At 39.6% G+C, this 121,896-nt stretch overlaps 2 protein-coding genes across 5 annotated transcripts; both read left to right on the top strand.

Moving 5' to 3' along the window:
* Positions 1 to 6,710: 6,710 nt before the first annotated feature.
* On the top strand, positions 6,711 to 15,811 carry LOC127569456 (eukaryotic translation initiation factor 4E-1A-like). Its single transcript, XM_052014124.1, has 7 exons — positions 6,711 to 6,741; positions 8,769 to 8,863; positions 9,987 to 10,082; positions 11,441 to 11,504; positions 12,376 to 12,489; positions 13,319 to 13,458; positions 15,161 to 15,811. The coding sequence occupies exons 1-7, from the start codon at positions 6,724 to 6,726 to the stop codon at positions 15,273 to 15,275; spliced, it is 642 nt and encodes a 213-aa protein (XP_051870084.1). The 5' UTR covers positions 6,711 to 6,723; the 3' UTR covers positions 15,276 to 15,811.
* A 6,949-nt stretch (positions 15,812 to 22,760) lies between these two features.
* Positions 22,761 to 96,484, top strand: LOC127569290 (tetraspanin-17). 4 transcript variants are annotated; one of them, XM_052013791.1, is made up of 10 exons: positions 22,761 to 23,095; positions 31,250 to 31,300; positions 33,221 to 33,367; positions 38,718 to 38,888; positions 41,399 to 41,524; positions 49,050 to 49,097; positions 53,655 to 53,771; positions 54,048 to 54,109; positions 94,752 to 94,908; positions 96,290 to 96,484. In XM_052013791.1, exons 1-9 carry the CDS (start codon positions 23,015 to 23,017, stop codon positions 94,780 to 94,782), a joined length of 834 nt encoding a protein of 277 aa, XP_051869751.1. In that variant the 5' UTR covers positions 22,761 to 23,014; the 3' UTR covers positions 94,783 to 94,908; positions 96,290 to 96,484. The 4 variants fall into 4 exon arrangements, with proteins under 4 accessions (XP_051869751.1, XP_051869750.1, XP_051869752.1 ...); XM_052013790.1 differs by lacking the exons at positions 94,752 to 94,908; positions 96,290 to 96,484 and adding an exon at positions 54,994 to 56,984; XM_052013792.1 differs by lacking the exons at positions 94,752 to 94,908; positions 96,290 to 96,484 and adding an exon at positions 54,994 to 55,023 and having other exon boundaries at positions 54,048 to 54,281.
* The last annotated feature ends 25,412 nt before the right edge of the window (positions 96,485 to 121,896 follow it).

The raw sequence follows: 121,896 nt of genomic DNA, 5'->3' as shown, positions 1-121,896 counted from the left end.
GGAGATTAAATACAAAAACAGGGACGTTATGCTTTAGTTAGAAAGGCACTTGTGAAGCCACATCTGGAGTACTGTGTGCAATGTTGGTCACTTTATTTAAGGAAAGAAATTGAAAGTAACGGTTTACTAGATGCATATCTGGAATGGGTGGGCTGTCTTATGAGAAGACATTGAACAGACTAGGTTTGTATCTGCTAGAGAATGAGACAAGACTTGATTGAAATAGATAAGGTCATTAGGGGTCTTGAAAGGATGCATTAGGAGAGGATGGTGTGTCTCATGAACATCTGGTGGCCTGTTGTATGACGTACAAACTTATCCATCATGAGGACAGCAGTGAGCAACTGGAAAGAAGGAGGAGGAGGAGGAGGAGGAAAAGAAGAAGAGGAAGAGAGGATGCAATCCAGACAGTTTATTTCTGGCTAGGCTGTCTTTACCAAATCATCTGATATTGCTACCAGTAAATGTAAACCTAATTCCTGATTCAAGACATATGAATTAGGAGCAGGAGTAGGTTACTCAGCTAAGCCTTGTCCACCATTTAATAACTTCATGGTTGATCTGAGTGTTAACTCTACATTTCCATCTACTGGCGGTAACTTTTCACCTCATTACGTATCAGAAGTCTGCAGTACCTCTGCAGTAAAAAATATTCAAAGATTCTGTTTCCACCACCCTTTACTGAAAAGTTCCAGAGACTCCTGACCCTCTGAAAGAAGGAATGTTACATCACCTTTGTCTTAAATAAGTGACATTATATTTTGAATCAGTGATCCCTAGAACAGTCTAGGCACTGGAAATGCCAATGGTCTGCAGAACTGGGTGTCAGCTTTTCACTTGTTGCAAAAATATATCTTACGTTTCCATAGGTTCTGCATTGGAGTGAATACCTTGTTGCCCAGTAGCTGCTCTTGAGTTGGATGTCGCTGCTCACATGCAATAGTGCAGCAGATTGCATAGAATGAAGGCATCTTGACTGCTGCTGGCAGAATATTGGGCACTGATTTGCAGGATGCATCAGTTGGACATTGGGTAATCAATATCCTTTCATGCTGCAGTATCTCTCTCAGTTGGCATGTGGCAGCTGTAAGGTGATATCAGTATGGCCATTGTTGGCCTGCACCATGGAGAAACAGATTATTCTGCTTCACCCACAACTTGCTTGGAGCTCTGACCATCTGTGACCTTCTTGTAAAACTACTAGATGCTATAAACTTCTACACCTCTATCCAAGGCACATAAAAGCAGTCATCATATTCAATAGAGGGGTTCTATAAAAGCACAGAGGCTTCATATCCCTGATGTTTTGGTGGAAGAAATACTTCTTCAAAATGATAGCTGAATGATAGCTTCTGTTGGGAGCCCTTTGCCTCTTGTTTATAAGATAAGATAAGATAAGATTTCTTTATTAGTCACGTGTACATCAAAACACACAGTGAAATATATCTTTGCGTAGAGTTTTCTGGGGGCAGCCTGCAAGTGTCGCCACGCTTCCGGTGCCAACATTTGGATTCTAGCAACTTTACCTGTTCTGTGTGCTGTCCACTCATTCTCTCAGTCATACTGCACTGTGAAGAAATGCCCCCATGTCTGCCAGTTAATTCAAAGCATTTCAACAGCTGCTGCATCATTGCCTATATACTTTAGCAACTGTAAAGATCTCCAGAAAGTACTTGTGAAATTGTATCAACAGCTAATGGAAAACAAATAGAACTACAGGTGCTGGAATCTGAAACAAATACAGAAATGCTGGAAGAACTCACCCAGTCAAACAGCATCGGTGGAAGGAGAAACCAGTTAACATTTCGGGTCTGTAACTCATCCTCAGAACTGGTGGGAGAGTGGAGGGGTTATGGTTTTCAAAGCAAAGCTGGGGTTGGAGTGAGATGTAAGACAAAAGCCTATAGGAAGGTGATAAGAAGCATGAATACGGAACATTACAGGGACACAAGAAATTCTGCAGACGCTGGAGTCTGGATCAATACACAAAAGGTGCTGGAGGAACTCAGCAGGTCAGGCAGCATCCATGGGGAGAAATAAACGTTTCAGGCTGAGATCCTTCATCAGGACTGGAAAGGAAGAGGGCAGAAGCCAGAATAAAAAGGTCAGGGAAGGGGGAGGAGCACATGCAGGCGGGGGATAGGTGAGTTCAGGTGATAGGCGAGTCCACCTGAGAGAGGGAAGGTAGTGGGTGGGGGAGGGGGAGAAGATGTAATAAGCTGAGAGGTGATAGATAGAAGAGGCCAAGGGCTGAAGAAGAAGAAGGGTATCCGGTAGGAGGTGGCAGTGGACCATGGAATAAAGGATGGGGGAGAGGAGGAGAGGAGATGGGCAGTTCATCACGGCGAGGGAAGGGAGCCATAGGGTAAGGGAAAACAAAAGAGTGGGGAGAAAAGAAAAAGGGGTGGGGTTACCAGAAGTTAGAGAAATCGATGATAAGGCCATCAGGTTGGAGACTCCCAAGGCAGAATATGAGGTGTTGTTCCTCCAACCTGGCCTCAACATGGCAGTAGAGGAGGCCATGGATAGACATGTCAGTATGGGAATGGGATGTGGAATTGAAGTGGGTGGCCACCGGGAGGTCCTGGCTGTTGCGGCAGATGGAGCAAAGGTGCTCGATGAAGCGGTCACCCAATCTGTGTCGGGTCTCACCGATGTACAGGAGGCCGCACCGGGAGCACTGGATGCAATAAGTGACCCCCTCGGACTCACAGGTGAAGCACTGCCTCACCTGGAACGATTGTTTGGGACCCTGAATGGTGGTGAGGGAGGAGGTGTAGGGACAGGTGTAGCACTCGGTGCGGTTGCAGGCATAAGTGCCAGGGGGGTTATCAATGGGGAGGGTCGAGTGGACAAGGGAGTCGCGGAGAGAGCAGTCCCTTCGGAAAGTGGAGAGAGGGGGTGAGGAGAAGATGTGCCTGGCGGTGGGATCCCGTTGGAGGTGGCGGAAGTTGCGGAGAATGATGTGAATATGGAACATTAGCAGGACATTTCAAAGAAACAGGGTGAGAAAGGGGCAGAAGCATGGCAATGGGAAACAATGAGAGCAGTTTACCTGATTTGGAATATTCAATGTTCATTCCAGAGGACTGCAAAAGTACTTTGACAGAAGATAAAATGTTATTCTACTAGTTTATGTTGGACCTCACTATGGCAGTGGAGATGGCTGCAGACAGACAGGTTGGAATGGGAGTAGGATTGAGAATTGACGTTGCATGCAACAGGAAGATCAGGATCACCCCTGCAGACTGAGTGCAGGTGCTCAGCAGAGCAATTGCCCAAATTGCGTTTGGTTTGTCCAGTAGACCACATTGTGAATACCAAATGCAGTAGACCAGTTTGGGGGAAGTGCAAGTGATTCGCTGTTTCACCTGGACTGATTATGTGGGTCCCTGGATGGTGGAAAGGGAGGAGGTGAATGGACAGGTGTTGCCTCTCCTCCCATTGCATGGGAAGGTGCCATAGGACAGGGTGTGGTGGGTGGGGACAGAAGTCACAAAGTGAGTGCTCACTGTGAAATGCAGAAAGGGGAAGATGTGGCTGGTGGTGGGATCGTGTTGGGTCTGCCAGAAATTGCTGAGCATTATGTGTTGAGTGCAAAGGCTAGTAGGGTGGAAGGTGAGTACCAGGGGAACTCTATCTTTGTTCTTTCTCAGCAGATTGAGGGTGAGAGCAGACAAGCAAGTTGACCGAGAGCTCCTTTGAATGCTTCTTCTGCTTATTTGGGACCATTCCCTCGACTCTTTCTCCCGTACATTGATGACTACATTGGTGTTGCGTTCTATACCCATACTGAACTCAAAAATTTCATCACATTTGCTGCCAATTTCCACCCTGCTCTCACATTTACGTGATCCATCCCTGACACTTCTTTTCCCCTTTTGGAATTCTCTCAGGAGACAGGCCGACCACTATCATCTTTTAAAGGCCCACAGACTTCCACTGCTACCTCGACTATACATCCTCTCACCCTGTTTCCTGTCAGAATTCCATTCCTTTTTCCCAGTTTCTTTGTCTCTGTTGCAGTTGTTCCAATAATGAGACCTTCCACTCTGGTGCCTCTGAAATGTTCTCTTTCTACCAGAAGGGTGGCTTCCCCTCTGGAGCTCTCAGTGCATTTCCTCTATTTCCTGCGGGTCTGCTCTCAAACCTCTCTGCTGGAACCAAACAAAGAGGGGCTTCCCTGGTACTCATCTTCCACCCCACCAGCCTTTGCATTCAACACATTATCTTTTTCAATTTCTGCCAGCTCCAACACACCCCACCACCAGTCACATCTCCCTCTCTCCTCCCCTTTCTGGATTTTGCAGGGGCTGCTCCCTGGTCCACTCTTCCATCCCTACCCTCCAATCCCCGTCTTATGTCACCTTCCCACGCAACAAGAGGAGATGCAACACCTGTCCATTCTCCTCTTCGCTTCCCATCATCCAGGTCCCCACATAATTATTCCAGGTGAAGCAGTGATCCTTCCAATACACAAAAAGCTGGAGGAACTCAGCGGGTCAGGCAGCATCTATGGAGGGAAATGGACAATTGATGTTTCAGGTCAAGACCCTTCATCTGGACCAACATTCAGTGATTCTTCCAATCTAGTCTATTGCTTTTAGTGTTCAGAATGTGGCGTCCTCTGCTTTGGAGAAACCAACCTCAGACTGGGTGATCACTTTGCGGAGCACCTGCTCTCAGTGCACTTCCTGTTGCGTGCCACTTTTAGTTCTCAGTCCCACTCCCATTTCAATCTGGTGGTGGCCCTCTCCACTGCCAGAGTGAGGCCCAGTGTAAACTAGAAGAACAATACATTATCTTCCATCTATTGGTACTGGTTTATTATTGTCACTTGTACCGAGGTACCGTGAATAGCTTGTCTTGCATACCGTTCATACAGATCACACAGTGCGTTGAGGTAGTACAGGGTAAAAACAATAACAGAATACAGAGTAAAGTGTCACAGCTGCAGGGAAGTGCATTGCAGGTAGTCAATAGGGTGCAAGGTCATCACAAGGTAGATTGTGAGGTCAAGAGTCCATTTCATTGTATGAGGGAACCGTTCAATAGTCTTATCACAGTGGGATAGAAGCTGTCCTTGAGCCTGGTGGTATGTGCCCTCAGGCTCCTGTATCTTCTGCTGGGAGAGGGGAGAAGAGAGAATGACCTGTGTGGGTGGGGTCTTTGACTATGTTGGCTGCTTCACCAAGGTAGCGAGAGGTAAAGACAGAGTCCATGGAGGGGAGGTTGGTTTCCATGATGTGCTGGGCTGTGTCCACAACTCTCTGCAGTTTCTTGCAGTCCCAAGTACAGCAGTTGCCATACCAAGCCGTGATGCATTCAGATCGGATGCTTTCTCTGGTGCATCAATAAAAGTTGGTGTCAAAAGGGGCCATGACAAATTTCTTTAGCCTCCTGAGGAACTAGAGGCGCTGGTGAGCTTTCTTGGCCGCAGCATCACCGTGGTTGGACCAGGACAGACTATTGGTGATGTTCACTCCAAGGAACTTGAAGCTCTCAACCCTCTAGGCACTTTACAATCTTCTGAGATGAATACTGAATTTTCCAATTTCCGGTGAATTGCTCTCATTATTTCCCATTATCATGCTGATGTCCCTTTCTCAATCTATTTCCTTAAAATATCTTGCTAAGAATCAATATTCATGCTCCTTTTCATCTCATCTGTCTGAACCTATCTCCAAATACCTTGAACCTTGCACCTCACTCCTCCCAGCTCTGTTTTGAAAACTGTAAACTCTCCACCCTTCCCCCAGTTCTGAGAAAGAGTCACTGACCCAAAACTTTAAATGCTTTCTTTTTTTCCACAGGTGCTACTTGACTAGCTGAGTTCTTCCAGCATTTCTGTTTTTGTATCAACAGTTAGTAAAAGTTAAATCATCTCCAAGTAATTGATAGTCCCTTTAAATAATATTGTGCTTATGTGCGTGCGCGCTTGCGTCTGCCTGGCTAGGTCGGACGGGGAAGTGATTTTACCTGCTGTTGATTTCCAGAGATACTGGGTTAACAGCTACTCTTTAGCAGAGCAGATATTTAATTACCGCTGCTTGTGAAAGGATGTAATGATTAGGGGCACATGGCAATACTCTTATCCATATGGCAGTCGGCATGAATGACACCTTGAATATATACATTGTTCAAGTCTTCATTATACTTATTCAAATCAAATCAATGTTTTTTTTCTGTATCCAGAGGGTGCGATGAAACCAAATTTTGCATTTAAAAATAAATAGTTCAGAAATAGCATTGTTGCTGTTTAAACTCTTGCCCCGGGGCTTTTTAAAGACTCCTGTGTAAACACTCGTGCAAATTCCTGATATTCTGCTTAGATTTTATGTTAGCTAACTTCAAAAGATTATAAGAGACATTGAAAATACTTATAATCAACGAGAAAAATAATAACTATTGCAATTAAAAAAATTTTAAGTGTACAATCCTTTAAGTTTATCCTCCTCAGCAACTCTATGCGTACAATCTCATATCCCCTCTGACAAACTCCAAAAGGTCCACTTTCGGACTCAGATTTCACTCCTCAACGTGTAATTCACGCAAAAAAGTAAAGCTTCTGATGACTTACCGTCACTTAATTAGAGGGAAGTTTGAGGATCGTATTGTCCTTCTCAAAAAGCAAATCTGGTTGGAGCAGGATCTCTAACAAGTGATTAATTAACTCCTTAAAAGTGGGATTGATGAGATAATTTGGAGGCTTTACACTTCAGTATGGCGGTAGCACGGCCGGTAAGTGAGTTTGTATTGTTTTCCATTGGGGGGGTTGTGGAAAGAAGAGCTTGTCGGAGTTTGGTCATTGAGTGGAAGCTGAAAATAAGCATCAAACTTAACATGGGGGGGAAAAAAAATCATCCGAGAAAGTGGCAATTGGTTTCCTTCACTTATTTTATTGGAAGATTTCATGTGGAAGCTGGCGAAAAGCTCAAGGAACGATTGGATAAGTAGTTCTCGATCGGAGAATGTAACTTTATAATCGTTTTTGATGATACTTCTTTGTTGTCTTTCATACCGAGAAATAGTTTTTCATTGAGTATATCTGGTTGGGTGAGGGAGTTGCCTCTTTTCCATTTATCTTTCATTAAAATTAGTCTGTCCTGTGGCTGACGAAGAACTGGACATCTGTATGTAAATTTGTGTTGTAAACTAGTTGGAAATGCGTTTAATTTTAGCATGAGATCTGCCTAATCAAATCTATCAGAGGAATGTTGCGATCACAAAGCAAGAAACTTTTTTTTCTTAGACAGGAGTCATGGCAAGAATATTGCAGGTAGCAGTGTCACACCGCTTGAGAAAAAAAAACTATTCTTTATATCCAATCTATGCAGTTTTTCTTAAAGTTGCTGAATATGGCTTCCAGACAAAATGCTACCTTGTTTGAATTCCTGAACTGAAGAAAGCGTTTCTAACAAAGCAAGCTTTTAAATAATTTGCATGTTTATGGGAAGCGTGTAATCATACAGAGGGGAAGTAGGCCAGATTAATTCAATGTAATCTAGATATGGATGATGTGGAATATATGTCGGCATAATGTGTAAATCAGTTGCAATAAAATAAAATCTTCCAGCTATGTCTCAAATTTTAATTGTTTCATTTAATGGATATGGGTGTTACTGACCCTAATTATGCTTTAAGGTGATGAGATTCTTTCTGGTGAAAGTACACCTATAGTGATGGTAGATTGGCATTTATACACTGTGAAAGAAAGACAATGGTTTGAGATGGGATGGTATGTGACTTGTAAGGGAAACTGATTATTTTTCCACCTACCTACTGCCTTGTCCTCCATGACTGTTTGGAAATGGAGTAGCTTTGATGAATAACTGCATTAAACTTTGTTGTTGGAGTATGTAGAAGTAGGCTAGGTGGGAATGTAAGTAATGGTTGATGTGTATCATGCAGGTTGCCCTAGACTGCTTCAAAGTGGTTTAGAGTTGCACTCATCTGGGTAGATGGAGATTGACTTGTGCCTTTTTGGATGATGGAAGGACTTTGGGCATCTTGTGGCAAGTCACTCACCACAGTTTCCAACCTGTTCTTGCAGCTGCTGTATTTGTGGGTTTTTTCTTTTATTTGTGATCTTATTCAATTTCTAACCAATGATACCCTCTTCCTTATCCCCCAGGATTCTGGAGATGGAGCATTTTTTTGTGTTAATGTCATTAAATGGCAAGATTAATGGTCAGACTCTCTTGATGATGATGGTCTTTGTCAGAAAATTCTGTAGTACAAAAGTTATTTGCCATTTATTTCCTAGTCCTGGACTTTGACTAGGTTTTGCTGCATGCACTGTGGAGCTACTCTCCTTGGATTCAAATATGCCAGGAGAATAAATTCTGTACAATCAATTCTGCATCCCTTTTAATGATTTGTACCCTCTTTTAGGACTGCTCTGTCATTCTAGCCTTCTACTTTCAAACTCCCCTAAAAGCAAAGTTTTAAAGGAAGTGCACATCTCCTTCTTCTCTCCTGCTTACCCCTGCCCCCCCAAATTCCTCAACTAGCTTGATTTTTTTTTAAATGGTTGTATGTTTTTGTCTGTGGAGGATGCTGTTGAGACAAATTTTATTTTAAAAAAATATTTCCTGAGATTATGGTGTTGGGCCATCAGCTTGAACAGTGACAGTTCTTGCTCTGCGGTTCTTCCCCCAATTTGTTTGGTAAGGCATTGCAGCTTTTTGGTTTAATACAATATTTTAGCAGAAAATTCAGTCTTGCTGATATGAAATTGTATTATAAATATACTTAATTTTTTTAAGGTTCGTATGACACTTCGGAAGTCTGAGAAAACCAAATCCCCTAGGAAAGAACATCTGATTGCTCAACCTCATATGAAACATCCATTACAGAACAGGTATTATCTTTACAGTTGTGATTGATTACAAAATTTAGCACAATTGAAGGAAAACCAGGACGCACAAGAGACTGCTGATGCTGAAATCTGGAGTAAATCCAGCCCAGATAAAGGGTCTCAACCCAAAATGTCCATTTCCCTCCTTGGATACTGCCTAACCTGCTGAGTTCCTCCAGCAGCTCTTTTATATTTGTTACTTGATATTCAACTTATTTTCAAATAAAAGCATTACAATTAAGTTTGTTTCACTTTTGAAATATGGATAATTACTGGGTAAAGTTCATAACTGCAACCCAGATTAAAATATTATCCATTTGATTCCATAGTACAATATCTCCTTGGCAGATGTACATGTTTTCCAGCATAGATCCCCTGTTAACTGAGAATATTTTGCATGATTTTGTTTTTATTGATGCTCCCTAGCACTCTTAATCTGTGCAGTTACTTTCATTTATTTTGAGTATCTTGATAACTATTGTTTTTTAAATCAAACTGTCATGATAATTGGGTGCACAGAAACCAAGTCATAGAATGATCTTCTCCATGGTCACTCTACCCTGCTGTATGAGGAACTGTATTCCTAGATGTAGCTATACTTACACAAGCAAAATCTGCTGCTCTAGTAATTTCCCTAGAAATTTTACAATACATCTGATTCTTGAATAGTGAATACTTGTCATTCTGGGCTGCTGGCAGATAAAGTGCATGCATTGAATTTTGAGGAATAAATTCTCTGGCTTAAATTTTATCTTGAATACAAGATTAAGATCCTGATTCTGCCACAAAGCAAAAACCTCATTGGGTTAGGCAGAATCTGTGGACAGGTTGTTTTCTCTCTAAACAGATGTTGTGAATTTACTGAGGGTTTTCTTGCAGATTTTTTTAGAGCTTGATTTTGCTTATTTTGTGATTGATCCAACACCTGTCCATTTAAAGTAACTTTTTGTCCACTGTATTTGATATTCCTGTATTTTATAAGAATGGAGATTGCATTGTTTGTGGTACTGCAAAACAGTAACTTTTGCAACTGAATGTAACAGTTTAACAAAATGAGTTCAGAAGCATTAACTGGTTGATTGGAGTTCTCACTTCTGCATATTTTGTATTCTTGTTCCAAATACAGGTGGACACTCTGGTTTTACAAAAATGATAAAAGTAAACCCTGGCAGGCAAATCTTCGTCTTGTTACTAAATTTGACACTGTGGAGGATTTTTGGGCGTATGTATTAATATTTTAAATAGAACACTGTTCACAAAGTGGAAAATGTTTAATTAAAATGTTATATTTTTGATATTCTGCTGGTACTCAGGCTAGGTATGGAGATGAAATTTAAGTTGGCTGTGAATGCTGAATTAAAGCAGCTTATCTTCTTGACTAATATTACAGTACCTGATTTGATAGAATGAGACCAAACACTGAATTCTTTTCTCTGTAAAGGCCTAAACCAAAGGGTGGGGAGGGTGCAGGGATGGGTGGACTTGGTAGGAGATATGTTAAGAGAAACTCATGTCCTAGTACTTACCTGAGGATTGTTGTAATTGCATTTGTGTCCCTGCAGACGATCACCTATGCCACCTGTGAAATTCCTTATTAGCTTGCTTATAATGAAGATTTATCTATCAAAATTAAGTTGATTTGGATTGTTTTGGGTTGATTTGAAATGGAGTTGTTTGTTGTTAGTCCTAGTCTGAGAACTCTCCCATTTGACAATGGGATATTGGATTAGAAACAGTATGTAAATCTCTTGCTCCATTTCAAGTACAGTATCAAGCTTTTAGTATAAGGAAAACAAATCTTGGAAATTGTTTTGATGTACTTTTCAGAGCATAATAACTAACTGTACATTTGTTTCCCTGCTTGCTTGGTGGTAGTCGTACCTTTCAAATAATAGATTAGTATTCTTTAAAGAGGACTTTTTTTTAAGGAAAGGCCTTGTAATCCTTTTAAGTAAGAAATTGCTGTGGAAAAATAGCTACTGAATATTGGTTTGTTGTGCAGAACAAAGGAACTAGTTGCATTTAGTGTCAGACCTCCATAATTAATGTGTTTTCTGGAATGTAATTGTCATTTATTGCTAAACTGACCTTTCTAACACTTGTCTGGTACATCTGTGGCAATGCAAATTATTTCTAACTATATTGCCAATGAGATCAGTAAATTTCAGGATTCCCGTCAATGAGCAGATCTGGTTTGTGAACTTTTTTTTCTCGTGATGATCTGTGGTGTCAATTATCCTCTGCATTTTAACAACTATTTTCTGTACCCCTTGCTATTTGATACTTTAATTTTCTGTTTTCTATCATCCATTCATATTGTATATTTTCTACTCTCAATCTTCCTTTTGCTCTGGTTACTCGAGCAAGGTTGCAGAATTTCAATAATGGCTTTGTTTGAGGCACATGGTTCACTTGGTAAGGACAAACTACTGTGGTCCTGACAATACTTTTCTACTTTATCTGTATTTGATTATATTTGTCTTTACATTCAATCTTCTGAGGTAAATGTTCAAATAGGGTTTGTTTAAGTTTTGTATTTGATTCCTCCCTTTCTCTTACTTTTTCCATTTGTTTCAATAGATTATACAATCATATTCAACTTGCCAGTAGGCTGATGTCGGGTTGTGACTACTCTCTATTTAAGGTTTGTAAACTTTGATATTGCTTATGCAAAGCTTAATCCTGGTTCCAAAGGGAAATGCATGGACTTGTGTAAATTATGCATTGTGTTCTATACCATAGTCACATAAAGAATGTAAAGTGCACTGCAGGGAAATGAGTGTCTGTAGAAAGGAACTTATTCCTTCACCAACTATTGAGTTCTGCCTGACTACTTGTCTACACAAGTAAAGAACCTTCACCCAACATTCCATTGTTCATATTAGAATTTTACACTATAACTTTGATCTTTTTGCTTTGGACCAAAAACTCTTCCTTCTATTGTAAAATCTGTTGTCTCCCTCTCCCCCCCCCCCCCCCCCCCCCCCACCAATTAAAAAAGAATATTTTTATTGAGTTAGTGAACATTTATGAAGAACATTTGAGTCCAATTAGTATACTACCAGAGGAAATGCAGCATGTAATGGTAGAATAAACTCTGTGGTAATATCAGGTGCCTTCAATAGATTATTACTACTTGTTTGAAAATTCCCTTGAACAGTCTTGATTCCTTGCTGCATCTCCCTTGTGAAAATGTCATCTTGCTCTAAGGTAGCCAATTTCACTGCTGAAATTGCAAACATTTTGAATTTATTGCCCAAAGGCTTGCAGTTGCATCGTCACAGAAGTCTAAATTAAACTTGAAATGTGCACACTTACAAAATATTCATATGTGGGAGAGAAAATTCATGACTATGAAAGTAACAAAGTCTATTTTAGCTTAAAATCAACATCTGAATTTTCATTAGGAAGAGGGTTTGAGGAAATCTACACAATTCCAGAGATTTCAAGATCTGAATCTTTAAATTGGCCATATTTAAATTTTTTAGGTAATTTTTGACTTTTGTACTCTCTAGGATGGCATTGAACCCATGTGGGAGGACAGCAGAAACAAATGTGGTGGAAGATGGTTAATCACTTTGTCAAAGCAGCAAAGGATGCAGGAGCTAGATCAGTTCTGGCTTGAAACAGTGAGTTAAATCGATATCGGAACACATTTTTGGGTAGTGTACCTCCAAGTGACTTTATTTCTCTTCAAACACTTCGTCTTCTCTGTAGCCTTTCTTAAAAGGGGAGGAAAAATGGCAGTATCCCTTTTAAATTCTATTTATTTTTCTCTTGCCATGCTATGGGGTGATGTATCTGTACCTGAAACATTTGTGAACAATTCTTAAGTAGAGCTATCTCTTGTGACAATTTAGTACAGTTGTGATTGTGCAAAGAGCCTTTCAATGTTAGAACTTTGCTACCTCCAAGTTGGAAAGTTGTGGTTTTAAGCTGTGCTCCAGGGACTCAAACAGAAAAATCTTGACCCTTGACTAGTGCCATTTTGAAGGAGTTCAGGACTGTTCTTAGTGCAGCCTGTCTGAAACCAAAGTAGCTTCTTTCCTACTATTGGATGTGAGATCCATTGTAGTAGTTCAAAAAGCAGGAGTGTTATTCCCAGTCACTTTCTGGTATCTATCCATTTCAGCATGGGTTCTCTGATCACAATTGTATTGCTATTTTGTGGAGGGTTGCTATGGACAAATTAGTTGTCATGTTCCATACCAATAGTCCTGTTTAAACAGTTATAAAGTGCTTTGATATTCTAAATCCATGTGAACTTTTGAAATCCTAATTGTTTTTAATCAACACTGTTGTTGGACTGAACCAAAATTTTCAAGTCTTGTTCCATCGTAAAGGGATGCTATAATTCAATGAGATGGTTGTGCACTCAATCTTCCTTTCAACCACTTTCTTTTTAAACTGCAAACAGCTTCTATCATTTCATTCTTTTTGTATTTAATATTTTGCTAGTTGTTGTGCCTTATTGGAGAAGCTTTTGATGAATATAGCAATGAAGTTTGTGGTGCTGTAATTAATGTTCGAGCAAAAGGAGATAAAATCGCAATCTGGACCTGTGACGCTGAAAACCAAGAAGCAGTTCTGCATATAGGGTAAGTTGATGTTTTTTGCATGGTTTTTATTTTGATCAGTGTTTAGCCATTCATTTTAAAAACCTGAGCAGTGGAAGGTTTTTTCCAACTGTTTTTCTTTTCAGTTCAGATTGTCTGTCTGTTTAGCTCTTTTCCTATGTTGTCAATTTCATCATGTAATGTTATAATTTGAGTTGTCTCAATTTAATGGATTCTGCTTGAAGATGCAGTATGTAGTCCTTTTATTTTCCTCCCCTGCTGTAAGGTAGTATAAAATGCTTGAATTGGTTTCATTTTGGATAGCTTGATATTGATTCTTGCTAGGAAAACGTTGTCAAATCAGGGCTGAATTAAACTTGTAATACATGATGCACAAAAGTGTTAAATGTTCTGATAAAGGGGCACAGACTTAAATTCTCTTTACCCCAGATGCTGCTCAACTTGCTGAGATTTTTCAAGTTTTTATTTCAGATTTCAAGCATCTGCAGTGTTTTTATTTCCATTTGTGCTCAATGAGCCTTGGTGCAAACCAGTTTGGTGAGGACAAAGTTTGGAATCCATTTTGTTATCACCTCTTAATGGCTGCAAAACATGTTCAATGTACAAACCCCATTTTGATCTGTTTCCTGTATTTTTAATTATGTAGTTTTAAATACAAAAATTTGTTCAGGCATCAATAAATTTCACAATTATTTCATTCAACATTTGCTTTTTCATTCCAACTTGTAATTTCTTGTCAGCGAGAATATCAGAATTAAATGGTGTCTCTTACCATCTCCCTTCTTGATGATCTTTCAACTTTTCTTTCAGATGCCATATTCAATATTTAGCCCAATTCCTTTTGTCCTTCCATTTGACTTCTAAAGGATTTATTATTCTATATTCAAGGAAATGAGGGAAAAATGATAACTCCCAGTATCTTTTTCTTTTTCTTCTAGAAAAACAGCTGATTCTTTTCCACTCTGTCATGGAAAGATTTCTTGTTTAATAGCTGAAGGACAAAGCTCCATCTTTCCATTCTTTAAAGGGCAGAAAACAATTGCTAGTAACTTCCATTTTACCTGTGGTGTGATCTGTATTTGTACACCTACAACTGAATGTGATAAATACTATAGTAAAACACAAACAATGCACAACCATCTGTCTTCCACCATTCTACTATGTAGTTATAGATATTGATCATGTTTTATTGTCAATTTAAAAAAAACTCTAATTACCTGTATAATATATTTTAAGCACCACTCAAGGCCAATTCTAACACTAATATATCAAATACAGAAGAGCCTGAAACTACTGCATGAGTTTTTCTAAACCAACCTCAATGGCAATGCAGGAAAATCTTAATCTTTGGCCTATGACCCAAATGTTTTATTTTACAATTTCATTTATGCAGCATTTTTAATATGCCAAATCATCCCAAGGTGCTACATGAGCATTGACAGTGACAGTGAAAATTTCACTCCAAGTCACATGACATGTGAAGTTGGGTGACTATAAAAGCTGGACCAAAGATGACAGTAATAGCTTGTGAAATTCCATAGCTTGGTGCCAAGGTGGTTGAAAGCATGACTGTCAATAGCAGAGCAACTTTTTTCAGAATTGTTTAATTGGCTGAATATTTAGATACAATTTGTTCATATTAATGTACACTCGTGACATTTCAAATGGATTATTATAAAACATTGTAGCAAATTTGTCTTAATTTATCTTTTCTCTTGCACAGAAAAATCTACAAGGAAAGACTTGGCCTTCCTGTTAAGGTTGTGATTGGTTATCAAGCACATGCAGATACAGCAACAAAGAGTGGAGTGGGAGTTAGAAACAAATTCATTGTGTGAAGACTTTGTTCTGAATTGTAAAACTATAAAGTTGTATAAATGAATTTTGGGAACACTTAAATCAGCATCAGACTTGTGCAGATTTTCCTAAATTAAATGTTCTTAAAACCATGGTTGTTGCAATCTCTTGCTTTAACATTGGATTCAAGTGTATGGCTTTTACTTGTCATTTGGACAAAACATGAATGATATATTAAAGTTGTGGGATTTTGAACTTTCTTTCGAGTATAGTTGATGTTAGACCAACAGACACATTGTACTCTTGGAGAAAATGAGTTGCCTGCAAATAATGTTTCCAGTCATAGTTGTGTAATTATATTTGATTTACAGTTCCTGCTATTCCTTTAATACAATGAGGGTAATGGAAAATGATCTTCTTGTGTTTTAGTATAACATGCATGCCTATGACTTGTATTATTTGTTATAATTAAGAATAAATTACAACACAGTTTGAAGCATTGACAATGTATAGTATCTAAATTTGGCTTTCATTTCAAAGATGTAAACACTTGTGTTGAAATAAAGCATTATTTCTGACTTTGCTTCCTTGTATTAATTTTAAACAAGTTAAGGATGTGAATACATTGGAGAGGGTGCAGAAGAGAGTTGCCAGGAAGCTGCCTAGGATGGAGTGTCTCTGCTATGAAGAAAGATTGCGTAGGCTGGGTTTGTTTTCCTGGGAGGGGAGAGAAAGACCTAAAGAAGCTTGAATGAGATTGGAGGAAGAACTTACCCTCTGGTAGATGAAATCTTGAATGCACTGCCCAAGTGGGCAGCAATGGCAGATACCATCAACTTTTTAAGCATCTAGATGAGAATTTGAATCACAAGGGCACAGAAGGCTAAGCACAAAGTACTGATATATGGGATTAGTATGTGATGGTAGGCACTAAAATGCCTGTTTCTATGCTGTATGATGTTTATGAGCCCTCCATATTTGATGTAGATGTATTTTTCATTCTGATTGTTAACTTTATGAAATGCTTTATTAGTTTTGAAGGGCTGTTTTTCACTTTAATGTGAAAACTAAAGGTCAATGGATGGAAAGTTTGATGGAAAGCAGCCAAGTAAAATGATTTGTCAAAGAAGCTGGCATCTTTGATTTTAAAAACTAACAATACTGTGGAAAGTACTAGATTCTAATATTGTAAATTTGACTGCAATGGCATATTTTAATATCACTTAACCCAGAGCCTGTGGAAGCCAAGAGTAAATTTGCAATCCTTTTTGTGATCCAGAAGTTCAAACTAATCTAAATTTGACTTTGCTTCCAGTGTGGTGATTTTTTTTTGGGGGTGGTGGTGGTAAGTACTATTGGGATTCATCAATTAAGATGTGTTCTCCTATTCAATAAAATCTTGCACTATACTCTACATCCTAACTTTCATCAGCCTTGGACTATTGGTCTTTGCTTTTAAAATAAGATATCATTACCTTTTCTGTGTGGTAATTCAACACACCAATCACTTTTTGCTGAAAGGCTATACTGAAAAGTATGGCTTTTATCCTGGACTCTCCTACTTTGGATATTTTTCCTCTTCACCCACTTAACTTAAATTTAAAAACAATTCTTAAATATCAAACAAGACCCTGCACCTTTTGTATTTCAAGGAGGGTAAGCCTAGTTTAGATCTTTCTCAGCACTTGCACACTGAGGCAAATGATCTACTTGGCCTTTAATTATTGTTATAGCTGCTTTCTGTGACCAGCTCTAATTGCATGCATTTTGTAATTCTGATCCAGAATACTGTGGTTACATGTCATGGAGTATTGCAAAGTTATTGCATTTACTTTCAAGCTGAGTTGCTTGCACTTGATATCTTTACTCATGGCAATATGCTATCAACAGTTGAAGAACCACTTGACAAATTGTGGGAGCAGAAATTGCAGTCCAGGAGGTGACAATCTGGCCTTGGTGCCGACATTCTTTTGCAGATACTAAATATTTTATTCCTTTTGATATTTATCCCCTTAAATATTTGACTTCAAAGATTTCTCCCTGGTTTTGGAGCAGGTCAAGGACCTTTCAATTTAATGGCTTTATTTGGTGCTGCTTCCATTCAGTATCTGCTGGATTAGAGCAGAAACTGTGATGGTGCCTACTTGCATGCCATTTGCAATGCTAGGTTTCTTCTCTATTCCATTTAAGTTTTCAAGTTCCATCTATCCTTACATTTCAAATGACAGCCTACATCTCCCTACTATTCTTTGCTTCCACCAACAACCCCTCCATCACCCACCATTTCCGAACTTTAGCACTTCGTAGCAGCTGCTGCTTGATCAGCAACTGCTACTGTACATGGAACTGTGGAGAAGTTAGAAAACAGATCTTTCACGGAGTTGGAGAGAGAGAAAAAATATACTCAGGTGAGGAAATTCAGCAATCATTTAAAGACTTTCCAATAATCTGGGTTGACCGGAACCCCATGCCAAATTATTTGGGGGTGGGTGGTGCTCCGAGACATTGATCATGCCAGGAGCTTTACCAATGGACTCCTAAAGCTCTTCATACCTCTGCTGTTTCAGGGTGTTTTCCATTTATACAATACTTGGATAAGTCCTTTTTGCCCCAAAGTGTATGATGTTTTTGGATGAACATAGATCAATGTGTCAGATTTTATTATTAGTGGAAAATGGATAACCAAAAATGTTCAAGCCTTTTACTTTATGGGGTGGGAGGTGGAGGAGGAGAGGTGGTAAGGCCAAAGGGAGAGTAGGAGTGCCACCTACAGATTAGTGCCTGTAATTACAGCAATTGGAAGAAATTGAAGTCTTCTGAAAGTAAATCGCCGGACCAGTTTTACCCATCTAATTCAGTCACCGTTCACATAACTAAAGAATACTTTCATTCTCCATTGATATCTTTGGTAATTTGTATGATAAATTTACAACTCTGGACCTAGAATTTTCTTGTTCAGTTATAGGATAAATGTTGCGGCTAAGCCAGCATTTATTTCCCATCCTTATTTGTCCTTGTGAAGTCTTAATCTGCCTCTATGTACTGTTGAAGCCCTTATGATGGTGTTTTATTCATGAGAGAGTTCCAATGTATTAACCCAGTAATGTATTTCTTATTCAGATAGTTTGGAGAACATGTAGGTGGTTTGTGTTCTGTGCCCTTCTTACTGGTAGAGGCTACAGGTTTAGGAATTTATAATGATAAATGTTGACACAGGATGATAGAATTATTACCAGAAGTAATGTTTGCTTATTAATTGTGGGAAAAGATGAAACATTTATCATAAACTAGATAATATAAAATAAAACTTCTGTTTCCCTCAAATTAAAGGTATTCCAAGTTGTAGGAAAATGAATTATCGTTAATGTCAACAAATTGTAGATAGTGAAGGATTTAAATTGAAACCATCTAAGAGAAAACATGTTTTTAAGGAATTGAAAGAATTTAAATAGAAGCAGGAATAGGCCATTCAGCCCAATGTACTTGTTCCTTATTCAGTAAGATCATGGTTGTTATCTCGGTGCCACTTTACTATACTGACCCCTTAACCCTTGATTTCCCCTACTATCCAAAAATCTCTTGATCTGTCTTGCATATACATTGTGACTGGGCTTCCAAATCCCCTGGGATAGAGAATTTCAAAGGTTCACTACCCCCTAGGTGAAGAATTATTTTCCATATCTCTGACCCAAATGGCTTATTTCAAGACTGAACCTTGGTTCCAAACACCCATCAAGGGGAAACATAATTCTTGCATCTGGCATCTGTCCTGTCAGATCATGTTTAAAAAAAACAATGAGATCATCTCTTTTTTTCTAATCTCTAGACAGTAGTCTCAGTTTGATTAATCTCCCCTCATTACACTACCACCCCCATTCCTCCTGTCAGGAATCAATTTGGTGAACCTTTGTTATAATTCCTCTACCACAAGTATATCCTTTCTTGGGTAAGGAGAGGCAAGTCTTGTCCAGTACACTCCAGTCTTGCTGGAACCTTATATATTTGTAGTAAGATGTTTTTACTTGTGTTTTCAAATCATCTTGCAGTAAAGACCATCATACTGCTTGCCTTGCTTGCTGTACCTGGATGTTAACCGTGAATCTGTGTACAAAGGCACTTCTCTTCCACTGAACACTCATTTATCAAGCCTTCATGATTTTTTATTGAATACTCTTATATTTTCTCTGCTAAAATGACGACTGTGCATTTTTTCCATATTTTATTCCAATTGCCATCTCTTCACATTCACTTCTATTGTTTAGTATCCCCTAGTGTATCCACCATCTCCAAAGCAACCACTTTCAAATCCTTGATGCACGGCATTTATTGGTTTCAGCTGCATTAATTTCTCCATTTGTTTTTCTAATGCTAATTTCTTCCAGCTCTTCATTCACTCTAAACCCATTGTTCTCCAATAGTTTTGGGAGTGTTTTTGGCTCTTTTGTGAAGACAAGACAAAATATTTTAAATTCTCTGTCATTTACCTATTCCCCACTAAATTTCTCCTAGCTTGGGCTGTTAGTGACCAACATTAACTTTAGCTGACCTTTTCCTTTCTTGCATATGTATGAAAGCTTTTACAGTCTGTACTGATGTTTCTTGTGAGACTGCATTCACTTTACGTTCCCAATATTTGGTTCCCCCTGCTGAATTGTGATTTCCCCAATCCTTTAGTTTACATTTTTTTTGGGCAATATATCACTTTCTCCTTATCTTTAAGCACAGCTGGACAGTTTTTTCCCTGATGATTTTTTTTGTTTTCCTTAAAGAGATATTTATTTTAAGTTATACATTAATTCTTTAAAAGTTAGTCAATTTGTGCCTCATACCTTCATTTATAGTTTGCTTCATTTAGAGTTGGGACTCTAGTTACAGATTGAACCATATCACTTCCAATTTGATCATTATTTCTTTAAGTACTGGATTATTAATAATTTTTTTCTCAATGCAAAATGTTAGATCTGAAATAGCCTCTTCTCCTGTTGGTTCTTTACACACTGGTATAGAAAACCATCTCTTGTAACTTCATCCTCCACCCTAATACTGGTAATTTGGTTTGCTCAGGCTATATGATTTATTATCCTTGATACACACACCTCTAATTTGGTGATGTGTGATGCCTGACATTATCACTTTAACTTGGATGCCTATGGCCGATCCTCACCAAGGTTTTCTGCTCCTTGCTGATTCTGACTGCCATCAGCCCACCTTTTTAATTATCATGACTATTTTCTCCATTGCTATTTTACATATCTCTTCTAAAAGTTATGCATCCTGGAATATTTGATTTCTGGCCTTGGTCACACTGCAACCAGAGCTCTGTAATAACTATCAAATTGTTCCCATTTATTTCTATTTGTGCAATTAGTTCATCTAGTTATGAATGCTGTAGTTGAACTCAGATAAAGAATTTTCAACGTTGTCTTTCCACCACTTTTGCTTCTTTCTGTGTGACTCTAATTGAAGGTGTATTATGTCTGTAAGTACTGTCTCTTCATTCGATACCCATTTTGCTTCCCGGCACTATTGGCCTGTCCTGTCTTTTTAAAATTTAAATCAGTAAAATATGTCCCTCATCTCTCCCCGCTCACTTTAGTGATTGACATTATGCATGTCAGAAGTTGGGTGGGGAGAAGATTAAAATATCATGCTAATCTGGTGTTCTTACTGTTATTATTACTCTATTTAACATGTGCACCTTCCCTTATGAAATACATGTCTTAACTACTGCTGAAAGCTTGCGTTGTGCCCCCTTTTTGTAACTCCCTGCATTCCATTAACTGTTGTGTTAATAACAAAACAGCACATAAAGGAATTGGGTAACGTTCACCTAACAATCAGTTGTGCCCAGAAAAAGGCAATTCAGGCTGAGTCTGTACCCTCCCTAAGGAATGATAATTAACTTTACCCCACTTCTCTGCTCTTCCCCCATGGTCTTGCAGATTATTTCCTTTCAGGGACTTATCCAGCTCTCTTTTAAATATTATAATTGAATCTGCCTCCTCTACAAAGTTGGTAATGGAGTTCAGTTCCTAATCGCATATATAAAGGTTTCTTATCCTGCTGCTCTTTGTTCTTTTGCTATTATTCTTGTTCTTGACCCCTCCACCAATGGGAATAGTTTCTGTCTACTCTCTTCACTAACACCCCTTTCAGTTTCTACAGAACCGTTTCTGTTCGGAGAACTGCCACAGCTTCACCAGTCTATCCACAAACTGAAGGAATACTGGGAATTGCTTTTGCAAATCTCTTCTGCACCCTTTCTAAAGATTTGACCTCTTTTCTAAAGTGTGTTGCCCAGAATGAACAGTATGTACCAACTCTGCTGAACCTGCGTCTTGCACTTTTTATTACAACCTCTTTGCTCCTGGATTCTGCCCCTAGATCGCTCGGGATCCTGCATGTTTTTTAACGACTTCTTCAACTTGCCCTATCAGTTTCAATGAAATAAAAGTCCCATAAAATCCATACAGATCCCCAGATCTCTATTGGACCCCTTTTCGAATTGTGTCTCCTAGTTTATATTGCCTTTTCTGATTCTCCCTACTTAAATGTAACACATTGCAATCCCCAATATTAAATTTAATTTGCTACCTATCTGCTCATTCTACCAAACTTTCTATGCCTCCTTTGAAATATTATTCTCCTTTTCATAGTCCACTACATCTCCAAAGCATTGTCACCTGAAAATTTATCATGTACATCCACGTCCAAATCTTCAACATATATTAAGAAAAGCACTGGACCTAGGACTGATCCGTGGAGAACTCCACTGTAAACTTCCCTCCAGTCTGGAAAAACAACCTTTCGTCACTCCTTTCTCAATCAGTTCTCCATCCATCCTGCTACGGACCTCCGCTAAAACTACAAGGGTATCGCCTTCCGTGGCGAAAACCGATGTGAGGTATTCATTCCGTACCTCAGCCAGGGCCCCCTCTCTCTGACTAGATTTCCGTTTTGGTCTGTGATCAGCTCTTCCTCTCACAAAACTTTTCCTACTGACGTGCCTGCGGAGTATTTTTGGATTCCCTTTGATGTTCGCTGTTGGTCTTTTCTCACGTCCTCTTGTATCATTTCATTTACTCCCTTTTCTGAGCGTTCTGCAGTCAGCTTGGTTCTCACTTGGTAGCTGTCATATGCTCCCCCTTTTCGGCTTTTTTTTTACTCTTAAGGGTCGTACACGTTGACTAGAACATTGCTATATCTTTGTTCGATTATAGGGTGTACAAATAAACCTGGTAACTGCATACCAGCCAGTTTAACTCCAGTGGGAGGCAATGCACAAGCATTCTCCTTATTGCTCTGTGTGGGACCAATGAGGATAACGATCGGTGTTATTACGTCACAAGAGTGGCAGCTCCTCAGAATAAACCATTGGCTACAGTGATCTTGGGGCGGATCCTGGGCTGGCTCCCTGGGGATGGGGAGCCTATCCCGCCCGCCTGCCCGCCCACGTCCCCTGCCGGCTGAGACTGAGCGTCGCGCATGTGTGCAGAGCTCGAAACGACGCATGCGCGGAGGCGGTGGCGGTGCATGGAAACGGGTGATGGATCGCTGGGCGGGCGTTAACGGGATGGAGCTGTGAGCTGGGTCCGGCTCGTCCCGTTGATCGGCTGTTGACTGAGCGCAGCACCGATGTTTGACCATTCGGTGTGCCGATGAGGTGGGCGGGCCTCGGCGCCTGGCTTCTCATGTTGGGTGTTGATCCTTGAGTGAAGGTGGCCGTCGGCTCCGGCTCTCCCTGTTCCAGCGTCCGCCGCCTCCCGGCTTCCCGCTCACCATGTCCGGGAAACACTTCAAAGGGCCCGAAGTTAGTTGCTGCGTTAAATACGTGCTGTTCGGCTTCAACATCGTGTTCTGGGTGAGTGGGAAAGCCAGCGCCGGGTGTTGGTGCCGAGCCTTTTGTCCGAGTCGGGTTCTTGGAGCCTCTGCTGATCCGCAGCACCAGGTCACGGCGGGCAGAACAAAAACTTCCCTCAGCAATCCGCTCCGCTTACAACCCGTTCATGCAAAACTTCGCCCTTTGTAGCCGGGGAAACGATGCGGTGTATTTTATAACCGGTACCTGCGAGGGTAAGGAGAAGTGGTGGGTGTCTAGGCAACTCCCTCCTGTAGTTTCAATGCTCAAGCGTGACAAAAGCCGAAAGGGAATCTGACCGGGGTTGCGAGAGAAAGAGACAGCGTTGTTAGAATTGTTTTAGTTTGAGTTACTGTTTTCCGTTTGTGTGTCCCGTTCAGTAACTGCCTGCTGCTTTTGTTCGATGTAATATGGAGAGGCAGGCGGTCGGAAAGGATGTCATTATTGTTAATTTCATAACTTCTAATGCATATTTCATTAGGGAACATTTACTTTTCAAAAAGAACTTTAAATTATCAATGGTTAAAATTCTGGGTGCACCAAAGTGTATCCGGCTGCATAATTTCTTGCCTTGTGTTACAAAGATTCGTAAAACAATATGTTGATAGTGTGGAAGATAGTTGAGAAAGTGGACAGCATATTTTATTGGCTGAGTAAATGTTTTTTTTAAAAAAGGGTTTAGGTGGAATTGTGTAATAGGCCACAGCTGGAGTACCGTTTACAGTGTTGGTCATATTACAGAGGGTGTAATTAATCTAGAGTAGTGGTGTTCACTCTTTTTCAAGAGGGGGCCACTTTGACAAAAATACTCAGAGGGCAATGTTAACTCCTAAACATTGCTTAGTACCCTGTAATTATGTGATTTTACAGTTACTTGGAACTAAAACTAAGTCTGCTTGTACAATCAACATTTATCAAAGAAAATAATCGTTTTAAAAAGGCACCAATACATAATTTTTAAAGAGTATTATCACATTATATAACAGATGGTTATTGGCAGATTACAAGGCAATAAATGCACCCACACAACTTAGTTTCATACCCTGCTGGTGCTACTTGATCACTCACACCTCCCTCCTCTCTTTAGCTGAACCCTTCCTTCCTCTCTTTACCTCCCCACGCCCCCCCCCCCACCTTATTCTGCACCCCACAGACCTCATCGCTTAAGTTCCTGCACGTTATCTCTTTCTGGGCACACTTTCCCTCATTCCCACCATGGTCCTGCTCCTGTCTGTGCTTTGACTTTTGAGCTGCACTTTGGGTTGAAGAAAACTGTCACAGGCATGTGGATCTTGCAAAAGATGTTGCTGGAGTTGTGGCTCTGAGGAAAGGTTGAACAGGCTAGACTTATTACCGAAGGAATAGAAGAGGCTAATGTAAGATTCACTGTATAAACCTAAAAGGGGTCTAGTTTGAATTGATGCACATTCATCCCTTTGCAGAATCTGGGATCACATATTTGAAGTTATTAATGAGGATTTTTTTCCATTAGGAATGCATGGGCCTGTAGCTGAGTATTACAGACAGAAATCCTCAATACATTTAGAACATAATTGGAAGTAGACTGAGACTTCAAGCCAACAGATAAAGAGCTGGAAAGTGGAATTTGGTAGGATAACTGCTGCATCAAGCACAAACATGACTGTCCCCATCTGTAAATGTCTATAATCCTCTGGGCTAGTTTCATGTATTTGCACAGTTTGAGATGCTTTTAAGTACTTTTCCATTACAATGGCTATCCTATCATGTGATGTGATGGATAGACACAGAGGCTTCTCTAAGCCCACGTCTTGTAATAACATTTCATCTTTAACGTAGCAAAACAACCGAAGGAAGTTCAAAGCAGTGAACACGTGTAATGTAAACAGAGCCATGTAAACACGTTGGGGCAGATTGCTTGAATGTTGGTCAGACAGGAAGGTTTTAAAGAGTTTTTTAAAGGAGGAAGGAAAAGTGAGTCATTAGCATGGCAACTCTGGAGTTTGAGACTGGAACGGTTGAAGAAATGCTCAGCAAAGGTGGTGCTCTTAACATTGGGGATGTTTGAAGCTGGAGGAAGATGTATTCTGGTGGATTGTAGAATGTGAGGAAGTTACAGATGCAAGCAAGATGCATAAGAATTTTAAAATTGAAATATTACTCAGCTGGATGCTGAATTGGGTCAGCTATAAGTAAAGCGGATGTGTTTGAGTTGTATGGGATGGACGATTTTGGATGAGCTTAAGCCTATACAGAATAAATAACGCATGTGGGTGAGTGGTGAGGTTAGATAAAGAGAGTACCCCAACCCATCAGGTAGGAGTTTACCAAGAATGTCAGTTCAGAGCCAGTTTTCTGATGCGTCGGAGGACATGAGCATATTTTATTGGAAATTGAACTTGGATGGACTGAAACGTGTTTTTTGCCTGTGTTCATTTTGTTAACTCGTTTGACTAGCAATACTCTGGCTCAGGGTGTGGCCCTATTGATGTGCCGAGATTTTTAATTGCTGAGCCGAGATTTTTAATTGCTGAAATTCAGTATTTTGTCTTGACTATATGTTTACATCCATAGTCTGGGAATGAATGACATAAACCAATCTAACCAGATGAGGTAGACCACTTCTGGTTTTAAAAAAAAAATTGTGATTGTGGTACAGATGAATCTGTTCAGATATACTAATTGAAGAATTCCAGTTAAGGAGTATAAATGTGTTATTTTTAAAACAAATATACTGTTTAAGCATGGCTCTTAAATTACTATTACCAAGGAATGAAGTTCTTGGAGATGTAATACTTTTCAATAAAAGGTATTTCCAATTTTAAAAGCATTACTACAACACACTAGAAAAACATTTTATTTCACACTGAGCTCACTAGTATTTATACTGATGATTAATATTGCACATATTAAGAAAGCAGTGTCACGTGTATAGAACTATTAGCTTATGACTGAAACAAGAATCATCATCAGGAATAGTACTTGCTTTGGGGATTAGTTGCCAAGATTTTGTTCATTTTCTGAGGAAAATTGTTTATTGAACAATTTTGATAAGTAATTTATTTCACTTGCTTTATTTTTCTAAAATTACTTGGGACAAGAGCAAGCAGATAATGGAAATTGCCTATCCTCGCATGTTGAACATCTGCTTCAGTGAAGGTCACAATCTAAGCTTTAAAAGTACACATTAGCTATCTCTTTTGAGAGAGTTATGTCTGGATTCCTACAAACTCTTTGCCTTTTCTGAATGCAAGTTATTGAGTTAAAATAATGCTGTTTCCTAGGATCTCCTTCTGATTTCCTTGCTTTCTGAACAACCCTTGAGGATGAAGAATCTTTTGATGTTTATGGAGACACAAGACACTGCAGATGTTGAATTATGGAGCAGTAAACTATCTTCTGAAGGAACTGGGTTGAACAGCATCAGTGGTGGTATAGGAATTGCTGATGTTTCGGTTGACTCTGTCCTGATACAGGGTTGTGACTCAATGTCGACAGTTCCTTCTCTGCTCACCCACTTTGACCTCTGTGGTCTCTCTTGGGTTTCTCGATAACTTTGGGTGTCAGCAGTAATATTCAGTTTCCATATTCCCCTGGTCTTGTTTTGTCATGTTTTATTTCAAAATATACTTTATTCAGTCAAATTCACAAGTATGCAGCACTGGGTCAGTTTGGTTTTCATAACAAGTCATCTTATTCCCAATACTTGAGCACGTTATTAGTTAACGTTCATTAACAATCTTAAAGCAAATAGTTCATAGGTTTTAACACAGATTTCAACTAATTTATGTGCAATGACAGGAGGATTTTAAACTATGTCCCTTCCCTTTAAGGTCCTTGCAATGCAGCACCCAACTTGAACATGCACAGTAGCGCACACTTTCTGGACCTTCAACCGTATAAATTTGCATCACTCGGTCATAGACTTACCTTACCCTGGAATATCAGCAAGTTTTGGGCATACCAGAGGATGTCTTTTACTGTTTTTTATTGTTTCCCAAAGACGGTTTATATATGTATCAGTGTATGTCCCTGAATTAGCCCGTATAGCAGATTCCTAATGCAGGGTCTTGAATCAAATGTATCAACAATCCCTGTGTCACCACAGATGCTGCCTGTCCCCACTGAGTTTCTCCAAGCAATTTTTTTTTGCTCCAGATTCCAGCATTTACAGTCTCTTGTTTCCATACAGCACAGTCCTATGTCATTTACAAGCTTTTCAGCATAAATCCTAACACATACCTTTTGTATTTCTATCAGACCTTCCTGGCAAAGATGTGTTCTTTAAGGAGATTGGCAAGTGATCTGTTTCAGTACAGTCATCACGAGGCCCACCATACAAGAAAGATCTAATTGGAAGGGTTTTTCTCGACTGACAGAAAAAGCCTTAGTGCGTGAAAATTTTGATGAGGTATTCTGTTAAATCACTTTGACAATCTGCTCGTGAAATGTCCCCAATGACATCCACTGTCTTTTCCTGCAAGGCTATGATTTTTTTTCTTACAGATTACTGACTGATTTGTAATCACATGTGTTCTTTTGAATAACGTGTTCGACAAGGACAAGTGACTTGGAATGGTACAGCTGAAATGAATGTTCTGAGGCAAAATGGCTATACCCCACCCCTTACCTCAGTTTAGGGTCCTCCCGTCATTGCACACCAACCATTTTAAATCTATGTTAAAACTCCATGAACTATTTAAGATTGTAAATGAAAGATAACTGATGATAAGTAATGGAAATAATGTGTTATGGATATGCTTATGTTAATGTTCTACATAATTTATTCATGAAAAATCCAAAATATATTTTGAAATAAGAACAAGGTGCATATCTTGATCTTGTGAACTGATGAGAACAGTAAGAATCCTCTAGTGAATGTAGACAGGCTGATGGAATGGGTGGATAGGTGGCAGATGAATTTTTATGGTGGGTAAAGTGAAATGTTACTTTCTGTTGGGTAGAATGAGAGGAAGCATCATAAACTAGAAAGCATAATTCTAAAGGATGCAAGTGCAGAGTGATGTGGGGCTGTATGTACAATGGGTTGGACACAATCAGATTATTATGTTCTAGATGCTGCACTTTAGGAAAGGTGGAAAGATTTTAGAGAATGCAGAAGATATTCACCAAAATGATTGCAGGGATGACTGTACTGTAGAAGCTGGTGGTTATCCTTGAAACAGGTGGCTGTGGGGAGTTCTGATTAAGGTATTTAAAATTATGAAGGATATAGCCAACAATTGAAAATTTAAAAAAAAGTGGATGCTGGACATCTGAATTAATAATCAAAAATGCCAGAAATATTTGGACGTTGCAACAGCTGTGGACAGTTAAACAAGGGAAGGTGATGGATTTCATGCTGTTGTGTGGGAATGTACCATGGGAACAGGAGTGTTTGGTGGAGCTGGAAGAATGAATCAGTGAGTTACAAAGGAAACAGTCTCTCCTGAATACTGGAAGGAGAGAGGTGACGTGTCTGGTGGTGGAAATCAAGGAGCATGTTTCATTTAATGTGGAGGCTGGTGGGATGGAATGCGAGGATGAAGGGAGCCCTATCCTTGGTCTGGCTGGGAGGAGAGGTGGTGAAAGGGGAAGAGTGAGAAATATGGAAATGCATTTGAAAACCCTATCAATTATGGTGAAGAGGAAATCAAGGTTATGGAGAAATGAAGACCTCTTCGAGGATTTGGTATGGAAAGTCATGAAAACAAATACAATGGAGACAAAGAAGCTAGGAGAATGGAACAAAATCCTTACAGGAAACATGGTTGGAGGAGGTTTAGTTAAGAGTCTGGAAAGGGAAGTATCGGCTCAGGGTACAGAAACGATTCACTGTGACGTGGCTGGGGGTGGAAGGCATGAGTTACAGGGAGATTGGATAGGCTGGGGCTGTTTTCCCCAGAGCATGGAAGGCTGCATGGTTACCTTGTAGAGTTATATGGAATTTATGGAATATAGGGCTGAATAGTTGCAATCTTTTTTTTCCAGGGTGGTGGAGTCTGAAGTTATAGGGCATGGATTTGAGGTGAGACAGGATGGATTTAGGGGGAACCTGTGGGGCAACTTTTTCCACACAGGTGGTGGCTGTGTGGAATGAACTGCAAAGAGGTGGGTACATTTACAATATTTAAAAGATACTTGGGCAGGTACATGAATAGGAAAGGTTTAGAGGGATATGGGCCAAATGTAGGCAGATGGGACTAGCTTGTGTAGACAACTTGGTCAGCATGGATGAGTTGGGCCAAAAGGCCTGTTTCTGTGCTGTATAAATCTATGACTCAATGGACCATGTGAACACAGGAGCTGGACGGAAATTGGTAGCATGTGTAATGGAATTTTTGAGTACGATACAAGTGCAGGAATACATCAATACAGTCCTCAATATACTGGAAAAAGACTTGACTGAATTTGGGGCTCTTGTATGTATCTCCCAAAGAAGCGTGCTTAGGTTGGCTCCATAAGAGTTCCCATAGCCGTATATTTATGGAAAATTAATGGAGTTGAAAGAAATTCTGTGTCAGAATGCATTTGGTCAGGTGGTGGAAAGGGACTGGCTATTTTTCAAGGAAGGAACAAAAGACCCTCAGACCATCCTTGTGTGGGATGGAGGTGTGGAGAGCATAGATGTCCATGGTGAAGATAAGTCAGTTGAGAACAGGACTGTAGAAATTGACAGTGGTGGAGAGCATTAGAGGAGTTTCAGATACATGTGGAAGGACAATACAAAGAGAGAAAGTACAGTGTCAATGTGGGAAGAATTAAGTTCTGTGGGGCAAGAGCAGGTTGAAACAATAGGTCTTCCTGGATGTTCCTGTTTGTGGATCTTGGGAAGAAATTAGAGGCTGACTGTGGGATTGGGTGACTATAAGGCTGGAGGCATTGGAGAGAAGATCTCCTGAGGAAATGAGGTCAGTGATTGTCAGCAAGACAATCACCTGATGTTCAGTAGTGGGGCTAAGGTGCAGAGGGAGGTAAGAGGAAGTGTCTGACAACTGACCTTCTGCCTCTGCAAGGTAGAGGTCAAATTGTCAACTCACAAGTAATGCCTTTGTCGGCAGGTTTGATGCCAATGTTGGGGTTGGCCCTTAGTGAGCAGAGTGCTGCACATTGAGGGGTAGGTTAGCGTGAGTGAGGGCTGTGGAAAAGCAGCTTTAACATCGTGTTGGGCTTGGGATATACACAGATTTGAAGGGAACAAAAACCGTTCCCTTTGGTTGATCGACCAATGTGTAGAAAACATAGATTGAAGAAGATTAGCAAAAGAACCAAAATTAACATGGAGAGAAACATTTATGTAGCATGTGATTAGGGTCCAAATGCACTGTTAAGGGTAATAGAGAAGATAGATTCAACTGCAGCTGGATAAATATCTGAGAGGAAGGAATTTGCAAGCCTGTGGGAGAGGGTGGAGGACTGGAACCAGCTAGCATCACTTTACCATAGAACTGGGCCAAATTTCTCTTATAATCATTCTTTATCATTTGAGAATTGATACTTAATGTATTGCAAGTATCTTTTGCGCTTGTAGTATTGCTTACTGTTTCTATCATCTTCTTCTATCAAGATTTAAAGTGTTGTGTCACTGATATAGGGAGTTAGAACACTTGTACGTTCAGTTTTTTGTTGTCCTCTTTGGATCATTTTCTTTTGAGGTGTAGATTACAAGGAAGATGAAAACAATAGTTCATGCTTGGGAATAGAAAGAAAGAATTTGCTATTGTACATTTAGATCACCATGATGTCCTAAAATCCTTCAATCAATAGAATTCCTAAATGCAGTAGCTGTTTATTGCAAACTATTCCAGCTAAAAATATGCGGTAATTTGCAGTGGATACTGAAAGTTCAACAAAAACACTTTTGCACTTACTCTGTAGCTGTGACACTTTACTCTGCATTCTATATTGTCTTACCTTGTACTACCTCAATGCACTGTGTAATGAATTGATCTGTATGAATGGTATGCAAGACAAGTTTTTCACTGTACCTCGGTACAAGTGACAATAATATTCCAATTCCCTGCAATACATCTTGACACAAGGTATACAAACTGATATTTCCAAAGGCTGGATATTCTTACTCACAAATATATTAGAGTGATAAGTCTTAGATTGTCTGATGTATGGTACATGTGTATATGCATACCTGATATGGTGTTATTCTGTTTTCTTCTGCAGTTGCTGGGAGCTGCATTTCTAGGAATAGGCCTCTGGGCTTGGGCTGAGAAGGTATTTTGCATATGCATGTACTTGAACCTGATTAATATAATTTTGGTGTTTTTAATCTATTCTAGGGAAGCAGTGATGTGGTAGGGAATATTTTTAAGAATTTAATCACTCAATTTAGATTTGGTTCATGTTGAGTAAACATGTTCACTTGAGTACTTCAAGAAGAAACAAGGTGTTGAATTTATGTAGTACAGTAAATGTCCTTGGAACATTTGCTAGTTTCCATTTTTGAATGTTTCATTTTGTAATATCGTTTGAAAGATCAATCTGTTTTTTCTCTGCAGATGCTGACTCACCTGCTGAATATTTCCATTGCTTTCTATTTTCAAATTTCCACCATTCATAGTATTTTGATACAGAATATAGCAATTTTCTTATTCCAAACCTTTTCTGACTTTTGCACTTAAGAACAAATGTGGATTAGACTTCCACATACAGTGGCATGCAAAAGTTTGGGCACCCCTGGTCAAAATTTCTGTTACTGTGAATAGCTAAGTGGGTAAAAGGTGACTAGATTTCCAAAAGACTTAAAGTTAAAGATGACACATTTCTTTAATAGTTTAAGCAAGATTACTTTTTTATTTCCATCTTTTACAGTTTCAAAATAACAAAAAAAGGAAAAGGGCCCGAAGCAAAAGTTTGGGCACCCTGCATGGTCAGTACTTAGTTAGACCCCCTTTGGCAAGTATCACAGCTTGTAAATGCTTTCTGTAGCCACCTAAGAGTCTTTCAATTCTTGTTTGAGGGATTTTCACCCATTCTTCCTTGCAAAAGGCTTCTAGTTCTGTGAGATTCTTGGGGCATCTTGCATGCACTGCTCTTTTGAGGTCTATCCACAGATTTTCAATGATGTTTAGGTTGGGGGACTGTGAGGGCCATGGCAAAACCTTCGGCTTGTGCCTCTTGAGGTAGTCCATTGTGGATTTTGAGGTGTGTTTAGGATCGTTATCCTGTTGTAGAAGCCATCCTCTTTTCATCTTCAGCTTTTTTTTTACAGACAGTGTGATGTTTGCTTCCAGAATTTGCCGGTATTTCATCGAATTCATTCTTCCCTCTACCAATGAAATGTTCCCCGTGCCACTGGCTGCAACACAAGCCCAAAGCATGATCGATCCACCCCCGTGCCACTGGCTGCAACACAAGCCCAAAGCATGATCGATCCACCCCCGTGCTTAACAGTTGTAGAGGTGTTCTTTTCATGAAATTCTGCACCAGTTTTTCTCCAAACATACCTTTGCACATTGCAGCCAAGAAGTTCTATTTTAACTTCATCAGTCCATAGGAATTGTTTCCAAAATGCATCAGGCTTGTTTAGATGTTCCTTTGCAAACTTCTGACGCTGAATTTTGTGGTGAGGATGCAGGAAGGTCTGATTTGATGCACTTGCTGCTTATAGAATTACATTGTCATGCATTTTGTCATTTACCACATTCATGCCATCTATATACTTTATTGATAACTAATCTATGTTCAGTAGCGTGAAGACTGATTAGTCAAAGTAGTACAGGTTAGTGGTTAACATGGGTGTACTTGTTTGGCCAAAAGGGCCTGTTACCATGCTGTATAAATTTTTAAAGAATGTTTTATGCTGTGGGTATTCACTTAAATGTGCACTGAAAATAAAATTCTGATGGCTTTTGACTGTTCCTTGATTCTCTAGCCTATCTGTAAAAGATTTCACAATAGAAAATGTCTTCTCTGGTGACCTTTCGTCCATTCTGATACCAATTATCTTTTATGTATTGACCTGAACACACTTGTTATATGACAGCCTTGATTTTTAATGTCAGGTCTTTGTAGTGTGAGAATTAGTCTACTGGTTTCACTATAAATGAGAACCTCATTGTAAAAAGAGGTATAAAGATGTTTAGTACATCTTTTTGAGTAATGGTAATCACATAAATACTTTTTTTTTCCCAGGGTGTGCTTTCTAACATCTCTTCTATCACAGACCTGGGAGGATTTGACCCAGTCTGGTTGTTCATTGTTGTCGGTGGAGTAATGTTCATTCTTGGATTTGCTGGCTGTATTGGTGCACTGCGTGAGAACACTTTCCTATTGAAATTTGTAAGTTTACATTACCACTCATCTGTGAGAAAATTTATAAAGTGGATGGTGTCCTTGTAGATTTTATAAAGTTTTAGAATTATTAATAGTTTTTGAAATAACTGTTTAAGTTGCTTTTCAATTTAAAAAAAAGTTTTTCTATAAACTCATTAGGTTGAAAAACATACATGGGTAAACACAGCTATTTAAAAATTTTGAAATATTATTAAGCTACTTCTAAACTTTGATTTATCCATATTTGAACATAATTGAGAAATTGTTTGGAATAACTGGTAATAAAATTCTGAACATTTTAAAGGAAAAAAATAGATAATTTGTAAGAAACAGTTCAGAATCAAAATAGTTTTGATGCAAGCATATGTGAATTAACCATAAGAGTTGTGAATATTAAAATCTGATGTATCAATGGGTGTTTAACATAACTGTGTTTGGTTTTTTCTCTGAGGAAATCGCCATGTTAATTGGTTCCAGCTAAAAGGCTTTTGACAAAAAGAGGTGGATAATTCAAACTTCCTGCAGAATATTGGTCCCATGTGCATATGATAGTTCCTTTTTAAATCTGAGTGATGTCAAATCAAAATCTAGCATGGGAAGTTTAGAAGGCCTGCACTAGTTTTCTCTGGTGTTAGCTCTTCAACTACCCAGGCAGTATAGTCAAGACATGATAACCTTCCATTCTAGCAGTTATCGTGTTGCTAAATATAGTTTGGATAGGGAATTTGAAAGATTCACTGCCCTCAAGTTAAAGTTTTTTCTCTTCCAAGTCCTGAACAGCTCACCCCTTATTTTGAGAATATGACTGTTCTAAACACCTCATCAAGGAGAAACATCATCCCTGCATCAATCCTATTAAGATCTGACAGAATGTTGTACATGTTCGGGAGATCACATCTCATTCTTTCAAATTTTTGAGAGGATAGGCCCAGTCTTTTTAATCAGTCCTTATAAGATAACACCTGCTACTGACCAGAATCAATCTAATGAACCTACTTTGCACTACATCTACCACAACTATATCCTTCCTTGGGTCCTAATATAATTGGAGTAAGACACCTTTGCTCTTGTGCTCAAAATCTGTTCTGAAATAACCAGTGTACAGTTTGCCTTACTAATTGTTGCTGAACCTGCATATTTCTTCAGTGATTCATGTACAAGAACATCTAGATCCCTCTGAGCATCATCACCTTTCTAAGTCTCACGATTTAGGAAACATTCTGCTTTTATATTTTTCTACCGAAGTGGATGGTCTCAGAATTTTCCACATTGTCTGTCCTCCTGAACCTCTGTGTCCTCCTCATAATCCCCATTACCTTACAGCTGTGATTATCAGCAATCTTGGACATATTACACTTAGTCCCTTCAAATCATTAATTTAGATTGTGAGCAGTTTAAGCATTGGCACTGATTCCTGTGGAGCCCCACTATTCACAGCCTCCCAAATGAAAATGACCTGTTTATTGCAACTGTTTATCTCTTTACCAATCCTTAATCCATGCCAATATATTACCCCCTGAACTAAGGTGCTCTAATTTTAATAACCTGTTGTGTGGTACTTTTTAGAAGCCTTCTGAAAATCCAAGTATACCACATCCACTGATTTCTTTTTTCCCCTAGTTACAACTTCAAATAACTAACTGATTTGTGAGAACATAATTTCCTTTTGTACGTCGGTTATCCCTGCCCAATCCCATTGCTAGACTAACTGGTCTGTGTCTCTCTGTCTCCCCCTTAAATGGTGCAGTTACATTAGCTATCTTCCTATCTGGGAACTGTTCTAGAATCTGGAATTTTGGAGGTTGACTACCTCTGCAACCACTGCTACCACAGCCATATATTTAATGACTTTGGGATGCAGGTTACCATTCCTGAGGATTTATTTTCAAAACCATTTTCCAATAATTTTATTTTACCAGTGGAACTTTCTTTTACTTTAATCTGTTGTGCTCTACTATTTCTGGGAGGTTTTCTGTGCCTTCCATGAAGACGTGCACAAACTATTCGTTAAATTTCTTTGCCTTATTTCCCCAGTATAATTACTTCCATCTCACATTCTCTAAGAGATCTAGATTAAAGTCTTTTACTTTTAACTTATCTGAACATTGGTACCTTAAGTGCTCAGGATGCATTTCCATGAACAAGGCTACAAATGGAATCTGCATTAAAAAAAAAGGTCATTATAGTATCATAAATAGTGGAATGTGTTATCAACTGTACTGCTGTGTCAAGATCCTGGCTTGAACTCCTCTCTCCTCTGATGGGCTGGGAACCAGGAATCTGTGCGGTGTGGCCAGTCAGCCTTGAGATGAGGAGCTAAGGGTTGCGCACAGGCTGCATGACAAATGTGCACTCTGGGGACTGGCAGTGTGTAACTACCTGAATCCTACTGTCTCTCTCATCACCTCCTTTTGGATATGATGGAAGCTGCTGTCTTTTTTTGTTTGTCTGCATAGCCCGGAGATTTCTCCATGGTAACCAGCTCAATGTTGGTCACTGACTATTGAACATGCTGTAGAGAAATTACTGTTTTGGGGAGAGCTGTGCAGCTGAACAAAGTGAAGGAGAGACAGGAGTTTCTGTTTAATTGAACAGTTGATGAGAGGTGCTGTAGGGTCCAGGCAGTCTGTCAACATGTGGAATGGGTGCTGCTTGTCCCCAGCAAAATGACTTTTTAAGTAGCAGAAAAAAGGTCTTTATATAAGTGCCTTTTCTCTGTTATGAACATCACAAAACTTCACAGATAGATAGTTTAAATGTAGTCACAGTTGTAGTGTAGGGAATAGTCACAGTCAATTTGAACACAGCAAAGAATGATTTTTAAAAAAAAAAGTGACCACAATTCGTTTTCCCGTTGTTAATTAAGGGATAAACATTAGCTTGGAGAACATTAGAAACCACAAACTTCAGATTTTTTCCATAGAATCTGTTGCCTACATTTATGTCACCAGAACTTCTGGGAACAATGGGATAAAAACATATCATTGGTTGCTTCTGTACAATATGCTGATGGACATGAAATATACTCTCTTCCAAAATGTAGTTCCTTTGATTTTAAGCAGTTTAGAACAGGCACTAGATCAACATGGTTGTTTATTTCAATGGAGACAGATGGCTATAAGTGAGCTGGCTATTTGGTAACTTACATTATTTTGAATTAATTGAGTTTATTTAAAAATATATACTTAAGTGTTTTATGGATATCTTTTTGTTTCATTGAATTTTAAGTTTATGAAGGTCCTTGATTTTTATTCTGAATGTGCCATCCTGATATAGCTAATTTTTGACTTTGATAGACAGATAAACCAAGTACCAGAGAGCTGCCAGTTTTTCTCAGCTTAATATTTGATCAAGGAATGAAGCATGAACTTCTTAATGCTTGCCCTTGTTGGGCTTTCCATAAGTGGTAGGACCATGATTAGAACAGCTGAGAGATGTCTTAACTCTGTAGAAATTGTCTTTTCCATTGGTGAGATACCCAGTTTGATTCATGATGAGCAAGGCATATTGCTATTTATGTGCATGCATAGAAAATATGCTATACTGTATAGGACAGGAATGCAGGAATAGGGCTATTGGGGCAGTCGGGTGGAGTTAATCTTTCTTTCTTGAAATTCAAGAAATGAAATCGTCTGGATTGGTGCCATCCAGATTAGTAGAAAGGGAAAACTGGAACTCAGGATTAAAAACAAAAATAGAAGTTATGTAGAATGATCTTTCAGTGAATGAGAATTGATAGGCTTGAAATTTATCTGACAAAAACTGAAGTTCGAGGAAATCGAGATTAGGGCAGTGATAGGGTTATAGTATGGAATTCAGAGTTTAGAAATGGGTCATTCACCTCAGTTTATATTCCTCAATCTTCTGTCATTCTCTTTCCCTCATTTCAGTCTTCCATCATGTCTCTTTTCCTTTTACTCTCATCTAGTTTCCTTTTGAATTGTCTGTGCTCTTTACCTTCCAACCATGGAGTGTTCTCCATTCTAACCACACTGAATAAAAATGTTTATCCTGCATTTATAGCACTGGTGTTGGGTACTCTAGTGATTAGAAATGATCTTTCAATATCTTCACTCTCCAACTCGTTCATAATGTTAAAGAACTCTGATGGGTGTTCTCCAAGTTCTGTTTCCTCAAAAGGGAAAGCTTCAGCTTGTTCAGTCCTTCCTGATAGCTGTAATCTCTGGTATCATCCTTATTGGAGCCTTGCTTGAGTTCTCTATAGTTCTTCCGCAATCTTCTTAAGAAGAGCTTTCTGTGGCTTGGTCAAGGCCCTGTTCAGACATGACTTAAATTTGGATTTTCTTAATACCTTGATACTTGAAAGAAATCCCAGTATTTTGTAAGGATTGTTCTGCAAAGCTGTTTTAATGATTTGTTCACTTGTATTCCTAAAACTTGTTCACTTGTATTCCTAGATATCTTCTTCTATCTCATTTAATATTTTATTTTCTAAGATGCAGGTAATTTCTATTTGCATCAAAGTTCATTTGCTACCTAATTACTCAGCCTGTGAGAGGTTTAGTGGTGTGAGGTACTGTCTTTTAAATCAAAGTGGATGATTAAAGGAAGCTGAACCTAGGAAGCATTTGAAATAATAGCATACACATAACAATCTTTTGGATCAGCAATAGAAATTGCAGTTCAAAACCAAAAGGGAGGAATTAGAAAGTTAATCTTTATGCCAGTTAGAATCAAAATATGAAAGTGGATTGAAGTAGAAGTCAGAGGTGCAAAAAAAAGTTTGAGACGTACTTTAAAGCAAGAAAGGGAATCCTTTTTTTGCATCCTACTCCTATTGGGACTGCAGTTGAACTAATGCTTTTTGTAGTACTCATCATGGCCTTGAACCTGATGGTCCATTTTGAAGGCTTTGTTTTTAACATTATTATTTCTGTGCTAATTATAATGGCATGCAGAGGCCTGTTTATTTTTGCTAAAGTTTATCCAGGGCCATATCATTGCTACATGAAAAGATATGGCATACTATCAGCCACTTGGTAGATGCTGTGAAGTGACATACATAAAACAATTATATAACTGGCATTTACCATTGAGATTTATAAAATTTCACTGGCATTTTAAAGGTCATTAGTTTGGCAGATAAGATTTTCAGACATCAGCTTTGCTTAGTATCCTAACTATGTGGGGTAATTAAAACATGCTATGCTTTTTTGCTTTTGAGTAATATCATATGAAATACTTCAAAAATAATTTGGTTGTAAAATTGAATCTGGGTGTTCTGACATTTTGAAAATTTTATTGTGAAAATAATGTCAGCTGAGAAAACATGCCACACATGGGTTTTTATTATGTTTTGGTGCAAGTTACATTGTAATAAAAGTTTTTTTTTCAGTTTTCAGTATTTCTGGGTCTAATTTTCTTCTTGGAGTTGACAACTGGGATACTAGCATTTGTCTTCAAGGACTGGATCAAGGACCAGCTCAATTTATTTATCAACAAAAATGTTCAAGCTTATAGGGATGACATAGATCTTCAAAACCTCATTGATTTTGCACAAGAATATGTAAGTAACAAGAAATTTCTAAATTCAACCAAACCTTGAGTGGGCACCTGATATAATGTGTACATTATATGAGAGGTATTTATTCCACTATAATGCAGTATATTTGTAACATATGGTGATGATTCAAAAATTAATCATTATCCTGAAAGTGCTTTGACTTGTCATCCCACCCGCAAATACAAATAATAAATGCATTAAAAAGTAATTATTGGAGATAATTGTGCTGTCTTATGTCAACATTTCCTATTTCATAGTAATTAATGTCTATAATTATTTGAATGTTGTTGTGCTTGTAGATAACCAGCCAATCACTTTACCCATTCAGAACAATGGGCAGTGTGAATTCAGAGTTGATTTATTTTTAATCCCTTAGACATTCTAAGACTGTCCTGTTGTGAGTATGGATCCTTCTTTAAGAGGCCTTGGAGTGTTTTGTGTAGAAGAGAGCAAAAGAGCAATGCTGGTACAGAGCTGGTGCTCTTTTGTAATTGGGCTAACACGTGTTGGATAGTGTGGAGGAAGCTTTAATTTGCCTTTAATCCACGCATTTCCTGATCTGGAAATGTATCCTAGTACAAACCACAGAATATCTAGCACCAATATGTTAATGAAAGTGCCCAAAAATGTAATTGTTCTTGCGTACATCGGCAATTTTAAAAGCAAGAGGTTTTCCTGATTGCCATGAGTAAATTACTACTTGGTCCACTTTGTCTAGGTAATCCCAGATTCAATTCCTTGGCCAATAAGTCAAATCTATATTCTGATGAGAACAAAATAATTTAATGACTGCTAAGTGGAGTTATCTTTTCATATACTTGTTATGCCAGATTGCAGTCAACACTTCATTATTCTTCTTAATTTTATTATTGTTTTAAGGGATCTTCTGAGAATTTTTCATTCCAGAACATTGTGAAGTATGGAATAGGTATAACGAGTAGATGGAGTGGTGAAGAAGGCATACTGTATGCTTGTCGCCTTTAGTTGAGGCACTGAGTATAAAAGTAAGGAAGTCGTATTGCAGCTGTATAAAACTTTGGTTAGGCCACCTTTAAAGTATTGTGTGCAGTTCTGGTCACCCCATTAGGAAGGATGTGGAGGCTTTGGAGAAGGTGCAGAAGAGGTTCAGAATATCAGCTATAAGGAGTGGTTGGATAAACTTGGATTGTTTTCTCCAGACTGTTGGATGTGAGGCGAGACCTGATAGAAGTTTATAAAATCATGAGAGGCATGGATAGGGTAGAAGATGTCAAATACTGGAGGGCATAGCTTTAAGGTGAGAGGGGGAAGCTTAAAGGAGATGTGTGAGGCAAGTTTTTTTTGCACAGAGTGGTAAGTGCCTGGATCAGGCTGCTGGGCAGGAGAAGGGTGGTGCCCAGACACAATACTGAAGTTTGAGGCATTTAGACAGGCATGTGAACATGCAGGGAAGGGAGAGAGATGGGATTAGTTTAACTTGGCATCATGATCGGCACAGATATCATGAGTCAAAGGGCCTGTTCCTGTGCTATGCTGTTCAATGTTTTGCAAGCCCCATGTAATCTGAAATATTATCTGCAGATCCATATACTTGTGAAGTTGGTTCTGTACTATTGGGAATGTGGGCTGGGTATACCGTCAGAGTTGAGATCAGGAACACTGCTGGTCAGGAACATAGTATTTCTAACAGAATGTATGCTTCTTCCGGATGGTAGAGAAAGTTCTGGGTGGGGGAAACAAATTCGCTTTGATAGTCACGCTTTTACATTTGCTGATATTACCTGTTCCTGACTTAACATTAGTCCCCTTTTCCAAAACAAAACACTACATTCTTTTCTATCCCAATGATAAGTCTTGATGAAATTTTCTTTTGGCAGTGCAGATCCTTGGGTACAGATAGTTTTACTGCACTGAGATAAAATATTATGAGTGTCTATGGTGTGTGACTCTTTTTATTCAGATATTATTTTTACTCCTTTAGTAAACAAAGGCACTCTAATAAAGGGCTGCTGGAACATGTTGGTATCAGTGCTTGAAAGTAATATTCTGCATTGTGAATTTCTACATCAATTGCAGCTAATCAATTGTCAAACAAGTTGTGAATAGAGATGAGACTTTGCAATAATAATCATCCTGATCCACATTCAGATATCTGTAGTTCAAGTGACAGTAATAGATATAGAATCAGAATCCTTTCTTTTATAAGTTGGGTATTGTGCAAGTGAAACATTTTTTTTAAAGAGTGCCATCTACTTCCTGCAGTAAATTTGATGTCAGATGAGGGGTTTTGTCTACGTACAGTGAAGAGTTTGAGCACTAGCTAACTATATTAATATTGCTTTCCATTGCTTGAAATATCTCTCCCCCCCATACCATGCACATGGCACTATCCTTTTGTACTATGATAATGTAACATTGGATTTTGGCTAACTTTCATCTGGACTGCACTTTTAATACCGTTGTCTTTTAGGGAGTAGCATTATAGCCTGTTGTTTGCAAAGCTCTAATATTTATTTTATTTTTTATTCTAATAGTGGTTGTGCTGTGGTGCTCGAGGACCCATCGACTGGGACCTAAATATTTACTTTAACTGTACAGATTTCAACCCAAGCAGAGAGCGATGTGGTGTTCCATTCTCTTGCTGTATAAAAGACCCTGCGGTATGAATAATGCATAAAATTTAAGCTTGTATGTTGATTATAACTGCGTTTAGTTGAATAGACTGCTTCCTTGAAGTGGGACACAACTAGAGACGATAAGTCTTTACGTGATTTAAGCTCTTGAACTCTAACTTTGAAAGTTGATCATGGGATATGAATAAGGCCATATCAAGTAGAAACAGAGTAGCCTGTTCTTGAGCCTGCTCCCCATTCTTAGGGTTATGGCTGACTTGCCCTGTCCCTATAATGGATCCCTTGCTGATTTGAAATCCATCTAGATCACCCCTAAGTGTACCCAAGAACTGTCCCCATAGCTCTGTCAAGGAACTCCAAAGACTCAGAACCCTCTGAGAGAAGAAATTTTTCATGCTCTGCTCTGTTTTGAATTAGCACCCCCTTTTTTTTTTGAGACTGTCTTCTGGTTCTGGACTCACTCAGGAGAAGAAACGTTTACTTTGTCTGGCCTATAAGAATTCTGTGTTTCAGTAAGATTGTCTCTCATTTTTAACTCCAATGAGTAGCATCCCAATCTGTTTAACGTTGTAGGGCATCTCCTCCTTACTCTGCATCATTCTCCACAACTGCTTTGAATTAAATAATCTTTCCTTAAACAGAAGGGCTAAAATTGTTCACAGTACTAGTTTCATTAGTGCTTTTTCAGCTGCAGTAAAATTTCCCTATCTTTATATTGCAATAAATGCCAGCATTCCACCAGCCTTTCCCAGTACCTGCTATACTTATGTATGCACTTTGTGGTTTTGTGCACAAGAATACCCAAATCCCTTTGTGCTGCAGCTTTTTGAAGTTTTACTCCATTGAATAATAGCCTATTTTTTTGTCCAAAATGAACAATCTTATTTTCTCATATTTGCCAACTTATTGCCACTCAGTTAACCTACAGCAGTTTGTATACTCACAACTTGTCATTCTACCCGTTTTTGTGTCATCTGTAAATTCGACTACCAAATATTTGCTTTCTTCAATTTATCAATATATTGTTATAAACTGACATGGTTCCAGCACTAATTTTGGTGGTACCCACTGGTCAAAGGTTGCCACCTTGAAAATGTCCCCCTTATTCCTATATGCTGCTTTCTGCCTGTTGACTCTATCCATGCCAGTATATTATCTCCAACACTATGGATGCTTTATCTTGTGACTTAACCAATGTGAAACACTTTGTTGAATGAGATTTCCAAGTCAAAAATCGGTACATCTACTGATTTCCCCTCTATTTGCTTCAGTTGAGACTTCCTCAAAAAAAAACTCTAATCAGACATGATTTTCCCATCACAGTGCCATGCTGACTGGTTGATTAGATTATGATATTCCATATACAAGACAAGATTTCTTTATAGTAGATGCTAAATTAGTCAGCCTATAGTTACCTTTTTTGTTTTGACTAGATGTGTTACATTGGCTGTTTTCCAGTGGGCTGGCACTTCTCCAGAATTTAAATATTTTTGGAAGATTATAACTAATCTTAGTAACCACTTCTAGGATTCTAGGATGCAAGTTCTTCAGTCCAGGTTCTTTTACCCCTTCAGTGGGCTAATACCAATTCTGTGGTGTTGATATTTAATTTTTCGCCATGGTACTATGAACATCCCATTAATCCCATCAGTATTAATGGGATGTTCATAGAATCTTCTGCCATTAAAGACTGATGTGAAATATCTGTTTAACTCTTTAGCTATTTCCTTGTTCCCCGTTACTATTCCCAGCTTCGTTCCCTAGCGGGCCAATGTTCACTTGGGCCCCTCTCTAGTAAGTTAAAATAAATTCTTATTGTCTGTTTTTATTTTTCTGTTACTTTTCCCTCAATTATTTTTCTCTTTAATTTATTCTGAGGTCATTTGTTAAACCTTCCTCCAAGAGAGCCTGTTGTTTGATTGACTTCATAATGTACTGCTAAAGACAACTATCCTGAATGCATTCAGTGCATTTGTTCTTGTATCTAACCTTTCCAAATTGATTAATCCAACTTGCATGAAGATTAATGTCTCCCATTATTAATGCACTATTCTTTTTACATGCCTCTATTTGTTAAATTATACCCTTTCACGCAGGGTAGTTATTGTTTGCTTCGACCAGTGTTTTCGTTCCCTTGCTCTTTAACTTTCACCGAAGTGGACTTCACATCTTCTGTGACTAGATTGTTTCTTACATCTGTACTTATTTCATCACTTATTAACATTGTTACCCCTCTACCTTTGATAGATGGCATGCCAGTTTTGTTTCACTGTTTTTAAAGATTCAATTTAAATAGCACCAATCAGCAACAAAATGTGAAACTTGTAAATTGATGAAGCCTTAACTGGTGCATGGCGGTCACCATCAAATATTAATAAGTGCTCTCCATATTTCAGAATTCAATTTCCTTGTCTTTTTATGTTAATGTGTGATGGGTTTTTTCATGGTAATAGAAATATTTAATTTGATGTAATCTGTTTATCTCTTAGCATGATTTCATGTTAGACAGTCCTTCTTGTGGAGGAATAGTGTGTTTGGCTAATCAACAAATAGGATGTTTTGCAAAGTTTGTGACCTATATATACTGCCTGAAGTTCTTTATTCCAGATATAGATAACCTCTGGCAGAATCCTCTACTGCTCACTTAACCCTTGTCATGTCCCACCAACCGTTAATCATGAAAAAGTGAAAGTATGAAATTCATGAGGAGTATATAGTAATTCTGAAAGGGTTGTGTGGCGACTCACCGTCTAGTCGGGCGAACCGGCTCGGCAGTCGGGTCGCGCGGCGTCGGAGCGACGAGGCCCAAGATGGCGGCGGGCCTCGTCTTTCCGAGCGACGGGGAGAACCCGCGCGCGGGAAAGTCCTGATGACGTAGGACTTAAGTCATTGCCGGTTTTTTGGGCGGGAGTTTTTCTCCCTTAAAGGGCCCGCACAAGGCGGGAAAATAAACCAGTTCTGTTTGGCAATCCTCCGAGTAGAGTCTTGTTTTATTCCGCGGTAGCAACCACTACATTGGTGACCCCGACGGTCCAAACGGCTTTTGGACCCGCGAAATGGACGACAGCGCAGCAGCCAACGCAGTGGCCCTCAAGCTGCCCACCTTTTGGACACTTCGGCCCAGCGTCTGGTTTGACCAGGCTGAAGCGCAATTCCACCTTCGGCAGATCACCTCCGACTCCACGAAGTACTACCATGTGGTTAGCTCTCTGGACCAGGAGACAGCCGCCCAGGTTGGAGACTTCATCCAGTCGCCTCCGGAGGAAGATAAGTACCCGGCTTTCAAAGATCTTTTGATCCGGACCTTCGGCCTCTCCCGTCGTGAGCGCGCCGCCCGCCTGCTTCATCTGGATGGCCTGGGGGACAGATCCCCATCCGCCCTAATGAATGAGATGCTGGCATTGGCCGAGGGACACAAGCCATGCCTGATGTTCGAACAGGCCTTCCTCGAACAGCTCCCCGATGACATCCACTTGTTGTTAGCTGACGCCGACTTCAGCAACCCCCGTGAGGTGGCCGCCCGGGCAGATGTCCTGTGGAGGGCCAAGCGCGAGAGCGGTTCGTCCGTCAGTCAAATCACCAGGCCGCGAGCCCAACGCCTGCCTCGCCCGGCCCCAGCAACCGAGCAGCCACGCCCCAGGAACGCAGACGACGACACGGGTGACCAGCTGTGCTTCTACCATCAGAGGTGGGGTGCGGAGGCCCGTCGATGCCGCCCACCCTGCAAGTTTCAGGGAAACGCCAGGGCCAGCCGCCGCTGATGGCTACGGCGGCTGGCCGCCGACAGAGCCTCCTCTTCGTTCAGGACAAGAAATCTGGACGGCATTTCCTCGTTGATACTGGAGCGGAGGTCAGTATTTTGCCCCCGACAGGCCGCGACACTCGTGACAGGCCACCAGGTCCTCTACTCAATGCCGCCAACGGTACAACGATACGGTCTTTCGGCACCCGTACGCTTCAATTACACTTTGGCGGCAGCCGTTTTACCTGGACCTTTACCCTTGCCACCGTCGCCCGACCACTCCTAGGCGCCGATTTCCTTCGGGCCCACAACCTGTTAGTCGACCTGCGAAGGAAGCGGTTAGTCCACTCTAGCACTCTCCGGACCTATCCCCTGGGAGAAATCAGCCCACCAGCCCCGCGCCTGGGCTCCATTACCCTTTCTGGCGACGATTTCGCCAAGCTCCTGGCCGAATTCCCATCGATTTTGGCACCTTCGTTTACAAATTCTCGGCCCGCACATGGGGTACGACACCACATCATTACCACAGGGCCACCCCTTCATGCCCGAGCACGACGATTACCTCCAGACAAGCTCCGCCTGGCAAAGGAAGAGTTCCATCACATGGAGGAGCTGGGGATTGTTCGCAGGTCAGACAGCCCCTGGGCCTCCCCCCTGCACATGGTCCCCAAAGCCACCGGGGGGTGGAGGCCCTGCGGCGACTACCGCAGGCTGAATGACGCCACCACCCCGGACCGCTATCCCATCCCTCACATCCAGGACTTCGCAGCGAACTTACACGGGGCCCGCATCTTTTCCAAAGTGGACCTCGTTAGGGGATACCACCAAATCCTGGTCCATCCGGATGACGTCCCCAAAACTGCGATTATCACCCCATTCGGCCTGTTCGAATTCCTTCGGATGCCGTTCGGCCTTAAGAACGCCGCGCAGACCTTCCAGCGGCTGATGGACGCGGTAGGCCGAGACCTGGACTTCGTGTTCATTTACTTGGACGACATACTGATCGCCAGCCGTAACCGCCAGGAACACCTTTCCCACCTCCGCCAGCTGTATTCCCGCCTCCGCGATTTCGGCCTCACGATTAACCCGTCCAAGTGCCAATTCGGACTTGACTCTATCGATTTCCTCGGCCACAAAATCACCAGCGACGGGGCAACACCCCTACCCGCCAAGGTGGATGCTATCCGCCATTTTGCCCGCCCCGACACAGTCAAAGGCCTACAGGAATTCCTTGGGATGGTCAACTTTTACCATCGTTTCATCCCTGCAGCAGCCCGTATCATGCGCCCTCTGTTCTCGCTGCTGGCTGGTAAGGGCAAGGACATCACCTGGACTGACGAGGCTGCGGCTGCTTTCGTTAAGGCCAAAGACGCCCTGGCAGACGCCACGATGCTGGTACACCCTAGGACTGACGTCCCGACTGCCCTCACGGTAGACGCGTCCAACACCGCGGTGGGTGGGGTACTGGAACAGCTACTCGAAGGCCGCTGGCAACCCTTGGCATTTTTCAGCAAACACCTTAGACCGCCCGAACTGAAGTACAGCGCTTTTGATCGGGAACTTCTACCGCTGTATCTGGCGGTCCGGCATTTCCGATACTTTCTAGAAGGCAGGCCTTTCACCGATCATAAGCCTCTGTCCTTTGCCTTCTCCAAAGTCTCCGATCCCTGGTCAGCTCGTCAGCAGAGACATTTATCCTACATTTCCGAGTTCACAACTGACATCCAACATGTCTCCGGAAAGGATAATGTCGTTGCTGATGCACTTTCCAGACCAACCATCCACAACCTATCCTTGGGTGTCGACTACACGGCCCTGGCTGACGCACAGCAAGCCGACGACGAACTGCCCAGCTACAGAACCGCAGTCTCGGGTCTGCAGCTCCGAGATTTCTTGGTTGGTCCAGGTCAGCGGACCCTACTTTGCGACGTTGCGACTGGTCAGCCCCGCCCTATTGTCCCTGCAGCCTGGCGGAGACGTGTTTTTGACTCGGTACATGGGTTGGCGCACCCATCCATCAGATCTACTGTCCGACTGGTCGCCAGCAAGTTTGTCTGGCACGGCCTGCGCAAACAGGTCAGTGAGTGGGCCAGGACTTGTCTGCACTGCCAGACGTCAAAAATCCAGCGACACACCAAGGTCCCACCACAGCAGTTCGAGCCTACCCGTAGGAGGTTCGACCACATACACGTCGACCTCGTGGGTCCTCTGCCGGTTTCAAGAGGAGCCCGGTACCTCCTTACCATCGTGGACCGGTTCACGAGGTGGCCTGAGGCAACCCCCCTGACTGACATCACAACTGATTCCTGCGCCCGAGCGCTGCTCACAACTTGGGTCTAACGTTTTGGCGTTCCGGCCCACATCACTTCAGACAGAGGCACCCAATTCACTTCCAGTCTCTGGGCTGCATTAGCGAACCTGCTAGGGACGCAGCTGCACACCACCACGGCCTACCATCCTCAATCAAACGGGTTGGTGGAACGTTTTCACCGCCATCTAAAATCGGCCTTGATGGCCCGCCTGAAGGGTCCTAACTGGGTTGACGAGCTGCCTTGGGTCCTGCTCGGCATACGCACTGCCCCCAAAGACGACCTCCGCACTTCGTCAGCTGAGCTTGTATACGGGGCGCCACTAGTTGTCCCCGGGGATTTCATACCTGCCCTTCAGGACCAAGGGGAACAACCCCCAGCAGTTCTACAAAGACTGCGCGAGAAGCTCGGCGCCTTGGCCCCAATTCCCACCTCATGGCACGGTGAAGCCCCATCCTGCCAGCCCAAGGAACTACGGGACTGTAAGTTTGTTTTCGTTCGCAGGGGCACACCTCGGGCGCCATTGCAACGACCATATGAGGGACCGTTCCGAGTCATACGGAATAACGGATCCACTTTTATTTTGGACATTGGAGGCAGGGAACAGGTTTTCACGGCAGACCGCCTCAAACCGGCCCATTTGGATCTGCAACAGCCTGTCGAGGTTGCCACGCCACGACGCAGAGGCCGCCCCCCTAAGCGGCAGCTGGCACAGCCCACGGACCTTGGGGACTGTCTCGCCGGTTCTGGGGGGGGTTGTGTGGCGACTCACTGTCTAGTCGGGCGAACCGGCTCTGCAGTCGGGTCGCGCGGCGTCGGAGCGACGAGGCCCAAGATGGCGGCGGGCCTCGTCTTTCCGAGCGACGGGGAGAACCCGCGCGAGGGAAAGTCCTGATGACGTAGGACTTACGTCATTGCCGGTTTTTTGGGCGGGAGTTTTTCTCCCTTAAAGGGCCCGCACAAGGCGGGAAAATAAACCAGTTCTGTTTGGCAATCCTCCGAGTAGAGTCTTGTTTTATTCCGCGGTAGCAACCGCTACAGTTGGAAATTTATTCTTAAGTGGCTACCAGTCATATTACTGGTGCTCAAGGACAATTTTTAAAGCAATTTTTATTTTGGCATTTCCATTAGAGCTCTGCTTGCAATTAATTACATTTGCCTTGTGCCTTTTTTGTATAAATGTTAAGTGTAAATAAGATTGTCAGGAAATTCTGGCAAAGCTGTCAAAGGTTGCAGTAAATTTTGGCATAACTTGAGTTGCGCCATTGCCGGAAATTCCACATTCAAATATTTGAGATTAATGCCATCATTTTATAGGAAAACTACATTCAACACTCTTTCGATGTGGTTTGGGCTACTATAATTATATTGTAGTCTGACTGTGCTGCTATGGTGAACTTATCACCAAGCTTTTAGAATAGATGTATCAAACTAGTCACTTTCAGGAATATCCCAGCTAAATATTTTGCTTTGATTACAAAATGTTACCTTTTTTTTGCAGGAGGATGTCATTAACACACAGTGTGGATATGATGTCAGGTTGAAAATGGTAAGTGTAAATAATTCATTCCTTGTTGAAGGGTTACAATTTGCTCTTTCTATTATTGTAGTTGAATAAACAACACCTCTTGATATTTGGAGAAGCTGATGTCTACATTGTTTTAGCTTCAGGAAGAACTTTTTGGACTCAGTACATAATGTATAAATATTCTTCAAAGCAATTCAGGTTTCATCCTCCTTTGCGGTTTTTCATTTCCTTAGTATTGGTGAAAGATTAACATTAAATCAAATGAGACTTCCTAGCTTTCTAATGAAATAAAGGGATTACATTGTGTCGAAAATATAATGTTTACAGTATTACTACACAAGATGTTTAAGAAATGACACATTTCAATGAAAAGTTTGTTTTGTTCTACATTATTTGTATAGTCATCTTAAAAAAAAGACTTTGAAACCTGAACTGTGGAAGTGCTCCTGTGAGTACAGGTTTTATTCCTTGTAAGCAAACTAGATAAATGAACAATCTGTAATTTGCACATCCATTATCCTTAAGAATGAGTCAGGTTATATCTCTAGTCCAGAGATTTACAAGGATGCTGCCTGGACCAGAGGGCCTGAGTTATGGGGAGACGTTGGCCAGGCTGGATCTTTATTCCTTGGAGTGTAGAAGAATGAGGGATGACCTCAAGTTTATAAGATCATGAGTGGTACGTATAAGGTAGATGGTAAAGGTCTTTTCTCCAGGGCTGGAGAGTCCATAACTAGAGGGCACAGATACAAGATGAGAGGGGAGAGATTTAAAAGACACCTGAGGGGTAATTTTACCCATAGGGTAGTGCATACCTGGAATGAGCCGCCAGAGGAAGTGGTCGAGGCGGGTACAGTTGCAACATTTGAGGCATTTGGATAGGTACATGGAGGGGAGGAGCTTGGGGTTATGGGCTGAATATGGGCAGCTGGGACTAGCAGAGAGGATGCTGTGGTTGGCATGGACCAGTTGAGCCAAAAGGCCTGTTTCGGTGCTATATTTTTATGACCCTATAGTTTCAAAATGCCTTTCGCATTGCTTTTAATCAAAAATCTGTGGTTATTTCCCAGGTGAGCCATCACAGGACAATTATGATTGGTATTACCAGTCTAGTGTTGAGTTCAAAGTATTATTGTATTGCACGTGCAACTAAAAATTAGATGGATGCTGACCAAGCTTTAATATTGAATTGTTCGTAGACTGTAGAGAGGAAATTTTGATAAATCCATGGAGTTGCAGATGCAAGAGCGGTCACAGTGCTCCAAATGACCATGTCCCAAACTCTTTCTATCTCAATGCTAGACTTCAGAAGAAATTAATAACAATTTGCATCATCCATTCTAATACGGAATAGAATTTTAAAGGAATGGATTTACAGTTGATTATGTCTCTTAGAAGTTTGAGTACAAGTGATAATCCAGAGAGCTGATCACTAAATTCTTGGTCAGTACTCCACTGCATTACTGAGTAGTGCAGCACTCAGAGCTCGTGTCTTTCAGACTGGATGTCAAACAGAGTTGATGTCCACTATTTCATAGGAGGTTTTAAAAAAAACACTCTTTGAAGAAGAGCAGGAGAATTTTCCCTGATATCATGGGCCAGTGTTTTTACTCATCATTGTTGCATTCTTTAGGTGTCTGGTCTGCACCTTGCCTGCCACTTTTCCTACATTATAACAGTGACTGTGCTTCAAAGGTTGCAAAGAACTTTTGAGACCTTCTGAAATGGGCATCGATGAAGAAGTAGAAATCTTTCCTTTTACAGTTTGGGAAAAAAAGAACAGAATGTTTTCCCAAGTACCTTTTACAATTTTATCTTATCATTAAAGGGGCCATATTTTGATAATGTAATTTTGCTATCTTTGAACAGTTTCCCTTGTTTAATAGTGATATATTACAATGTAAGATATCTTTATAAATGTCAGAATTAACAGTATGGCCATTCACAGTAATTGGATAGTATGATTATATTTTAATTATTAGAATTTGATCACGAGAAAAACGTTTCTTCAGTTTACTTTTTCTCCAGATTAAAAAAAAATTCTCATGGTATTGGTTTATTATTGTCAGTTGTACTGAGATACAGTGGGAAAAACTTGTCTTGCATGCCTTTCATACAGATCAATTTATTGCATAGTGTATTGAGGTAGTACAGGGTAAAAGCAGTAACAGAATACAGAGTAAAGTGTCACAGCTACAGAGGAAATGAAGTGCAGGTAGACAATAAGGTGTAAGGTCATAACAAGGTAGATTGTGAGGTCAAGAGTCCATCTCATTGTATAAGGGAACTGTTCAATAGTCTTATAACAGTGGGATAGAAGCTGTCCTTGAGCCTGGTGGTATGTGCCCTCAGGCTCCTGTATCTTCTGCCTGATGGGAGAGGGGAGAAGAGAAAATGAGGTCTTTGCCTATACCTCTCGCTGCCTTGGTGAAGCAGCCAGCATAATCAGAGTCCATGGAGGGGAGGCTGGTTTCCATGATGTGCTGGGCTGTGTCCACAACTCTGCAGTTTCTTGTGGTTCTGGCCCAGCAGTTGCCATACCAACCATGATGCATCTAGATAGGATGCTTTCTATGGTGCATCAATAAAAGTTGGTGAGCATTAAAGGGGACATGCCAAATTTCTTCTGCCTCTTGAGGGAGTAGAGGTGCTGGTGAGCTTTCTCGGCTGTGGCGTCTACGTGGTTGGACCAGGACAGGCTATTGGTGATGTTCACTTCAAGGAACTTGAAGCTCTCAGCACCATTGATGTAGACAGGTGCATGTGCACCGCCCCCTTTCCTGAAGTCAATGACCAGCTCTTTTGTTTTGCTGACATTGAGGGAAAGGTTGTTGTCATGACACCGTGTCACTTACCTCTCTATCTCCTTCCTGTACTCCAACTCATTATTTGAGATATGGCCCACTACGGTGGCATCACCTGCAAACTTGAAGTAATGAGTAGATCTGCAGAGCAGCTTGCAACAAGTCGTCTCATTTTATTCTCTTCTGCCATTGAAGTTGATCTTCTCCTAGGTGTTGTGTAGCTGCCTGTATGAAATTGCACGATTGAATGATTTTTCCTTTATAGGAAAATTGCCAAGTATCGGATGAGACCCTTAAACTTGTTTTAATAATCCCAGATCTTTCCAGTCAGCATTAGCTACAAACTTGGATCTCTATCAGCTGTATACACTAGCTTTTATCTTTCCTTCCACTGAAGGAATGTATCATGTTTTTTTAATAACACTTGCATGCAGTAAAATTCATTATACTAAATATGCAGCTGCAATTTGGAATAAAAGAAAACGTAAGTGCCAGCAGATGCATGTAAATTAGTGTACAATGTATTAGTATTTCAAATTTGATTTGAGGCATAAATATGAATCAAAGACTGTACAGTATGGCCTAAAACAAAATCACATCAGCAATGTGCAGAATTTATTGCATCGTGGTTCAGTCTTGAAGCTTTCGGTTTCAGTGTATTCGATCACTTGCCTCTATCTAAATTGTGACTCTGTAGGATCTTGCCTTGTTCAAAATGTGCCAGACATTCTCAGCAAAATTTCCTTAATTAATTTGTCTTTAAAATTGAACTATTTTAGAGAAGAAATTCCCCAATTTGTATCAAAACAATTTTTATTCTTGTACTTTAAAAGTCAGTGGCAGATGTGCTTCCAAGTCGTAAATGCCATTTACTAAAATTTAGTTACATATGTTGCTTATTTACTCGTGTCACACACATTCTATTAATTGTAGCTACATCATGAGAGAAAAGAGCCACAAGCACCAGAACTTCGGAAATAACGTAAATTTGTTTGTTTTTTTGGTGGGGGGGGGGGGGAGGGGTGGAAGATGAGAGAAAGAAGTAAAATAATTACATTCCAAAGGCAAATGGTTTAACTATCGATATTGGATTCTATTCTGGTGTGCACTTACTCTTCACTAATTTCCATTCCACAAACCTGTTCCTCAGTCATGACTTTTGAGTTGTCAACAATTTATATTAGGAAAGTGCTAAGGAATTTGAACCCCTGAAAACAAACAGGAAAGTCTATGTTCTGTTTATTGGGTCCTGGCTTGTTCCCTCCCTTTTCATTCCACTCTATTCACACATGTGGCGGGGGTATGCTGAGAGGATTTCGAAGGAAATTGATAACCCATTTTCAACATGCACAGAGTATGTAACAACATAAATGTTAATTGCAAAATTTACATTTTTTGATTCACTAATTACCTGAAATTATGTTCACGTTTTGAAGCTTCTATTCAGAATATCACAGACTTGCAGTTGCCGTAGTATGAATTATCAAATGTTGCCAATAGACTGAGGCTTTATTAGCTGTTTATGTGTGAGGGTGGATTTTATTGAAATTTAATGTAATGTTTATAGTGCTTTCTAATGTGCTCTATGCCAGCTGGCTAAATATCAATTATATAAAATAGTGCCATTTTTAGCTGTTAGAAATTGAGCAAAATGTATCGATTTAATTCTTTTCAATCTTATTCTAATTACCTGGGAAGTGGACTGTCATCAAAAGGCAATTGAGCTTTGGGGTGCATTGTAAAAGTCAGAAAATAAAATTCTTTATTGTTTTAGGAAATAGATCAACAAGATTATATTTATACCAAAGGATGTGTTGGGCAGTTTGAGAAGTGGCTGCAGGAAAACTTAATTGTGGTTGCTGGAATCTTCATTGCTATTGCTTTATTGCAGGTAAGCAAATAAAATAGAAAATACCAAATCCAAAAGAAATTTGTTATGGAAAAATGAGGGACAAAAGAATAGAACCAGTTATCTAGCATTGCAGGAAAATGTCAGCTTATAATTTTGACAGTATGAGGGTGTTTTCAGCATTTGTTTTTCCATCTTTGTGTACATAAATTTGGATATCTTTATGTATCATAGAATGTTGGTCAAATCATTGTTTTTTAGTCTTAATAGAATCACAGATGTGTTTAAAATTCATAAGTTTATTTCCTTTTTTTTCAGATATTTGGAATTTGCCTGGCACAGAATCTGGTCACTGATATTAAAGCTGTCAAAGCCAATTGGTAAAATTTCACTGAAAGTTAATTATGTTTGACAGAACTGTTGAAAGCACATTTGTAAAAAGCACATTGGATGAATGTCACCTGTAGAGTATTTGTTAATCTCTTAATGCTACAAGACCTGTGGATATAAACCATGTGGCTGCTATTAAGCAGTTGGATTTTTACAATGACAGTAAGTAAGCAAAATTAAGTTTATGATTTTAACTAAATTGTTCAAGTTCCCTTTAATGGATATTTCAAAAAGTTGCTTGTCATTGGTGTAAAGACTACCACAAATTAAGTTTGTTACTGTTAAAGATTGTGTGGTTTAAATGTTTTCTAAGGGGAGGAAAAATGATTTGCTACATCTGCTGACCCACTTGAAAATAACTAAATTTTGGGCTATTAAATAGTCCAGTCCTGATGACATTGCAGAAACTTTGAAGTCTTTGTTATATTAGTATTTTAAAAAAAAGACAATAATTAGTCTATGCAGATCTAAAGGATTAGATTAATGGAATGCAGATTGACAATAGTTTATATGTTATTCAAACAGTGAACGTAAAAGGCAACACTTTTTTAAACTGTGCCTCTTTGTTATAGAAAAAAATGAGTGGTTTATCATGACAATGCTCCAGCTTAGATTATTACAGATGTTTTTTATTATTTCAAGTTCTGACATAATTTGCATATTGGGAAGAAAGACTGAGAAAGTTGAGTGTCAAGTGCTTGTTAGAATAGATATATAGGTGGTAAATATGTAAATGTATCTTTGTTTCTTTAAATAACATTAACACATTGTTTGCACTAAAATGCCATTTAAATTGGTGGTGCAAACTGATCTACTCAGGAATTTTACCGTGAATTATTTAGCATGGTATTGAACACTACACTGTTGTGTTTAGTCTCCCAAGACTGCAAAGTGATGAATCTACAAACGCCTTTTGGTCTGCTGCTACTTTGAACAACTGATCTTTTAAATCGCAAGAAAACTTCTTGTTGCTGCCACTAGAAGTTTTCAGTTTTGGTATATAAGGCCAGAATTTGGTTAAGCTATGACTATTTTCTAAATTTCTCCTGAGTAAATGTTGGAAAGCTAAATCTGTTTAAAAAGCTTGGGGGTGTGTGGGGGGTGGTTGTTGGTGTGGGCAGGTGTTGAAGAAGTATTAATAGGGCATGAAGAAAATGTGTGTCTTTGACTATTTTGCTGTTGTTTTATTCCTTTATGCATGAAAGTTAATGTTTTTATCCATCAAACTATTCATGCACATTGGTCACAACGTGTTTAAGATAACTATCGCCTCCATGCACCTAACATCTTCAGTATAAATTTAAAACCTAGCCAGATTTGGCATTAATACAGGAAATTTGCCCTGTCTGCTGTTTTTTGACAAAGGAAATTGAGTAATTTGGGTGTACCTCAACCTCCTGTAAATCATTTGTATATGCATTTCCTCAATCCTTTGTGCTGAGAGTTAAAATAATGTTATGCCATTGCTGTTGTTTCAGCATGTTTATAAGGTCTTTAGATCATATTTGTATATCATATTTGTTTTGCTTTCACATGATCAGTCCCATTGCATCCTATGTTTAAGGATAATTTCTACATTGTTTGGTGATACACATTTCAGTCATTATGCAGTCCAGTAAAGAAATTAAATCCAATTAACTTAGTCTAAATGTAAATACAATATTTCAAAAAACACTTTGATACATGATTTTACTTTGCTATAAATTATTATTCTGACATGAAGTAAAAAATGCACTGTTGCATCCACCATACATTTCCTGTTGTTATTTAAGATTTGTTTAAAGCTTGTTATAGCTGACTTCTAAAATTAGTCATGTAAATTCATATTAAATTTTTTCAAGAATAGTAGTGTTAGGCATTATAAGTGGAAATACATTTTTGCCAATGCATTTCAGTTTTTGAACCGAGTTGTGTCATTTTTAAGGTATTTCTACTTTACAACCACTGTTTAAAAGGCTTTTTATGATGGTAAATGTTCAGTTTTGTATGCATCACAGCAATATTGCAAGAAATCTGTGGTGCTGGACTACCACAAAGTCAGACCAAAAACATTCTCCTTGCTATTCTGTGGCAAAATATTGCCATTACTCTTTTGCAAGATTAGTCCACATACTTGCACTTTTCACAATCATCGTAGAATGTAATCTGACTGGATGTTAATAGTGTTAATGCAGTTTGGTAGAGCTGCCTCAGAGTTCCATTGGAATATTGCATAGCTGCATTTCTAAGCAGCAAACTGCTATATGCAGTCTGTTTTTTCTCTACAAACTTGTTTTCATTGTACATTCTAATTGGTACGAGTCAAAAAATTGGTAGTCTGAGTGAACCCAGTTTATCATGGCCTTAGAATGGTAGTTTTTTATGTGTGCCACTTTGGGATAATGAAATGTTTTCATAACTAGCAGAGGACTTTGTAAACTTCGGTTCAGTTGTAGTCAGTAAACAGAATCCAATGCAGTTGTAATCTTTTTATTGCTATTTGCTTTGGGCATTTCCATGTGATGTACAATAATTAAACATTTTGCTCAAAGTGATGGCTCAATTTTGATGCTTTTAGAAAATTTCTAATAATTTGGTCATACTACAAGATTTTGGTCTGTTCTCTCACAGAAATTAATTCTGTAACCAATGTTCATGTTGTCCGTTCTTATTTTGTGTGAAGCGTCTGGATAAATTGTTCCAAAGTTTGTCTGGTTTGAGTAGATCCCAAAGTGTGATTTACAAAAAAGCTGTGTTATGTTGTTTTTGCACAGTATTAAAGTTTCAGAAAATCATAGTTGTAAACATGCATTGTACATTATTTGTGTGATCATTGAGATTTCAGGATTACAATAAAGTGGTCATAATTTACTTTGTCTTATTGGCAACCAACCTATTTGTCTTTTGTTGATGTGTCTGGTTAAACTTAAAATATGGGCATAAAGGTGGTTAAAGCATGGTTTTGAGAGATATAAATGAAAGAACTTTCAGCTTAATATTGATTTCCTTTTGTAATTTCTCATTAGAAAATAAAAATATTTCTCAAGCAATTTGAAATGATTCCACAGTACTGTACATATTGACGATGTCAATTAAATTCTGTTGCATTTGACAATTGCCCATTTTAAAAATGGTTTGACATTAATTTGCAAACTTTGCTTTTTTTGCTGCACCAAGGTCAAATCTGAGCCTTTTGTATGGACTAATTACAAACAAAAAATAATGCCTGCAATCATTTATCAGTAAATGTGTTTGAACAGTCTATTAGCTGGCCTTCCTGGATTAGTTATACTATTCAAGTTTGATTTGACTTTGTGACTGTAATCACTGAAGTCATGGTTGGTCTCTATGTTTTATCTTTTCTCTGCCGTGACATTGCTTCTCTAACTAATACCTGGTGTTTTATACTCGAGTATTTTTAAGCCATTTCCTGTGTCCATAGTGGTAAACTTTTGTTCACAGTATTTAACATTTTATTTTTTGGAAACTTCGGCACATTGGATTACAAGCTTTTTGCAGTTTACTTGAAATATATCCTCTGAAAACGCATCTTTCCCATTTGAATTCATGCTGCTGTTAGTACTGTTTGCTATATTGTGGAAATAAACCTCAAATTTGCTTCTGATAATTGATTTCAGAAAAATAACTGGGAAATCCATCCTTTATATGGACTAAACAAAAATTGAATGTGCACTTACTTGAATTAATATTTTTTGGAAAATCCAACTGTATTAACAATCACAAACACTCAGCAATCAATTGCAAATAACAATGAAAATGTTGTTAAAGGTTATGGGCATGCAGTTTGATGTTTGTGAAATATTGCTCTAGTGAAAGTCAAAATTTTATTGGAATTTCTTTGTTTAATAATTCGCCTTTCAGTATACTTGTATATAGAAGATGCAAAAAAGGATAATTGGATGAGGTATTTCCTAAAGGGACAGATTGTTTTGACATTTGCCATTGAAACTGAAGCCTTGGACTATGCAGATGAATTGTAAGCTTGTGAATAACTGAGATTTGGGAAGGTAAATCTGATGGGCTTCATCCTCGGATCTTAAAAGAAGTGATTAGCAAAATAATTGCATTGGTTTTAATTTTCCAAAGTTCTGTAGATTATGGAAAGGTTAATTTAATTTGAAAATAACAATTCCATAATAATAAAATTCCCAGAATCAAAAAGGGAGGGAGACAAAGTGGGTAACTGCAGGGCAGTTCACTTAACCTTATATGGAAAATGTTGGAAGTATTATTAAAGCTATTAAAGCAGGGCATTTAAAAATAACAATTAAGGTAATCAGGCAAGGTAAGTATAGCTTTGTGAAACCAAAACTCTCCGACCAATTTATTATATTTCTATTAAGAAAAAGCTGCGACTGGTGGGAAACCAATGGATGTAAAGTGCTAAAATTTCCAGAAGGAATTTGATAAAGTGCCCCATCGAAGGTTATTGTAGAAAGTGAAACCTCATTCAGAAGTTGGTACTGTATTAGCATGGATAGAAAATCAGACTGCTAACAGGAAATGAAGAGTAGATATTAAGTTATTTTTCTGGTGAGCAAGATGTATTCAGTGGTGAACCACAGGGATCGGTACTGGGCTTCATGATTTAAATGGATAAAGGTATCAAAAGTATGATTACTAACGTGGTTATTGATACCAAGATAGTTGGGAAAATAAGTTGTGAAGTTGACATAAGAGTGCTACAAAGGGATCTAGATTGGCTCGACCTTTTCCCAATCACTTAAGATTATATTGGAAAAGCCAAAATTGCACATTTTTGGCAGCAAAAGTAAAGAGGCATATTGGCTGAATATTGAAAGATTGCAAGAGTTTCAGACCTCCTTTCTGCATGTGGTTTGCTTTGCCTTGAGAAATGTCTTTTGGGTAGGCACTTTGTTTGGTCAGCCTTCTGTGCCCAAAATGGGTTAGTGTGGGTGCCATGAATGTAGAGTTTGGGTAGCAGAACAGTCTGGTCAGTTTGTTTGAGTATGTCTGGTTTCACCAAAGTAGTGGTTTTGGATTCATTTGGTTGCAGAAGTTGTAAGCCAACTGATTATAAATCTATTAAAGGGAAATCGTCTATATCGATTGTGTACACATGTGCTAGATCAGCTGGAAGAATAATTAAATTGTGCCCATGGTATTCTTCTGAGCTGGAAATTTTCTGTGGTGAGTAAATTTATTTGGGATTGTATGGCTCAGGAAATTCAGCAAGTGAAGAAAGATGAGAAGGATTGAATCCATGATGTAAGTGCTTTTACAATACTGTTTGCAAACAATGAAAAATGTTTTGACCAGACCTGCTAAACAGTCAAGTAAACTACCTCTGTCTCCCCTCCACTATCCACCAGACAGACCTCTTCTCAGCCTAGGCTTGCTCCCAACTCAGCTGTGGTCTTACACTCCACCAAATATCCATTCAGGTTTCTACACTGCTTATGATGTTCGTCATTTTTGTGCCATCGTTAGAATTAGATAAAATTATATAAATCCTCCAATTAACACTTTAGTTATACTTAAAAATTTTTAGGGTGTAGTGTAGGAAATAAAATCTTGCAATTAAAAATTGCAGGATGCTGAGGAGCACATTTATCCAGGTTTCTCCAGCCTCAACCTGCATTTACTTCTACCTGACAAAACATTGATTACAGCATGGAAACAGGCCTTTCTGCCCTCCAAGCTCATGCTAAGCATTAACCACCTGTTTTCACTAATCCTACCACTGATCCCCTTTCTTTATTCTCCCCACATTCCCATCAACCCCCCTCCCCCCCCACCCCACCAGACTTTACTAGTCACCTAACACCAGGGGTAATCTACAGTGGCCAATTAACCTACCAACCCATACAACTTTTGGGATGCTGGAGGAAACCTGAGCATCTGGAGGAAACCCATGTGGACACCAGGAGAATGTGCAAACCATGCAGACAGCACCTGAGGTCAGGATTGAGCCTGGGTCTCCGTTAGGCAGTGGCTCTACTAGCACCACTGAGCTGCTTGTTATGGAACTAAGCGAAGCAAATTCGGAATAACATTTGTTATGCCTTTTCTCAATGTATAAACTTAACAGATGTAACTTAAGCAATATTTGATACATTCTTGCTATCTCGACAGAAGAGGGAGACATTTTACATCCAGTTTTAAGCAATGTACACACCACAAAAACTGGCAAGTTGATAGAAATCCAGATTATGTTCTCAGAGCATATACTTGATGAATAAACGTAAATTAGCCACACACAGAAAATGAATACTTGGATACTTTGAGCAAGTTGTTTTCTGAAATTCAAAATCTTTCAAAGCAAAACTAAGACGTGGTTAAGTCAGGCTATAGTGATAATCGGGCCCCAATGATTTATCATTCCCATATTATAAACATCAAAACTTCAAGGCCAAAAATATTTAGCTTTCAGAAGATAATTTTAACAAATATATTGGTAAAAATTAAGCGACTGTACCAAGTAGAAGAGCTGTCTGTTGTAACATTGTTTTGCTATTGAGGCTTAGTAATTGTAACACAAAACGAAGCTGCAATTCTGCCACTTGTGAAAAGGTATATTTCTAGAGATATTTACATCAGGATATTTTGTCCAAGACTGATGTATCTTAGAATGTCAGTAGGAGATAGAAATCTGCATAATTTTGCTGATACTACAATAGTGAGTGGCATTACTATCAGTGTGGATGGAAGCATGGGAATACTAGCTAATGGAAGTTCACCCACCATGGAAGTATTATGGAGGTAATGCATACAATGTAGAGGTATCTTTAAGAACTGCACATCAAATCATTTGAATTTGATACATTGCTGTGTCATAGCTGTTGAGATTTTACAATAAAACTCAAATCCACTGTCTGATAGTTTGAAAATCCTAATGTTTTGGCATCTAGCTCACTGGGTGCTGATTCCTGCACTCTCTTGAAACTAGTGTCCTGTTTCCCATGTTCCTTTTAAACTTGCCAGGTTCACTGGAAAATTTGTACTACTGTGTAGCATCTTTGTATATAAAATAAAAGTGGACCAGAAGTGTGTTGGTGCATTAATTGGAATAACATCCAGTAGTCTGGAAGAATCTGCCAGTCCAGCACCACCAAAGTCTGGACTGGACTGGATTAAGAGTGTTGTTGTATTGCCACCTTAAAATGTTTTGTTGTTCTGTTATTTACTTTTGTATATTGGCAGGGCATTTAAGGTATTGCTTTGGGGGGTGGGTGGGGAGGAGAATAGCAGGACAGTGAACTGGTTGAAGGAAATAGAAAGTAGGGTTCTCTAATTACTGCAGTAATGATACCAGATATGTTGGCAAGCTTGAGTGATCTGAGCAGACTCAGCTGTTTGGCTGACTTTAGTATGACTGGAACTATTCCTGAATGCACTATATTGCTAAAGTCCAAGAGGAGGTGACAGGAGGGAAAAATGAGGCCATACACCAAGGAGAAAGGTTGTTACAATTATTCGTGGTAGCTTTTGAGACATATGAGACATTGCTAAATCTACAAGCAGCATGAACAACAGCTGAAGTCTTGTACAAGGCAGTGATAACCTTGAGCATGTATTTTAATCCAGCATTGTCAGAGATTTTCAGGATCTACAGGTTTGGCACATGCAGAGAAAATAATTGGAAATAGGCTAAAGCCACTGGCAAAGTGATGCAACTTCCACCCCATTTTAAATTCTATATTGCAGGATCAAATGGTTTGCAAAATGACCCATGAGAAAATTCAGGCATAAAAGGATCATTTAATGCATTGCATCTGGTACTCAATGTGGTTTCCTCTGCATTGAAGTAAGCAAATGGAGGTTGGGTGACTACCTTGCAGAACACCTCCATTCAGTCCACAAGGGTAATCTTGAGCTCCAAGTTGCCTGTCACTTTAATTCTTCCCACTCCCATTCTGACCTTGTGTCTTCAACCTGCATTGTCCCAACAATGCCCAGAGGAAGCTTGAGGAACAGCACCTCATCTTTTGCCTGAGTACATTGCACTAAACAGGACTCGGATGAAGTTGTTAAATTCAATACTATTCTCTTGTTTACCCTTCCCCTACAGACATTTTGTTTTCATCGGGTTTTGAGGGAACTCAATGTATGTAAGAATAATGCCTGTCTCCAGAGGTAAAATTACATAAACAGGAGTTGAATCCTAGAATTTGGAAACCTGTGAGGTACTTTGAAGGTAGGTAGAAACTAGTTCCCTTGTCTACTAATCAGAATCTTTCAACGGTTTACATTCAAAGACTAAGTTTTGAACTCTGCAAGCAGCAGTTGATTAAATATTTTTAATCATAACCCGTTCAGTAACAATATTTAGGGATACACAAGAAACTGCAGATCTGGAATCTGGAGTTAAAAAAAACGATGCTGGAAAACTCAGTGGGTCGAGCAGTATCAGTGGAGGGAAATGAAGTTGACATTTCGGGTTGAGATGCTTCATCTGGACTGAAAGAGGGGAGATAGCCACTATAAAAGGGTGAGGGGAAGGGGTGGAGCAGGAGCTGGCAAGTGATGGGTGGATCCAGATGTAGAGGGGTTAATGGGCAGATGGAGAAGGGGAGAGTGGAAATAGTGATAGGTGGAGGCAACAAAGGGCTGAAAATGGAATCTGAGAGGAAGGTGGAGCACGGAATCTCAGGGAGGTGGGGAGGGCAGATGGGAACAATGGGAGAGGGGAACTGGTGGGAGGAATGTGTGGGTGGTTGGCAGATGGAGAAGGTGGAGGAAAGGAAAGAGGGTGATGGGGGCAGGGGCGAGTGTAGGAGGAACTGGGTAAATCAGGAGAAGAGAGAAAAAGGACAGTGGTGGAGGAGTTTACCCGAAATTGGAGAATTCATTGTTCATGCTGTTGGCTTGTAGAGTAGCTATGTGGAATATGGGATGCTGTTCCTCTATTTTGCATTTAGCCTCACCCTGGCAGTGGAGGAGGCTGAAGACAGAACAGTTGGGAGAATGAGGAGGAGAATTAAAAGGGTTAGCAACTGGGAGCTCCAAACAGCCATGGCGGATAGAATGAAAGTTCTTGGCAAAGCAGTCACCCAGTTTGCACTTGGTTTCCCCAGCGTAGAGGAGGCTACGGTGGGAGCTCTGGATGCAATCAACAAGGCTGGAGGATTTGCATGTGAATGTCTGCCTCACTTGGAAGGGCTGTTTTGGGCCCTGGATGTTGGTGAGGGAGGAGATCTAGGGACAGGTGTTACACCTATGGTTACAGGGGAAGGTGCCTGGGGAGGGATGAGTGGACAAGGGAGTTGTGGAGACCCTGATCCCTGCAGAAAGTGGTAGGGAGGGGAAGATGTGGCTGGTGGTGGGATCACATTATGGCTGACAGAAGTGAAGAATATTGTGCTGGATGTGTAGGCGGTGGGGTGGTAGGTGAGAACCAGATACGTTCTCTTATGTGGTATCCCATGGCATAAAATCTGTTCATTATCTTTTATGCAATAGAACAAAGGCTTTTGTCTAAGTTCTGGATTTGTTCAAGATGCAGCTCAGTTAATTTTAAAATGAGAAAGTCAAGGAACTAATCTTGCTGCCATATTCAATCCAGAAAACTGCTAGAAACTTACATGGTGAGGCTCAGTAATCTTGAAAATGTGACAATAAAAGGTGAGGGGAAAATCAGGGCCCAGCTGAGCTGGGTGGTTCATAAGTTTTCCTTCTGGGTTCTGTGTATCTGGTGCACCAACAGGAGCAGGAGTCTGTATGTGGAGTGGCATTCATTGCCATGCAGCCCACACCTGAATGCCATATCTGGGATCTTTGTCCATGTGTGGTTTGTGCTGTCAGTAGTGGAAGTAGGAAATGATGCTGTATTTGAGGCCTGTTTTGGTATCACCCAAAGGGTACCTGCCTGGGCATGAAGCGGCCAGTGGAATTTGTTGCGATTAAACCTCCCTTGTACATGTCACCTCTAGGAATATATTTGGGGTGTTGAGCCCAGGGAGAAATGGATAATTATATTCCTGGACTCTTGTAATCCTTCCCCCACCCCGTCACCTCCAACACTATAAACTACTGACTTGTTGATGCAGTCTCCCTGAAATGACTACCTCTCTACTCCACCCACTCCTATCAATCGACCCCTGACCAACTTGATGTCCCAGTCATCTCTGGCTCAGCTCAACAACTAACCCTCTCCCACCACTCCCTGTTTGTTCATTCCTGTGCTCCATTTCCCCCATGGTTTCCAAACCACTTCACCCACCAACTTAACAGATTCCTTTGTGAGCTCCCCAATGTCAAAGGAAAGACCTTCTGAAAGGCCAATAAGGCTTGTTCATAGTGCTTAATGTCTTGGGCCAAAGGCACCATTAAATTTATACCAGGAAGAAGATAATGGGATAAAACATTTTGTTTTTCAGCTGCAGGTCAACTGTTTAATGGCCCCTCAATTCTGGACCATTGAGACTAAGAAGGGAAGAATGCAAATTTTTTAAAAAGAAATTTCATGACTGTGGCAAATGATCACTGAAAAATTTTCTTCAATAGAAGTGATTGAAGACGAAGCATCTCCATTCATGGCCTGAGTTGTACAACAAATCTGGCTGAAAGCTTTTATGCATGGTTTTATTGATGTGGGTGAATTTAATCCAGGTGAATATGCTAATTACCAAGTTTGCAGGAAGGTGCTTAGACCAGGGATGGAAGGAGGAGGTCAAGTAGCAGGTGAAAAAGAGGGAGCTTTATTGGTTTGAAAGAGGGGATCTGAGGGAGGCAAATATTTGTGTGCATGTGTTAATGTTCAGACAGCAGATCCTGGTCTCCAATCTGCCACCAGGCCAAGACCTCATTCAATGGTAATCTCACAATAAAAGTAATCATGTGCAGACATTTTCCATTCCTTAATCTGAAGTTCTGGACAGGAAGGTCAGAACCCTTGTGGACACCCCTGAAAGCTGTAGTGCTATAGCCTGGGAATTCAAATGTTTTGACATTGACATAATGGACAAGAGGTGATGCCAAACATATGGTGGTGGGTATGCCACCTGCTGGAAGGACAAACTGGAAAATGAACACTGTCTACATAGGTGAAGCTTTGCTCTCAAAAATGAACTAGTCTAGCCATTTTGATTCCACAGTGCAAGGGCTGCTTCCCAGCTGTGGTTATTAGCCCATATACCTAAGTTCTGGAATGTACAGATTGGGTCATGGAGGATTTCTACTCCAGTCTTGAAAAGACCCTGGTTTGCAATCCAGAGGGAGACTATCTGATCCTCCACAATGACTTCACTGCCAGGGTTGGAAAAGATGCAAATCTCTGGTAAGGAGGGAGTATGCAGGGGCAGGTTGATTTGAGGATCTTTGTTAGATATTAAGTGAAAGGCCCATTCTCTTGTTGAAAGAGTCACTGATTTAGAGTGTGGCCTCTGAACATGCACACACAAGTGTCTTGTACATACTGCAGGTTAATAATTAAAGTTGGGTTGACCCATGTTCTGGAGTTGAGACAATACAGGTCTAAAAGAGCAAAGTCCATTTGCCTTGTAAGTTACCTCCACTTCAGTGACTAGCCCATTGGGAGCAAGGTGCAACACCACAGTGAGAAGAATTGAGAAAAGAGATAATGATACAACTTTGCTTGAAAAATCTGTACTGAGAGCAGACCTGTTGTGGATCCATTTGTTAAGGTCATGACTTGCATTCTATCACGTAACAGACATTAGATGGAGACATTTCTGCAGGCAGCCGGACTTGAGAAGGATTCTCCACACTCAACTGATGAAGACAAAAGTTTTAAGAGATCAAAAAAAGGGCAGCATCTTAATGTTCTGTGCTACTCTCTACATTTCACTTGGAACTGACCCACATTGCAGATTGTGTTCCTTGTGCCACTAGATGGATGGAATACACACTGCAATTTGGCTGTTGGTGGAACTGGTTGAACATGACAAGTCCCTGCTGTAGTCACCATAGTTGGATTTGTCTCCTCTCTAGAGATTAAAAACTGAAATATAGAAGAGAACTGGGGATTTACTAGAGGACTCGTGGCATTTGAGATGGTTAGGTTTGGATCATGCTGACATTTGCTGATTTTTCAGCCTTGAAATTACAGAAACCCTGGACTTTTGCATCTGGACTGAATTGTGGAAGTCCAGGAATTACTGAGATTCAAACGATTTCATTGAGGATTGTAGAACAGATTTAGAAGCCAGCGGGGAAACAATTTTGCTTTATTTTACTGTTCTAATTATTTACCTTTTAGTTAAATTTTGAAATAAAATAAATAGTTATTTTAATTATTTAATTTGAACACATTGAGCTGTCCCAGACCACTACTAACCCTGTCATAAAGTCATACAGCAGGGAAACAGGCCCTTCAACCCATCAAGTTTGCACTGACCATCAAGCATCCATTTACACAAATCCCATTTTATTTTGCTCACATTCCCTTCCACTCTCTCCAGATCCTACCACTCAGCTCACAAGAACACAAGACAAAGGAGCAGAAGTAGGCCATTCGGCCCATCGAGTCTGCTCCATGAGGTAAACTAAACTATTCCTATCTAGCCCCAATTCCTGGCCTTTTTCCCCCTATCCCTTGATACCTTGACTACTTAGATATCTATCAATCTCCTTAAATGCTGTCAATGATTGTGCCTCCACAGCTGTATGTGGCAAAGAATTCCATAAATTCACTACCCTCTGGCTAAAGAAATTTCTCCTCTTTTCTGTTCTAAACAGGTACTCTCTAATTCTAAGACTGTGCCCTCTAGTCCTGGACTCACCCACCAAGGGAAACAGCTTAGCCACATCTACTCTGTCCAGTCCTTTCAACATTCTAAATGTTTCTATGAGGTCCCCTCTCATTCCTCTGTACTCCAGTGAGTACAGTCCAAGAGCTGACAAACGCTCATCGTATGTAAGCCCTTTCATTCCGGGAATCATTCTCGTAAATCTTTTCTGAACCCTCTCCAACATCAGTACATCCTTCCTAAGATAAGGGGCCCAAAACTGCACACTGTATTCCAAATGAGGCCTCATCAGTGCTCCATAGAGCCTCATCAAAACTTCCTTACTTTTATGCGTTATACCTCTCGAAATGAATGCCAACATAGCATTCGCTTTTTTTTTAACCGCCGATCCGACCTGGTGGTTAACCTTTAGGGTATCCTGCATGAGGACCCCCAAGTCCCTTTGCACTTCTACAAATTTTCTCTCCTTCTAGATAATAATCTGCCTATTTATTTCTTCTTCCAAAGTGTACAACATCACATTTCTCAACATTGAATCTCATCTGCCATTTCTTTACCCATACTCCTAAACTATCTAAGTCTCTCTGCAACCTTCCTGTTTCTTCGATACTCCCTACTCCTCCACCTATTTAGCTACACACTAGAGAGAATTTATGCTGGGCAATTAATACATCAACCTATCAAACCATTTGCCTTTTGGGATGAAACTAGAGCAACTGGAAGAAACCTGGTGGTCACTGTGAGAATGTGCAAACTCCATATGGACACCACTGGAGGTCAGGAGTGAAGCTGTATTGCTGGAACTGAGAGGCAGCAGCACTATTAGCTGCACCACTATGCCAAGTGTTAAGTATGAACATTTCCAAATCCTCCAGCAATGATGTGCTGCTTTATGCCATCCCAATGTAAACTGGTAAACCTTTTTTTCCATTCAACTAAATGGTTTTGTTGTTTGTGTGTCTGGTTTAATTTGGGGCAAACTCAGCTGGAATATTGCCCAATGTAGCAACTTGGGAATTACCTATTTGTGTACCTCACTGCTGGTTTCCCTGCATTGTCCAATCTTGGAGTCTATTTGGAGAATTGCTGGTAAAGAGTGGCCAGAGAGTTTGTCTACTATGTTTACTTGGGAATCCTAAATCTTGTGGCACTTGCATTGAAGGAATCCCAATATACATGATGTAGGTATTTTCCAGCAATTTTAATCCCAATAAGTCTGTTTTTTTCAAAATCCTTTTTTTTTAAAGAAAATGTAGCTGGGTGAGTTTCTGAAAGGGAAGGTTGTCTCAAATTATAGAAGGTAGATGAGTCATTAGCTGAGATTATTGAAGTTATTTTGTGGTTTTCTTGAATTGAAGATACTGATCTCTAATAGGTGTGTGCTCTGTAAGAGGTTAATGATTGATTTGAGGATCTTGTTTAGCTTATTGGCTGTCTACTTTTTAGTATCTCTGAATATATTCAGCAGAAAAAACTCCAGAATATTCTGATGCTGATCAGAGATTCTCCAGTTAGTGCATTATTTTTCAAATAATAATTCTGTAGTATTTCAACCCTGAATTTCTAAAGGATCACTTGCTTCTGTGAGAAGCAGTCTTTTGACAAACTCTGGTTTTTTTTGTGTTTTTCTTTTGTGAAGGCTGTCTTTTATTTTGCTTTGTAAATGCTACACAAATACTGGGATAAAGTCACTTTGAAGTGACAGTTAATGCTGGGAATTTTGGGTGATTGGGTAAAAGGCTGTAAGGTTTAATCAATATTGAAGCAGATTTTAATTACTTATATTTAGTAAAATTAAATATTTGTGGTAAATCATGTTCTTCTCATTTTCCAATACATATTGCAGAATTTCAGATTTATCTTGGTCCAAAATATATAATAATTACCTGATGATGCACTTTAATTGGCTTGTTGTTACATAGTGAATCTATGTACTTTGTTAGATATATAATTATTCATTTGGATCCTTAACATTCTGAAAAATGGTTATATTGGGACCTATCCCAAAGTGTCTTGGGACACATTGTGATAAGGTGTTAAATGAATGCAAATTATTATGGTAGTTGGGTATCAAATAAATCATTTGTTATTAAGGTAAAGTTAAGTAAATGTTGGATTTAATTCAGTCCTATTAAACTTTCTGCACAGGAAGTATTGTGAGATTGAATCTTGAAATTGTGTTGGATTCCACAGTTTTGAGGAGTGATGCATACTAGTTGCAAACATAGCCAAATGAATCACTTCATCACAGGAAGCATCAAAGTTGTACTTCTATCAGGTAATTTATAGTGGGAAGTGTTAGATTTTGAATTTTTAATGTTTCTTGTAAAAGCAAACTGTACAGTAGCGGCTGCCTCTGTTACAATCTAAATAAGCACATGGTTAATGCTACCATATTTCAGTACACTGCAATTCACATATAATGTTACAAGATTAAAGAGTTGGCAGGGAAAGAGAGGATTTGGTTTCACTTCTACTTTCTAGTATTTCCATTTAAACCTTACGTAATGGGGCTGGAACTTTGCTAGATTCTGTTATGACAGATTGCCAAAAGCCTTTGCTTTTTTTTGTCTTTCTTTCCCCCTTCACCCAGTTCAATTTTTCATATGTTAAGTTTGAAAATAATTTAAGCCATTTGATGGGATTAAAGGTCCATTCATGCACACTCTTTCTACTTAAGTATGAACTGGATGGCCAGTCCTCTAAATTTTGTATCACTGGCATTCTCCCTGGTATACATCTTGCACTACTCAAAGTATCATTGGATGATTACTTCACAGAATACTGGGCTGAATTGAACTGACTGACAGCTGGTGGTTTGTTGGTCAGGTAATGCACCTGGACTCGCTATTCAGTCCAGCCAGTGAGCATTGATATCTGACCCCTCAGCTTTTACCCCAGGGTTGACTGACATTGGCACTTTTTGAATTATTTTAAATTACACTTTATTTTTGTGTTTTAAGATGTTTTTAATTACATTTATTTTACAGTTTTAATCTTTTCTAAAAAATATTAAATTATTTGAATAGTTTTTAATTGTCTCTGACTATCAGGTATTTAAAACAGTACAAAAGCTTTTGACGAAGCAAACTGTCAAAAGTGGCAAGGCATTTTTGGGTGAGTCTCAGTTATTCACTGCTTCTCTGCTCACTGTTTGGAGCCTGTGCTGCCTTATTCAACCCTCTGCATTTGGAAAAGGTGAGTCTGAATGAGTAGAGACTATGGGCAGTAAGTCCAAACAGTGAACCAGAACCAGCATGATTGGTCCAATATAAATTCTCTTCATCCACTGAAAAGATGTACGGTACATGAATGACCTAAATATAAAATGGTTGAAAAAAAATTAAACTATTCCAATTGCAATGGATGTAAATTAGTTAATTGCTAGAACTAAATTTAGAATTTAGCAGATGGAAGAAAATTTATTTGCAATTAACACTTTGTGAAGGTGTAACCTCACCAACAACTCTCTTGTACTTGAGGTGCAATGCATCGTTGTAAGATGTGAGCTAAGCCATGTGTTCAACAGCTGAAACCAGATGGAAATACCTGTAAATACTGATTTCATGTGTGGACTTTGGACACCTCAGGTGTCATGATGGTTGTTCCTGGGTATAAAAGGCACTAGTTTAAAACTACAGTGTTATATAGTGACATTCAAATTAAGACGTGATCCAAATAAATAATCGTCTATTATAACATAGCTCGAGAGTTGAAAGTATACATCGGACAGAAATAATCCAAAGTTTGCTGAGCCATGTTTGCAACTCATTATAATGCTACCCATTGGAGCTTTTCTTCATCAACAACATTTAAAAATAAATGCTAATCTAGCTTTTAAATAATATTCTCACATTCTTTTCGTTGCCAGCTATGTCAATTTCATTAAATGAAGTATTTTTAAAAAAGGGCAAAGTTGAACTCCATCAATAATAGAGGTAATGGAAGTTTTATTTTTAAGTGGTCCTACTTCGGGGAGGTAAAGACACATTTCTGGGAGTGGAATGATGCAATTCTGATTGTGAATACATTTAAATGGACAAGAAATTGGGAAACTGTTACATTTGAGTGAAAAATGTATGAAAACAGGTATGGTCAGAATTTGAAGTTGACTGCTTTTGGAGGGACACTTTGATAAGCACATTATGAACATGTGCACGTGTTCTTAATCTGCTTTTAATGATTATTGGAGGGGCTCGTGCTCTCACTATTCCGTCTACCCCATTGTGTGGAGAAATAGCGAAAAAGTAATAATGGGAGGAGTGGAGTTGATGCTTGTATAACCTGTGCTATGGTTTTCTGGACTTTGAAACAATGAATAATTATCAGGTTTTTGTAATACTTTTGCAATTGGTGGAAATATTATGGTAGAAGTTGTTTCCTTTGAGCTATCGCATTTAAATGTAATGTATTGCATAGGGGCAGGGATGAATCTTGCGCATTAGATGAAGGTGAGAGCAGTTTAATCTTTCATGCCTACCAGCAGGAATGTCACAGACAGGAATGTGAATGGAAAGAGCAATTTCATTACAGCATGAAAGGAGAAATTGGCGAAGACAAACCGGTCAAAAAGAATTTTAAAAGTTAAGAAATTAACCTATCAAGACAGCAATAAATAACACTAGGTTGTAAAATTGGGAATAATATGCAAAAATCCTATGCGATTATATTTTCCAGCAATTGTCATTGTGACTTATCAGCACCTGTGAGTTTCCCTTCACTAATAATTTTGCTGGTTAAGTATCCAGGAGTTCCTTGGTTTCATCCCCAGCCTTTATTGGGCCAAGTGACTTTAGATTTTACTGCAGGGGAGTTGCAAAGTTTGTCCTCTGTGACCCCAGATTAGGGCAGAGAAAGTTGGTTGGGTTTCCCATTGCTTCTAGCTATTTAGCAACTTTGCTGGAAACATAAATCCAGTCAGGTGAGGAAAGATCATACTTGCCATTTCTGTTCCACAGTTGCTCACCTTGGCGGAAACAGAGATAATCCACTTGGTGGAGCTTCCAAAATGCAAATGTCACTCACTGAATCTAGCCCTAGCAAGGAGTGACATCACCAGGTAGAAAGAAAATTGCACAGGGAAATGTAGAGGAAAAAAAGAATTGTTTAGGAAAATAGCCCTTACTTCAAGAGCATCATGGGCTGACTGACTCCAAATTGGCACCATCAAGTTTGGATTTACTTTACAGTTACCTTTTGGTGCCATTTTAGCAAGCAAAAAAGATAAAGGACCAGTTTTATAATATCCAAGTTTTCATCTTAAGTCACCTGACCTATTGTATCTGAAACTGACAAAAAATATTGTTTTCACCAGAAGAGAGATTCCTCTTATACAGTGCTGATACTTTTTAATTCAAGTTTTAACATTTTTTGGAACTTCATCTAAAAGTCATAAATTATCATTAACTCCATGATTAATGATTAAGACGACTTCAAGTGAGGTCCATTGGAAGGTTTAATTCACTTGAATACCTACCCAATGGGTATGTGAAAGTATAGAATAGAAAACTACGTTGAATTCTCTTCTGTATTACCTTGGGTTCTTTCACTGTAATCCCACCAATAGGAATTGAACAACTTCAAATGGTTGTGATGTTTGATAAAATACTTATAAATAAAATTAAAGTATCTTTGAATTAATGTGTTTTTAATGATGCATTCCTAGATCACTCACTTATTAGAACTAGAGATAAGGCATCATGATTAGCACAATCAATGAGATGCTATGATTGCTGCCCTTGCAGCACATAAGTTAAGAAGTTTCTGTAGTGTCTTTTTTGAAATAATTATGAATAAAAAACACTTTTTTTCTTTGGGAAGGAGGTCATCTATGAAGGTCATTGTTTCAAAAGGGAGTGAAGAGATGGTTAAAAGGTTATTTGTGGAAAACTTTAATACATGGTTAGGATAATTGCAGCTTATGGATAAAAATAAATCAGAAAATGCTGAGCCACGGGAAATACGGGTCTAAGTGGATTGTTCCATACACAGACTCAGCTGACCCAATTATCTCTTTAGGTAAATTTCTCTGTAACTGCTTTATAGGGGGGAAAATATCCGCAGTTACCCATATCACAAAAATCCTTTTCATTTACATGGTTTATATTTCACAAGAAAGCTTGTGTACTCTCTGCTATGTCCAATAGATGGCCCCAGAACTCAAGCTATTTCAAAATTTGCATTTTGCAGTGTCAAGAGAGAACAGATTGAACCAAGAGTTTATTTCCTTTTATTTTTTTTTAATCCTGGAGAAAGGTCTAAAGCTAATCAAATTAACTGTATTGCACGATGTTATCAAGGTTTTAGATTAACAAACATGTCTAAGTGGTTTTAAGTCCTAAATTACATTAAGGAGGTTAATTAAATATATTTGAGTTTCATTTAGAGGCAACCAAATTATCATTCTAAATTAGATTCTTATTTCAATCAAACAGCAATCTCACAAGGCTGTCATTTTGTATTAAAGTTAAAAATTCATTTGTATATTTGTTAGTGATGTTTTACTCACATTCACGACCATCTTACTTAATCTTTGCTGCGTTGCAGGTTTCTTTTTGTTTACTATTTAAGGGATTCAATAACATTATTCCCCATCTATCTTCTGGCTGTAATGTCCTTTACAATGTTTGCACTTAATCTTTCCATTTTTAAAATAAAAGTTAAATTTTCATGTACAAATTCATATTGTGCCGCAGGATCTTTGAATGAATCATTTTGGAAGTATCTTAGACTGTGCTTCATTAGGCAAGAATTTGAGGCTCAGACAAAACAATGAATAAATTATTCTTGGCACTCATCAAGATAAAATATAACACCATTGCCATACTTTGGCAGCTGGTACAATTGTAGTTCCCTTGGAATGGTTTCTTCTTTCAAAACTGACCTGCCTGAAATATTGTTTGTACATATTACAGATGACAGAATAATTGGAGTTACAGATAGAGTTAAAGTGTTTCCTTTTCTTTCAACTGGCATATCTGTTTACTACACACTTGTTTCTTTGGCATTTGTATTTTGTGTCTGCTGAGCTAACGGTAAATGTGAGAGAGTTCTCCACTGTAAAATGATGTCCATTGGAGATTGGATTAATACTGACAGAACCCATTTCTCCTGTGAGTCATAAGAACTTTTTCAAATAGACACGGTGGAGCTTTTTATTCTCACTATCCAAACTAAATATAATCCAGATTCCTCATGAAATGCGACAGGTTTTAGAAATGTGTTTTAAGAAATATTGTGTTGGCCAGTGAATGACTTCTACAAATAATCAACCAAAGTTGCAATGATTTTTGTGTAACAAAATTACAACTTATCTCCTCTTGAAAATACCTAATTCTTGTTTGGTCATACAATTCATAAGACTGAGTTATTAGAAGCTGAGATTTGTTCATTGCTCAATCTGACCCCTCTGTTAAGCACATCAGAATTAAGCAAACTTGCCTCACATTGATTTTTGATGTCTTTTTGCCTTTTAAGGGCTCTTAGCTTTGTTGCTTAAATATCAGTGTCTATTGACTGCAGTTATCTGTTAACATTAAAAATATGTGTAAGTGGTTTGTCCTAACACCTGACCAAAACATTGATCATTACAAGTAATTTGATCTATTGAAGAAGGTCTATTTTTCATTCATTGTAAGAATTGTATAGGAATTCTGTATCTGTCGGTTTCCTTGGATCCATAGTTCTATTCATCTCTGATCTTCAATTGTGTGAAGATTCTAGCTTATATTGTGACCAGCTTGTACAGTAATTAACATTTTAAAAAACATTTGTAAGGGAGTGCTGCATCAAAATCAGAAGGACTGTCTTCCGAGTTACAATGCTTAATTGTATTGATGTTCTTGCTAATGTAATCAAAAGCTCTGTTCCCCATCAGACCTTTTGACTGACATCCAACAGAAATGTTTTCCATCAAATGTTAGCGAAATTAACTGAACGTTGAGAGGACAGAACCGCTCCACTATCATTGGAAGTTCCTTCAGCTGCCAGGACCTAAGCTCTAAAATTCACTCCCTAAACCTACCTGATCCTCAAACCCTCTTTCCTTTAAACCAATCTCTGTAACCACGCCTCCAGCTGTTTCCCTAATATTTTCTAATGGGGCTCAAGGTCATGTTTTTTAAATTAAACTATCTTGAGGTGTTTTTGTCACATTAAATGTGCAACATAAATAGAAGTTGCTGTTCTTCATATTCATATACCAAGTTCAATTCAGCTATCACCCTCGTGCTCACTGTTCTATGTTTACTCCAGGTTAAGCATTAACTCAAATTTAAAGTACTCATTCTTGTTTTTAAATTCCTCCTGGTCTTTTCCCTCCCTTTCACTGAAATTCATTCCAATTGTACAATATCTGAAATCGCTCCACTCTTCCATATCTGGTCTCATGTGCTTTCCCATTGTTAATCCCTCCAGCCACAGCTACATATTCATCTAGCAATTTCCCTGCTTAAACCTTTTTTGAATAATACCGCTTTCCTCCCTTACAACATTGCTGCCTCTTTTATTCAGCTTTTGCTTGTCTACCTGAAAATGTTGTGGTTCAGTGTCAAATTTAACTTGATAATGCTTCTATGAAAAGCCATGCTATGTTCCACTGTTAAAAAGGAGTTGCTGTAAACTGTATGGATTTGAACATTTATGTACAGTAAGTTTCTATTTCTTTTTGTAGAAATCTGAGCCAAGTTACTGTGACATTTTCATTTTCTGGTTTAATTTAACTAATCTTTTGATATTCTAAGTAGATTGGATCAGTTGAACAATAAAACTATCTATTTTACAGAAAGCAATAACTAGTTCCTTTCTTGATTACATGCCAAGCCACAAAGTTATTTAATCAAGATACGAGAAAATTTATTGGAGAAGGGATGGACAAATTGTAAGCATCGTTATGCCCAGTTTCAATAAGAGCTTGACACATGCATATATTTTACTTCAATGAAGTACTGAAATATACTTTGCCTTGCCTGAACCAACTTTTTGAATGCCTGAAATTGATACATTTTCAGCATTTTGTTTTAGCAGCAGAATTGCAGCTTAGAGAAGCAGAACTATTACAAGTCTTACTTAGAATACTTGCAACCTATCAACTTTTTTTGCATTAATATCTGAATCCAGAGGCAAAATGACATATTTTGAACTTGCTGTATCACAATTCTTCTCTGTATTGCTTTAAATAAATGTCCATTGGGAAATGGGCAAATAAGAAAGTTTCATTAATGTTTATTGGTAGCCATTTTTGACCTGCTACTGCAGGGGAGCTCTGATGAAACTATGGAGTTAAATTAGCAATTTGTCCAAGAATAAATCAATGGAAAGTGGGGTGAAAGATGTACTGCAAATCATAGAAAATTACAGCAAAGAAAGGAAGCAGTTCAGCTCATTGTGTCCAGTCCACTAAAAAAAAGGAGCTATTTATGTAAATCCCATTTCTCAGTTCTCAGTCAATAGCCTTGTGAATTACGGCTGTCTAAATAATTTTTTCAGATACAGTTGAAGTTTTGTCTTTGATACCCTTTCAGACAGTGAATGCAACCTCATGGTTACCAACTGCTTCCCCCCTAACCTATTCACCCCACACCCACACACTCCTGCTGGTACTCTTTGGATGAATTTCTTTTTCTTCAACTCTAATTCTTACATTGATAAACCAATATAAGTATCCTGGTTAATGACCACTCTGTTAAGGGAAATGTGTCTTTCTCGTTCATTGTAAATGTGCCTCTCATAGTTCTGTACACTTCAATATAACTTCCCCTCAGTCTTCCTTGTTCTAAAGAAAACAACCATTCTCTCATAATAAATCTCCACCCTGACATTCTCCTTGTCAATCACCTCAGCATCCTCTCTCGTCCTATAACACCTTTCTTGTAGTGTGATGTCTGTTGGTTGACACAATAAGCTGGCTGTGGCCTAACTAATCATTTATAGAGTTCTACAATGACCTCCCTGCACCTTAATCAGGTCACCTACTTGTTCTGCTACATCCAGGTATTTGTGTATCTGTATTCCAACATATCTTTTGTTTCTGTACACTTCCTAGTATTCTACTATTTATTGAATATTCCTTTGTTTTGTTTGCTCTTCCCAAGTATATTATCATACACTTGTTCACAATGAAATTTAATTTGCTGCTTTGAGCCTATGTACTCGGTTTATCAATGTCTTCTGGCAGCCTAAGCATTCACTGTTAACTGTGCTGTCAATTTTGGTATTATCTGCAAAATTTTTAATCAGGCCTCTACTCAATGAAGTTTACCATGAGAATCAATGGCTCTAGACCTAGGCATTCCAAACGCTAAAACTCCTGTTAATCATTACTCTTTGCTTTCTCACAATGAGCTAATTTTGAATCCAGCACTGCTTTACTTGGATCCAATGGACTTTCACTTTCCAATTTGGGCGGCACGGTAGCGTAGCGGTTAGCGCGACGCTATTACAGCGCCAGTGACCGGGGTTCGATTCCCGTCGCTGTCTGTAAGGAGATTGTACGTTCTCCCATGTCTGCACGGGTTTCCGCTGGGTGCTCCGGTTTCCTCCCACATTCCAAAGACGTACGGGTAGGTTAATTTGGGGTTTAAAATGGGCAGCGTGGACTCGTTGGGCCAGAAGGGCCTGTTACTACGCTGTAAGTAAAAAAAAAAAATCCTTCTGTTGTGATTGATAATGTCAATACATAGAATTATATCAAATGCTGAACTCTGATGAATTCTTTGTTACTTCCTCAAAATATTGAATCGTTAGAAGGAAACAACTTTTCCTTAACAAATCCAAACTGACCTTGATTTAACAGTCTCTCTCTCAATGTTGATTTATCCAGACCTTCATGAATAGTTTGAAAAATTAGGGTGACTGACCTGCAATTCTTTATTCTGTCCCTTTCTCACTTCTGTACAACTTTAGACTGCAGCCAAAAAGGTTTGGAGTTGCCACTATTTTCTCCCTTGCTTCTCTAAAAAGCCTGGTATACATCTTATCCTAACACAATGATGTTTTCACTTTTAAAGATGTTAGGCTGCATAATAGAGAGAGAGGGAATATTATGCAGCCTAACATCTTTGGAGATTCCCTCTATCCCTCTCTTGCTCCCATTCTCTCCCCTCCCCCAACCATGTCCACTATTCTTCCTAAATCATTTACTGACTCTATCTCCCTGTTCTGTGAAGGCAGATGCTAGTATTCACTTAGAACTAAATGCATGTCTTCAACCTCCACCATCAGGTTTTTGTTTTGGTCTTTAATTGGCCCTATTATTTCCCTTGTTATTATATTTTTCTTTTGTGTCTGCAAAGCACTTAGAGTTTTCCTTGATCTTAGCAATATTTGTTATGTTCCTAGTTTTCCTTCTGAATTTTCATTACATTTTCATCTCTTAGCATCTTGAGGTACTGAGCTCGCAATTCTTTTTGCCCAACTTATTTTGGATGCTGCTTAAAATTCCAGAGAGAGTCTGGACTTGGTAATTCCCTCTTTGTACTTGTTTGATACATATTATTTGAACCTTCACTCCTCACTGAATCCCTCCCATTGATTTGATATGCATTCAAATGGCTATGTCCAGTTTACTTTTGCTAATAACTTGATTGTTGGTGTAACCAGTACCACATATTGCAGCTCTTTGCTGCAAAAGCTGTCATTTCATTATCAGAACAGGCAAGGGAAAAGGAGTGAAAAGTACCATGCTTAGCTGCACCGGAAAAAGATGTCAACTGCTGATGATAACCTCCCACACCCTTGGTTAAAATAAAAAAAATTGTTATTATCAAAGCTCAGGAGTGAGCAAGCTGCCCAATCTTTATATACGGCTGGAAGTACTCCTTTGGTTCCTCAAACTGACAGTGCCTAATTGTGTGTTGCATGAATTGGTTCCCATGATTTTTTTTATAGATCGCTTGCTGAATCCTTAGTGTCTTGAGGTGCCCCAGAAACAGCAATTGAAAGAGCTGAAGTAGGCTTCTCACCCTCCAATGTTGCTTTTGTTCTAGAACATGCACTGACACTCTTGTCAAGTTATGCATTTGATTCACTGAAAATAGCATTCCTTTAAAATAAGATCTGGCATGTCAAGCAAAAACCAATGTATCCTTAAGCTTAGGGATCAGCATTTCACTGAATGCAACAAAACCTGCATGCAAATAAATCTGTAGAATTAAGGCCACACCAGGAGTGAAATCATTGTCATTCAGATCTTGTAATGAAATATGGAAGGAGAGGTGTAATGATTCTGGCTTTTAATTTGGGGAGGGAAAATCTATCAAGGTTTCTGTTCTTAACTGTTATCCTGCAGCCTTCGGAAGTGTACATCCAGGTGATAGAATGGCTTGATAGTCCCCTTGCAGCCTGTTTGTCAGATGTGAATAGTTGTCACATAGGCAAAGTATAAAAGAGCAGCAAGGAGTTTCTGAAAAAGAACTTCCATCTATTAATTTGAATTAATTTAGCACCTTGTAAGATGGGTTATTACCTATTGGTGGAAATCAACAGGAAAACTCCCATAAATTCTGAAGGACATTGCACGTGGATTCTCGTAAAATTACAATAAACATGCATCTTCCAGTTTAATAAGGACAAAGTGCCTATTATACAAATAGCTGGTATTTTTATGAAGCAACAGCATTTTCAGAAGGCACCACACTGACCTGCATCCTTTTGTTTTTTATTGACCTATCTGAGATTTAAAACTTTTGCTGATGCATGCTGAACTGCATTTTGCAGTCGGATAAAATTCAATTACTTTGCATATATGCAGCCCTTTTAATGTAGTGAAACATCCCAAGCCATTTCACAGGAGCATTATCAAGTTCAATTTGATATTGTGTCATACAAGGCAGATGAAAGCAGGTTTTAAAGAGCATCCTCTTGGAGGAAAGTGTTGAAAGATGATGACATTTGGAGACCCCTGGGATATTGATAGCTGAAGACCACCAGTAGTAGAACAATTAAAATTAGAGATGTTCAAGAAGCCAAAATTGGAATGTGGAAATCTCTGTGCTCTCATTTTGGTGGCAGAGTTTAAATTTATGAAATGGAGAAGTTTGAAAATCATCCTCAAGTGTGTTGAAATAGTCAAACAGTCTCATTTTTGTGCTTAAAAATACAAAATAGTGATTAACTAAGTTCTGCGTTCATGGAAATAAATTCATTTCTAGGAAACCATGGAATGATTTCGTGCTCAACGTGGAAGTAATGCACGATATATTTAAACTTGTGGGAATTTAACTTTAAGTAAATGAATTACAGCAATTTCAAATGAGTCTGTGAAAGTTAAACTATTTTGACACAACTGACCCATCACTTAACCATCAGAATCAAGTTTATTATCACTGACGCATGTTGTGAAATTTGTTGTTTTGAGGCAGCAGTATGGTGCAAGACATAAAAACTTAAACATTACTGTAAGTTACAAAAATAAATAGTGCAAAAGATGAATAATGAGGTAGTGTTCATGAGTTTATGAACCATTCAGAAATCTGATGGCGGAGGGGAAGAAGCTGTTCCTGAAACATTGAGTGTGGGTCTTCAGGCTCCTGTACCTTTTCCCCGCTGGTAGTAACATGAAGAGAGTATGTTGCGGGTGGTGAGGGTCCTTAATGATGGATGCTGCTGCCTTGAGGCACCGTCTCTTGAAGATGTCCTCAATGGCAGGGAGGATTGTGTCTGTGATAGACCTGGCTGAGTCTACAACCTTCTGCAGCCTCTTTCAATCCTGTGCATTGGAGGCTCCATACCAGTCAGAATGCTCTACACTGTACAGCTGTAGAAATTTACAAGAATCTTTGGTGACATACCAAATTTCCTCAAACTCCTAATGAAGTAGAGCTGCCGGCGTGCCGCCTTAGTGATTGCATCAATGTGTTGGGCCCAAGATAGATCCTCTGAGATATTGACACCCAGGAAGTTGAAGCTGCTCACCCTTTCCACCGCTGACCCCTCAATGAGGACTGGTGTGTGTTCTCCTGACTTCCCCTTCCTGAAGTCCACAATCAATTCCTTGGTCTTGGTGACGTTGAGTGCGAGGTTGTTGTTGCGACACCACTCAATCAGCTGATCTATCTCACTCCTGTATGCCACCTCATCAAACATTCTTGCTGATCAAAAGGTGAAATTTGTACTGTTATTCAAATATAATTTGTATTAAACTAATAGTTACATTTGCAGATCTAGAAAATTTTAATTGAGTATCCCATGAACATCACCACAGCATGTACCTGACTTAAATTACACAACTAAATATTTCCTGTGAAAGGATTTGCTGTTGTGAGGTTGCAAAGACACACTGCAAGAGCGAGTTCTGGATTGGAATTGAGCTGAGCTATTTGTGACCCGAGAGCATCTGATGCTGTTAATCAATGTTAAGTGGGAAAACCTTTCAATGTTTAATGCTGTCATCCTGTATTTCGCTGAGCACAACATTCAGAAAGAACTGTCAGAAGAAAATGCAATTTATTACTGTGATGTATAATTCTTATTGTGCATGAAATCTATCCTTAGTTCTGTGATTTATTATTTGCCTATTGAAATACTAAATCCAGAATCTTGATGTTTCTTATGCAAAACCAAAATGTTAGAATGAAAATGATGTCAAGCCCAGTCAAAAATGACAAAACACTTTGCTGCAGACACGGTTTAGCAGCATGACAGATGGTAACACTTCTCAGCATCAGAATCTTGTCACTGATAAGAATTTTAATGAGCATTTCTAGTAGAAATTGAGCTTTTTTTTCCCCCACAGCAACAAGTAAGAACCATCTAGAGTAAATATTGTCCATGGTTGATAATCACTAGAAATTCTATTACTGTAAATGGTGTGAATTATTTAGCTTTAAAAGCACATTAATTAGAGGGTGAGAGTCTCATACACTAAGGACATTCAAGTATTCACGTGTGGAGGTGAGACCGAATAAGAACATAAGAAGCAGGAGTGGGCCATTAGAAGCCTACACCACCTTTCAATAAGATCATGGTTGATCCAATTCTGAGCTCAGCACCACTTTCTTGCCCTTCACCATATCTCAAGATTCTCCTGCTGCTCAAATCTACTAAGTTCCACCTTGAATATGGTCAACAACTCCATCACTACAGCTCTGGGAAAGGGAACTTCAAAGCATCAGGAGCTCCAGAGAGAGGAAGAATCTTCTTCATTTCCATCTTAACTTTAGAATTACAGATTGTCCCCTAGTTCTAGATACCCACACATGGGGAAAATGTCCTCTCAGCATCCATCCTGTCAATGTCCCTCAGAATCTGATGTGTTTCAGTAAGATCATTTGCCATTCTTTTTGAAACTCTGTGTATAGATTCAACCTTTCTTTACACGTCAATCCCCTTTATCTCGGGAATCAAGCTTTCCCTGCACTGCTTCCAATGGAAGTATATAAACAGCTCAGTTAGTACTGGTCCTCTGATAGCGTGGCACTCTCAAAGCACTGCCCCAGGACATGCTGCTGCTTAACAATTTGGCATGAGTTTAGCTGAGGCACCATTAACTTGTACAGATTATGGGCATATGCTTAAAGTTAACCTTGGGTGTTGAGGTATTGTGGAACAGTAGTAAGGATACCATGAGCAGGGATGATACTGAGCTTGCAATAAAAGGGAAACCGCTTTATAAATACAGTTTGGCAATGGTGGTCCAATTGATATATACCATGACGTAGTTGAACATCATGCTTTCTCTGTCTCTGTGCCCACCCACCCCCAAACTCTCTGTATGTGTTATTCTCTCCTCAGAAGAAGAAGGGGGAAGACAAATAGTTTTCTCTAACCTCTAGAGATGGGACAGATGGGGGGAAAAAAGAAAATAAGCACAAGCTATAATGCCTGACAATTTTGTTATCATATTCAAAGTTTCAATCACAATCAAGTTGTAGCTGGTAATAAATTAAATCAATCAGCTTAGAGTAAGAAAGTCTGTTTTATACTGCATTAGGAAATTCTTTGTTTTAATTTTGTTATTAATAAGAAAATGCATCCTTTTTGCACTGAATAATTAAGTACTTCTTCAGCTTTTAATATAATACTTGGTATTTCATTAAATGTTGTAAACATCTGATGACTTGATCACTGTATCGCCTGTACCACTGAAGGAAATAAAGAAGAAAATTGGTTACTACTTCAGTCCATCCAACAATTCTTAACAGCTTAAAACTAATTCCACTCTTATCGTGTAGTTTACAGTATTGAAACAAGCTCTTTCAGTGACTATTGTATAGATAATGTATGCCAAAAATTGCAAATTCTGCATCATGTTAGTTCGTAACGATAAATATTTTCCACAATTTGAGAGCAAAGTAAATGACAATCAGTCTCTCTGGAGTAATCAAATTACTATCATTTTGAGTGCAGAGCAAGGATAGGGATTTTCTTCCCTAAAACCAACATGCTTCTGTTAAAGACAATTACAGCAAAAGTAGTTGTCCCTAGAATAATGCAGGGAATCTGTTATATCTCCAGGAATACATTGCATACAGATCTGTGCACATTAATAGAATGCTAATGTCCATTGATTATTTGCTTTAACAGACTGAAGAATAGAAACAAAATAGTCTTTCGTACAATGAAGACATCACTGTGTGATATAATATTTCTAAGTTTGCAGATGACATGAAACTGAGTGGATTTGTGAGTTGTAAGAAGGATGCAAAGAGGATTCAAGATGATTTGGGTAAGTTGGGTGAGTTTCCAAATACATGGCAGATGCAGTTTAATGTGGATAAATGTGAAGTTATCCCCTTTTGTAGGAAAAACAGAAATGCAGAATATTATTTAAATGGTGATAGATTGGGAGATGGTGATGTACAAAGGACCTTGGTATCCTTGCACATCAGTCACTGAAAGCAAGCATGCAAACAGAAGACCTTAATAAGGCAAATGGATTTTGGGCTTTACTGTAAGTAGTTTTAAGTGCAGGAGCAAAGATGACTTGCTCCAATTATGAAGAGCCTTTGGGAGACCACACCTGGAGTATTGTGTGCAGTTTTGGTCTCCTTGCCTGGAGAAAGGATAGCCTTGCCATGGAGGAAATGCAAGAAAGGTTTATCACACTGATGCTTGGGAATGCAGGACTTTCAGATGAGGAGAGATTGGGTTGACTAGGCCTGCATTCAATAGAGTTTAGAAGGAGTGATCTCATTGAAGTGCACAGAATTCTATCAGGGCTTGACAGGCTGGAAATAGGAAGGATGTTTCTCTCTGGCTGAAGGTTTGGGGGTTCTTCGAACCAGAAGTCACAGAATTACACCAGGATACAAAGTAAGGTACAGTATTTAGGTCTGGGATAATAAATTTCTTTACTTAGAGGATGGTGAACCTGTGGAATGCTCTACCACAGAAGGCTGGAGAGGGCAGTTCACGGAATATGTTTAAGAAGGAGATAGATATCTGGATACAGAAGTCCCAATACATCACTGGCGCATCCCTCCCCACCATCCGTAATATCAACAGGAGGTGCTACCTCAAGAAGGCAACATCTATCATCAAAGATCCCCACCATCTGGGCCATGCCACCTTCTTGCAGCTACCATCGTGCAGGACGTACAGAAGCCTGAAGTCCCACACCACCAGGTTCAAGACCAGCTACTTCCCTTCAATCATTTGGTTCCTGAACCAACCAGCACAACCCTAATCACTACAGTTTATAGCAACACGATAATTACTTTGATCACTTTGCACTAAAATGAACTTTTTTTGTTCTGTATTCTTGTACTTGTGTTCTTTCTTATAAAAATTGTGTATAATTTGTTTTTCTTGTGAATGCTGCTGCAAGTAAGTTTTTTTGCATGCATGTATTTGTGCATATGATAATAAACTCGACTTTGACTTCAACGGATATGGGGAGAGAGCGGCAATATGGTATTAGGTTAGGGGATCAGCCATAACGGTACTGCATGTGGAGCAGGTTCAAAGGGTTGAATGATTTTTTTCACGTTCCTTTATTTCTAATTTTTCATGTTTTGATTGGTATAGATATCTTAAAATCATACAGGAATCACACTCATTCATCAGAAGCATAATGTGATTCTAACTGCTACATTAACTCATTTGGTCTCATGGTCAGAGATATTCCTTTTGTTCCACCACCCCTCCTCTACTTTCTTAGTGACAAATTTGTATTCTCTCTTTTCCAGTTCTAACAAAGAGTCTTGGATTTGAAACATTCACTGTTTCTCTTTCCACAGATGCTGCCTGATCTGCTGAGTCTTTCTAGCATTTTCTGTTATTTCTGCAATTTTTGATTTTCATTCATTAACCTTCGCAGCTTCGTGACTGCATTTTTAGGAGTTACTGGATTACAACTCGCCAAATTCAGTTGCTGCATTTGGTTTCAAAGACCTAAGATTGTTATGTGCAAGAGACGTTTCATATAGTTACAGCACAGGATACCATTCAGTCCTTTGAGTCTGTGATAGCTCTTTAAGCAATCCAATCAGTCCCATCCATACCTAGCTCATTCCCTACAAAATATTTTCCCACGCTTGCCTATGCTGCTTCTTTTCAACTTAATCTTAAACAGACCCATCACCAAAAATGAAGACAATGAGAAGGCAGTGCACATAGTTCAACCTGTTTGAGGTTGGAGAGATTGCATCTAGACTCACTGGAATTTAGGAAGAATGAGAGATGATCTCATTGAAATAGATTCTGAGAGGGCATGACAAGTAAGTGCTGAGAAGATGTTTCCCCTCATAGGGGGATCTAAAATTAGGGGGAATGGATTTGGAATACGGGGCTATCCACTTAAGACACAGATGGGAAGGAATATTTTATCTTGTTGGGTTGTGCACTTTGGAATGCTGTACCCCAGAGAGCAGTGGAGAATGGGTCGACAAGTATATTCAGGATTGAGAAAGACAGATCTTTGAAGTATGAAAGAGTCAGGGGTTATAGGAACATGCAGAAAAGTGGAGCTGATACCTAGATCAGATCAGCCACAATCTTATTGAATAGCGAAGAAGGCTTGAGGGCCCATGAGGCCCACTCTTGCTTCTATTTCTTACGGTCCTCTTTAACTGATTTTCACTGTGCTCGAATCCAAGCATGCTTTGTGGAACCTTTTACATTGAACCATACTGTTTAAAATAAAAACATAATTCCAAAGTTATATTTAATGAATTCAGCTATTACAGGAAGGATTAAAAATAGAATGTGAGGCTTTCAGATTCATCCATCCATCCATTAGCAGGATCCCAATACAGGAACTTTGCATGAGTTTTAAAAGATTGACAACTAAAAATGCATAGTCAAAGAGCCATATATGACCTTTAAGTTTGCTTTTCAATTTCCTTTTTGTAAAACTGAAGTTCACTTTAGTAACGGTGATGAGAAATTACATATAAAGGCGAAGGAACTCTTTCAGGGACTGTTGAAAGGTTATTGATCTGAAACATTGACCTCGTTTCCCTCTCCTCTGATGCTTCTTAACCTGTGCAGTGTTCCCAGCATTGAGTGTATATCTTTTCAGATTTCGTGCAGTGACAGGATTTTGCTTTGAGAAATGAGGTCAGGTTTCTCTAAGAGGTAATTTAGGTTAAATGAGCTCCAGTGCTATTAGCAGACAAATGTCCATTGTACAGAAAATAATATATTTGAAGAAAGCAATGGAAAGTATTACTGTGAAAGCAAATTTGAAGATTCATAGGATTGGACAAAGCCCTCCGTTCAATATTTGAGAATGGCTTTTTAAATCTTCAGTGATCGTGTGGTAAAAGGAACACAGGAATATTTTATGGATAACCTATCAAGGATTTATGCCACATCCATCTATCGTATGTATTTTTAGAAAAATGGACCAGGACAGATGAAGCTTTGGTTTCAGAGAGAAAAATATAATGATAAATTAGCAGTAGCTTCATTCCGGTTCTACACGTGCATGCTATGGAATTAATCAGCATTGATCAGAATGTAAATCTTTCACTCTCTCTTTCTTCCTCTGCTGCTCAGTAAGAGGAACTGTTCCACATCAAATGGACCTGCCCGAACACTTGAGAATATTTTATAGTATGTTAATCAGAAGTATTTGAAATGGTTACATTCTTTTGGGATAACATATACAGTCATCTTGAAATTCTTGTCGCTGACAATAGGTGTGAGGGGCAGGCCATCTAAACACGACCTCTAATGCAAAGACTTGATTGACTCAGTTAAAATGCCTGAACATTTTCGATGTCCTGTGCTCTTGAGCTTAAATAATATAAAATATAGGAAGTCGACAAATCTGAATAGTGGTGTGTGTCACATTTTTAAGGGCATTGATCAGAACTGGATATAGTTCTGGGCAAGTTTCATTAAACCGAGAGGAGATACTCAAGTACCATGTATTGAATAAATGGCTTGAGTTACACAATGCTGATGAAGAGCACCAACTCAGATCTTAAACTGAGGGTAGAAGAAGATCCCAAGCATTTAATTGTGCTCAATATATTGGACTGGGATTAATTGAAATAATTATACTATCTAGACAATACCAATTGAAAAAGGCCAAGTAGTTTATTTCTCAGGCATTGTTTGTGCTACTAAATGGAATTTTTGGTTTTCAGTAGCATGGAAATCTAAAATATGCATTGTATTGCATTGCCTTTCAGGATGGTGCCAGAGTGTGTTGACTCTCTGCAAACTGCTTTCAGCAGATGTATTCATTACCTTTATTATAAATTACAAAATCCTGCTTGAAATATGCAGTATCTTGACTAAATTACAGCACTAAAAGCTGGTGTTCCTACACTTGAAAGTGAAACAAGGATAAGGTATATACAAAATTGATTAAAAGTCAAGCATCTTCCATATAAAGATTTTTGATATGCTAATGAGGTCAGCTTGTCTTTGTGATGTCAATTGACTCAGAATATTGCAAAACATTTACATTCACTCCAAAACATCAAATCTGCCTTTATATCCTATCGTTTCTTATTTGCAGTGTGAAATAACCATGACAATCATGATCAAATTTAACTTGGTATTACTTATCTATTGCTTTTGTAGGTAATGCAAAAGTTTAAGCGTTGTAATTCCTATCCAGTGCTGTATGTTGGGTAATTACCATCAATGGTTGGTAAAAGGGCACAGTGGTCATGACTTTAATAAGATTGTGCTTTATTGCCAGCCACCCGAATGAATAAAAATTATTGAAGGGTGGGATTATCTCTGCATAGAGGTGCTCTTTAAAAAAGCACTGGCAAATGCTTCATTAGACTTCTGCCCATAGTCAGACAGAAACCAGATACAAGTTATTAATTGTTCCCATACAAAAGGTTACATTTTCAATAGCAAGGACATAGGAGAGAAGTAACCACTCAGGTGAATAGTGCATGTTCTGCTTTGAATTAGTGACCAATTACTCCAGCATTTTTCAGTGCGAAGAAAAGAAAACCTGGAAATTTTCTCCTGATCAGCAGTGCTAAACATGCTGTGTAGTAACGGCTGCACATTCTACACTGATTCAAAAAAATTGATGCTTCCTACTTCAACAGAACTGAATTTCGTAAGTGGAGAAGAACATAACCTGCCGCTATATTGCACACTTTGTGCTGGCTGGCCTGAATTTCTCTAACTTTTAAGTGTAATAAGGTGAAGAATCAGGTTATAGTGTAATATAATTGGGCAGTATAATAGTGGTCTTAGAGATGTTCATTAACTATTAGTGAATACTATTAATTATTTTTCCCACTGCAAAATAATAACTAGAAAAGTTATAAGAATTATGTTCATGATATTGAGTCCAATTAAGTATTTAACTGGATACCTAAATGTGTTGTAGGGGAGGGTTTAACTTAATTTGCCAGTGGGAAGGGGCTTAATAATTGAAGGAAGAGTAGAGGCATAGAGAGCCAGGAGGGATAAACAGCCACCAAATAAAGTAGAGATCAAACAAGAATTAGATGAAGGGGGATAAAAACAGAGCCAACTGGCTTGTGCTGGAATGGAAGTGTATTAAATGAGTGGTACAAATGAGGTTGATAAACTGTGAGTACAGATTGTCACATTGGATTATGATTGAGTTACCGTAACATAAACCTGGTTTAAAGATAGTAACTAAACACTACTAGCTGTAGTGATTAAGCAGAAGCAACGAAGAAACCACAGCTGAAGTGTGCTGTTATTGATCAAGACTAAAACAAAGGATCTATAAGAGTTCAATAATGAATCTATTTAATTGTAGTTACAGAACAGAAAAATAGCTGTTATATTGCTGGGTGTTTACTACATATCCCAAACAGTGGGAAAAAAAGTTTGAAATTTACCAACAGATTTGTTTGTCTGAGATAAGCACATAAGAAGGCAAAAATAGCCAATGAGGAAAGCTGAGAGTATATAATAGAACCCCATACAGCTGGCACTGTAAAAGGATAGAGGAGGAATTATTTTTGTAGACTAGAGGCCAAGACGGAGGCAGTAAATAAATACTTCAACTTCCCAAAAGAAAAAGATAAAGTCGGTGCCACTGTAGCAGAGGATGGAGTAAGATAAAAATTGATGCAAAATAGGTGCCAATTCTTTTTCACTCAGAGAAGCATGATTTGATAATGGATCTCTTGAAGGAATATTTTTTTCTTGTCCAGCTAGCTTGGCTGAATTCTTTCATGAAAGTAATATATGTTTCATATGTGGACTTGCAAAGACAATTGATAAAGACATTTATTTAGAATATAGAAGCATGGGATTAAAAAGACAGTGGTAACTAGTGAAAAGGATAGGAGGCAGTCAGTGTGATGAAAAGATTTATTTTCCCAATGGAGGGAAACTGTACATTAGGGTCAGCTGGAATTAAGATCATAACCGTGCTTCTAAATAAAGTAACCTGGACTTTGGTGAAGGAACTTCAGTTTTGAAATTTTCCCATGGTTGGGAGGTATTAGCAATGATTAGAGGATTGGCTAATGAGTTGAAAACAGAGTCAGGATAAATGAGTCATTTTTAGATTTACAGGGTGTAACTAGTGGGGTCCGACTGGGATCAGTGCTGGTGCCTCAGCTACTTGAATAATTGATGAAAGGAACCAGGTAGATCACAACCAGATTCACATTTTCTGTGTTTATGTTATAACCAAATTTATCGAGAATGCAAAATTAATGAGAAAGCAGGTTTTATACAGCCTGAGTTGCAAAAAAATAAACCTTTTAAAGCACAAGGAACCAAAAAGAATGGCAATTCATCCATGACTGACCAGAGAAATTAAACCACCGGTTTAATCATAGTATTAAATAAAAAGAGGAGGCTTAGAAAGATGCCAGAGTAGCAATGGGCCTGAGGATTGGGAGCATTTTAAAACTTTTAAACTTTACACTTTATTTACAGCACGGTAACAGGGCCTTCCAGCCCAACGTGTCCGTGCTGCCCATTTAAACCCACGCTAACCTACCCATATGTCTTTGGAATGTGGGAGGAAACTGGAGCACCCAGAGGAAACCCACACAGATACAGGGAGAACGTATAAACTTCTTACAGACAGCAACCAAGAATTGAACCCCAAATGCTGGTGCTGTAATGGCGTCATGCTAACTACTACACTACTGTGCTGTTTACAACTCAACAGAGGACCAAGAAAGCCAAGATAGAATGTGAGTGTAGACTGGTGGGAAGCATAAAAATGTCCCAGAGTTTTAAAAAAGGTGACTTTAGAGATTGTAGATGTTCTGCTTATCATTTTCCAAGATTCACTAGATTCTGAAATTGTTTCTGTGGATTGGATGGTAGCAAATATGACCCCACTTTTTAAGAAAGGAGGGAAAGAGAAAATAGAATTACTGACCAAATAGCCTGATATCAGTGGTGGGAAAATGCTGGAATCTATAATGAAGGGTTTATCTTTTGGAGTTCTTTGAGGATCAGGGGAAACCAGTTTATACGGATTTCCAGAAGGCTTTTGATAAGGTCCCACACTGAAAAAAGGTTAATGAACAGAAAGTGAAGAATGGGAATAAACTTATCCTTCTCAGCTTGACAGGCTGATCCATATCAACACTTTGGTTGAGAAGATGAAGTGTCATATTTACAAGTTTTCTGATTATATTAAACCAGGTAGAATTGTGAGAAGTATAGAAAAAGAGGCTTTAAAGGGGATGTGAGTGGGCAAGAATGTGGCAGATAGAATATAATGTGGAAAATTGTGAGTTTATCTATTTAGATGCAAATAACAGAAAAGCAGAACATTTGTTAAATGGAGAGAGATTGGGTAATGTTGATCTTCAAAGGGACCTGGACGAGCTTGTACACTAGTCACTGAAGGTTAAGGTGCAGGTGCAGCAAGCTATTTGGAAGGCAAATTATATGGTTGCTTTTATTAAAGGAGGGTTTGTTTATAGGAATAAGGAAGTCTTACTGAAATTGTATAAGGCTATGGTGAGATTGACCTGAAATATTGTGTACACTTTTGGTCTCCTTAACTAAGAAATTATGTATTTGCCATGGAGAGAGAGAAGCAAAGGTTAATTTGTCTGGTTCCAGAGTCAGAGGGTTTGTCATGTATGGAGATATTGATTAGACTAGGAATGTTTTCTTCAGTGTAGAAGAATGCAAGGAGACTTCCTGAAAACTTACAACATCCTTATAATGTTTGACAGATTAGATGTAGGGAGGATGTTTCCCCCAACTCAGGAGTGTAGGACCAGGAGCACAGTTTGAGAGTAAGCGTTAGGTCATTTAGGACAGAGATGAGGAAATTTCTTCACTCAGAGGATGCTTAACCTTTGGAATTCTCTACCTTGGATGACTGTGGAAGCTTAGTTATTGTGCTCATTCTGTACACTTCTGGGCATTAAGGGGATCATGGAATATGAGGATAATGATGAAAACTGGCATTGAGGGAGAAGTTCAGCCATGTTCTTGAAGAAGGGCCAGATGACGATCTCCTGCCCCTGTTTCTTATGTTTAGAGGAGGACATGAGAAGTGACATAAATGGGTTAAATGAGTGACCAGATGGTGTTTAATATGTAGAAATGTGAGATTATCCACTTTAATGTAAGAATAGAAAAGTAGAATGTTGTTTAAATGGAGACTTCAGAATACTGATATATGGAGGGATCTGGACGTAATCATATATGAAACACAGATTAGTATTCAGGCACAGAAACTATTTAAGCAAATGAACTGTTGATGTATTGCAAGAAGATTTGAGTCCAAAAATATGGAAGTCTCAATATACCCATGCAAGGTGTTAGTGAGACCACACCTGAAGTACTATGTATGGTTCTAGTCTCTTTATTTAAGGAAGGATATACTTGTAGGCAGTTCAGAGAAGGTTCATTGAGTTCATTCCTCGGACAAAGGGATTGTCTTATGAAGAACTTTTGAGCAGGTTGGGCCTATACTCTTTGAACTTTAGAAGAATGAAAGGTTTAAATGTATGAGGTTCTGAGGCAGCTTGACAAAGTAGATGTTGAGAGGATGTTTCTCCTCACAGGAGAGTCTTCTGGTATAGTTTCAGAATATTGAGTTGATTTTGAGAAGGATGTGATGAGGAGAATTTCTTCTTTCTGAAAGTAGTGAATTTTTGGAATTTTCTGTTTCAGATAGCTGTGAATATACTCAGGGCTGAGAAAAAAAATTCTAGACTATAGGGAAGTCAAGAATTAGGAATCAAGTAGGAGAGTGAAGTCAAGAACAAGCTCAATGTCATTGAATGGTGGAACAGAAAACAAACTGCTGGAGGAACTCAGTGGATCAGGTAGAATCTGTAGATGGAAATGGACAGTTAGGTTGAGGCCCTTCATCTGGACTTGACCCAAAACATCAACTGTCCATTTCCCTCTACAGATGCTGCTTGACCTGCCGAGTTCCTCCTGAAGTTTGTTTTTTTGCTCTGGATTCCAGCATCTGCAGTCTCACATGTCTTTATTGAATGATGGAGCAGACTAAAGGTCATGGATAGCCTACTCTTGCTCTTATTTCTTATATTTTTATAACAGTTGCAATTTAATGTGGATAGGCACACTGGGAGATAAACAATGTGTTTTATAAACAGTATTAATTTGAAGGCAGTGTGAGGGGCTTGAGGGTATATGAATATGTTCATAAATATTTGAATTTTAAGTTAACAGGTTAAGAAATCGTAGATTGCTTATATTTATAATTAAAGACATTGATCACAGAACTAGGAAGTCACACTGAAACTGTACAGTCATTGGTTATGCCTCTGATTACAATTCTGGGTACCATATATTAGGAAGAATGGCAAGGCCTTGGAAATGGTACAGAGGAGATTTATCAGGATGATAGCAGGGCTGAGAAGCTTAAATTAAATGGAAAGAAAGAAGAAACTGGGATAGTTCTGCCTAAGTTTCGAAGAAATTTGATGGACATTTTCCAATTATGAGGGTTTTGGATAGAGCAAATGTGAAGAGACTACTTCTTCTGACAGGTGTATTGGTAACCAGAGGTCAGAGATTTAAAATAACTGGCAAATGAACTAAAGGAGAAATGAAGAAGGTATTTTCATGCATAGCATTGTGATAATCTGGAATCTGCCATCTGAAAAGGGTATGGGAAGCAGATTTCAAAAAGGAATTAGATTTGCTGTTAAAAAGGGCTGATGTGCGGGAATTGGGAGAAACTGCTGGGACAGAGGGCTAAATTGTGCAACTGTTTCAGATGCTGTCATGGACTGAATGACTACAGCATGTGAAATGCAATTCCTTAAGTACAGCATATTAGGAATTCCATCAATTCTGAAATATGAACAATGAATCAGAAAATATTGAGTAAAGAATTTTACGTTACCCCATAACCCAAATAAATTAGTTTTATCAACCAGTCTCCTGAGTACTGTTGTTACATTTATTATTTGTTTTGTTTCACAACACTGACCAGAAGGTGAAATAGATTCTTTTCCTATTTTTGTCTTGTGTCCACAACATTTCTTTCCATTTGTCTTCTGTTTCACAAATAGATTTTCTTTGCCATTCATTTGAATGATGTGTTTTATTCCCACACTCCATTTCAGTGGGAACAGAGGTTAAATATAAGTAATCTGTTTTCCATCCACTAAATCTGCAGGGATTCAATAAAAAGAAGTTGACTGTAGGCATACTTGTTTCCCCTCTTAGACACTCACAATCACCCCCAACCTAAATTTTTGGGACCTAATATGAGGAACTCATAGACCAGCAGAATAGTTTGGAAAAATTACACTCAAACTTGATTAATCTTTGTGGATGAGGGCAGTATTATCATGTACCTCAGCTTACTATTCTAAGTTCCTTTATTTAAGGAGTAAGTGATGGTTCCTATTATGAATATATCAGCTTTTAAAACTTGTATATTGAAATTTTGACACCGAATTTGTGGTGCTAACCATGGTTCCTCCTGGTATCGAGCTAATGTGCAGTCCTGTACAGAAATCTGAAAGTTGCTGATACACTGGTCTGCCACTGGGTGTGCTGTTGTCCACTTTGCAGATACATACCAACACATAATTTTTGATTAAAAGAACAAGCTGCTGGAGGAACTCAGTGGGTCAGGCAGCATCTGTGGAGGCAAAAGGACTGGGGAAACTTGCAGTCCTGATGCAGGGTCTCAACCCAAAACATCAACCATCCCTTTGCCTCCATAGATGCTGCCCTGACTCGCTGAGTTCCTCCAGTAGTTTGTTTTTTGCTCCAGATCCAAGCATCTGCAGTCTCTTGTGTCTCCATAATTTGTGATTTGCTGGGGAGCAATGTAAAAACAAGTAAAACTGTAAAGCCATGCTGAATAAATTGAAGTTACTTCTTAACAGAGTACCAAACCATAATTACTGCTGAAAAACCTCTCTGATCCTGAAAATGTAAACATGAAGTGGGATTCCATTCCATTAATGTTAACTATTACAAAACATGTCGTGCAAGAAAATACACCTTCATTATAGTCTTTTTTGGAAGTTTATGAGACCTCATCTTTTACCTATATTCCACATGTTAATTTCCTAATCATTATTGTGTTTTCTGTAAAATGATTAGTAAGTAATTTATCATCTGTGCTTTTTATTTATAGGCTTGCCTTCTGGGAGAATTCTTCAATCTGATTGGCTGCTCAGACTGATTTAGAATTTCACTGCTGCTGGATGCCACAGATCCTTATTAGGTGATAATCACATTGGAATAAGGGATGCATTTAACCATGATCAGTCTTTGTAGACTGCTTTTTAGAGGTCAGTGGTGAGAACCGTGCCTTAACTGTTGATTGCAGAATCCAAGACCATATGTTTAATAGATGGTATTGTTTTTTAAAAAAAGGAAGTCATAACAATGGTGAATATAATGTCAAAGACAGATCCTAGGGATATGTTTGTGATAAATACTGCTTTAATCTGTGACTAAAATGATGGACTTCCTTAATGAGAAACATTTCTTTCATGGTTATTTTCAGTAAAATTATAAGAATACATAATATAAAGGACAGGTTTATGTTTCTGCATGATATGGAACACAGAAGAGGTCTTCATTCTAAGTTGAATAATACTTAAGATTTCTTAAGTTTAATTTTTAATAAGATAAAAACAGAAGTAAGGCAGCAGGAAATCATATGTCAGTGATTTGAAAGGTTCACAACATGTCTCCAATTTGGTAGTAATTATTTTTTGGTTAAGAGCAATAAGTAAGTGCTATTGTATTTGCTTTCCAATTTTTGAGTCCACCAAAGTAAATGGAACCAAATATTAGGTAAATATTGGTATTGGTTTATTATTACCGTGCAAAGGATGCAGCAGCGCGGTTTTAGCATTAATGAACAAAGACAAATTTCATTTGTATGTCAGCTCTGGTGACCTAGGTTCAGTACTAATTCCTGGTGCTGCCTGCGTGCGGTTTGCACATTCTCTCTGTGACTTCAGATGTTTCCTCCAGGTGCTCTATTTTCCTCTCGTGTGCCAAGGATGTGCGGGTTGGTTGGTTAATTGGCCACTGTGAGTTGTCCCTATAATGTAAGTGGTGGTGGAATCTGGGAGAGTTTAATGGGAATGTGTGGACTATGAGGTGGGCTTGGTGTGAATGGTGCTTGATAGTTGGCATAGACTCAATGGGCCGAAGGGTGTGTTTCTGTGCTGCGTGACTCTCCGGTAGTTGCAAATCACTTTTAACTATGTAACACACAAGTAGATCATGTGGCTTTATGTCTTGTACCAGAGTTTGGATTATTTCTTTATATTACTTTGCAATGTTACATTATTTTATAGAATAATGTGATCAGCTGCAGGTAGTTTTTCCAAAATGCACAACTGATTCACATCTTAATGCTATCCGAGTGCTTGTCACATGCAGTTAAGAAGCCTTATGAACTTGAATTTCTACCTATTCATACTTAATGGTTGAAAAAATCTATCATCTCAGGAGGTACATAGTAGTGCAGTCTATTGCAGTACATTTCTCAAGTGATCCTGATAATAATTGTGTCACAGTGAGATTTGAATAGTCTTGAGTGCCTCCCAACAAGAAAAACATAGAAAAACAGAAAAAGGTATCTGATAAATCCCTAATCAGATGTATAACAAAACTGAGAAAAATAACATAAATGCCATTTATGCATTTTTTCAGGTTGTCGGCAGCTTTTCAACTACAGTAATCGCAGCAGTGAAATTTACCAACTGGAAATTCACCAACAAACTCTCTTCCTGCTGTGAAGTCCCCACTTGGGTCATATTAACCTAGTTCTTAATGAGCACATGAAGAAATGCATGGCTGACCATAACAACAGAAAATTACCAGTTTCACTTAAAGAAGCTGTAATATGAATTACTAAATTCATAATGATGAAATTTTGTTCTGTTAGAATTAAGGTGCATGGTTCAACAATTTACTTGTACTTGATCTTGATACATGGTAGAATTTGTGAAAATACGCTGTTTTTAATGTCTGCCATTGTTCAGCTGACTATGTAAATATAAATGGCAAAATAATATTCATAAATATTTCTAAAATTAACTCATTAGAAGTTTCCCCTGAGCTAAGTTTGTTAGTATAATTTCTTGAGTAAAATCCACATGATTGATTATTTTAGTAGCTTAATTTAAACGGTAGTACAGGGTCTGATTTGTAAAACATCTCTTACTCCACGAGGCCATTTGTACAACACGTACATTTCACACATTGTCCATGTAAATGTGCAGCTGTGGATTTTTTTTCTAGAAGTAATGATTGAGGGTCATAAAGATCTTAAGGAATTTGCTATTCAAGGAACAGAATTGAGAAAAATACATAAGAAATCTAATTTTCAAAATCCATGCATCCTTACTTCAGTGTCTTTGAGGATGCAGTAAGAAAATTTACAAATCATTTCATTGTTGATCTGATTTTAGAGATAATGGTTTGAATAAAATACTACCTGTAGCCTTATTGCTTCTGTTGTGGATTATAAATTTCAGCTATAATGTTTAAAATGTCATACAAAAACCTGTTCCAGCTGCAGGTGGTCCTTGAAATAACTCGTATTTCAATGTTATACTCTTATTTATGTAAAATATTTCAAATGGGAGAGAGTAATTCAGGAATTTTCTAAATTTATTTAGAAGAATAGACTTCTGTAATGAATGTTTAATGAAAACATATTCTGAACTTGTGCTGTGTATTTTTGTATACATTTTGAAAATACATCTGTAAAGAATTTGAAGAAAGGGAGCAATTATTATATTTATTTGGAGGGCAATATATAGGTTTTTATATCCTTTCATACTGTTATCATTTCACATTTAGTTTAGCATCTGGGCAAGTTATTATAATGTGCCAAGAATTTCCACTGTTTGCAAAAGTGTAACATAATTTTGAATGTAGGTGCTTATGATTCACATTACAAACAAAAATCTTTTCTCATTTAGAATCAAGCAACAAACCAGTGAGACACATTTTCCCCTTCCATGCACTGGCAGACTGGATGTGTTGGGGGGGTGGGGGTGTGGTGGTGGGGCTGCAGATACAAAATAATATCTCTGTCACTGAGGCTGAGCATTGAAAATTCATCAGAACTTTTTGACCATTTTGATATTCTTTATCAATCGTGAGATTTAATTGTGCCCTTTTGTTCATTTTTCCTCTTATTACTTAACTATCTTTAAAAGTCAGTTCCATATTCATTGGTAAACAAATCTAGTTGGTAGGATAGGAATTCCTTTCGGAACTCTTTATACAGATGCCAGGAATAATGCATTCCAATCCTTTGGGAAGGGTGCCTTGCGGTCTGCCTTGCAGCTACTTCATGCAGCTACATGTCTATTCGGCTATCAATCAAAATGGGAATTAAAACTGCATTTCTCTGTAATTTTCTTACTGAATTTGTTCTTAGTCTCCATATTGTATTCTTGTCAGCTGTTTCTCCCTTTGCATCCACCTTGACCAAGTATACAAAATTCAGTTTGAGATTTTGCAAAAGGCTGCTGTTAGACAAACCACTTTAAATGCTTGAAGGAACCTCCAAGTCATTCAAATGCATTATCACCATCAAATTCCCCACCTAGGGTTCACTATTAACCAAGACATTAATTGAATCAGTCACACAAATACTGTGGCCGCAACAGCAGGTCATTATCTGATGCAAACTTCAGTGACTCATGTCCCTCCTGATTCTGCAATGCCTTTCACAATCTGCAAAGCACACATCCGGAACTGACGGAAAACTCCACATTCATATGGATAATTGCAGCTACAACAATATGCAAACAAACTCAATGCAATCGAAGACAAAGTAAAATGGTACCTATTCCCCTCCATGCTGGCTGATGTGTGGCTCTTTCCTGTTTCTCATTCATTCATGGGGGTGACACAGTGGTGCTATCATAGAGGTGCTGGCTCACACCTCCAGTGACCCAGGTTCAATCCTGACGTCTGATGCTGTCTGTGTGGAGTCTGCACATCCTCCCCATGACCATGTGGGTTTCCTCCCACATCGCAACGCTTAACTGGTGACTGTAAATTGTCCCTGGTATGTGGGTGAGTGGTATAATCTGAGGGGAATCGATGGAAATGTTAGGGGAATAAAATGGGTTTAGTTTAGTATTAGTGTAACAGGGTGGCTGATGGTCAGGGTGGACTTGGTGGGCCAAAGGGCCTGCTTCCACGCTGTGTGAATCTATGATGCTCTGATGTAATTCTCAAGTAACTTTACCCAAAAGGTGAATGTCAGATTGCTTAAGTTCTGATCCTGTAACTATATAACTATCGTTTCCCCTGATCCCTCCACTGTCTCTGATTTGTCTCACTGCTTGTCCAATGATTAAAATTGGGAAGAAGAAAGCCAGTGTCTTTGGTACCTGACAAAAGTTGCGTTTGCTAGCCACCAACCTGTTTCACCCTCCCTCCCCCGCGCCCCCCCGATAATGAACCTTGGTGTCTCATTTTGATACATATTTTCCTATGACATAGAAAGAGGTCATTTGGCCCATCAAGCCTATGCCAGCTCTCAGAGCATTTCCATCGGTTTCACTTTCCCACATATGCCTGTAACTATTCTCTCTCACATGCTTGTTAACATCCGCCCCTTCCCCTGATCCTCCCACTAGCCACCTGCACTAGGGGAAATTTACAGAAGCCTATTAACCTAACAACCAGCATACCTTTTGGGATCTAGGAAATAACTGGAGTGTCCGGAGGAAACCCATGCAGTCACAGGGAGAATGTGCAAACTTCATGTTTATAGCACTGGAGGTTAGAATCGAACCCAGTCACTGGAGGTGTGTGACAGCTGCACTATCAATAATGCCCTTGTGTCAACCCTGCAGTGCAACTACACCTATGTTCAGATGAACTACTGACATCATTGCCTGACTCCTCTCTTGCTTAGAATCACCTGCTGCTGGAATCCTTATCTGTGCCTTTGTTATCTCCAGGCTTGACTATTGCATCCTCCAATCTATGTAAATTTAAGCTCATCCAAAACTCTGCTGCCCAGTAGCTTGCACCATTGCTCTGTGCACTCTGATTAACATTTACTCCCAGTGTGACCCCTCAGTTTCAAAGTTCTCATACTTGTTTCCTGATCCCTCCATGACCTTGTCCCTCCCTATCTCTGTAATTTCCTCTTGCCCTACAAACCTTTGAGGTGTCTGCAGTCCTCCATTTCTGACTTCTCGTGCATCCCTGATTTTAAACAAACTATCATTGATAGCTGTGATTTCTAATTATGTGTAAATCTAATTGGTGAGTCACCAAACGTTGTGTGATTATTGCAGGAAATTGCAACTGTGAAATCACAGGAAATTAGAATGCATAAGGAGGCCATTTGTCCCATTGCGAAAGCAGAGCTATTTGGTGTATACTGGCTTCCCAACATGTAAGTCATGGCTCTAAAGGTGCTCATCCACAAATGGACGACAACCAGATAAGAAAGTGGCAAAGCTATTGCAGTTGGAGTACAGTGATTTAAAAAAGTGAGAGGCGTCCACTTAATCTGGGAAAGAAAATTTAGAAAAATTCTCGATGGTGAGAATCTGAGAACTGTGAAGGAACAGAAGGATTTAGGATACATGTACTCACATGACTAAAAATGCAAAATTTATTCAGAAATGATAATGCAATATTGGCCCATGCCTCAAATGGGTTAGAATTTTTTTAAAAATGAGGAAAAAAAGGATTCAGTTGCTCAGAAATAAAACCAGAAAAAATGGTGGAAATACTCAGTAGGCAAACTCAATGGAGAGGAAAACAGAGATAATGTCTCAGGTTCATGACCATCCAAGAAGTATTGGGCAGGATCATACTTGATCTGACCCACAGTCCCCATGCTAATCCCATGGCTGCACTAACCTTTTACGGCAATGTGACTCCCAATAACCTCGAGGCTTCGGTTTCTCAGTTGTCCCACCAGCCGACCAGGCCACTTGACATCACATCCTGAGACCCTGTCTCCAGCTCTGTCTCAATGTCTTTTGGCAGCTTGTGCTTCCAAAGGCCATTTTCACTGATCTTAATGCCCCTGATATTCAGATTCATTTTAAAATAATTGAAATCCATTGAAATAATTAAAGTGATGAAAAATTATATTTAAAACACGTTAAACTACTTTTAATTCAGCAAAAGATAAATAGCAAAATAAATAAAAGTAAACAAATATCTGACCTTCATTTATCTTTTCATACCTAGTATAAAGCAAAGTGGCTCAGGATGTTACAGAACTTCTGGACTCAATGCATTGGTACAGGAGTTCAGAATACATTAACAAATAAAACACAGCTTACTGGCAGTTTGCTGTGGTACAGTGGTTAGCCGACAATGCAAACAGCCCACTGTATGTACTTTTGGCCACTGAAGCTAGGAAAGATATATTAGCCATTACGGGTACAACATAGATTCAACATTTGATGCCAAATTAATGTTAAATTATGAGGAGAGGTTGCATGAACTTGACTTGTATTACCTGATGTTTAGATTATTGAGGTGCTTAAATGATAAAAGGTCAGATATAGAAAAGTTACATCATTTGCTGGGTGATCATATCAAAAATAAAGATCCACAATCCTTCATTTATACCTGGACTACCCAGAAGTAACATCAGGAAGCAAGTTTTCCCAATGAAAAGCAGGTAATAGAGCTTTGGAAATTGCCACCCTAAAAGATCATTAAAAATGTATGATGTATTGTAATATTGACGATTCCAGTAATCAAGCCCTCCATGTCTATTACTCACCTTTTTTTCCTACTTACCAACATCGTGTATCTAAACTGTAGTGTGTAATTAAAATCATGTTTTTATATATTTTATTCATATTTCTGAAGAGTTTCTTCATGTTGTTTTACAATTTAAAATAATCAGAACAGAGAGGATCCCAGTGTTCCTTAATTAGAACAGAGAGAATCCCACAGTTCCTTAATTAGGATATAGAGAATTCTAGTTTTCCTTAATCCAGGTAAATTCCTTGTTCTAATTGACTTCTGGTGATCAATTTGCTATATTCCAATTAAGCAGTGGAGAATGAAATGATCACTCTTACTTATCCAAATGTGTTTGTTCATGTGTATTGATTAGATTGAGTCACATGCTATTGAAAAGCAGCATGCTTGTAGATAAAAACAATCAACATAGAAGTTAAGGGCAGGACTAAGCCACTCAGTCCATCGAGCCTACTCTGCCATTCAATGTGATCATACCAAATTCATTTGAGCCACAAGAGACTGCAGATGTTGGAACCTGGAGCAAGAAACAAACCGCTGGAGGAACTCAGTGGGTCAGGCAGCATCCATGTAGGGAATTGGACAGTCGACATTTTGGGTCGAGACCCTTCATCCGGACTGAACAACAGAGGGGAGATAGCCAATAAAAAGAGGTGAGGGGGAGGGGTGGAGCAAGAGCTGGCAAGTGATAGGTGGGTCCAGATGAGGAGGGGTGATGGACAGATGGACGAGGGAAGAGTAGAAATAGCAATAGAGGCTGGGCAGTGATGGGTAGAGGCAGCAAAAAACTGCAGATGAAGGAAAATGATGGGAAGGAAAGGTGGAACACAGAGCCAAATAAGGGAGGTGGGAAGGACATATGGGAACAGTAGTGGAAGGGGACCAATGGGAAGAGTGTGTGGGTGATAGACAGATGGCGTGGATGGAAGAGGGCAAAGAAACAGGATCATTGGGGGTCCATTTGCCTCCACAGATGCTGCCTGACCCACTGAATTCTTCCTGCAGTTTGTTTTTTTAAACCAAATTCAGTTCTCAGTTCCTGCATGTCCCTTTATCCTTAAAGCCCAAACAATTATATCTTACTCCTTGAATATATTTAATGATTTGGCTTTAACCGCTTTCTGTGGTAGAGAATATCACAGGTTCTTCACACTTGGGGTGTAATTTCTGCTCATCTCAGTCCTACATGAGTTAACCCTTATCCTTAGACTGTGATCCTGGTCCTGGACTTTCCCGTCATCCTTCCTGCATCTAGGTCACCTGGTCCCGTTAGAATTCTGCAGATTTCTATGAAATCCCCAATCTCTCTTCATATATCAGTCCTGCTATCCCAGAAATTAGACAAATAAAACTCTGCTGCACTCCTTCAGAGCAAGAACATCCTTTCTCAGAGAAGGACACTGATATTCAAAGTGTGCCCGTGCCAAGGCCCTGTACAATTGCAGTAAAACATCCATTCTCCTGTATTCAAACCATCTCCCTGTGTAGGCCAACATACCAGTTGCCACCTTAAATGTCTGTTTTAAATCATCTGCATGATTACTTTCAGTGCATGGCGCACAAGGACACCCAGGTCTCATTGCATCTCCCTCTTGCCCAATCTATCACATCCAGATGAGAACTTGCCCTCCTGTTTTAGCCATCTAAGTGGATAATCTCACATTTATCGACATTATACTGAATCTGCCATGCATTTGTCCTGTCCCTCAACCTGTCCAAATCATATTTGAGCCCCTTGACACCATCCTTACTGCTCACTCTCCCACCCAGCTTTGTGTCATTTGCAAACTTAAGAGATATTACATGTAATTCCCTCATCTGAATCATAAATATAAATTGTGAATAGCTGGGATCTGATCCCTGCATTCTCATTGCCTACTGTGTGGAAAAAGTCCCGTTTATTCCTGTTCTTTGTTTCCTGTCTGCCAAAAAGTTCTCTGTGCATGTCAGTAGCTTACCCCCAACCCCCTATGCTTTAATCTCTATTCTCTCATGTGGGATCTTATTGAAAGCCTTCTGAATCTTCAAACACACCACATCCACCAATTCTCCCTCATCTATTCTGTTAATTATATAATAAAAAACTCCAGAAGATTAATCAAGTGTAGATTATCCTTTCATAAATCTGTGCTGACTTTCTCTGACTGCTTTCCAAGTGCTCTTCTATTACATTTTTTTACAATGGACTTTACCATTTTCCCTACTACTGATATTAAGCTAATTGGTCTATAATTTCCTATTTTCTCCCTATCTCCTTTTTTAAATAGTGGAGTTATATTAGCTATCCTCTAATCCATTGGAACTGTTTCAGAGTCTGCAGAATTTTGGAAAATGACCAGCGATGCATCTGTTATTTCTAGAGCTATTCCTTTAAGTGCTCTGAGATGTAGATCAGATCTTGGGGTTTTATTTTCCTTCAATCCTGTCCCCACTAGTACTGATTTTATTTGGTTCCCTCTCCTTATTACATGCTTTGTTTCCCCACATTTCTTAGAGATTACTTGTGTCTTTCTTTGCAAAAAAAGATTTAAAAATATATTAAATTGGCTTCCTATTTCATATGTCCCCATTATAAATTCCCCCAATTCTGACTGTACAGGACTTGCCTTTGTTTTCATTAATCTTTTTTCTTGTCATTGTATCTATGGAAGAAGTATTCAGCTAATTAAGCAATGTGAAAAATACAAAAGCAAAATACTGTTGATGCTGGAAAACTACAAACAGGAAATGATGGAAAAATTCAACAAGTCAGATATCATCTATAGACGAAAGAAAAACACTAGATATTTTAATTTTAAAAACATTCTGGAGGAAAAACTAGCTCTGCTCTTCTGTAATATTATTTGATTATGCATATTGATTCTTTTTGCTCGAAGGATACAAATTGAGATAGAAATTGGTATAGATATTTAATTATCAAGAAGCTTAAAGCTGGTTTGAGGGACATGTACTCGCAGCTAGCATGCAACAGTGCCAGCCTACTTGTTTAAGTTTATCAGATCTAATTGCAGCTTTCCTAAAGCCAATACCACAGGACACCACCAAAAACATTCATTCTTAAAAAGATTTGTCTCTGAATGTGAAGCCAGAAGAAGCATAAATGTCTCTCCCAGCTCCAAAGCTACATCACAGATTTTTAATCCTCCAGTCAGCTTCACGCAACTCTTTCCCCTTCCCTTTTACCTCAGGAACATCATGATGGAGAATATTGGCACTGCAGTGACTCAATATTGATATCTGCTTCAAAGCTACATGAAGCAACTTGGGTGGAAGAATCTGGCCTCTGCCAGTGTAAGGCCTTGAAAATATAATAGGAAATGCAGGGTCCAACTGAAGCCTGTTGGATTAATTTAAATGAGCCCAAAGTCCAAATCTGATAAGATCTCCATCTTATCCAGTGTGTTGTTGGGTACGCTTTCCTTTCCCAGAATGCAATGTCACTGTTATACCATCCAATATTTACTCCATCATTCTTAACTGTAGAGTAACTGCACATTGTGATTTATCCTTCTCACAAGTCTAAAGCAATCAGAATAATATGATTATGCCTACTTGTTTAATAATGTTGGTGGGAATAGTCTGGCTATCATGTAAAAGTTACCCCAAAAGCACATTACATGATTTCACAACTATCAAAGCCATGTGCAATAATTTAGAGATAAGATTAAGATAAGATTTCTTTACTAGTCACATGTACATTGAAACACACAGTGAAATACATCTTTGCGTAGTGTGTTCTGGGGGCAGCCTGCAAGTGTCACCACGCTTCCAGCGTCAAAATAGCATGCCCACAACTTCCTAAACTGTACGCCTTTGGAATGTGGGAGGAAACCGGAGCACCCGGACGAAACCCACACAGACACACAGGGAGAACGTACAAACTCCTGACAGACAGCGGTGGGAATTGAACCCAAGTTGCTGGCGCTGTAATAGTGTTACGTTAACCACTACTAAACACGCAGACACACACACACAGAGTTCTCTCCAAATCCATGCCTAAGCCCCCACTCTCCCCCCCCCCCAATACCCAGTTTTTTCCCCCTATCTGCCCATCACCCACACACCACCTACTGGGTCTCCCCCCCTCCCTTACCTTGTTCCACCAATCACCCTCCAGCCCCCGACTCTCCTCTCCTCCCCCACCTAGCTCCATCTACCTATCACCTCCCCACCCCCCCTCCTTGCCGGGTTCCACCGATCACCTTCCAGTTCCACCCCCCCCCCCTTCACTTTGTACTGGCCATCTCTCCCTCCACATGCAGGGTCCGAGCCCCACCCATTCCAAGTGCTGATCTGTTAGAAATCCTCTCGTGCCCCAGACCCGCAGGGGAGAGAGTCCCAAAGACCCACCCCACCCTCCGAGAGAGAAAATAATCTCCCCACCCTGCCGTAAACAAGCGACCCCCTCATTTTTACACAGTGACCCCACTGGTTCTAAATCCTCCCACAGGAGGAAACACCCCACACCCACCCTGTCGAGACCCCGCTCCTCAGGATGGGACGTGTTCCAATCCAGTCCCCTATCCCCCTGCCAGATGGACACAACCCTGTCCTGTCCAACCTTTCCTCAGCAGACAAACCCCCTCCCCCCCACCCCCCCACGTTCCAGGTCCCTGTCCAGTAAACCTTCTCTGAGCTGCTCCTGACACACTCACCCCCTCCCCTCAGTGAGGAGGTCGACACCGTCCCCAGTGCTCCCGGTGTGGTCTCCCCAGCGCCCTGTGTAACTATCCTTGCTAGAAGCTGAACTCTCCTGGTGTAAGACTTTGTGGATACCTATGGAATTGCTCTCACAGCAGTGAGGAGATTGTAAAAAGAAGTTCAATTCACATGATATAAAATGACAGAGTCATGATTCATATTTTGTCCATCTTTTGTGATTAAGGATGTATGGCCTGAAGCAGCTGAATTTAGCAAAAACTTAAAAAGGCACATTTTTCAGCCTCTTTGTTGAGGAAGCGTGCTCAGCTGCAGTTTCTGAAGAGACAGGCACTGCCAAGTATTCAGGACATGAACAGGAATATTTATGGACATACTGGAGCTGGAAGCAATTTCTGTGACAACAAGAGAGAATTATGATTTAACCATAGTCCACAGGGTATATCTAAAGCATGGGACTGTGCAAGGAAGGCCATCTTATGAGGAAAAGGATAGTAATAACAGCATACTAAAGTTGAAACAAACAATCCCCTGGGATAAATGCTGTTAATCCCACAGCACTGGGAAGTATTTATGAGGCACTGGCAATCAATATGAGGGAGTTACTTGATACTGAATGCTGGTAGCCTTTAAACATTGAATGCTAGGGTACATATTCAAAAAGACATAGATAATTAAACATTTAGTGACCTTCATTAATCTTACAACAACCAGCAAGCAGCAGTCAGCATGGCTTCAGAAGGACAGGATCGCAACTGACCAACCTCCCTTGGATTATTTGAAGACTGCGTCAAGTGCTACAAGACTGGATATCCAGACTTTCAAAAAGAATTTAATCAAGTTCAGTTTGGAAGTCTACTTGCTGACCTTAAACGTGTTGGGAATCAGACCATGGGATGAATAAGTAATTAGCTTCCGGGTATACATGATGGTACCTGTAAGAGTAGTGATGTCAGGATAGAAGTGGGTTGCTCCAGGAGCTGTTGTTCAGAGCATTAATGTTTTTCATTTATATCAGTGACTTGTCCTCAATAACAAAGCAAATTTGTGAATGGTATTGGATCAGACTTAACAGATACATTACATTTTATTGATAAGGATTTTTAAAAGATTTTTAGAAAATTGGTTCAAGTAATATTTGTTGCCAATGCACCTATTCCATGTTCATTTCAGGCAACTTAACATGAACTTTATTCTTTGTAAAAGCGAAGCAGCAGCATCAAGATTAGTGAAGTTAATACAATGAGCTTTGGCTCAAGTGAAGGACAATCACATGTAGAGTCATTTGAGGATATAACCTGTAAATCAGATAAACGGAAGCTAGTACATGTATTCTATTTGTATTTTCAAGAGCAAAGTAAAAGAGTGCCAGGCTATCTGTAATGCTGAGCTTCTGGCATTTATCATGAGCTTCCCCATCCTAACTTATTCTACCTTGTACATTGTTACGTACCAGCAACAAAAGAAAGACACCAAGTCATGGATAAGTGTTAAAAACTATTTTATTAATAACTACTTATGATAATAGGAAAGAATAAAAGTAAAAAAAAGTTAGAATGTTAGAAGTAAGAATGTTAGATCTTAAACATTAACCCCAGAAACTAAACTTGAAATGTGTGTGTGTCAAATTCCCAAACTCCAAGTCCAGGAATAGTTCTCAAAGTTCAGTTCAGCAAGCCGTAAGGTGAAACATAAACAAAGGCTTCTGCAAAACCACCATTGACTGAAGAGGAAATGTAGAGAGAAAATAGAGAGTAATTACAAAATCCAAATGTTCCACGATGGAACTCATACGACACCTCAATCACTGATGATCTCCATTCCTTTGTTCCGAAGTATCTGCCACCCGGAAAGGCACTCGAGATGTGGCCGTCCACACAAATACCTGTTTCCTTCTACAGGTTAACGACAAAGTGGACTCCACTGGATTATTCCAAAAATCCATATGTGGATTGTAGTGACAGACACAGTTATTGTTTTTCATCCATCGATACAGAGACCAACAGGCTGGTGTCTCTCTCTCTCACTCTCTCTCTCTCTCTCTCTCTCTCTCTCTCTCTCTCTCTCTCTCTCCTCTTCTCCTCTTCTCTGACTGAATGCTCCAAAAATGTCATCACATCCTCATCTCCTGTTGACATAATCACACCCACCAACCACCCCCCCCCCCCCACACACACACACACACACTGCTGTGCAAGGTCTTAAAGGGACATTCACCAATTGTAACCTAATCCATAACAATATACTTTGAAATACTGGTCTAGATTTAGGAGTTTTTCTGCATTTTCTTTTACTGGGAACATCTCTTCCCAATAAAACTGATTTGCTTTCAAGTAGCTAATTCCAGTTTATTTTTGAGAACTGATGCAAAAATATGTTACCCTAGAAGGAAAATTTCAAAGGAATGGTCAACTAAGTAAAGGGCATTAACTTGACAAATCGTTGAACAGCAATAATACTTAAAATTGCAGGATAAATACACACAGAAGAGGTTAAGTGCATGTTGAATGAAGAGACTCTGAAAATCAAAGAGTCCAGTTAAAATTGGATTAAAACCTAATTTCTGAATTGTCATAAGAGTGTGTTGTGACAATAATTTGTGAAAGAAAGGGCTAATGTAGGTCTTGAAGGAGAAAATGCTAATTAATAGTTGTAACTCTTTTGGGAATTTTATACACAGAATTAATTATTGAAAATTAATGGCATTATTTATGAAATGGTTGCATGGACCTTTGACAGGTTTTTACAAAATTCCAGACCAATGGCTTCTAATTTATAATCAAATGGCTCCAGAGTAGGATTTGAAGCTGCATTACAGATAACCAAAATTAGGAAATGGAAGGTCTTTGTAAGAAATGACAGAATAGGGATCGATTCTCTTGAGCAGAGTTCTATGGGGCTAGTACTTGGATCTTTGTACTTAATAACCCACATGAAATATGTTAATACTAATTGAAGCCTTTCACATTTTCTGAAGATTGTAAAATGGGAAGAGCACTAAAATACACAAAATACAGCAAATTTAACTATGGAAACATTGATTAATGTGCCCAAGAAGAGCAGGGTGAGCTGCCTCAACAGCTATAGACCAGTAGCACTCACATCTACTATAATGAAGTGCCTTGAGAGGTTGGTTATGGCAAGAATTAACTCCTGCCTGAGCAAGGACCTGGACCCACTGCAATTCGCCAACCACCGCAATAGGTCTACAGCGGAGTGATGTTCCAATCATGCAGGAAGGATCTGACTGGGAGGGCCCCTCTCACCGCCAGCCAAGCGAGGTCTTGGTGCTTGTTGGTGAGTTCTGGCGATGAGGCGTTCTGCCAGATGGTCTGGACAGTCTGCTCAGGGAACCACCCCACAGGATCCATCGAGTCCTTCTCCTGTAGTGTCTGCAGGATGTTACATGCTGACTACTGCCTGATGGACTTGTGGTCAAAGGTGTTGGTCTGGAAGAACTTTTCCATGAAGGACAGGTAGTGCGGCAATGTCCAGCTGACTGGGGCATTGCGCGGCAGTGGGGCCAGACCCATCCTTCGCAACAGCAGGGACAAGTAGAACCTCGGTATGTGGTGACACTTGGTGCCCATGTACTTTGGTTCCATGCACAGCCTGATGCAGCCACAGACAAAGGTGGTCATCAGGATGAGGGCGATATTGGGGACACCTTTACCCCCATTGTCCAGGGACTTATGCATGGTGACCCATCGGACCCGCTCCATCTTGGATCTCCAGATGAACTGGAAGACGGCACGGGTGATTTCCAAGCTGGAGGAGCAAGGAACAGGCCACACCTGCACTAAGTACAGCAGCCCTGAGAGCACCTCACACCTGATGACCAAGTTCTTCCCAGTTATCGATAGGGAGCACCAGTCAGCTCTTCCAGGGTCAGTGGTTGGTCCAGACTCTCCTGCTTGCTGTCATCTAAGACCTCTGTGATAGAGGACAGGAAGTTCTGGGAGGCTGTGCTGTCTGTATGCTGGGGACGAGACGGTCGCCCACCTCTTTGTGAGCTGTGGGTTTGCAAGGAGGGTGTGGTGAAAGATGCAAGGGTCCTTGTCACGGTTCATCCCCAGCAGCTGCGTAACAGAGGATTCTCTGATCTAAGGGCTGTTCCTGGGGACACACACAGAGACAGACATCAACTGCTGCTGGAAGGTCATCAACTCGGTGAAAGATGCCCTTTGGTCTGCCCGAAACTTGTTGGTCTCCCAACACTGTGAGATGTCCATAGGGGAATGCTGCTGACTGTCACATTCTAGGCTGCAGGAGTACGTGCTGCGGGGCGCACTGAAGCTGGGTGCAACCCATGCGAGGGCTCGGTGGGGAAGGACAACAGTTTAGGGTTCTTCTGCCACTGGAGAGGGAGGGGCAGGGTCAGGCGAGGAAGCCCCTTAAAGATTGTAAATATAGGATTGGGGTATCACCCCAGGGAGCCACACGGGTGGCATCGGTGCTGTGGTTTTTATAAAACGTAACGCTAATGATTGATCTGTATACGAATGTAAAGGTTTGCACTATTTTGTTATTGTATATAGTTTGTCTTTTATTATGAATAAAGTTTATTTTGGTAAAAAAGGTTTACAGCGGACGCAATCTCACTGGCTCTCCACTCTGCTTTGGAGAACCTAGATAACAGCAAAACATACATCAGGCTGCTGCTTATTGATTACAGATCAGCGTTCAATACCATCATCCCTTCTGTATTAATCACCAAGCTTCTAAACCTGGGCCTCTGTACCTCCTCTGCAACTAGATCCTCAACTTCCTCATCAGGAGACCACAGTCAGTGTAGATCGGTGATGACATCTCCTACTCGCTGACAATCAACATAGGAGCACCTCAAGGATGTGTGCTTAGCCCACTGCTCTACTCTCTCTACACCCATGACCGTGTGGCTCAGCATAGCTCAAACGCCATTTATAAATTCACAGATGACAGCACTGTTGTTGGTAAAATCTCAGATGCAGCAACAAGGAAGCGTACAGGAGTGAGATAGATCAGCTGGTTGAGTGGTGTCACAACAACAACCTCGCACTCAACGTCAGCAAGACCAAGGAATTAATTGTGGACTTCAGGAAGGGGAATTCAGGAGAACACACCAGTCCTCATTGAGGGGTCAGCGGTGGAAAGGGTGAGCAGCTCTAAGTTCCTGGGTGGCAACATCTCAGAGGATCTATCCTGGGCCCAACACATTGATGCAATCATGAAGAAGGCACACCAGCGGCTCTACTTTGTTAGGAGTTTGAGGAGATTTGGTATGTCACCAAAGACTCTTGCAAATTTCTGTAGATGTGGAGAGCATTCTGACTGGTGGCATCACCACCTGGTATGGAGGCTCCAATGCACAGGATTGCAAGAGGCTGCAGAGAGTTGTAGACTCAGCCAGCTCCATCACGGGCACAACCCTCTCCACCATCGAGGACATCTTCAAGAGGCGGTGCCTCAAGAAGGTGGCATCCATCATTAAGGACCCTCACCATCCGGGACGTGCCCTCTTCTCATTACTACCAGCAGGAAAGAGGTACAGGAGTCTGAAGACCCACACTCAATGATTCAGGAACAGCTTTTTCCCCTCCGCCATCAGAATTCTGAATGGTCCATGAACCCATGAACACTACCTCATTGTTCCTTTTTTTTACACTATTTACTTATTTTGTAATTTATAATTTTTTTATGTCTTTACACTGCACTGCTGCTGCAAAACAACAAATTTCACGTCATGTAAGACAGTGATAATAAATCTGTTTCTGATCCAAACTGGTGGAAAATTGGCAAATGGAATGTACAATGATAACTGAGTATAGTATATTATGCAACGCAATCTTAGTCATTAATTAATGGAATAAAATTTGCAGATGGAGAATTAGTAAGCAACTTGGGAGCAAGCATACCACTTTTACTGTTCTAAGTGGCAAAGTTAATAACACACTCAAATGGACAGCTAGAACAGTAGAATACAAGTCTACAGGAGTCATGCCAAAGCCTCATCAGACGACTGTTGAGCTAGAGTGCTGAATTTAATTTAGTTGCCATGTTGATTTGCTGTATTCCATTTGCATTCTTCTGACCAAATGACCAGACAAATTGTATCCTCCTGAAGTTGAAATCTTTCATCTTCCCTTACATTCACATGGCCAGCTTCTTTCTCACATTTCTATGTTTAAGTCCAAATCATTCATAGATACAATAAAAAGCTCGGGACTGAGCTGCAAGACTTGAGCAAACCCACATCCTTTTAGTCAAAAATACGTGTGCCAATCATTTCCCTCCTCTTCCTGCCACTGAATCAGTTTTGGATTCTGTTTCCCTATGATCCCGCGCAATTTTACCTTTTTCAGCAGTGTGTCATATGAGACCTTGTCAAAATGCCTTGCTGAAATCCATGTAGTCTACATTAAATACACTACTCTCATTGAACCTCTTTGTTACCTCCTCAAAGATTTCAATCTTCTCTTCCCTGACAAATCCACACTTTTGTCCTTGATTATCATTGTAAAGGAAAGTTAATACTATCCCTCAGAATTGACTCCAATAGATTGCCTCACTCAAGATAAAATAACTGGCCTGTAATTATTGGTTTTATCATCAGCGAGATATTTTTCTTTGTTCAGTATGTTTGTATTGTGTATCCCCATGATGATGACAGCATTTCTCAGTTGTACTGTTGTACACTTCGGGAGGATGCTGTGATCTCTGTTAGGCTGATCAGCCTGTACCTCACAGTGATGTACGGCCACTTGTAGCATAGTACTCATCTGGAGTATTGGATCGCATTGGTGGTAGTCATGCACATTGGAGATGATGCCCTTGATAATGCCCCTCCCTCAAACTCCATTCCTGCATTTTCCCTCACCTCCATGTCAATCTTCTCTCTGACTGCCATGGATAGGGGTTCTTTCTCTGACCACCTTCTCGGCCATCAGCACTGCAGTGATGCAGCAACTCAAGCTCTGTGTTCAACTCCTGATGGGAAACACACAGGTTCTGCTTTCAAACATGAATTGGTGTTCAAACTGCCATAGAAGTATTTTTAATGTATTTTTGCACAATTTTGCTATTTTTTTGTGCATTAATATTATACACAAAATGTATGCTTAGTGCACCAAACGAGGATAAATTCCAATTTCTTGTCATACCACTTCATTTTCTAGAATGTATATTGAACAAAGCCAGTTTATAGCATCAGTTGCAACAATAGGACCCTCACGAATATTGAGAATTGGTAAATTGGTTTATTATTGTTGCATGTATTGTTGTGAGGTACGGTGAAAAACTTTGTTTTGCATTCCATCCATATAGATCATTCTATTACAACAGTGCATTGAGGTGGTACAAGGGAAAACAATAACAGAGTGCAGAATAAAGTGTAACAGCTACAGAGAAAGTGCAGTGTAGGCACACAATAAGGTGCAAGGCCATAACAAGGTAGATTGTGAGGTCAAGAGTCCATCTTATTGTGCTAGGGTACCATTCAATAGTCTTATAATAGCGGAATAGAAGCTGTCCTTGAGCCTGGTGGTATGTGCTTTCAGGCTTTTGTATCTTCTGACTAATGGGAGGGGGAGAAGAGAGAATGTCTGGGGGGGTGGGGTCTTTGATTATGTTGGCTGCTTTACCAAGGCAGCGAGAAGTGTTAACAGAGTCCATGGAGGAGAGGCTGGTTTCTGTGATGTGCTGAACTGTGTCCACAACTCTCTGCAGCTTCTTGTGTTCACAGGCAGAGCAGTTGCCATACCAAGCCGTGATATATGAGGAAGTAAAGACTCTGGCAATCTTTCTTGGCCATGATGTCTACGTGGTTGGACCAGGACAGGGTATTGGTGATGTTCACTCCTAGGAACTTGAAGCTCCCAACCCTTTTGACCTCGGCACTGTTGATGTAAACAGGAGCATGTGCATCATCCCCCTTCCTGAAGTCAATGACCAGCTCTTTTGTTTGAAGGATGGTCTATCTCAGTCAATGCAATTTAACAGTATATTAGAACAAGTAAAGGGAAGGGACTTGGGTGAAAATGAATTAAATTGGATACAGAAAGAGCAATAAAGACCCTAATGTTTACAATGAGGCAGGAAGGGAGTGAAGGAGAGTGCATGGAAGACAATTTCAGTTACTGGAACTTAATGATGATCTCATTTGTACATGCTGTCTTTGTTTTGTGGCCACAGTCAGCGAAGTGGTTCCCAGGTAAGTTGGCCTTAAGCTCCAGTATTGCAGCTGAGGTGTGAAGAAGGTGTGGAAAGACTGAGAGGGTGGGAGGAGAGGTCACTCACCAGTGGGAGAGATTGAAGGCCAGCTATTGGGAAAGGGATGGAGCAAATCTAAGATTAGGACTAGCTGAGGAGATCAAAGAATGGGGAGGACAAAGGTGGAGTACAATGAGCTGAAGGGAAGGGGGAAAGGAGATTAGGTACAGAAGAGAGAATTGGAGGCCAGCGGGTATGGTAAGACGTAGAAATTGGAGAGATCAGAAGGTTCAGAATTAATGGGGGTAGGGGTGGTGGTAGTGGTGGGGTGGGGGTGGGTGGTGGTGTTGGTATGCAGTATTAAAGTATGGTAGGCTGTAGACCATGGAGCCGAGAGGAGGCAGAGAGGGTGAACTTGAAAGGACTGGGTCCCTGTAAGATTGTAACCATTGTATTAGCTGCTGCCACACTGATTTCTGCATGTTGCCATACTGTTTCAGAGTACAAGCTTCCAGAGGTTGTCTCTGTGGAGAAAACCACTGTGAGAAATGCTACTTTGCACAATTTAAGTTCTTTTGTAAATGACAAACCCTTGTTTGTTGGTTTGTATTTCCACCTCCAGTATCTTAGAGAGTGAGGGGAGACATTGAGACGAGGAAGTTGGAGGAAGTCCAGATCTGAAGACTGAAGGGATTGCAGGGTGAAAGGAGTGATAGGTGGGAAGGGCAAAATACAGGAAAGGAGAGAGATCATGACCTAGGAGGATGAAGAGATTATATTGCAGATATGGTCTGGTTGAAGTGTTGGTTAGCTACATGATTCTCCTTTGAGGAATATAGAAAAATATTGCCATCCTTTAGTTTACTTGCATCATATTTAGAGGTTAAATCTGAAGTGCACTGCTTCATTGAAATGTTTAACCATACAGCCTGCCTCCAGAGAGCTTGCTTTATTCCTCTGCTGCATCTTCTTTAAAACTTACAATTGGTCAGTTTGAGGCTGGTTGGATTCAAGTTTCAGATTTTTTAAATCTTAATCTGCTGTCTGACCCAAATACATTGGTTTTAGGGTGTCCCAAGAGAGGCAAAGGAAGAGAATGGATTAAGAGAGTGTGAAAAGAGACATTAAAGTAAGAAAATATTTTAAAAAATAAGTGGAAGAACATTGTAATCCAATTATGCTTGGGAACTGTTGTACAGGTCCTAGTGAATGATTGAGTAGGCAGGTGTTTGTATGAAAAGTACATATTTTTACTTGTATGGCATATATTGATACGACCATAAGACATAGGAGTAGAATTAGGCCATTCAGCCCATCAAGTCTGCTCCACCATTCAATCATGGCTGATTTATTTTTTCCTGTCAACCCTATTCTCCTGCCTTCTCCCCGTAACCTTTGATGCCCTTACTAATCAAGAACTGATGGAATTGATGGAATCTATCTAGTTTGACTTTGTGAGTGTCAGAACAATTTTCTGAGAGGTATTTTCTTCTGGCACCAGCAAGAGGATGGGTGACAAAACTGGCACAAAATTACTGCTAAGATGTTTTAATTCTTTTTAAAATTTTAAAATCCTTTGGGAACAATGTAGTACTTGTTAGAGTGAGATCTTACAGCTGTATTTCTTCCTTTTCTAGGCCTCTTAAGTTTGGGTTTCATGTCAGGGCAATAAATCTTGTCATTCTCAGACACCTTACGTTATGAATTAACTGCTCTGAATGGTAGCAGTGATTACAATGCATTTATGGAGCAAATCCATCTACAGCAAGGCATGCAATTAATTTTAATCGAGAAGTTCATAGAGAGGTTAGAAATGTTTTTGTTTAGGTAAAGTTAAAGGTAGAATGGCATAAATCATTTGTCAATTTGTCAAATAAAGAGAATCAAATGGGCTGAATTCAGTCGCCCCTGAAATTGGTGCAGGGATCACAGTTGGCAATTAACTCATACCTATTGTTTTCGATGCAATTTTGTGCAGACTATCCTTTTGCTCATTCATACAATTGCTTTGTGCAGGCAGACTAACTGTGCTGTTTATTGCTTGACTACCTCAGCAAGAGACCCATTATCCTAAGTGGTAAGCATTGGCTAAAGATAGCCTGTGTTATTTAAAGCCAGTTTGTGTCTCTTTTAAAGGATGTGCAGCATGTGTTGGCAGCCAATCTACAACTGAAGAAGACCTGTAAGAACTTCAAGAAAGTCATACAACAGGAAATAGCAGGGTCAACATTTTTCGGATGGTACATTGGGGGCCTTGGAAGTAGAAAGGATCCCAGTTTCCACAGACAACAAGGTTGCCACATAGGCAGACAGTCAAAGGAGACAGGGGAAGGCTACGGTTATGGAGGTCAATATCAGGAGTTAGTCACTAATGACCCTGATGCAGTTTTACAAGAAGTTTAATGATCTCACACAATTGACCAAGGTCAGTGAATGCTCCTTCAAATATTGTATCATTACACCTGCACCACTGGCTTCATATATTTCTCTGCTCATCATATCATGGCATCGCAGAGATATACAGAACAAAAACAGGTTTTTTGCCCCACCAAGTCCATGTCAACCACCAAGTGTCCATTTGCACTAATCCTATGTTCATCTTGTATTGTCATAAGCTTCCTGAATTCCACCACTCATCTACATACAAGGGGTAATATATGGCCAATAAACCTGCATTAAATAAATAAATAAACCCACCTTCAGGCTGTGGGAGGAACCTCGAGCACCAGAGGAAGCCCACGTTGTTGAAGGGAGGATCTGCAGACTCCGTGTAGACAGCAGCCGAGAACAGGATTGAACCGGGGTCTCTAGCATTGTGAGGCAGTAGTTCTACTAGCTGCACCACTGTGCTGCTCTCTTCACTCTTCACTCTTCACTTACTTAGCAACAATACCAAGCAATCAGGAATCATGCCCAACATTCAGGTGCTCCACTCTACCTTCAAACACTAATAACCACTGCAATCATCACATTCTATCTCACAGATAACATAGACTGCTGGCTGTTCTGTCATATACACCGTGGATATCAGTGTTCAAAGGGGCATTCATTATGGTTCTCCCCCAGAAAACCATAACTCTCTGGGGGAGAACCATAACTCTCTGCATTGCATAGTTCTGCCATCTCCCCTTAGGATGGCAACATTCATATTCGCAACCACTTTGCCAGTTCCTTTGCAGTTATCCAGCAGCCTGCCAGCCTATTCTGCTGCTACCTGCCAAGTTGCTCCAGTTTGATTCCAGTCTTTCCAGGCGTCCAGCTGTTGAAATTTATCCTCTTAAGACCATCTGCAATCATATTCTCTGAGAGTCAATAGTCTTCACCCAGCTGTATCGCTGCCACTCTACTGACACAACATGTGAGCACTAGTGCAGTGATTAGTTTGTTAATGGAACACAGCAAGATTTCATTTATAAATTTGGTTTGTATTGTTAATGTTGTGGTAGGTTTTGATTTTTCATTGTTTCGGAATGAATACTGCAATGGTCTCTGACAAGGTTGTGTTTATTTGTCATCCAATTGGATGAGTTTGTAAAGGCTAGCCCAGAAAGACTGGGTTATCCCTTGACCTTTTCCTTCTTCCACCCTTATTTCCTTCAAGTCTTCTTCTTTTACAGCTAATCAATACTTAGCTGATGACAAAAGTTGAGATTTCATGATGGAGAAACCATATACCATGCACACTAAGCCTGTTGAGTATTGCAGACATTTTCTTCAGTGGTACAGACAGCAGAAACATGGTTTCAACATGTCAGTGGTCTGTTTTATTACATTTTGTATGGTAGCATGGGATTCATTGAATGCACGTGACCCATGTGTGTGGGGATTATGTGATGGAGTTAAGAGCCGTGTTGTTAGTGTTTAGCCCTTAGTCCCAGTAGTGATCCTTTGGTTTTTGACAACAGTTCAATTGCAGATGACACCGCAGACAGGCATGGAATGAAGTCATCATGACAGCTTTCTAGATATCTAGCAATGGCCTGCCTAAAACATTCTGTTTGGCTACAGATCAGGTGGACATGGAGTAGAATCCCAGGTTGTGGAATGTCACAGAGTTAATAAGCAACACCTACAAATTGGCACACGCAGTTAATAACATCATTACTGTAGAGAAAGCTGAAGCGATGTACTTACTCACTGCTGCTGCCTGGCAAGAGAGAATGAAATGAAGTCAGCTTTCCTGGAGTAGACTTCAGTGACCTCCCTTATGAAACAATGGACTGCAAACTGCAAAGTGTTGCAAATCATTCCAAATCCAGTCTGGAAGAATCCTTGCGTATAAAATCACAGTCACCTTGACGGTCATTGGCAAGGTAGTCCTTGCCTTCCCTAAGGTTGCACTGTAGCTAGGGCATCTGATGGATTTCAGTGAGAAATTTGTACAGAAGTAGAATTGTTTCACATAGTTGTTGGTGAGGGTTAGCTTGGAGTATTGCTCCCTGAACACACTGGACAAATGTGGTCTCCTGCTAAGTATCTTTCTCTGCCTTCTCTTTCTCCATCATTCATCATCTTGTCCTGTTCAGCATGATAAATCTTTCAATCATTGCTGTACTTCAAAGGGAATTCCTATTAACGTATCTAGGAACTGGAACAAGAAGTTTGTGCAGAAACTAAGATATGTTCATTTAGCCACATCTCACTCTGTGGGCTTCAATAACTGGAAACAACTTTGAAAGCACCAAGCCATTGTTCAATCTTAGTGGTCAACTGGCAACTGGTCTCTTTAACTGGTTTTTGTGGGGACTCCCTCCTACTGTTGAATACTTTCTGCTGTTTGAGGTTATGAATGGGAGTGGAGCACTGATTGATAGTGCAACTGACCATTCTGCATAATTTCAGCAAACTTTTCTTATGCACCTACTAACACCTTGCCAGTAATGGCACCTAGCGCACCATGCAGCATAACTATGCTTGTGAGTACCAATCATATATGAAACCAATTTGACATCTGTAACCCCAAACAATACATACTATGAAGTCAAATTGTATAGCTAAAAGCTATCATAATCTTACGCTAGTGCACACAAAGAAAGTGGGTCCCTTGCAGAGCTTTTATATGAAATCAAGAATTTCTCATGCCCAAGACAAAGAAATGACAACAATACAGATCTTATTCTTTACTGATTTAAAAAAAGTTATTGTGATATTTTTTGGAGACACAAAAAATTCTGCAGATGCTGGAATCTGGAGCAATACACAAAAAGTGCTGAAGGAACTCAGCAGATCAGGAACCTGCTGAGTTCCTCCAGCACTTTTTGTGATTTTTTTTAGTAAATGCTAATTCCTGGGCAAAATATGCAAATTACAGAGTTTGCAAATGTCACTTAAAAGGTTTAGTTGTTTGTTTCACAGCAGTACTTTGTATACTAGCAAGGCACTCAATTTGAATATTATTCACTTCACTTCTGTAGTAACTAAATAAAAAGTTAATTGGAGTTGTAGGCACTTTGACTTATAACCTTAGAAAGTAAAAATTAAAGTCTGAAAATTTTTAATGAGTTTGATACCTCCATTAAAATAATGAATAAAGGAATTTGATACAAATATATTAAGTATTCATACACCAATATTATACAGTGTAATTTCAAAGCCATGAATAATAAGAGACCCTCTTATGTTGTGCTTCAGTGTGATTGAAGTACTGCAATATAAATTAGTGCAACTAAGGAGGAAACAAATAAATCACACTAAAGCCACCAGAAACATCAGGATGAATGTTCAATAGAATCACTCAAAGAAGTGTGTAACTTCAGCAACAGATAAAGCACCTTTTTACTCACAAAAAGGAATTGGTTTATTTTCTGTAAGTCTGAATCTTGACTCCCCTGCACTGTAGGAAGGAGAACTGGTGAGTGGCAGTGAAAATGGATGCAATCGCATCGTTTTTTGGGTGGTATGCTAATATTGGGGGTTTGATTTCAACGTGATTTCTTGTGTGTGAACCTTCAGAGTAATGTATTTCCTCCAAGTAATGGGAACTTCCAAGCGTCTAGGATCCACCTGAACAGATATTGGGTCATTTGATCATGGTATAAAGGCCCCTCATCACTTTTTTAAAGCCTCTCCCTCAATCTTAACATAAGCTGGGCCAAACATGCAGCACATAATTCTTCTGTTCACAGCAGCATTATTAACAGTCCTAAAAGAGATTGCTGCAGGGTTGCTAACATGCAGGAAGTAAATGTTTAAATCAATACGTGAGATAGGAGACTCAATAGTGATGGGAACAGACAGGCAATTCTGCGGCTGCAGAAGAGATGCCAGGATGGTGTGTTGCCTCCTGGGTGCCATGGTTAGGGATGTCTCTGAGTGAGTGCCGTACATTCTCGAGGGGGAGGGCGAACAGCCAGAGGTCGTTGCACATATTGGTACAAATGACATAGGTAGAACGAGGGATGAGATCCTGCAGAATGAGTGCAGAGAGTTTAGGTTTTTTTGCAGTTCCAGCAGCCAGAACAGCAGAGGGGAGGAGCCAGCAGCTTTTCAAAAAATTGTTTTTAAAAAGTGTGGCATCTCAGCCAATAAAAAGAAGGTAGGGTCAAGCAGAGTGGCCATTTTGTGAGTGGGCCAGTGTAAGAGTGGAGAGCTGAGGCTTTGGCTCAAGAGGCTTTGACATGAAGAGGCAGAGTAAGTGCCCCAGGTGTGGGGAGTGAGAGCAGCTCTTTAAAAAAGGCTTCAGTGAGAAGGCACAGGTAAGAACAGGTAAGGTTTTATTTTGTTGTTGATCCTTAGTCCTTGATTTAGTGTAGGCAGGATGGTAGTTAGGGCAGTGGAATGCTCCTCCTGCTAGATGTGGGAAGCCAGGGAACATCGTGGTCTCCCTGATGACTACATCTGTGAGAAGTGCACCGAGGCGCAGCTCCTGACAGACCAGGTCAAGGAACTGGAGCTGGATCTGGAGGTACTCAGGATCATCCGGGAAGCTGAGGGCTTCATAGATGAGACTTTTACAGAGGTGGTCACACCCAAGGTACAGGCTTCAGATAGATAGGTAACCACCAGGAGAAGTAAGGGGAGTAGGCAGACAGTGCAGGGTTCCCCTGTGGCCTTTCCCCTCACTAACAGGTATAACTATTTGGATACTGTTGAGGGGGATGTTCTTTCAAGTGATAGCAGCAGTGGTCAGGTCTCTGGCACTGAGACTGGCTCTGAGGCTCAGAGGGAAAGGGTGCAATCAGACAGGGCAATAGTGATAGGAGACTCGATAGTGAGGGAGACAGACAGGAGATTCTGCAGCTGTAGAAGAAATGCCAGGATGGTGTGTAGCCTCCCGGGTGTTGGGGTCAGCGATGTCTCTGAGCGGGTGCAGAACATTCTCGAGGGGGAGGACAAACAGCCAGAGGTCGTTGTACATATTGGTATTGGTTTATTATTGTCACTTGTACCGAGGTACAGTGAAAAACTTGTCTTGCATACCGATCGTACAGGTCAATTCATTGCATATGCAGTTACATTGAGTTAGTACAGAGTGCATTGAGGTAGTACAGGTAAAAACAATAACAGTACAGAGTAAAGTGTCACAGCTACAGAGAAAGTGCAGTGCAATAAGGTGCCAGGTCACAACAAGGTAGTTCATGAGGTCAGAGTCTATCTTATCGTATAAGGGAACCGTTCAATAGTCTTATCACAGTGGGGTAGAAGCTGTCCTTAAGTCTGGTGGTATCTGCCCTCAGGCTTCTGTATCTTCTACCCGATGG

Source organism: Pristis pectinata, chromosome 4 (genome assembly GCF_009764475.1).
Source record: "Pristis pectinata isolate sPriPec2 chromosome 4, sPriPec2.1.pri, whole genome shotgun sequence".
Lineage (NCBI taxonomy): Eukaryota > Metazoa > Chordata > Chondrichthyes > Rhinopristiformes > Pristidae > Pristis > Pristis pectinata.
Note: the sequence above shows the minus strand (reverse complement) of the source record. Positions and strands in the feature narration are given on the sequence as shown.

Excerpts from the sequence above, each read along its gene's own strand:
- LOC127569456 (XM_052014124.1), top strand. Across the intron at positions 10,083-11,440 it reads ACTGTGGAGGATTTTTGGGC|ATTATACAATCATATTCAAC; the intron begins GTATGTATTAAT and ends TTGTTTCAATAG. Across the intron at positions 13,459-15,160 it reads GAAGCAGTTCTGCATATAGG|AAAAATCTACAAGGAAAGAC; the intron begins GTAAGTTGATGT and ends TCTCTTGCACAG.
- LOC127569290 (XM_052013790.1), top strand. The coding sequence starts at position 23,015 with ATGTCCGGGAAACACTTCAAAGGGCCCGAAGTTAGTTGCTGCGTTAAA. Across the intron at positions 33,368-38,717 it reads ACACTTTCCTATTGAAATTT|TTTTCAGTATTTCTGGGTCT; the intron begins GTAAGTTTACAT and ends TTTTTTTTTCAG. Across the intron at positions 54,110-54,993 it reads AAAGCTGTCAAAGCCAATTG|TCTCCCAAGACTGCAAAGTG; the intron begins GTAAAATTTCAC and ends TGTTGTGTTTAG.